The following is a 141,888-nucleotide window of genomic DNA, read 5'->3' as shown; positions in this document are numbered from 1 at the left end:
GCTCCTGGGAAAGTGACCTAACTTGGATTTTTCTGTATAGACATGGAATTGCAAGCCATTCTCATTTGCATGGTGATGGGGAGTTTATTTTTCCCAGAAACTGTGTGTCAAGATCCAGAAAAAGCGTCATTTCTTAATAACTATTAGTCAACTATATCACAAAGAAGAAGAAAGAAAACAATTAAGGAAATTCAATGCCAAAGAAATGAGGGGAAAAACAATCTCCTGAAGGTGGACCCACCCAGTAAACCTTGACAGCATTTCCTCTATCCACCTGCATAAAAGTGACCAGCCCTTTCCCAATGACACAGAGCACCTGGAGCACAGGAGCAGCCGGCTGGCAGGAACACAGTGAGAGGTGAGGCAGGTGTGGGCCCTACTGGGGTTTCATTCCTAGTTGTCATGACTCGCATCCTTCATGTGACAGTGTGACCTGTTGCCACTGTGAGTGGTTAGTGCTGTCCCAGCCACTGGGGCTTTTGTAGAATGGGGAAGGGGTAAATGTTCTGGCACCTTCTTTTTAAGGAGAAGAGATGGGGAAAAGAAGAAGGGAAGGAAGGAAAAGAAAAAAGGAAGGAAAGAAAGAAGGAAGGAAGGGAAAGAAAAAGAAGGAAGGAAAAAAGGAAGAAAGAAAGAGAAAGAAAAAGAAAAAGGCAAAGGAACTAACATTTTTACTCTTGACTTTTCATTCCAGGAACTTGCTGGGCAATGTATATAGCATCTTTTAAAAATCTTTTGCACTGTTAAATATCTTTTTATATGTAAGGTGCTTACTTCTGGATCAGTAGGACCCCATCAGAACCGGGTTCCTGTCTGTCTGGTGCAGAGGGAAGTGCTGGGATCCCAGCTGACAGGCTAAAAGGAAGAGTGTTGTAAGCAGACGCAAGGAGGTGGTGCCTGAACTGGCTGCCAACCTTCAAGCAGGGGCTCTGGCAGGTTAATTCATTTCCCTACGTCTGGGTTCCCTCTGTGGTAAAATAGGGATAGAAACAAGCCCTCATGGGATGGTTGTGAGCATGAAACAAGATTATTATGTAAAATGCTTGGCACAGTGCCCAACACGGCACACATGGTGTGTAGGCTGAATGTTACCTACCGTTATTATTGGAATGGACCAAGATGTCTGGAATCACCTCTTGAGGGGGCAGAGTTTTGGCAAGACTATGGAGACATCATAGACTTCATGGTCTCCATAGACTTCCCTGATCATGGGGTCTATTTCCTCATTTTCCCAGAAAGAGGTGAGAACAGAGAAATCAAGAATGCTTTTTAGCATTCTTCGTGCCCATCGTGAAGCCTCACAATACATCTGCCTGTGCTCTGGGAAGGATGTGAGTTAAGGAGAGGCAGGGACCTGCTCTTCCTTGGATTTTTAGAGAGGGAGCCTGGGAATCCTAGGGGAATATGGGCAGTGGTGGTGAGAGTGGGGACCTGCTTATTTGGGCCTTTTTATATTACAGCCACTATTACCACAGTCAGAGGTGGGATGGGGAACTCTGCAGCTCCACAGATGCTTTCTATGTTCAGGGCCCTCCTCTCCCCTATTGCCACACAGGATAGATATACCAGTCCCAGTATGCACTGCTGGAACTGAGAGTCTCAGTGGAGGACACTGGGTACAGGACTGGTGAGTCACACTCTTGGCCCTAGGAGTTACCTTTAGGACTAAGTTCTATGTGTGAAGATTGTGCTATTTGGGGGGTGGGGGAAGTCATAGAAAGATAATAAACTGTCAATGAATGATGCGTAACACACTTGTCTCCTCGTGCATCACAAGATACACTTCAGAGTAGTTAAAGGAAGAGGCAGAAAGAAAAAGAGGCAAGAAGGGTGAGAGAATGAGAAAAGGCAACAAGTACCCAGGGTCTGACCCTACCTAGGAACTAGCTAGCTGCAAACATGGCCCTCTCTCTCTCTGACTCAGTGGGTGACAGATGGGAAGCCAGCAGCCCTACCCTGTCTCCTCCCTGGCTAAGTAGTCATCAAAAGATGTCTTGTGCCTTCCTTTTCCATCTTCTGCAGAAGGCAAAAATCTGCATAGTAAGCTCCACACAAGTGATTTTAAGTAGATACACACTGGGGTTTTATAACAAAAGGGTATTGCTTACTCCGGGGGCAAGTCTAAAAAGCCAAATGTGCTTTTATGGTTTTTCAGATCTGTTGCCTAATTTTTATGGCATATTACCAACTCCATTTTCCTTGTTCAATTTATTAAAAACAATACTTTTCACCCCTGTTGACAAAATAAGCTATGTTGAATTAGAGTGATAGACATAGAAATGTGCTCTCAGGCACTTGAGAGAGGACCTATTGTGCTTTCCGGTGGGGGCGAGGAGGGAGCATATTCAATTGATCAAGAAAACCAGAGGAGGAGCCCCAGACACTCCTCAAGGCTGAGGTTTGGATATTGCCTGGCCCCCACTGTTTGGTGCCCAGAAAGACTTCATCCATCTGGGTTTCCTCTTTCATTGCTCTTCACTCTAGGCTGGGCAGCTACAGGGCCACCCTTTCTGCAGGACATGAAGGTACAGTGTGTTTCCCTTTGGCTTCTGGGCATGACACTTATCCTGTGCTCAGTGTGCAGTCGTGGTCTCAGGAAATGTCTGATTTCCATGGACATGCGCCATCTAGAAAAGAGTTTCCAGGAGATGAAAAGAGCCTTGGTGAGTATGGATTGGGTGAAGGTGTAGGGAGGGGAGTGTCTCACCTCACATCTTAGCTCCAAAGCAAGCTCCTTCCTGTTTATCTGTGGTGTCTCAGGAGAAAGTGGAGTGCTCATCTCTTCTGTCTGTCCTTCTGCTCCCCTCCACAGCAAAACAAGGACACCTTTCAAAATGTCACCATCCTGTCCACATTGGAGACTCTGCAGAGCACTAAGGTATTGACCGGTCTGTGTCTGTTTTTTGTGCATTTTTATCTTTTTAGTAAAATGGCCCTGGGCTGAGAAGGAAATCCCAACTCAGTGTCCCAGGTTTCTTATTTGTCTGTTAAAGAGTTTGGGCACGTTAGTGTCCCAGGGACCGTGAAACCTCTGGGAGGGATTAAAGAAGTGCTACTTCCTTAGACTGTGACATGCAGGGTGCTCAAAGAGCATGATTTCTGTGGTTTGGGAATAATTTGGAAGGTTCCATGAGGGGAGTCATTGAAAATCTGAGGTGATTATAGATTAGGGGACGACAGGAGGAAAGGACTTGGGGTACATGGGAGAATGATCAGATCAGTGAAGGCAGGAACCACGACCATGTGGAGAGGACAGCAAGGTGGAACAGGTTTTTGATGTGGACATACAGGAAAGTGGAAGGGATAACGTAGACAACTATCCTTAAGTCTTTGGAAGTCAGCTTGAGTCTTGACTTTATAACAGTCGGTAGCGTCACTGAAAGTTTTTTTGAGACAAAAGTTAGACTACAGAATATTCTAGAGATGGTGTGCTCTATCTTGGCAACTTGATGCAGGAAATCTGTGAGATCATTCACTGTTGAGACAGAAAGTACAGAAAAATTTGTCTGTCTTCTTTGACAAGACAGTCAGCTAACCGACTGTTATGCAAGGGGCTCCAAGAGGTGTCTTTAAAGTGAATTCTTTCAGTTCTTGGATCTATTCTAGAAAGATCCAGGCTATTATCATCATCATTATTATTATTTTTTTAAAAACAGGGATTTAAGTGACCAAGGAAGGGTAAGATATATCTGTGGGGAAACAGGGATCTTGGGCAGGAGAATGATGAGTTAGTGGCAGAGCTAGGAATAGACCCCAAGTTTAGGCCTCTGTCTCCAGATTCTTTCTCCTTTCAAGGTTGAGAAATAGCTGAGAGGAATAAGGAAAGATGTCAACAAGGATCTAAATCTGTATCATTATTCCCTCACTTCTTTCCACCTTCCCTCCCTTCCTTCCTCCTTCCTTCCCTTTTTCTTTCCCTTCCTCTCTCCCTCCTTCCCTCCCTTTCTTTTTTCTACTCCTTTTTCTAATTACCACTATCTTTGATAACACACAGGAGCATTTTGCCCCTTTGGTCTGGTTAAGGGCCCAGTGAGAGTGGAGGAAGAGCTTTTCTGTGTCACAGGTTGACTTTGCTGCCATCTAGGAAGCCCAAGAGGCTTGTCCCTTTAATGCTAATGAAGATGAATGCAGCCATCACACTGTGTACCACTCCCTACTCAGACCTACCTGTAAACTGCTGGTAATTCACAGGACAGGCAAATTGCTAGAAAGACACTGTTTAGCCAACCTTTCTGTTCTGTGCCTTGGGGATTTAAGAGTGCTCTTTTAGCGAGACCTGCATTCCACAGTAGCAGCGAGAGGACCTACCCACATGTACTCATTTCCACAGCTGTCAGTCTCCAGTCTTGCAAATCTCAGCCCCATTCAAATGATCCCAGCAGTTTAAAAAGACAGATTGGTGGTATCTATACACAATGGAATTTTATGCAGCCATGAATAAGAACGAAATGTTATCATTCGCTGGTAAATGGATGGAATTGGAGAACATCATTCTGAGTGAGGTTAGCCTGGCTCAAAAGACCAAAAATCGTATGTTCTCCTTCATATGTGGACATTAGAACAAGGGCAAACACAACAAGGGGATTGGACTATGAGCACATGATAAAAGCGAGAGCACACAAGGGAGGGGTGAGGATAGGTAAGACACCTAAAAAACTAGCTAGCATTTGTTGCCCTTAACGCAGAGAAACTAAAGCAGATACCTTAAAGCAACTGAGGCCAATAGGAAAAGGGGAACAGGTACTAGAGAAAGGGTTAGATCAAAAAGAATTAACCTAGAAGGTAACACCCACGCTCAGGAAATCAATGTGAGTCAACTCCCTGTATAGCTATCCTTCTCTCAACCAGCAAAAACCCTTGTTCCTTCCTATTATTGCTTATACTCTCTCTACAACAAAATTAGAAATAAGGGCAAAATAGTTTCTGCTGGGTATTGAGGGGGGGGAGAGGGAGGGGGTGGAGTGGGTGGTAAGGGAGGGGGTGCGGGCAGCGGGGAGAAATGAACCAAGCCTTGTATGCACATATGAATAATAAAAGAAAAATGAAAAAAAATCTATTTAATGAAGGCAAAGATCAATTAATAGTCTTTCATTGAAACTAAACATCAGACAACAGAATGACAATAGAATCCAGTAAAACTGAGCAACTTACAAAGACTTCATGGTGACAGTAAAACAGACTTTGACCAGATGCAAAGCTACTGACAAATAAGAACCAACAGACCAACTGACTATAGAAGACACAATCAGCCAAGGTAGTGCACTGACAGGCCTTTCAAAAGAGAACCTGCAGGAAAGAATAAGGGAGGACCTCTAGAAAAATAGGCAAAGCTTCTCAACTATGTTCACAAAATAAGGCCCTCTATATAACTTCTGGAAAAATAAAACAGGAAGTAAAATATATGTATTTTTGGAAAGTATTACACCAAAAATACTTGAGTTGTCATTTGTTGTATAAACTGGCTTACAGATGCAATGATAAATTTTGTTAAATTTAATTATTGTTATGTCAAAATAAGGGCCAATTAAATCTTTTTCACTACTAACACAAAATTGAAAGGAGTGTGTGTATAAAAAAAAAAAGACAGATTGGAAGATTACCCAGCAGTGTGGTCCAGGGCAGACTGGCCAGGATAAACACGTATCTGTACGATGCCTGGTATGCCTAGCCATGAATGTTGATGGATGGAGACATTGTGGAGCAGCCAGCTTTGGCCTCTGTAATCCAAGGAAATGCTTCTCAAGAAATCTGCTCATTCTATTGTGAAAAAAAAAAAGAAAAGAAAAGAAAAAAAGAAATCTGCTCAGCCATCGGCCCTCTTAAAAAAGGAGATGCCTGATTCCTGGAAGGATTTAAGCAGTACTTAGCATGCTGGGGATACTGTAGGGAGAATTCTAGTTTATGATGGGGTGCTGGGCCCCATCCTTTGTTAATGTACCTCCTGGCCACAAAAAGGAGAGGGCCTGACTCCTATATAGGCTAGCTGTGGAAAGAGTGGATGAATACTCTGTGATCATTATGAATTTTGGAAAGTAACTTTTAGTTCTCTTGCCTCCTGGTCTCTAAGATAGTAAAAGAGGGTCTGGGGGTGGGGTGTCTCTAATTTGTGTCTATAGCCCACAGATGTGTGCTGCATGACTAACAACCTCCTGGCATTCTACGTGGACAGGGTGTTCAAGGATCATCAGGAGTTGGATCCCCAAATTTTGAGAAAAGTCAGCAGCATTGCCAACTCTTTCCTCTACATACAGAAAACTCTGCAGGAATGTGTAAGTCAGTGTATTGGGATACACACGTGCTTCCCATCTGCCCCAGGGAGTGCCTGGGCCCCAGCTGGCCTTCTGATAGGGCTGGTGGAGTCAAAGGAAATTCCCTGCCCTGTTGTCCATGGGAGAAGTACGGAGAACCTCTTCCTGTGGTCACTCCTGTCCCAAGGCTTCCTGCTGGCTGACATCTCATCAGCGGGGTCTTCTCATGGATAATACCCCTGGGGCAACCAACTTATGTCCAAGTATTTCCTGAGTGTTCAGTGGCCTGTGAGAGGAATGCAAGCACTCCAGTCTTAGAAGCCCATTCCTAGTCTTTTTGTTTCTGGCCCTTTGGGGTTTCCATACCTGAAAAACAATGGGTAGTTTCTTGGTGTAGTTTGTTCCTAAGGGTTACCTGTAAATTCACTGTGATTTATTAAAACTAAACATTCAAATCAAAAACAAAACTACCAACAAAAACTTAGACCAGGAGAAACCCCAGATTCCAGCCCCATCCCTGCTGCCGATTTCATGTGTCACTTTGTGGCAAGTGATTTCTTCTCTTTGTGCCTCAGGTTCTAAAATTGTTAGAAGGGGTAATGATCCCTGTTCTGCCTATACTACTACAATAATGGAATCAAATGGATACATTTAACCAGTTACTTAATTAACATGAAATACGTTTGTTGAGTGTCTACCTTTTGGGATGCTGCATAGATATTGTGCTTGCTTTCTTGGGCTGTAAATCCACAAAAAGCCAAGGCCATAGACAAATGCAGGCTGACTCTACAGACAAAAATCTCCCATGACTGCTCCATTTGAGTTTGCTCACCTGTCTTACCTGGGAGTGGGGAGAAGTGCTACTTCTGCAGAGAGGTAGTGTAAGAGAGGGCCAGGTGGTAAGCTGTCTCCTCCTCTGTATTACAGCAGGTGCAGAGTCGGTGTCACTGTAGTCAGGAAGCCACCAATGCAACCAGAATCATCCATGACAACTACAATCAGGTGAGCTCTGGGAAGAGGAAGGGGAAGATGGTAAATGAAATGATCAAACATTGGCTGAACATTGCCAAATGTTCAGCCTCCTCTTCACTCAAAAATCATTCATTCACTTTGAAGGTTTGCCCAAGTCTCCCTCTGCAAATTGTGTGTTGGTCTTACCTCATTGGCTAATTTCCTGGGTCCTCCTTCTCCATCATCCTCTACCATTTTGTTATGCCTTCACTTACCAGGACTAACCTGTTATAACTTGGGGAAAAGCACATACTGGGTAAGATGGGGGTGATACAGAGGGAGCAAAGATTTGCAGTGAATCCTGAACTGTTAGGCACGAACTGTATTTCATGTGTGATGTCCTTGTGATCAGGGTCTGATGAAGACACAGTGCTTCTCACATAGATGTCAGTATAAAAGCAACACTTCTTATGTGTACCACTGCAAGATCTTATCCAAGTTAAGGTTCTGGTTCTGTAGGTCCATGGTGAGATTCTGCATTTGGACCATGCTCCCAAATGATGCTACCACTTTGAAGAGCAAGGAAGTTGGAGTCTATTCAGAACTCTGCTTCTTTGTGGACAGGCTCAATTGGATAATATTGTAGAAAGAGCTAAGAGTCAAGTGGTTCTTACTGTGAACCCAGTATTGTTCCTGGCCACTACACTATGGACACCTCAATCCTTCACGATGCTAAGACTGTTACCTACATTGGATAAATTAGGAAACTGAGACGTAGCAGGTTAAGTTCATTCTGCAGCTCGGTGGTGGAGGTTGGATGTGGTCCCACACTGGCTGGCTCCAACAGAGGTGTCTTGCGATCTAACCACCACTTTTTAGTGTGAAAGGAGGTGGAGTAGTGTTGAGTCACGCTTTAGTTCTGGCTTTTTTACTAAATGGCTGCGTGATGCTGGGGAGAACACTTACCTTTGGGGTGTTGATACTCTACTGTGTGTAATGGGGACATTATGTGTCCCAACCCACTGGAGAACACCAAAGATACAAAGACTTCCTGTGAGAACAGAAGTAGTAGAGAGAGGTGATGCAAAAAGAACATGAAAAAGAAAAGAAAAACTGGCCAGCAAAGGGCCAATCTTTCCTATGAAAAGCAGGGAAAAAAAACAGAGGGAAAGGAATGAAGAATTTTTTATTTTGTTTATAAGGAGCTGACATGATTTAACCACTTGTTTGTAGGAAAAAATTTGCTTGCCTATTTGGAAAATAATTTTGAATGTGTGCTTTGCAAATATATTTGATGAATAAAAAGCAAAGTCGTGGGGACTAGAATATGGAGACCATGATATGCAAACTTCAGCACAGTCTGTAGAGGTAGGGTCTCATTATGATTTTATTGGTTTCAGCTGGAGATCCGTTCTGCTGCCATTAAGTCACTGGGAGAGCTTGACATCTTTTTAGCCTGGATTGACAAGAATCACCAAAAAACTTCCGGTGCTTGATACCAAGAGCCTGTCTAGTTTTCCAGGGATGAACAACCCCTGTGTGACTTCCTGTGACTTTGAGGGGGAGAGAGATGGGACCCCCATATTTATCTAAATGAAGATTTTTTTTCCAGAAATCTTCCTGCTGATTTGGAATTCTCTTCTCTAGGACTGAGGTATCACAGGGAAAAATTTGGGCTTGATTCAATCTCACCAGGCAGCTGAAAGTCCCACTGGCTGGTCTTATGATCCCTCTCGAAAATAGCCAAGATGTCTACTATGATATTTATAATGAAATGTGCCTTTAAGATCCTGGGAGTGATCCTGGAATGACAAAGTCAGCTTTCCACTAATTTATTGTTAAGTCATTTACCCCATGTCTGTGATGTGAGCTTCCTATGGTACATATTGTACTGACATTTATGAATAAAGTCTGTGCTTTACCCATGAGTGGAAATGTCTTCTGATTCAGAGAAGGTCAACTGAGGAATTGTAAACAGAGACTATAAGAATTAAAAGGGGCTGTAAAGAACACAGAAAGGGAAACTGAGAGGTCTGGAGTTGGATAAAAGTTTACCTGGGGCTCAACACTAGTGCAGAAAAGGGTTCCTAATAGCGTTTGGTGACTCCATTTTTCATCACTGTAACAAATATCTGAGGTCAGGTAACTTTATAAAGAAATGAAGTTTATTTAGCTCACAGTTCTGCAGGTTCGAGGGCATGGAGTTGGTCTTGTCTCAACTCTCATGAGGACTGTGTGGTGGATGTCATCATAACGGAGGGAGCCAGTACAGGGGGAAGGCATCACATCTAAGGCAGGAAGAAGCCAGGGAGTGATTTAGGGGTCAGACTTACTCTTAGAACAACCTGCCCTCTTGAGAACTAACTTGGGATCTCATGAAAACTACCTTAATTCATTCTGAGGATGTACCCTCAATGACCCAAGGACCTCCCACTAGGTCCATCTTTCCCAAGTCCCACCACATCTCACATTGCCACATTGGAGACTAAGCCTCCAACATATAATCTCTTGGGAGACAAATCACAGCCCTGGGTCTTTAAATTGCCCATTCAGCAGCCTTTTCTCCATGTAAAGATCAATAAGATAGGACAGAAGGTCTCTGATCACTGATTTCTCCTCCACCTCTCTCCATTGCTGATATCTCTTTCTCTGTCTGTCTTTTCTCTCTGACTGTCTGATTTTCTCTGTATTTGTTTCTCTCTGGTATTTCTTTCTTGCTGTCCCCAACTTAGATATGATTTCTCTGACCCCAGTCCATCTGTGTGCTGAGAGCATGTTTCTGATGAGGGATTGTGGCCATGGTGACAAACCTGAGCAAGTATAGCTCAGAGGCCTAGGGCACCATGGGCAGAGGGTCAGGGCCCAGGCTCCAGTGAAGATAAGCCAACAGGGTGTCAACTCCTAGATGGACACTCCACAGGTAATTCAGAGCACAAACACCTACCTTTCATAACCAGAGTAACATAACAGGTGACACTTTCTGAGCATCTCCACATGCTAGGGGCATAGGTAAGTACTTCCTATCCTGGGTCAATGTCTATACTGTAGCTGGCTAAATGCAACCACCTTTCTTTATTCCTACATGAGAAAGGTTTCACAGCCTTCACTCAGAAGGATCCCTATGCAAGCCTACCCCCCACCCGCATGTCCATCTTTGGCCAAACTTATACTGCTTCCCTGTTTTTCTAGCATCCTATTTTGTTTCTTACCTGTTTCCCACTTGAATGTAAGTTTCATGAGTGTGCAGATTGCTTGGCACTTAGTAGAAAGAAATTTGTCTTTCTTTCTCTCTCTCTCTCTCTTTCTTTCTTTCCTTTCCTTCCTCCCTCTCCCTGTCCCTCCCTCCCTCCCTCCTTCCCACTCTCTCCTTTTCTCTCTTCCTCTCGCTTTCGCTCTTTCTTTCAGAAAGGGTTTCACTATGTAGTTCAGGATGGCCTCAAACTGTCAATCTTTCTGCCTCAGCATCCCAGGTGGTGGGATTATAGGCGTGTAACACCATGCCCAGAGCCAAGCTCACGTTTATTGAATAAAGGATCTGGATGAATTAAAATGATAACCAACATTTATATTGTGCTTTATATACCAGGCAACAGTGTAAGAAATATACATACATATCTAATACGAGACTATAAACATTGTATTTTATTTAATTCTCATAACAATCCTAAAGATACTCTGAGCACGAAATAAACTGAAAAAGCTTACCTCACCAAATGCTAATAGTACAGAAAATTCAACCCTAAGTATGAAACTGGGCAGAAAGTTTAAGCAACTTCTCAACAGCACACAGCACATAAGTAGCAGCACCATCTTTCCAGTCCAGGATCGTGGTTCTAGAATGGACAGTAACGTCAAGGACAATGTTGGAGCACTCATGTGCCAGACACTGAGATAAGAACTTATGTATTCTCGTTCACCCTTCATTATTATCCAAAGAATCACATGAGTGAAGAAGGCTAGAGCTTAACAAGTCCAACAACACACCTACACTCTGCTCATGCATCTCATTATAGAACTAGAATTCAAACTCAGGGCAACCCACTCTGAAGCCTTGGCTGAAGATTGGTCCTCTCAATCTTGATGGTGTGTGGCCTGAGCATCTTGTTCACATGATGGGAGGCTGGGAGAGGAGATTTACTGGCATAGTGAGGTGTACTTGCAAAAAAGAACTGTTGTTATTGTCACTGGTGACAGAAGTCCTAGTTGAAGAGGAGGAGGAGAAGGGGGGAGGAAAAGAGGGAGGAAGAGGAGGGAACACTGAATAAATAAAATGGATGGCCATTTTATTTGAACTCTCCACATCTCTTCCTTGCTTACCTCACTTGTCTACCTGTCTTTTCCTTTCTTTAAGGCTTGAAGAATGTAGGGCCGAAGGTGTGGCTCAAGTGCTAGAGTGCCTGTCTAGCAAGTGCAAGGCCCTGAGTTAAACCACAGAATAGTGAAAACAAAAAAAAAGACTTTCTTTCTTTTTTGATTCACAGTGAGCCTGGCACAGAGCTGTGTTTTTCCCTTTACAGAACCGGTGCTTAAGAAATACTCGCCAGCCAGGCGCCAGTGGCTCATGCCTGTGATCCTAGCTGCTCAGGAGGCAGAGATCAGGAGGATCACAGTTTGAAGCCAGCCCGAGCAAATAATTATTCATGAAACCCTATCTTGAAAAAACCCATCACAAAAACTCATCTCAATCAATGGCTAGGCACCATGGTGCACAACTTGCCATCCCCAGCTATGCGAGGAAGTCAAAATAGGAGGCCTGTGGCCCAGGGATAAAGTGAAACCCCATCTATCTGAAAATAACCCCCACAAAAGGGCTGGGGGTGTGGCTCAAGTGGTAGAATGTCTGCCTAACAAGCGCAAGGCTGAGTTCAACCCCCTGTATCACCAGAGAGAGAGAGAGAGAGAGAGAGAGAGACAAAGATAGAGAGAAATACTAAGGAAACAAGTATACAACTCTCTCTCAAGCCTTCCCCCTATCAGGTCTGATAATTGCTCTGAGAATCTAGGGCTCACCTTTAACTACTTAGTTACAAGGGCAGGGGGCCCACATGTGCCAGGCCCTTGCCAGAAACTTTACACACAGGATCCCATTTGAGCTTCAGAGGAAGCCCAGGAATTTTCAGTTCTTATTCCAGTGTGGTCAGGAAAGGCATCTGAGGTTCAGAGCAGTGGCAGACTTACTCAAAGCCCCATGGCTAAGGGACAGCAGATCCAGAAGAAAAAACCTGGGCCCCCTGTCCAGCTCTGGAGCCCTCCTCCTGCTGCCGGGGAAGTTCACTTTGCTCTGGCCAAGGTTATATAAGGGCCTAGGGTGCTACTCTGAATGCCTATAATGCAGATAGTTAAACCCAGATGCATCAAAAAGGGCCTGAGCTGATGAGCAAAAACGTCTGAAGTTGCACACAAATTTATGCATCAACACTGAGCAAAGGAGACTGGCTTCTGAATGTGTTACACAATGTTCCTGACACAGCTGAGAGTCTGGATTCTCCTGGGGAATGCTCTTCCATCTTCCAGAGCAAATTGCTGCCAGCCAAGATAGCTGCTCAAGACAGCTGCCCTTTACAATTGTAGCTGTCTTGAGCCTAGAAGTTTGCCCAGATGGGATGAGATGGTGTGAAATCTTGGCTTCACCACTTACTGTGGTGACCTTAGGCAATTTACTAAGCCTGAGCCTTATCTGTAGAATGGCAGAAGATATATTCTTTAAAAGTTGCTTGAGCTCTCAGACACTCAGCCCAGTCCCAGACCTCTGCTATGGAACCCCCATCAATGAAGATTTGAGTGCTATAGAAGATGCCTTTCTGTGCAGGTGCAAGGCTGGATCCAGGCACCTGGTCCCCTGGATGGGACATCGTGGGGCTTGGGAGAGGGCTCAAGATCCAGCTTTCAAAACAGACATAAGTGATTCAGCGTGCTCCATCTGTATGCCTCTGGTCACATTCTTGGACACTCTAAGAAGACTTTGTGATTCTGCTTCCCTTATTGGGGAAATGAAGAGAATAGTCGTATCTACTCAGAAAGTGCATCGTTTTATTAAGTACTAGCACACAGGAAGAGCTACAAATAAACAACAAGAATGCCTGGGGTCACATTTTCCTGCTTTTCAATTCTACCCTCAGTGAAGGCTTAACTTCCTGAGAAGCCTTGAAAGAAAGGGCAGAAGGTAGTCTTCTTCCTGCTCCTCCCTCTCCACCTCCGCTCCCATTTGTGTTCCTTGGTATACAAAGTGGCTTTCCAGCTCTTGACAAATCAGAGATATCTCAGCATCCATCTCTTCTTTCCAGAATCAAAACTCCTGAGGGCATGGCTACTTTGTGAATGACTGCTCTCAGGAAACACATGTTCCCCCAAAGGAATTCATGCATGCACCTAGCAGAGGCAACCCCATTTGTGCAGGCAGCACCCTCCTGGAGGAATCCCGGGGCTTTGTCTTTGGGATTTAGGAATGTTTCAGGCATTCTTTTACCTTCTATTTGGAATCTCTACCTCTTTGTTCTGGTTTCTAGCCTATAGCAAGAACTGTTTTTATCTCTGTCTGTACTGCTTGGGTTGGTTTTGAGTCTGCTCCAGGATCTTAATGGTCCTTTATTGCACACCCTGAAGCCTGAAGTTCATTGCTTCTCACTCAACCTGGACTGGACAGCTCTCTGGGGTCAGGTGCTAACCTGGGTCCTGCTCACCAGGGATCCTTGTGGTCCTGAGTTCAGATAATGGGACATTATCTGCTCCAACAAGGCCAGGCACAGAAGCATCTTCCTCCTTGAGCAGGGGTCCTCAGCTTGTTCAGCCCAGCAGCCCTGCAGGTGAGAACAAACTCAAGAAGTGCTGGCTCTTCCTGCTCTTCTCCCCAGTGCCTCCAGATACCCACAGCTGGCCAGAAGAGAAGATGTACTCAGATGGTATGCCTCAGAGGCAGAGTGCAGAGTATCCCTCTGGGAACCCACCAAGAGGTCAGGTGTGACAACAAGGTGGCTAGAAATGGATGTTAGAGGGCTCAGTCTCTCTGCAGGGAATGGGGGAATGGAAAAGGTGGGGGGGTGGATGGGAAAAATGAGATGCTAATCAAAAGGCACAAAGTTTAGTCAGACAGCAGGAGGAGTCTTCAGTGATCTTTTACACTGGTGACTACAATTAATTTTTTGCGGGGGGCAATATTGGAGTTTGAACTCAGGGCTTTGCACGTCCTAGGCATGCACCCTACCTCTTCAGCTACACCTCCAGCCCTTCTTGATCTGGTTATTTTGGAGATAGGCTGTTGGGAGCCATGAGCTGAAATCTGACAAGGTTGTTGTGGCTTCTCAGCATTCCGACAAGGTAGGAATCTGCAGGTGCACCATGTCTCTATCATGGTGGGAAGGAACGCTAAATGGTTTCCCTTGAGTGAAAAGAAGTTTATACCTTAGTCAAGGGAACTGGCAGTAAGAATGCAGGGTGGCCAAAACAGAAAGGTTGTAACTAGGTCAGAGTGTTTTGGTGTTTAAGTCTCTTCCTCTTTTGTATAAAGCGTGCTGAGAAAAATAAAAAATTTGCCAGTTGGTCATCAGCCTTCTGGCCCTCTTGATATGTGTCTTGTCTGTTCATTCCTTTCCTAAGCCCTTTTGGGTCAAAGACTTCTGCAATCCTTGCAAGTGGCACCCAGACAGGGACCCGGACAGAGGCTTAAGATAAGGAAGGCTCTGGTGGTGACTGCGCATATGTTTTAATTTTAGTTTGAGGTTATGGAGCAACATCGAGAAAAATGAGACAACAAGAAAGTAAAGAGTGAGCTCTCTTTACGGAAATTTTGTGTTCAACATTGTGTGGCCATGGATGTAAAGTGTCTAAAAGTCAGCTTGAACATTTTTTGTCTTATGTCCAAGAGTGCACTCAAAATCAATATAATTGTTTTGTGTTTTATTGTGTAAGTTTTGTATATGTCTATGATAAATTAATTTATTAGATACAAAAAATCTAATAGCTATGATAACAGTCTTATTAAAAACTGAGACTGACTCAAAACACTATTCCTAGAATTGACTCTTACTTCAGCTATGAAAATAAAATGGACCATCCAAAATGAGTCCTAAAAAAACAGAATGGGACACTTCTCAATCTACTCCTAAAAGTTTAAAAAAATAACCTATCAATGTACTTGTGGCCACTTAAGTTAAATTTTACATGTTCTTGAGCTCTTGAATCTATGCACACTTAAACTGACATTTATGGCATGCCAAATTTAAAACTTTTAAAAAAATATGCATATATTTAAACATCTTTAAGTAATTTACATTCAATTCCTTTATAATTAGATCTATTAACAAATGGTGTCTTTATAGGTTGCTTATTGTATAAAAACAGTTTAAAATTACCTTTATATTTGGGTCTATATAATAAAAATAAGGCTAATTGGAAAAACAATTTTACTTAAATTTAAGTTTAAAATTCTTATGAAAGTTACAGCTCTTATCTTTTTTGGACCAGTCCTAACCAGAGACTTATTAGATTGGCACTACCCAGAGGTCACCTTTTTCCAGTATGTTGATGGCTTACTTCTATGCAGAGCCACAGAGCCTCTCATCTGCAGGGTGACTGAGTCCCTTTTAAACTTTCTGGCTACAGAGTCTCTAAAAAAAAAGCTCCATTAGGCTTCCTGAAGGTCACCTACCTAGGTGTGGCCTTAAAAGGACAGGCTCATGCCCTGAGTCATGAGATAAGCAAATCCACCCAATCCTCCATTTCCCACTCCCCCATACCATAAAGCACCTTGGAGCTTTCTTGGGAGTTACAGGATTTTGCAGAATCTGGATCCCTAGATATGCAGCTCTTGCCAGACCATTTTTTATGCTCCTGCTAATACTCCTATTTGAGCCTTGTATAATAAATGTTCTCTCTAGATTCATATCTTAACAGGTCCAATGTATCAAACTCCAGTTCTTGGTCAAGAAATACTCACCTCTGCCTACATATGAGCCCTCCATTCCATTCTATCAGGGGGCCCTGGAGGCTATATGGGTCAACCCCTGAGACAAGTACTCCCTCCACTATCCTCCCATTGTCCCATTGTCAGCATGAAGCAGCTAAATGAGTCATTGCCTCTCTCCCCAACAGCAGTTGGGTGCTTGTCTCAGAGGGGGGATTTGTTGGGTCTGATGACCTAAGGCAGATAAATGGGTATCCCATACCCCCTGGAGAGTCATATCATTCCTGCACCCTGAGAGGGAGTTATAAACTGCATTTCTGCATCCTAAAAACATACAGTGTCTGATAGATCTTCCATAGGGCTGATGAGCAAAATACTCTCTAGATTATTTCTCCTCCCCCAATAAAGGTACAAACCACACCAATTCACCCAAGAAAGCCTGAAAATCCATGGCCAATAAAAAACAAAACAAAACAAAACAAAACACCATGTCCACTTAAAATACAAGAAAGGGGTAGATGTAGGGAGCCATGAGCTGCAATCCGACAAGGTCACTGTGGTTTAGCAACATTCTGACAAGGTAGGAATCTGCAGGTGCACCATGTCTCTATCATGGTGGGAAGGAATGTTAAATGGTTTCCCTTGACTGAAAAGAAGTTTATACCTTAGTCAAGGGAACTGGCAGTAAGAACGCAGGGTGGCCAAAACAGAAAGGTTGTAACTAGGTCAGAGTGTTTTTGGTGTTTAAGTCTCTTCCTCTTTTGTATAAAGCTTGCTGAGAAAAATAAAAAATTTGCCAGTTGGTCATCAGCCTTCTGGCTCTCTCGATATGTGTCTTGTCTGTTCATTCCTTCCCTAAGCCCTTTTGGGTCAAGGACCTTTGCAATCCCTGCAATAGGCTCTGGGTTTTTGCCCAGGCTAGCCTAGACTGCAGTCCTATTTTAAGCTTCCTGCTGTTGCTGAGGTGACAGTTATGCTCCACCATACCCAGATAATTTTTGTTGAAATGGGTTTTCATGAAGTTTTTTGCCTGGACTGGTGTGAAACAACTATACTCCCAAGATCTCTGTGAACTTTTTGCCCAGGCTGGCGAGAAACCATGATTCCACTGATCTCAAGCCTTCCAAGTATCTAGGACTACAAGCATGAACCACTTGTGCCTGACTTATACTAGTCTTTTTATTTAGAGCCACACATACCTGCTAAGATAGGTCAAATTTTCAGATAAAGATGTATTTAGAAGAGGCCTTTTAGAGGATACACAATCCTCAATATTCAAATTGACCCAAATCAATATTTGGGTCAGTTGTGACCACTTCCCCTGGTCCCTTCCTCTTCTCAGTAAATGTGTCACCTTTCACCCCATTGCTCAGCTAAAGCCTGAGGACAATCTCAAGAGGCAGTGTGCGTCATGGTTAGATCCAACTTCCAGGCCAGACCAATAGGTTTCTACCTGGACTTCCAGCAAGTCTTGGGCCCCTCCTCATGCCAGGCGTGTGTCAGGAGAGTGAGGCTGGCTATACGCTTGCCTGATAGGGCAGCAAGGGGATAAGGAGAGTGAACAGGGTCCCCAGAACAAAATTTGCAGTGCAGTGAGGGTGGTTTTCCTGAGATTCAGCTGCTGCTCCTCTGTCCTCTGCCATAGCCACTTGGCCTACATACCTGTCAGTTGTACATTCAGAAATTGTCTGACTGGCTGAATGGTTCAAGTGGTAGAGTACCCACTTAGCAAACATGAGGCCCTGAGTTCAAACCCCAGAACTGCCAAAAACAAAAACGAAAAACCACCAAAAAAATAAAGCAATAAAACCCAAAACAACAACAAAAAGAAAGTGTCTTAATATATCTGACTGACTCTTACCTTACCCCACCCCTGGCCAAGAGACCACTATCTCCCACTGGGATTCCTGAGCAGCCTCCCTACTGGTCACCTGTGGATGGTTTTACACAGAGGCCAGGTACTTTTGAGGTCTCCCTAGCTCAGCCACAGGAAACCTGATGGCCTTCCCATGTCATAGGCTGTGTAGGACCTGGTCTCTGTCCCTCAGACCCATCTTTCCCCTCCCCCTCCCTTTCTTTTTTCCTTTCCTTACCTCCCCACCCCTTCCACTGCAGCCACACTGGCTTCCTTTGTGTTCTTCCAACCAGTTGAGATGCTATGTATCTCAGGATCATCCCTTCACCTGGATGTTCTCCCCCTAGAGAAGTGACCTGATAAGTCTCTGAAGTCACATTTCTCTTAGGCTTTTGGACTAACTCCCAGCACTGCCTGATGTTGGTGCTACCTTATGGTCAAATGAAACATGCACGAGGAAGATTAAGATAACAGAATACCTGTGATCATCTTTCAGGAAAATCAATTTATTATATTTGTGAGAAATAGAAATTTATTAGGAACTGTCTCCAGAAATGTGGAAGAAAGTACAGAGAAGATGTGTCCTGGAAAAACAGTCTGTGATGTATCCCCCAGGTGGGGAAGAAGGGGTTTCTTGTCTCCCAGCAGTCTTGGGCATCTTTGCAGCTCACTTTCCCTCTGCAAAGATCTTTGGGAGGCCAGTGCAGTACTGGATGCCCTCTTGTCTGTGGGCCATGCACACCTCCCACTGCACTGGTCAGAGTCCTTTGGGTTGGCTGCCTACTGTTTAAGCCCGCAGCTAACCAAACCCCACACCATAACGTTAGGCTAGGTCTCTGCTTAAAATGCAGGGAGACATGTGGGAAGGACTCCCAGTGACTGAACTATACAAGACACTAGTCTTGATTATGGTTACCCTGCTCTATGATTGGTCTCTGATTTCACCTGTCTAAAACTCTGTTCCCTTTGACCCACGACTTCCCTTCCTTCCCTCTTCCCCTCTAATTTCCCCAGCCTCTGGTAAGCATCATTCTACTGTCTATTTCTGGTTATAACTTTTTTAGATTCCACATAAGTGGGAGTCTTCCTTAGGTGATTCATATGTGAAGTAACATGGTTTAATCACCCCACCACTGCACCCATAAATATATACAATTATGATTTGCTAATTGAAAAGGACATTAATTAAACCATAGATAAAATAAATTGTAGAAGTGCAGCTGAACTGCCCACCTACTAGGTTTTTGGTCTTTTCCTCTTGTCTACTTTCTTCTGCTTATAGCTATTACATTCTTGAATCCTGGGTGTGTCTTTTGGGCCAGCAGGCAGCAACACAGTCTTAGAACAGAGGTAACAATCCTCCTAGTCACCCTCTTCCAGCCCTGGCTCTTGCCAGGGGTGGAGGATGTGGTTACATCATGGTGCTGCCAGTAGGGAGGCAGTTTTCTGCTTTACCTCTTGAGTGACACATCCAGTCCTTTTTGTTCTAGTTATTTTGGAGAGAGGGTCTTTTTGCCAGGGCAACCTGGACTGTTATTCTTCTATTTACACCTCTTGCATGAGCTGAGCTGAGATGACAGGTGTGTGCCCACTATGCCTAGCTTTTTTCTGTTGAGATAGAGTCTCTCAAACTTTTTTTTTTGCTGGACTGGCCTGGAACTGTGATCCTCCTGATCTCAGCCTCCCTCATAGCTGGGATGTCAGGCATGACCCACCACACCCAGACATTGGTTGAGATGGGAATCTTACAAACTTTTTGCCTGTGCTGGCCTGTAGAACATGGACCCCTCTCTCCTACAAGGGGCAAAATTGCTACATGTCACCATGACAAGCAGGTCATTGTCAGCTTTTCTAGGCACCAACTCCCCAATCTCTCCCTGGGAATCAGGTCACAAAGGTCATTTTGTGCTCATGGGAGTATGGTAAACACACCAGGAAACCCCCAGACTTCTCAGGATCTATGGGAATGGTTTTCCATGACTTTAATGGCCACTCACATAAGTGCTGTTGGCCTGAATCCTTAGGCATCCCTAACAGGATTGTCGAGGTTGTCCCCTCGACAACTGGGGAAACAGTTTTGGAGTGCCTCAGTGAAACCCCAGAACTGTGACGCAGACCGCTATCTGGGGCAGAGACCACTCCTCCCAGCTATGTACTCAAAGTCTGGAGGGGTTTTGTGTGGAGTGTAAAAGGTGAACACCCATATCACTGTGCAATTGGTAGAGTGCTGCTCCTGCCTAAAATGTGTCAGCCTTTTAAATACAGAAGAAAGAAAAAGACTTTGTAGGACCTGAGAAGGCAAAACACTTGAAGGGATGCTGGTGGGCCTAGCTGGAGCACAACTAGACACATAATCTAATGCTATTTCCTCAAAGAAGAATTTCATCCCCAGTCCTGGGAGGTACAGGCAACTTTTACAGGGGCGGGAAGAGGAGATTATTGCTTGTGGGAATAGGAAGAGTCCATGTCTTCTGGCTCTGGGCAGCCAGGGAGACAGCTGGGACCTGAACCCAGAAGGAGAAGGGTCTTCCTAGGCACCAGGAGAGTGACACAGCCAGGTGGAGCCTCACCAGTTGATGGTTATACCCTCAGAGGTGTGCTGTGTGGGCTCAGGGCCAAGGAGATAAAAAAGGGAAGGAATCAACTTGCTTAGTCCACCACACAATTGTGGTCATCTGGCTCCTCCGTATTGCCCTGATGTGGTGGTATGATCTGTTCTGCGAATATGAGAGAAACAGGAAGTATAACTTCAATGGGGACCTTATGGAAGTGGGCAGGATGGGTGAGGGATGCTTCTGGGGCAACTCTGAAAAGTATGACTTCAGGTAAGAAACTGTAGCACCCCCAAATAGCATCCTGGCCTGGTCAAGAGGCCCTCTGAGGTTCAGAGACCTTCAGAACTAGGTAGAAAGTTGGATGGAGCCCTGGATCAGTGCTCTGACCACTCTGGTCTTTGACCCGTCTCAGGCACCCTCCCAGCTTGGTTGATGACCTGACCTTTCAGGTCCAGTTTTGGTAGAATTCAGCAATGCATCCTTCTGGACCTGGGCTTTTCTTTGTTGGAAGACTTTATTATTGCTACAATTTCATTACTTGTTGTAGCTCTATTTAGAAGATTCATATTCTCTTGATTCAATTTTGGTAGGTCATATGCATCTATAAATTTATCCTTTTTTCTAGGTTTTATAGTCTATTAGAATATATGTTTTGAAGTATTCGCATTTGTTTAGAAGATCTTTTTCCATCCTTTCAACTTAAGCATGTGTTTGTCTTTGCTAATAAGGTTTGTTTATTGTAGATAACAAATAGATGGGCCTTGTTTTTTAGTCTAGTCCAGCAGTCTGTGTCTTCTGATTAGAGAACTGAGAACATTAACGTTATCGAAACGTATGTAGTAATTCCTGTCAGTTTGTTGTTTCTTCTTACGTTTTTCATTTTTAGTGGGATATATTCATTGTACAGGGAGGATTCATTGTGATAATTTTGAATAGGTTTACTTTATACATTGATTATATTGCCCCCGCTATCTCCCTCCTGCAATCCCTTCCTTGCCCCACTAAAAGCATTTGCAAGAGGTTTCACCATACTATTTTGTACACGTATATGAAGCCCATCAACCATATTCCCTCACCTTCATCTCCTCCATTTACCCTCTCCCCTCCCATTATTTGTATAGTGTTTGATTCTTCCCTATTTCTCATTTGCTTATGTATTTTGATGAGATTTATTTTTTTCCATATTTTCATGACTGCGTTTATCTTTCTCTTCCGTGTGTAGAATTCCTTTAAGTATCTCTGCAGTGCTGGTTTAGTGGTCATAAATTGCTTTAATTTTTGTTTATCATGGAAAGTTTTTTATTTCTTCTTCAATTATGGATGACAGCTTTCCTTAGTAATCTAAATTGGCAGTTATTTTCTTTCAGAGCATGAAATACATGGTTCCATGCCCTCCTTGCTTTTAAGGTTTCTGCTGCAAATCTGCTATTATTCCAATGGGTCTGGCTTTAGAGGTGACTTGGCACTTCGCCTTTGCAGATTTCAATAATCTTTCTTTGTTCTTTATACTTAGTGTTTTGACTATTATATGACATAGAGAAGGCCTATTCTGGGGAATCCTAAAGGTCTCCTGTTGCTGAATGGTCATCTCTTTCTCAAGATTTGCTAAATCAACTGGAGGCTTGACTCAAGTGGTAGAGTAACTACCTGCCTGGTAAGCATGAAGCCCTAAGTTCAAATCTCAGTACCACAAAAAAGGTTCAGAAAGTCTTATACTTTTACTTTTTTGAATATGTTTTCTATGTCTTTATCTTGTACCTCTTCTCCTTCTTCTATAGGTTTGGTCTTTAATGGAATCCCAAAGCTCTCTCATGTTCCATTTGTACTTATGTTTTCTTCTTTATCTTCATCTCTTCCTTTCTTCTTTATCTTCTGAATTTTCTATTATATCTACCTTGTTTTCAAGCCCTGACTTTTAAAATTTATTTATTTATTTTTTATTCATATGTGCATACAATGTTTGGGTCATTTCTCCCCCCTCCCCCCACCACCTCTCTTAGCACCCACCCTGCCCCCTCCTTCTCCCCTCACCCCCTCGATACACGGCAGAAACTATTTTGCCCTTATCTCTAATTTTGTTGAAGAGAGAGTATAAGCAATAATAGGAAGGAACAAGGGTTTTTGCTAGTTGAGATAAGGATAGCTATACAGGGATTTGACTCACATTGATTTCCTGTGCATGTGTGTTACCTTCTAGGTTAATTATTCTTGATCTAACCTTTTCTCTAGTTCCTGGTCCTCTTCTCCTATTGGCCTCAGTTGCTTTTAAGGTATCTGCTTTAGTTTCTCTGAGTTGAGCAAGCCCTGATTTTCTGACTTTCATTTGGTCCAGTCTACTGGAGAGGCTTTCAACTGAATTTTTTTATTTGACTTATAGGGCCTCTCATTTCTAGAATATCAGTTTGATTTTTTCAGGATTTCTATATCTTTATTGGATTCCCCTTTCATGTCTTATATTTTCTTCCTTATTTCATTAGCTATTTATTTGTATCCTCTTTGAGTTTATTTGGCTGTTTATTTGTATCCTCCTTGAGTTCACTTAGCTGTTTATATTCTTTGAATTAATTTAGCTGTTTATTTTATTCTCTTTGATTTCATTGAGATCCTCTTCCATTTCATTGACCATTTTATCATTATTCTTTTGAGTTTAATATTTGAGATTTCATCCACTCTACTATCATTTGGATCCTTTGTTGTGACTGTTGATTTTTGAGGCATCACTTTGACTTATTTTTCATATTTCTTGCCTATATTTGCTCATCTGAAACCAAGTCATTAGTTGGAGATTTTAACAACATGAAATTTTCAGTTCAATTATTCTCTATGTTCTGTGAGGACTGAGTAGTGGTAGGATCGATGTGCTATTTCTCACCACTGACCTGAAGTTTCGTTTCTGGTTTGGGGAGATGCAGAAATGTGGTGCAAGTGTGCAATTCACCTTCTTTGAGGTCCAGAATGCTTCTAGATGAATAAAATAAAAGATATGATTGTAAAGGGAACAAATAATATTAAAATGCAGCTATTAGAATATGGAAATAATAAGTAGGTTATATGTTCATTAATGCATTAACTAACATGATTTAGCTGCATTTCTAAGCAGTGACACTTATGAATAATATTTTGTGATATCTGAAATCACTATAATGGGATACAAAATGTTTGTGATTTCCATACTGCTAATGCTATTGTGGTTGTACTTATTGTCTATTCTCATAATTGAAGAAAATGTTCAATTTTGATTGAAGGTTAGTGAAAAGAACATAATGCATTTTCTTCCTATCTGCATTTTCCCAAGTTAAGAACTCCAGCATTAGATGTTTGGAGGCTCTGTGGAGGGTCCCGAGACCATGTCTTAACTTTACATGTCATTACTTTGTACCTCTTGGTTTGACCAAGCTAAATGTCTGCACATGGGAAATTTTCCATGTTTGTTTGTGAAATTAAAAAGAAAGGAATTGAGCAAATCCCTGTCTCCTAGGTGAGGAGACTGAATTAAAGGCCTTATCTGGATGTTTGCTCCTAACTCCATGTCCAGGGTAGGATCTTCCCAGCATCTCTCGCTCTGCAGGCAGAGGAGCAAGAGTAGTTAGCCAACTCTGGAGACTCAGTGATGTCAGAGGAAGGATGGCTCTATGTAGAAAGAATGGCTGCAGGTAGAGGTGGTTAAACAGAGCATGATAGAAAGATGCAGGAAAGGGAAATGATGTCATTCATGCTGGCAGGGTTGAGGACAGGGAACTGAAAATGCATGCTCCTGGCAGAGTCAGCTGCTCCACTCATCCCCACCTTGCTTGGCTTTTGGGAAGTTAGCAAGGGCTGCAGCAAAATTCCCAGCACTGCAGGTCTGGGAGTGGCAAAGACTTCTACCTTCCTGGCCATACCATGATCTGGGTTTCTTCCTCCAGTGGAAACTGGAGGCCTGTGTGTTTCTCTGCAAAATGATGCAACTTGGCAGGAAGCCCAGATGTTAGCAACTGTGACGTCACAGACATGGAAAACCCTGAGCAGCAAACTCAGGACCTGTTGTGGGAAAAAGGAGTGGCTGGGTTTCCCTCTTGGTGTCTAGAAATTTGTTTCCTGCCCAAAAATGGCTTGTTGAGGAAACTGAGTTTGTTTCATAAGAAGGGTTCTCCTTCTCTTCTCTCCAGTTTATCCTTACAATGACACTGATTAGATGCTGATCCGAGTTTTAAAAACCCATACTCTCAAGGTGACTTGATATGTACATGCAATGCACTTCTAGTTTCTCCACCGTGGTGACAGCCCCATCTGCTCCACTCGAAAGCTAACAATGGAACAAGCCCAAAACTTTATACTTAGTATATAACCTTTACCATGGCTCCCCCCTACTACAAGACCCTCCAATGACTTCCTACTGCCTCCATGGGGAATCAAAGAATTGCAGAATCAAGACGGTCCAGTTGAAAGTGACTTATGAAATAATTTCACTTATTCTCTCAAATTTACAGTTGAGGAAGGGAAGTAAGTTTCCCAAGACCACCCAGTGGAATGAAGGTGATGTCAGAGTTACAACTTAGGGTTCCAATTCATATTCCTTGGCATGAAATCCTTGGTCAATGATGATATGGTCATATTTCCAACTTGATCTCCCACTTTTCTTCTAAGTAAAATCCAGTTCCAGCCAAACAAATCCATTTGCCAGTCCTTAAGAACATAGGTTTTTGTAGCCCCAGCTCACTTCTATCCTGAATGCCCTTTGTCCCACCACACTCCCCTCCCTACCCTTCTCTAGCATCTTTGTTCATTTTAATTTTTCCCATGCTTCAAGGCTGAGCTCAGACTCTCTGTTGTATGATGCCCAACCCAAGTTTCCCCAGCAAGGCCTTTCAGAAGTTAGAGTCTAGAAACCTCACCTGGACATCTCTGTCATCTCCACAGCATTCAGTCCAGTGTTCAGTGTTTAGTAAGTGTTCATTGAAAGAATGCCATTTAAAATCTATTCTATCAGGAGTGATAACAATCACCTTACCTGTTTAAAGGTTTATGTAAACATTCCTCTTGCCAACTCAGTGAGCCGGACAGACAAGATAAGTGTTACCACCATTTTATTGATGAAACATTAAATGCCTGAAAGGCTTAAGGACTAGTTTCGGTCACTCAAGGTCACACACTGAAAATTGGGGTGAAAGTGGGTATTAGAATTGGGTCTTTTAGCTCTGTCCCATGTGATGTTCACTTCTTTGTTCTTTCCATCCAAGACATTTCTTCTTCCAGAATTGTGAGGTAAGAAAAGTTTCCCTCTCCATCTCATTGTTAAAGAAAACTATTTACTATGGAAGAGGTTCATAATGGGTTAAGAGTGTCATGGCATAAAATGAACACATATTGAGTTCAACTTCTGGGTCTGCCTTTTACCACCCAAATGACCTTAAGGCAAGTAACTTAACCTCTTTGAACTATAGTTTGCCATGTATAAAATGGGAAAATCGGACTATATGTACTGAAAGTGATGTACAGCTCTAATGATTCAGGAGGGATAGAATCATTAGATAGAGGCATTCTTGCTATTGGGATAGAATTCCTTAACCCAGACCTTACTGGACAAGATAATGCAGCTTGGAGCTCCTGGTCCCCTCATAAGTTAAGTCATGGAGTTCATACTTTAGGACATATGTAAAGAAGAAACAATTGTGACTAGGTACAGTGTGGCCTGTGCCTGTAATCCAGCTACTTGGGAGGCAGAGATTGAGAGGACTGTAGTTTAAGGCCAGCCCAGGCAAAAAGTTAGTGAGACTTCAGCTCGACCAATAAGCTAAACATGGCGGCATATGCCTGCAATTCAGCTACATAGGAGGCAAAGGTAGGAGGACCTCAGTCCAGGGGGGCCCCAGGCAAAAATGTAAAAGCCTACCTGAAAAATAACAAAAAAGCCTAGGCATGGCTCAAGTGGTAGAGCTCCTGCATAGGAAGTGCAAGGGCCCGAGTCAAACTCTCCATTACTGCCAAGAAATTATAAATCAATATTCATTCAGTGGCCATCAAGGCTGGCAGAAGGGCTCAAGTGGTTGAGCGCCTGCCTAGCAGGTGTGAGACCCTGAGTTCAAATCCCCAGTGCCACCAAACAAACAAACAAAAACCAGTGCTATCACGTTTTAACAGAGTAAGATGAACAAGGAACTCTCAGGGTAGTAGGAGACACAGATATGTAATCAAAAAGTTGTAATTGTCTGTGATAAGTATAAAAAGGCATATCTATAAGGTAAGGTTGAAGGAAGGGTTAATTTTACCTTGGGAAATGGGAGTAAAGGGAGGGGTTAGGATATAGCAGGGAGGTTTTATGGAACAGATTAGTTGAATCATTAGATTTTTCAAGAAAGTATTTTGTGATAATCATTTCACAATGTGTATGTATTTAAAAAATCATGTCATATAGCATAAGAATACATAATTTTAATTTGTCAATTATACTTCATCACAGATGGGGGAAAAAGAAAATAAATGCAAAAAAATGAAAAAAGAATATTTTGATGTAGGAAAATAGGATACTTGATTACTAAAATAAAATTAGGATTGTGCAAGAATAACTGAATTTAATTAAGCATTATAGATAGCTTAAAACAAAGCAATTGTTCTTTTCTTGGTTAATGGAAATGAATGAACAGTATGAGTATAGCTTATCCAAAGCCTAGATTTACTGAAAATCTTGATTTCAAGTATTCTTCTCAGAGCACATTTCCCAATTTTACTTTAATCACACAGATGATCAGGAGAAATTGTTTACCTAGTGCCAGTGATGGAAAAATAGCACGAGCTTAAATCGTTTAAGCAATATTTAAATTAGGTATCCACACATATTTCCCACGCTTATCAAGCATTACAATAACAAGTCATGGTCTTTACTTTCAGGGAACCTCAGGAAAACATTGAAAGATGTTCAAAAGAACATTTGGATCCAAAAGGTAGAAGAGCAAAGAGTCACGGGATGCCAGAACTGAAAAGGAGTTTGTGTGCTGTTTACTCTTTGATTTTCCAGATTCATAAACTGAAATCCAGAGAAAGATGGTACACCCAAGTCATTCCATTAACTGTAGACTCCTTGGACTCAGCTATCGGGCCTCAGAGTTTTAGATATTGAGTAGGAAAAAAGTCAAAAAGGAACATGCTACAGTAGACTCTCGATATCTGAAGGTATATAGTTCCCAGGAGACCACTGTTGAGGAAAAACCATGAATGCTCAAGATGCAGTTTAGTACTCCAAATTTACTCAAATTTCCCTACACTGTAGAGACAGTCGGCACGAGCTTCTATAACTCGGAGGTGACACGACTGTCACAAAAATTACTGTTGTACCCAATTCTGCTCACCCAAAACTAGATCTTACTTCATGTTCTCTATTTCAAGTACTGACGATGCTTCATTCATCTTTCCTATAACACCGCCCAATTTCTGCCAGACATGCCTCCTTTCAACAAATCTAAAATTTTCACTTCATCACCTAAATTAAGCACGTTAACTTTTACCTTGCTTTTGGGGCACCATGTGCTTTGGGGAGGCAGATTTTCACAAAATTTAGGGCAGGGAAATGCTCAGCAGATCACAAAATGTCTTAAACACAACTGACAACACAAGACTGACAGAGATTCTGTGCATCCATTGAGTTTGTAATATGCACATGGGAATTTAAATTTTATGTTTTTGAAATGTGTATTGGTTTTTAAAATTTATCATTATTTTTTGACTGCACTTGGTCAAAATCACTTGTAATAAACCCGTTAATAAAGCAGGCTTATTGTATAGGTTCCACCATCTTTATATTTTTTCTAACACTGTCAGTAATTCATCCCAGGTACTTTGAATTTAACCTTGCTGGAAGTGTGGTCCCATGCGAGGGACCAGCCCCTGTCTGAGAAAATCTTCCAGTATCATTGGGGTAAAGCCCATGATGCAGAGATGCTCTCATCTGCCACACAAAAAGCTGCATTGGAGTTAGAGAACTGAGGGTTGCTGTAGGGCAAGGTAGTGCAGGAATAAAGGATCTGGGTCTCGTCTTTAATGGTGAATAGAAGGAAGACTCCGGGGCACTGGGGTCTCACCATGCTGAAGAGCCACCGTGAGAACACAAAAGCAAAGGAGAAACAGCAGGAACTGTGAGCTCACAATGTCTGGGGTTGGGGAAAAAGTTGTTTAAGGAGAACTGGATTTGGAAGAGCAGGTGAAGGCACCCCCAAGAATTCTCTTCTGGTTCTATAATTCAGATCTTTTTTGTCCTATCATTTTACCCAGTGAGAAGCTGGAACCACAAGGAGATGCATCCTTTACCCACTGCTGCAACCAGTAATCCCCTCAGGCAGTGCTTCTTGGAGGAGGAAGGTGTTGGGGTAATCCTGCGTGCAATTAAGCTACCTTAGGACTTGAGGAAGTGGTATGCCACCAGAGAAATTCCAAGGGAGTTCCAGTCCTCACCTGTGCTATCTCACTTCCTTCATGTGACATATATAAACAACTGCCAGTCTCTCAGCTTGAGAAAGGTTCCCAGGAGACTAGAAGCAGCAGCCCTTTCTGAGCTCAGGTAAGAAACCCTCTCACATGGTTTTGGGGATTGGCTCAGTCCTCCCAATCATTTGCCCAGGTATGTTGAGGGCTGTGTCCAAAAGAAACTTTTCCATGAGGGTGGAATCTCTTAGAGGACAAGGAATTACCATGTTTACCTTTGTACCCCAGTACCTAGCACAACATTCAAGACAGTGGGTACTTAATAATATTCATGGAATTGTTGAATTTATGATAGATTTACTACCCACTAAGTTTAAGGCAACTAAGATCATTCTCTACTTAAAATGAATCAATTGAATTGGACATGGTGATACATGCCTGTAATCTCAGCACTCAGGAGGCTAAAGCAGGAGGATAGCAAGTTCAAGACCAGCCTGAGTTATAGGGCAAGATCTTGCCTCAAAAAAAAGAAGGGAAGGAATGAATCAATCACTTTGTATATACTAGATGTATAAACCATATTTTATGTGAGCTCAAGACAAGTTTTCAGGGATACATTTAATTAGCACCATTTTGGGGCTAAGAAAATGAAACTCAGAGAGGTGAGTTGACTTGTCCAAATTCACATGTAGGGTGGCCAACCCATTCTTGTTTACCTGTTGCTTTTCATTCTTCTATCTTGGGAACCTCCCTCAGTCCTAGGCAAACTGGACCAACTGTCAAAGAGATGGGAACTTGTAGAGTGAGGATTTATTATATAGCTTTCTTGTATCCAAATGCATTGCTCTCTCTGATTCTTTTGAGATTGCTTTATTTATTCCCTTTCTTAAAACTGGCAGTATATTAGGTGGCCATAAATGTAAAAAAGTGTCTAGCAAATTGCCTGGAAAACAGAAAAAATCAGTAGTGGTACAGATTACTAGTGCTGTGTGTGCCAAGCCATGGAGCCAAGATGAAGGGAAAGATGTGTATCCAAATATGCATATATGCATGTAAATATGTATGTGTGTAGTGTACATACAGTGTGTGGGTACGTAGTGAATATATATAAGGTTGTATATATACATACACATGCATATATACAAATACATGTATCCACATATATATTTATGTTTAATGTGATATTTTTCCCAAAATATTAAAAATAGTTGACAAAGTTAAATAGTAGGTTTATTACAACTCCCAACATCATTTTAACTTTAAATATTTCATTTATGCCCCAAATAATATTTATTATAAATTTACTTTACTTGTTTTAAGGGAAGAAAATGATACTGTTTTCATCATATATTTTTGTTTGTTTTTTTGGTAATACTGGGGTTTGAACTCAAGTCTTCACGCTTGGTAGGCAGGCACTCAACCACTTGAGCCACTTTACCAGATTTATCATATAGTTTTGAGAAAAAAAGTTAACTATCAAAATACAGAACATGAAAACATATTAATAATATATATTATATTATTTCTTTTGTCCCAATGGCTCAACAAGGCACTGTCAGATTCTGCAATTATTTAAGATTTTGATATTTCATTCATCATGATCATGGATTTTTATGCATTTTGATATTGCATTAAATACTTTGTATCTTGATGACTAAGTTTTTTTATGTCCCTTTAAATTTTGCACACCACCTCTCCCTAAAGCAGCATCGCTTGTCTTACCCTAACCCCAGCCCCATTTTATTTTAAAACTCAGCAGACACTATAAACTGCCCTCTTACTGAGCAGCCTCACCCCAAAGTGACATGAGTTGCTTTACTGCCTTTCTTTATTTTGGGATCACTCACTTGGCCCCTGGCCTGAGATTCTGGGCCAGGAAGGAGCATGTTCTTGGATCCACCCCAGGAGTGTCTGACTACAGCCCTCCTGCAGAGGGTGCTGTGGAGTGCCAGGCTTCTCAGGAAGAAGTGGAGGTGGATTCCCCTCGCTTGCTCATCAGGTCTTGCCTTTCTCTGGCAGTAGGATTGTTATGAAATCATTGACTTTGTATTTGCCTTTGGGGCTGAAATGAATCCATTATTCTCAAATAACCACTCTCATCTCAGACAAATGCCAAACAGAGTTAGGCTCCCCTGCCCTGCGGGGTGGCCATAAAAAGAACCAGGCAATTTTCTCTGAAGTGTTTTTGGTGGCACAGCCACAGCTTCTGTGAGACTGTTTTACACCAGTTCTCCCTGCGGGCCTAAGGGGACCAGAAGGGTGAGTGGCACTGGGATTCTGGAAGGGAAGGCTGTCTACGTCAATTGCCCCAAACAAGTTTTGACATTTCTCCTGAAATGTCATCCTCTGTCGATTCACTACAAGTGTCTGCTGCTCCAGGCCTTACCTGTTGGGCAATGACGGTGGAGCTGGGACGGGGACAGAATAAAGGAGACAGGAACTGTGGTACCACCCCACATTCAGACCCTGAACAGACAGCCGGAGTCTTCTTTTTGGGGAGCTTTTCTTAGTAAGTGTCTGAATGGGCAACACTTTTTGGAGACAGATAAGGTGGTTCAGTTTCCTCCCAGAGGAATCTGGGGCAGACATTCCCTGGTGGCTGGAGTGGCTTCCTTAAGGATGAGGTGAGGAAATCAGTAAACCATGCTCTTTCCATTTGAAATCTCAGCTAGCGATCTCCAGACTCCAGGCATAAGATGAAAGGCTCTGGTCTTGCCACTGGTCTGCTCTGTGCTGTGCTTTATCTCCTGGGAACTCCGTCAACTGGGCTTAAGACTCTCCATTTGGGAAGCTGTGTGATCACCACCAATCTCCAGGCAATACAAACTGGATTTTCTGAGATTCGGGACAGTGTGGTATGTAAGGGAGGCATCTACACACCTCTCCTGGATGCCTGCCTTTTTCCCTCCTGGCTCTCTCTCTTCCCCCAGACAGCCCTGGCAGTGTACAGGCTGAGAACTCCGTCCCAGGATTATGCATTCCAAGAGCTAGCTGTATCTTATCATTTAAAAACGTTTGGAAGGGGTGAAGTTGTGGCTTAAGAGGTAGAGTGCCTATCTATCAAGCAAAGGTCCTGAGATCAAACTCCAGTGTTACCAAAAAAAATTTTTTTTATGGAAAGGAATTTCTCCCACTGGGCCCTAACAGGAGTTGCTCATCTGTCCTTTCTTGCCTTTCCTTCTGTCTAGCAAGCTGAAGATGAAAACATTGACATCAGAATCTTAAAGAGAACTAAGTCTTTGCAAGACACAAAGGTATATGCCCCGTCCAGGTGGGCTGGGGAGCATCTCCACCACTCTGTTTTTGTCTTTGTCCTCCCACCAACATGCTTGTCTTCCTTGCAGCCATCTGAGCGTTGCTGTCTCCTCCGCCATTTACTCAGACTCTATCTGGACAGGGTATTCAAGAACTACCAGACCCCTGACCCTCACACCCTCCGGAAGATCAGCAGTCTTGCCAATGCCTTTCTTACCATCAAGAAGGACCTCCGGCTCTGTGTGAGTGGGGGATCTTGGGTAACAGGACCCATCTTAGCACATAACTTCAATGATTTAGCAACCATGCTCTCTGTCTTATCCCTGCTTAGTAGATGGAGAAACTGAGTCCAAAAGTTCTCATAATCTGCGTTGAACCTTGTATCTACTTAAAAAACAGTTTCATTGACTTTTGAGTCTATGCTTTGTGAAAAATACTTTACAAAGTTTAAAGAAATATAAAGTGCTAGCTACTTGATAATTATTGATAATTAATGATAATTATTTGTTATTCATGAAATTAAACTTTTTCTGTAGATGAGTTATTCTACAGCCTGCTAGTGCATCCTGTTTTCAGGCAGCTAATCAGTAGGCTATTAGACTTGGTCACAGAACACTGTTTGAGTAAGACCTAAGAATCAAATCCTTTCTTTCCATGAAGACTCAGCTGGGCTCTGGGATGGAGCTCTTAGGCAAGAGCATTCTCTGCTGATGGGACACAGGCACTGTGGACTCCCTCAGACCTGCATCTTTCTAAAAGGAAGCAGTAAGCTCCACATTTGAGGCTGAAGAACTGGCTTCCTGTTCCAGCTGATTAGTTTAATAATCCCTAGTGATGAGGTCTGAAAGGACTTTTCTACAGAAATGAGGATTTACAAGATTGTGGAGGAAACAGACACAGTGCTGCTTATGTCAATGGCAAGGGCAGAAAATAAGAATTTGTAATAAAATCTATCATCTTTTGTGTCCTCTTCAGCATGCCCACATGACATGCCATTGTGGGGAGGAAGCGACGGAGAAATACAGCCAGATTCTGAGTCACTTTGAAGAGGTATATGTCATTTGGAATTGGTTGGGATGGGTGTGTTTTTTAGAACTGAGATTACAGATGGGTGGGAGGGGTATTCAGGCTGGTGGAAGTCCTGTAGCCCTCAGGCTAACAGCTCTCAGCTGTCACATGGACCATCCCTTTCTTTAGCCTAGGGGCATCTGCCCGGGCTCTAGAAGAGTTCTTTCTCTGCATAATGGTCTGGGGATGGAAAGGGAATGGCTATAACTCCAAGTCACTCCAGAGACATCTGTATCTTCCAGCTACACAATGAAACACAACAGTTTTCCAGCATTCACACATTTACACATACCTTCAAAAACACTCACTCACAATATCACACACACCCATGCTGTGCTGTTTCTCACCTCAGCATTTCTGCTTATCTGCCAGGAAGTCCTGGGTGCACTCCTCATTGACTTAACTCCTCCTCCTCTGAAACTTAGCCTAGGCATCACTTCCAGGAAGGTGCTGGCTGCTTCTCCTAGAGCTAGGTACCACCTGCATCCTGTGGGGACTCTATCATTTATTCACCATGCTGCATTTCAGTTGCTGCTCCTCCCTGTCTCCCTCTTTTGATAAACATGGTACTATTCATGGATAAACATGGTACTATTTACCTCTGAATCCATAGCCACCAGCCCAATGCTTGGCATGACCAGTGTTTATTCAATTTAAGTATGCCCAGTAGGCAACCTGTACACATACACACCACTAGCCTAATTACTTGTATCTTTGTGAGCCAATAGGCTTTGGTTGTAATGCCAATGATGTTATCCCTTGAGCCTCAGTTTCCCTAGGTAAGACCAGGGTGCCATGACTTCCTTTCCTCATGTGAGATCTTGACATTTTATCACTTCTTTCAAGCTATTCATCTTGAAAAGAATGCTTACAATCTCCAACAGAGCTACCAATAGGAGAGAGCAATCCTTAGAGCAAATGTCTTTAAGTCACTAACCTCAGGCATGTACACCTCTTTCAGCTTGAGCCTTGGGCAGCAGTAGTGAAGGCTTTGGGGGAACTAGATATTCTTCTTCGATGGATGGAAGAAACAGGAGGACAATGATGACACTGCTGAGAATATTCGTGGCCAAGGGTCCTTAATGCCATGGAGACATGATCCCAAAACTACCATCTCTTTGCCATATAATTTAGTGCTGGTCACAGTGTATGCTATTTATTTATTATTTCCTTAATGTGTTTGTCTTTGTGTGTTCCTAATCTGAATTTAGCCCATAATTTTATAAGATTTTTATAATAGCTTCTCTATTGTTTTATTTAATCATTAATATATTTATTTATTTTTTGCTATTGAGCTTCTATTTATTTTTTTGAGACTTAAAAAATTACAGATTATATTTATAACCTGACTAGAGTAGGTGATGTATTTTTATACAATAAACAAATCCTCTGAATTCTAGAAGAGTGGCTAGAGGGTTTAGTTGTTATTTTTTTAAATTAAACTACGGACATATTTTATGCTGCCAGTACTCTATATTATAAATTGAACTAATGGCTATTTACTGGAAGAAGTTGTCCCAAGGTGAAATTACAGACCTGTGGTACAACTACCCAATCATGTATCTTCCAGCTATGGAATCCTGCCTGTTCAATATGTATTTCTACAAATAAAGTTTTCTTTGCATAATATCTGCTTTGAGTTTGAAAATGCTTCCAGACAGAAACAATTTGGAGGGTGGGCTTGAATCTTAGTTTGCGCAGGTCCTCGTGCTCTTCGGGAAGGAAGTCACACTTGAGAAGCTGGGTCTTCTTTCTCCTGTGAATATCTTCCCATCTCTCTTTCCCCCATCCAAGTACTAACCAGACCAGGCCCTGCTTTAGCTCCCAAGATCAGATGAGATCAGGTGTGTTCAGGGTGCTATGGTTGTAGACCCAGCTCTCCTTAATTCACTCACATCTCTGATTCTAAAACTGTCTTCCAATAAGGGACAGCGAGTGAGTGAGGGGTGTCTACCATTCCTGTTCTTGGCTCATTGACTTGGAGCACTGTCCTCTCTGTGCCTGGTTTTCTTTCTCACCTCTACTTCACACACTCTTGCATCAAGGGTCATGATTAGACACCTCATGGGCATGAGGCTCTGGATAAGTGTTTAAAACACAGCGGTGCAGAGTGTAGTTCCAGAACCTTCCCAGGGAGGGATGTGAGCCCTCTTTTTAGGTCCTTTCATTTTGGATTCTGGTCAGCCCTAGGTTATTGCTGGATCAAATCTTTGTCTTTGTGTCCAGCTGTTCAGTTAAAATATTCTTTCCAGGACCTCTTCAGATTGAGATTCCCTGGACTCCTAGAAGGGAGTTCTGACCCAACCTGGATCCCTCCTTCTTTCCCACCTCACTCTGAATGTCCAATCCTGGACCTTTATTTTCCCAACCTCTGATGAGGATGGCTCCCAGACTCTACAGCCAGCTCTTCTTTGTTGCCTATAATTTCTGTTCCTTCTCCTGTGCCTGAATCCTGATAGTCTTTTAATAACTTCATTATTTTCCCCCTCAGTATACATATAATAACTACTCAATAAAGAAAATTTGGAAAATACAGAGTAATATAAAGAGGAAAATTGAAAGCACTTATCATCCCACTACCCATAGTAATCACCTTTATCTTTTTAGATATTTTGTTGGGTTCAAATCATGACTCAGTTTTCATTATCTCTCCAGGACCCATTTATCTTTTCAAAGACATTTGTCTCATCACTGCTTGACTTATCTGGTGCTAATGGGAAATTCAACAATGGAGACTTCGAACGAGATTGGGGGTTAAGGGCAATTTCATGAATGTGGGGCTGAAGAGGGACAGACTCTAAGGAATGCTTAGGATAGCACCTTCTAATAACAATACAGCAGTCTCACCTGGTCCTCATTTTCACCTAATGCAAACTAATGCCATTGCAATTAACTGTGGTCCGCCACTGTCTGAAAACATTAAATGGAAAATTCCAGGAATAAACAATTTGTAAGTTTTAAATAACTTTCATTACAGTACATTGCAGTACAGTACATTACAGTACAGTACTGTCTTTTCCTCCCCCCAAAAAATAAAGTTATTTTATTTTGTTATCAGTTATTGTTGCTAATCTCTTACTGTGCCTAATTTATACATTAAACTTTATCACAGGTATAGATGTAGAGGGAAAAATAGTACAGTTGGTCCTCTGTGTCTGAGGGTTCTGTGTCTACGGATGCTATCAACTGTGGATCAAGAATATTTGAAAAAAAACTGTGTCTATACTGAACATGTACAGACTGTTATCTTGTCTTTATTCCTTAAATAATACAGCATCACAACTGTTTATACAGCATTTACATCAAATGAGGTATTATAGATAAAATAAATATTATAGATAATAGAGATGATTGAAAGTATACTGGAGGGTGTGTTTAGGTTATGTTCAAGTACTGCACTGTGTTATACAAGAGATTTACTCATTCATGGATTTTGACATCCTTGGGAGGGAAGAGGTCTTGCATAGCAAGGGATGACTATATACAGGGTTTCAAACTCCCAGGTTTCAGTTACCTACTGGGGAGCTTGGGATATATCCCTTAAGGATAATGGGGAATACTGTAAATTCATGATTGCTGTCATTATTAAGTAACACTCTGTTCCAGGCACTGTCATGGGAACTTCACATATATTCTGGTATTTAATTAAAACAGTAGGTGTATTATCACCTGTGATAATGTACCCAGAGAGGGTAAGTAATTTTTGCAAGATTTTGCAGCTAATATAGAACAGAACTTAGACCCAAGTGCAGGCAGCCTGAGTCCACAGACCTACATACATTCCAACCCTACTGTCTTTTTCCCCCAAATAGTGCTATCTTGAGGTCAGAAGCACAGTAGAAATAAATGAGCTCCATCTTCCTAGAGACATGAGTGAAAATCATGACCTTTGCTATTTTGGACGAACAACATAACCATCCTCAATATCTTTACTTAAAAAGTGAGGACTATTTTGCCCACCACACGGGACAATGTGAGGACTAAATGGACTTGTAACAGCTAACTTGAAGAGGGACTTAATATATGGCAGGCACAGCTCCACATATGTTGCAAGTTTCTACTTATTTTATTTGCACAAGAGCACAATGAGATAGTGGTTACTATTCCCTCTTCACAGATGAGGAAACGCAAGACCTGAGAGGTAAGGAGTCTTTTTCAAGTTCACACACTACCTATGGTAGAGGTCAAATATGCCACAGGTAGACAGGTAGAAAACCAAACTTTTGCCACCTTACATTGCAGGATGGATGCAACACCCCGGACACAGAAAGTACTCGACCAATAGTGGCTCTGGCCATGTCAGGGGAAAGTGTTGAGACTCCCTGCCAAGTTGGGGAACTAACCATTAATCTCCTGGTATGATTTGTCTGTATGACGATTGTGTTGATTGTGGTTTCCCATGAATCTAAACCATGTCTTTTCAAAAAGCAGGATGTAAGTTCCTTGGGAGATGACAAGATAAATATGCTTGACCTCAGACTGACTTATCAGTTCTGATTATAATGAGCTATAGATCTTGGATAAGCCACTCGCCCTTTCTGCCTCAGTTTCTGCTGAGAGATTGAACAGACAATGGCCAGACCATAGGTAAAAACAACTCTGACCCACAATCTATTGCAACCAGTCCAGGAAGCCAGCCCAATACCTGCAATATCCAACCTGGCAAGCCAGCCTGGTGCCATCTTTAATTAAGACTTGTAAGAAGTTAGACAACTCTCTCCATTAGTGAGCCCAGGAAGCAATAGCCCTTGTTGCAGTTGGCCCAAAATAGCCAGGACTTGATTAATAACTTCATTTCCCTAATTTTTGTTCCTGCTTCCAACTTAGGACCAACCAGAGAAAACCAAATATCTAGTTAGCCTAAGTATAACTTCCCCAGGCCAGGACTCTCCAATCGGAGAACACCTAAAGTCTTCCATTCCTATACTCCCCTGCCTGCCTTGAGTCTCTGGTGATGGCGGGCAACTGTTCATTACACAGAGCAAGCTCTGAAAACGTAGCCTTTGCCTGTTTCCCTGGAATTGGTCTTTGTTTATTTCCACACTGTATTTGTAAAATGGGGGGTGGGAGCGGGGAATAGAAGCTGGCTTTTCTAGAAGCTGGGTGTTTCTAGACTCTGGATTCTACAGTGTCTCAGGGCCCAAAGTAGTCTACACAGTTCCTGTATGGCCACCTTTAAGTTCAGCGTTTCAGGTGAATCCATCTGAGTAGGCAGACTATCTGGTGCCCCAGGCTGTGGATGCCAGGGAGGCAGGTTCCTTCTCAGAAGGGCCACACAAACATAGGAATAAGATCCAGGTGCCACTGATTCAGAGTAATAGAAAAAGTCCACTCTGTCTCTGTTTTCCTCCATGATTTGGGGCTACCCAAATTAGCTATTTTCAAGGATTCAGGTTTTTTCCGAAGTTCACTAGTTTTTCTGCCTGTCCCTCTCCATATGGATTGAGAACAAGTGGACCATTCCTGGTTGAACTCTGAAGTTCCTAGAGGACTGGCCTGTTTTTATTTATTTATTTTTGTAGTACTGAAGTTTGAACTCAGGGGCCTTGAACTTGCTAGGCAGGTGCTCTATTACTTGAAATTCTTTTTTTTTTTTTTTTGCTTTTTTTTTCCAGATGTTTTTGTCTAGGGCTAGACTTAGACCACTATCCTCCTACCTACATCTTCTGCGTAAGTGGAATTACAGGTGTGAGCCACCGCACCATTATTTTTTCAGCTTTTTAATCTGCCCCACCCCATTCCATCCCAGAACAGTTTGACACTATATTACCAATAAGGACTGAATTCAGAAGCAAGAGAATAGAAAGTGCTTGGAAAGAAAATTTAAAACAGCAACAACAAAAACCCCAAATTAAATTGCTTTTTACTTTAGCTAATTTTTTTTTATGAGTTAATGGCTTTTGTCCTTTGCTAGAAAACAGATAACTTCTCCTGCTCTGTAGTCTGGGCCTTGCTCACAGGAGGCAGTGTAATAAATGACAAAAGAATGACTGAATACAGCCACTCCCCTGTTTTGAGTGGAAGGCTGGGGAGAGAAAAGGTGACACTCACCCCAACTGTCGTGAGCACAATGAGTCAATTGTGTAACTGGAAGAAGGTAGAATTCAGAGGCCTGCAGACCCTGGATTACAAGAGTGATAACGCCTTTCAGAGTGTGTTCTCAGTCTTACTAAATATTACAAGTGGAAGAGAACATACCAATCAGAGAGAACCGCAGATCATTTTAGATGGCAATTGGGGTTCAGAGAATGACTTGTCAAACGTTGCACACTGAACCATGCAGAGTTGGCACTAAGCTCAGGTTCCTATACTCTGGGGCCACCTAGAAGTACAGTTCAATTCTCTTCAAGAAGAAGTAAAAGTCATCTAGATTAGAACAAATGACTGTCTTTATTTGTAGATGACATGCTTGTTTAGGATAAAATATCCAATGGAATCTACAAAAAAGAATAAGCATTTGTACCTTGCATTTGAAGAAGGTGGGAAAGCCAGGAAAGCCATTTGGAATTGAGTTTACCCATTTGCACCATGTCATGTCTAACAGAGCTGTACCCATCAGTAAAGACAGAATGCTGCCAGTACAGTGGCTTTGCACCCATTTGCAATGTTCTTCTGGATTTCTGACACTCTCTGAGAGATTAGAAACAATGACTGTCTTTATTTGTAGATAACATGCTTGTTTAGGTTGAAATATCCAATGAAATCTACAGAAAGCTACTAGAATTAATGAGAAAGGTTTTTGAGATTGCAGACTATGGGCTCATCATACAAAATGATTTGCCTTTCCATATACCAGCAGCACACTAATGGAATGTGACATTTAAAAAAAATCACTAATTATAAGAACACTAAAAAAAACTGAAACACTTGGGGAGAAATTAGGGACAAAAGGTTTAAAAGATTTTTATAATGAAAGTTGTAAACCATTATTGCAAGAAATTAAAGATGATCCAACTAATGGGGAGATATGCCATATTCAGCAGTCAAAAGACTCAATATTATTAGGATGTCAATTCTCTGCAGATTAATCTATAAATTCAATGCAATCACAATAAAAATTACAGAAGCCTGTTTTAGGTAGAAATTGATAAAAATAATGTAAAAATTCATATGAAAATAAAACAGAACTAAAATTGCTACAAAACCCTTGAAAAAGAACAGAACCAGAGGACTAATATCCTCTGATTTCAAGTTTACATAGACCCACAGTAATTAAGAAAGCATGATATTGATGTAAGGCAGGCAAATAGATGAGTGGAGCAGAAAAGAAAGTCCAGAAAAGGCCCATATGGATGTGGGTAATTAATTTTCAACAAAAAGTTCAAAGGCAATTCAATACATGCAGAGAAGTAGCAGTCTCTTCAAGAAATGGTGCTAAAATAATAATTGTGTGCCCATACAGAAAAAATGAACTTGGATTTATGTCTCACTCCACAATTAAAATTTAATTTTAAATGAGCTATAGGTCTAAATGTACCACCTGAAACTTCTCAAAGAAAACTGAGAGCTTTGAAAACTTTTGACTGTGGGTTAGTCAAAGATTTTTAAAATATGACACCAAAAACACAATCTATAAAAGAGCAGATTAATAAAGGACTGGGGATGTAGCTCAGTGGTAGAGTGCTTGCCTGGGATGCTCAAGGTCCTAGGGTCCATCCCCAGGGTCACACACAAAAAAACCAACCACTCCCCCAAACAAACAACAAATTGATAACTTGGACTTTGTCAAAGTTAAAAACATTTGCTCTTTAAAAGACACCTAAAAAAATGAAAAGACAATGCATAGTTTGGGAAAAAATATTTGTAAGCCCTCTATAAGGTAGAGGACTTACATCCCCCAAATATATGATATTCAAAACTCAATAATAACAATGCAATAAAAACAATGCAACAAAAATGGGCAAAAGATTTGAACAGAGACCAAAGAATACAAATATATGCTAAAAAGTACATGAAAAGATGCTTGCCACCATATTTTATTATGTAAAACCACATCGAGGGACCACATTACTCTTATTAGAATGCCTACAATTAAAAAGGCTGTCCATACCAAGTGTTGAGCAGGATGCTGAGGACCTTAAACTGTCTTGTACTGCTGTTGGGAATTAAAATGGCATAACACCTTTGGAAAATAATTTGGTGATTTCTTAAAAATTGAACAAATATCTGCCATGTGACCCAATCATTTCACTCATAGGTATTTATCCAAGAGAAAAGAAAGCATATGTTCATACAAAGACTTGTACACAAATGTTTCGATCAGCTTCATGTTTAATGAAGCCATTTGAAATAATCTAAATGTCATTCAACAAATAAATGGATGAACAAACTATGGTCGATATGTTCATTATTTTCATAGTGGTGAAGGCTTTATAGGGATATATCTATGTCAGAACTTATCCAATTATATACTTTAAATACATGCAGTTTATTGCATGCCAGTTAGAGCTCATAAAGCTGTTAACAATTATTCAAGGCACTAATCTGTTTGAAGATTTTAGAGAGGTAACAAGACAGGCATAACTCCAGGAGCAGGATTTGGAAGATGGAAACCCAGACAAGAAACCTCAGCACTGGAGGCTGCTTTTGTCTTTGGGGTGTAATTTAAATTCACAAAAATTGATATAAGATTGGAAGACCAAGAAGCTATGTAGCACTTCTTACAAATCTATTGTATTGAGACAACAAATACAAATGCTCAGAGCCTGCCGAAGAAGGGCTCTACCAACCTCTTGGCCAAGCTTCAGGATGGGGTCCCAAAGAACTACGCCTTGGGAGTAATAAACCATAGGTAGGCTAACTGGGAAGAATGCCATCTTTGTGCAGTCTCAATCTAGGATTGGATAAGGTGATATGAGATCACCAATCACCTAGCCTCCTTCCAGAAGCAAATAAAAATTGGCTTTAGAAGATGATTATATTATAAGTGTAATATTATCTTTGTAAGTTTTTTAAAAAACAAAGTCTGGATACCAAATAGAAATAACCAGCATATGGGGAGAAAAAACAATGTGAAACGAGTTAATGAAATAATATATACAAAAGATATACAAGGATTGCAGAGAATAGAGTTATCAAACATAGACTTTAGAGTGACTATGATAAATGTGTATAAGGAAAGAAAAGATTATTTCAGCATAGAACTGGAAACTGCAAAGAACAGCATACTTGAAATTCTAGAACTGAAAAGATGGTTAAAAAATTTAGAATTTTAGCCTGGCACTGGTGGGGCATGCCTGTAATTTTATCTACTTAGAAGGTTGAGATCAGGAAGAATGAGGCTTAAGATCAGCCCAGGCAAATAGTTCACAAGACCCCATTCCCAAAATAACCTGCACAAAGCCCTGAGTTCAAATCCCAGTACCACAAAACCAAAACCAGAACAAAACAAAAAAGACGACATAGTTAAAGGACTTATGCTTTAAAACAATAAAAAAATAACTAGAGCAAAACTGGACGAGAGGTATGCCTCAAGTGGTAGAGCACCTACTTTGCAAGTGTGAAGTCCTGAGTTCAAACACTAATCTCAACAACAACAACAAAAAAATTAGAATTTAATGGATGAAATTTAACAGAAGATTGAGCTTAAAGAAAAAATTAGTAGATTAGAATATAGGGCATAGAAAATTTTCAGAAAAATAGAGAAGTAAAGGAACACATAATATAGACAATTACATAAAAAGTGTAGAGAACACTAAGAAGTTGAATATACACGTAATGGAGGTCCCCGAAGGAGTGTCAAGAGAAGCGTGGGGCAGAAGCAATACTACTAGAGCTAATGACCGGGAATTTTAAAATGGTGGCAAAAGGCACACAACTACAGATTGAAGAAATTTCACAAACGGAAGCAATCTAAATACAGTATGTGTTAGTTTTCTGTTTCGGTGACAAAATACCTTAAAAAAAACCATAAAGACATAAAGGGGAGAGGGACCAGATGTATCCTTCAAAGGCACACTCCCAGTGACCTTCCTCCTCCAGCTAGGCCCCACCTCCTAGTTTTCATTACCCCCAATATCACCATAATATTACAAATCCATCAATGGACTCATCCATTGATGAAGTCAGAGCCCTCATCATCCAATCACCTCTCAGTAATCAAATCCAAAGTTAGGCCCCAAGCCTTCAACACATGAGTCTTTTGGGAACACTTCATTTATGAACCCTAACCCAATAGTCTGCCCTTATCCATGAGGGCTGTGTTCCAACACTCCCAGTGGATGTCTGAAGCCACAGGTAGTACTGCACTATATATATATACATAGTTTCTCTATAAATACACACTGATGATAAAGTTTAATTCATAAATCAGTCACAGTAAGAGGTCAATAACAATAATAAATAATAAAAGAGAATAATTATAAAATATAATGCAGTAAATATTATTTAAAAAATGATCATTTGTTGGGCTGGAGTGTGGGTCAAGTGGTAGAGTCTTTACCTAGCAAGCATGAGGCCCTGAATTCAATCTCCAGTATTGCAAAAAAAAAAAAAAAAAAAAGAACTGTTTATTTCTGGAATTTTCCATTTAATATTTAGATTGTGGTGAACCTTCAGAAAGTGAAGTGGTGGATATGGGGGACTACTGTATAAAGAAAATTAAACCTAGGCACATCTTAGAAAAATTGCTAAAAACTAAAGACAAAAATATAGTCTTTGAGAAACAAAGAAAAAGCACTTCCAAATGGCTATAAGATTGACAGCTGTTTTCTTAATAGAAACAGTGAAAACCATAAATGATACACCTGAGTTAGCAGAAAAAACCAACAAAAGAGTACAACAAAATAGTACAACCTAGAGTTCTATAGTCAGAGAGAATATTCTTCATAAGTGGCAGTGAATACAACCTACTTTCTATCAAACTGAATTTTTGGCATAAACTGACAAATGGATCTGCATTAGTCCGTGTTCTCCAGGGAAACAGAATCACCTGGATGTATGGCTTATGAATTATTGGCTCTACGAAGTCCCTGTGGGAGACAAGGTGGTGACCTAGGAGAGCCAATGGTAGAGTTCCAGTCAAAGTATGAGGGCGTAAGAACCGGGAGAGAGAACTTTGCAAGTTCTAGTCTAAGATCAAGCCTGAAGGCAGGAGTAAACTCTTGTCCCAGCTTGAAGCGAGAGTGAATTCTCCTTGCCCAGCTTTTTGATTTTATTCAGGTCTTCTGTTGGATGAGGCCCGTCTACCCTGGGGAAGGAAACCTGCCTTACTCAGTCTACCAATTAAATGTTAAGCTCATCAGAAACATCCTCCCAGACACACCCAGAATAGTTTTTAACCAAATTTCTGTAACCCTCTGGCCAAGTCAAATTGACTCATAGGATTAACCATCACAGGATCTTAAATTCAAATGGAAATTCAAAGGACTGGAATACGAACTAATGGTTTCTAGGAACTAAGTGGAGAGAGGAATGGGGAATGACAGCTAATGGTAAACTGTATACTTTGAAACAGTGAGTTTAATGTTATGTAAATTACATCTTGATAAATCTATCATTAAAAAATGAAGAAGAAGGTATGGTGACACATACCTGTAATCCCAGCACTTGGGAGGCAGAGGCAGGAGAATCATAAGTTTGAGGCCAACCTGGGCTACATAGTGAGACTCCGTCTCAAAAAAAAAAAAAAAAAAAAGCTGGACTGAAAGCATTTTCAGATCATTAAACATTAGGGGAATGTGTTTTGGGCAAATTGTTAAACCTCTGTATGCCTCAGTTTCCTCATCTACAAAATGGAGATAATAAAAGTACATGCCTCATTAAAAACCATTGGGGGAAAGCAGAAATAGTCATTTAAAAGCATAACGATTTTAGAACAAAATGATCTGCTTTATTAGGAGGTGACTCAATTTACACCTGCTGTCATTATTATTGCTAGTCAAAGAAGCGTGCTCAATGAATTCTGGTCCTTATGTTTTCATGTCATATTCTTATATGACTTGTTTTGGGGCCGAACTATTGTTACTTTAAGGCAACTTTGCAGACTGATAAAAACTGAAATTAACCACTGTAGATTTTATTGTTCCTATCTGTAGTGTGCTATTGTGAACAAGTGTTCGTTATCAAGTAGTTGTCCTTTTCAAATCATATAGATAACGGGCAAAAAAGAGACATTGTTTGTAGCCACCCGATGGCTCTGATTCAAGATCATTTTGTTACTGAAACTCATAGTATGGTAATATATCGAATAGCATTAGCAATATTTTAATAGTAGCTATCCCTGACTCGTGCTTACTAAGGTGTCAGACTCTCTTGTATGCACTTTGTGTGTGTTTCCTCATTTAATCCCCACAAGGTAGATAGTGTTGTTACTCACTTTATAGATGAGGAAACTGAAGCACTGAGGTATGAAGTGAGTGTGACTTACCCACAGTCACACAGCTAGTAAGCGGCAGAGCCCGGAATCCAGACACAGAGTGTGATTCTATGGACTGTGTGTCTTCCAGCACGCTGTACCACCTCCCATAAAACAGGACTTGCAGTCAGAGACTTGGGATAAATTCCAGGTAGCTCTTTTTTCTAGCTGTATGAGTTTAGGCAAGTCACTAAACTGTTTTGGCTGTCTAATCAAAAAACCAGAGATAATGGTATCTGCTCTCTCTATCACACAGGGTTTTGTGAATAGCAAATTGTGCTTTGTAAAGCATTACACAACTGGCTGACTTATTAGACTAGGACTGAGACTCCTCCTCACCCTAACACACACACACACACACACACACACACACACACACACACACACACACACAGAGCAACCCAGACAGCAGAGATGGACAATTCATCCCTGCCTTCACTGAGTTGCAATGGAGCTGAAGAACTTGAACTCTGTTCACTCCTAGGACTCAGACATTCACAGACTTTACTGAAAGACAGGAGCATAGAGAAGCCATATTGCAAGGGGGTTAATGGCCACCCTACTCCTGAAAGATATTGACCTTGAGAAAGAAAGGAGTTTGGCTTGGTAGACAGAGGATTCAATGTCACCAATATTGATGAGTGCCAGTCCCATGCTACCAGAAACTCCCCCAAGCCACCGCTCTGAGTGCATATGGACATCCTGAGGCCAAGCAGGTGTCAGAGTGTAAAAGGAGAAAGTGGCCACATTGAACTCTGTAACATTCTGGACCCAAACACCCTATAAGGAATGAAGGTGACCTTGTGACATTTTTTTAGCAGAAGAAATTTGGCACCTAGAAGTCAAGTGGAACCCATTCTCCCCGTCACTGGAGCATCGGTTGGAGCTTGCCATAGCTGGCCTGGCTTGCCCTGGTGGCACAGACAGGATAATAATAGACTTATGGGAACCACCCTTTGGAAATTCTCAAATGGGCTGGGACAAGAGGCTCTGCATGAGCCTGCAAGGTTCACAGGAACAGATGAGACCACAGAACTTGGAACTTTCTCATTTCTAATGTCTAATCAAAGCTACAGAAACAAGGACGCTCAAGTTATGCTATTCTAAATCAATAGTGTCATTGTGGGAAACAGAATTCACTCAACCAGGATTAAGCAACTAAATCCACCATCTGTCCTAGGAAAAAGGATGCTGACTCTTCAAGGAGGGAACTCTTATACAGAGGAAAACACTCTCTCTTCATTGCATGAGTGGTGGCGTTTTCCAGGAGCATATTTTTGGATGGTGAAGGCAGAGTCTGCATAGAAAAAGCCTCACCCATGGTTGCTGGAAGTGGCTTTTGCTCTTCATCATTCCTTTGACTTTGGATGACTCCCTGGATCTGATCACGTAGCTTTGGGCAAAGGGTGGAGCTAAGGAAAAAATGTTGACTTAAGAACCCCAGACATTCTGCATCTCAAGCATCATGTGAAGCCTTTCAGAGACACAATCTCTAGGTTCTCTTATTTGGGGCGAGCACAGACCTGCCAAGCCTTAGCTTACCTTTCTTTACTTGTTTTAAAATCCATGTAGTGTGTGTGTGTGTGTGTGTGTGTGTGTGTGTGTGTGGAGGGGCGGTTTGCATTAAACTTTGTTGGCATATTAAACTTCTTCAAGTTGAAGATTCCCTCTGTCACTCTGGTCAAGAGCAAAAGCTCTCTTCTGCAGGTCAGCTTTCAGTCTTCCTCCACATCATCAATTCTCGAGCTGGTTTCCCCATTGTGTGACCCCTGTGTGGTCACACATAGCACTATGCTATGACTTGACCTCATCATGCTGAATGCATGGTGAAAGATGCATTCCATCAAAGATGGAATTAAGAATGTCTGTGATTTTGTCTTAGGTTAGGCTAATTATGCTGCAGTAGCCAGTAACTCCTTAATCTCTCTTAGTGGCTTCTTACAACAAAAGGTGTCTCACTTATTTTATACGTCCAATCGATGTTAGCATTGGGCCTTACTGTGGACACAAAGGGCCCAGGTTGAAGGAAGTGCTACTCTCCTTTAATGCCACCAACTCAAGGTGAGCAGGGGCTGTGGCTGAGAAGCTTGGGTTGCTGTGCCCTGGCTCTTACATGCTTTCACCTGTAATTGCCGGTTTCTAACACGTATATTTCAACTTCAGTGAACAGTGAAGTACAATTTTCCTGTGTTCCAAGAAGAGGAAAAATATAAATGTGAGGGAGCAGCTATGATGTCTATCACAACTTCAAATGGAGATGAAACCTAGAATACATTCTTTTAAATTTATGCATTTATTAATTTTTTAATTTGACACAGGGTCTTGCTGTGTAGCCCAGGCTGACCTGGAACTTGCCTCAGCTTCCTGAGTGCTGGATTTATAGGTTCATACCATCTTGCCTCACTTAAAATTCTCTATTCATGTGATGAAGTTAACCCAACAAAATGCAGATTTGAAATGATTCTGAGCACTTCACATCCAGTATGGTATTCACTGTTTGTTGACTTATTCAACAAGCTACTCTATTGTGCTGTGTAAGAAAGAGAAGCATGGAAGATCTGTCCCTTTCCAAGATCTATCTGAGTCCAGGAGACAGAGAGAAAGAGAGAGAGAGAGAGAGAGAGAGAGAGATCAGGGGTGACAGAAATTCCTTTCAGTTTTAGGGATGGCTTCAAGGAAGTGACCTGGAACAGATAAAATCTTTATGCAAATCTCAATCTCTCTGAAATGGTAGGTGTTGGTGGAATTCTTTTATGCAAATAATATAAAATGTTTAAATATGGGCATAGAAGTCTACCAACCTGTAATCTTATTCTTTTGAAATATACATCCTTAAGGTGTGTGTGTTCATATGCATACATACATATTCATATATAACACAAACTGCTTTTACAGCATATTTTCACATCAAGGTAATAGAGGAGTTAGTGTTTGGCAGGTTGTAAGCTTGCTATGGATCCAATTGAACACTCATTGGAGCTGAGCTGCTCAGTTTGGCTGGCAGCATGTTGTGCCAGGTTGTGGGAGGAGAGAGAGTTGAGAAGGTGAACAAACCAAGTCTCAGGGAATGTGCAGTGCCAGGTCAGGAAATTTCAAGAATTTTCAAAGGGCAATTAAATAATGATTTGTTTAAATTCAACATAACTTTTTAAAGAAGCCCTTTACTGTTGGTGGAAATGTAAATTAGTGCATTCACTATGGAAATCAATATGGAAGTCCCTCAAAAAACTAAAGATGGAGCTACCATTGTGATCCAGCTATACCCCTCCTGGGTATATACTGGAAGGAATCAAAGTTAGCACACCCATGCATATTACAGCACTATTCACAATAGCTAAATTATGGAATCAGTTTAGGTGTCCACCAACAGATGAATGGGAAAAGAAAATGTGGTGTACATGCACAATGAAGAACAAAATCATGTTATTTGCAGGAAAATGGGTGGAACTGGAGATCATTGTGTTAAGTGAAATAAACCAGACTTATAAAGACAAATATCTTTACTTGTCTTTATTCCACGCATGCTCTCTCTCATATGTGGAATCTAGGGGAGAAAAGACATGAAAGTAGAAGAGGGACTATTAGGAAAAAGGAATGGAATCGAGAGGGAGTGAGAGGGAATAAGAGAGGCACGTTATCAAAGTGCAGTATAAGCATGTATGAAGATATCACACAGAAGCCCATTATTTTACACAATTAATATATGCTAATAAAATCCTTAATTAAAAATAACTTTTTAAAAAAGCCTTGGGCATTGCATAAAACTTGGAAAATATGGATAGGCTACAGCAATTGAAAATACCCATTACATTACCATTCAAAGATAATACTGTTAACATTTTGGTATTTATGTCTCTAGATCATTTTCATCCTATGTGTTCACTTAATTTTTAACAAATATGGGATGATACTGCATATGCCATCTGTAACCTGATTTTCTTAAACCTGAAATGTTATAAGAGGCTTTTTATTGAGAATGTAAATATAAACTATTTTTCGTGGTGGGAAGGCATTCTATTACATAAAATTCCATATGTAGAAATATCCAGTTGAGGATCACACAGAAGTAAAAAAGCAACTTAATTATTCTCTTCCTTGAAAGTATTCCATTCACCTGGCTTGAAATTAAGAACTGATTCGTAAACAACCATATTTAATGAATACTTGGTAGGTAGAAGTCTCTGTGCTGGGTGCTAAGTGGGAGGCTTATAATAATGGAAAAGGGGACAGACACTGAGTAGGAGGGGAAATTTCTTATCAAGGTGACTTGGGGGCTGAGGAATAATACGATCAGAGTTATGCATTCAGAGAACTCTCCTAAATGTGGGTGAAGGACTTGAAAGGGGTGTGAGCCTGGAGGAGAGTCTCTAAGATAGATGAGGTAGGCTCCTTTTCCCATATGGACAGAATGAGCAGGTGGCACAGATAGTGACTGGGACTTGTTTAAGGTGGCAGACTGGCAACACTGGAGATAAGGTTGGGGTGTTCTCATTCACAGACCCAGGACTCTCTCCTATGTGGGCCCAATCACAGATTATGTTTCCATGGGGTTCTACGACCAGATGTGTGGTCATGGTGTCATTTCCTGGCATTTTGCTCTTGTACTGGGGACACATGCAAGACTGGTGGGGGTGTTTAGTAATTGTCATGGGATACAGACCACATCTCACAACCTATGGCCATCGCCTGAGCAAAGGGGAGGAATGGTTGGTAAAGATTTCTTAACAAATAGCATGGGATGGTATTTGACCCATACATAGCTATTTTTGGGAACTGGTCTAATTGTGTAGTAGCATTTATACTACTCCACTCACACTAATACTTACAGCCACACAATCTATGGGTTTTTTTTCCCCCGCACACCAATTCTCAATTCTCAGCAAACATTGACTGGTTGTCCTACAATCCAGTTCCACTCTGATTGGAATTAGTCCCACAAGACTGCCCTATTTCAGACACCAATTGCAAATCCAGGTTATCACTGTGCTGCTGACTGAACACCTAAAAATCAGAGATTCCCACCATGGTTCATTCACATGCTGGAATGGCTCAGAGAACTCATGAAAACAATTTGCTTTAGGTACAAATTTATTGCAAAAAGATACAACTCAGTAACAGCCAGATGGAAGAGATGCACAGGGCAAGGCATATGGGAAGGGGTATGGAGCCTCCATCTCCTCTTCAATCACACCACTCTCCAGCCCCCTGATGTGTTCATCACTGGGGAAGCTCGCTGAACCCTACCCTTCAGGGTTTTCACCGAAGCTTCCTTATTACATCAGTATGATTGATTGAACCATTGGTCCTAGGTGAGCAACTCAACCTTAGAGCCTTTCTTTCCTCCATGGAGGTGTGTGTGTGGGGTGTGCTGAACTTTCCAACCCTCTAATCACATGGTTGTTTCCCCTGGCAAGTAGCTCCTATCCCAAGGCTATCCAGGAGCCCCTAGCCATCAATCATCTCATTAGCATAAAAAGATACATATCACTGCAGAGGTTCCCAGGGTTTCAGGAGCTGCGTGCCAGGGAAGGGAGGAGGCGAGGTCACGCCAGTCATAAATGTCACTCATCCAGCAATGCTGACTCAGTTCCTGCCATGTGCACGGTTCTGAGGGGAATTCTGAGATGGATAAAACCCAGGGGATGGGCTCTTTGGATTCATAGCATGGTGAAGGGTGCCATTGGTGCTGCCAAGAAAGGAGCAGCAACAGTCCATAGGAGCACAGAACGGGGAAGCAGTGGCGCCTGGGAATCGAAAAACCTCTGTGGATGTGGATGTGGATATGAAGTGGATGTGGATAGGAGGAATAGAGGGTGCTATGTAGGGACATTGGCTTGGATGAATACTTGAGAAGAAGGTGTATCTCATTCCCACTGGAGCTTTTCCCTCTCTCTCCCCCTCCCTTTCTTCCTTCCTTCTTCTTCTTCTTTTTTTTGAATTATCCTTCAGAAAAAGCAATCATGGAGATGACCTTGTACCAGAGGACACCTGTTAAAAGTGTACAATTCAGTGGTTTTTAAACATATTCAGAGTTGTGCATTCCTCACCATACTCTAATTTAAGACTATTTTCATTACTCCCCAAGGAAGCATTGTACTTCTTAGCCATTCATTGCTCCTTACTGTTCCCCACCCCGTGCCCCAAATCCCCAATCCCAGGCAATCACTAATCTATTTTCTGTCCCTATAGAATTGCCTTTTCTGAGCTCTTTACAAAACTGTTATCATAGTAATTGATTTTTAGGAGAGCCTGTTCTGACACTCAGGAGGTACTTAGGAAATATTCATTCAATGAACAGCAATGAATGGGAAGACTGAGAAACAGCACTGAAGTGTGGTGCAGGGGAAAGAATACTGAATGATCCAGGTATGGTGGTGCATCTTTGTAACCCCAGAGATCTGGAGGAGACTGAGGCAAGAGAACTGGGAGTTTGAGGTCAGTCTGGGCTACATAGTGAGTTTCAAGGCCACCCTGGGCTTAGCAACACCCTGTATCAAAAGAAAAAAATAAAATAATTACTCCCCCCCAAAAAAATATAGGGATAGAAACCAGAAGACTTACACTCTAATCCTCGATCTGTCATTTAATTCTATGGCCCCAGGAAAATCATGCCTTTCTGATTCTCAGCAGAGAGTCTCTGCAGAAGAAGGGTGGTAATATTTGTCTGTCCTTCATGTCTCAAAAAGTTATGGTGAGAGTGTCAAGTGAAAAAACTCACTTGGAAATCTTTTGAAGGTCTAAGCATGCTGTATGGATGTATAATGATTTATATTTGTGTTTACCCTTGCCCCTTGAAATGTCTGCCAAAACAAATCATTTCTTACATCAATGATGCAGGGGAGGGAGGAGAAGGGGTTAGAGGGTAGGGAGAGCAATGACCCAAACAGTGTATGAATAAACTAATACAAAAAAAATGAAGCAGGGGATTGTAGAATGTCAGGTGACAGGCTAAGGGGGCCAACCTGTAGACATCCCTGCTCTTGGAATGACCATAGCTAAGACAGGGAAAAAAGGGCTAACACAATGCCAAGGTATTGGACTGGATGTGTGGCTCAAGTGATAGAGCACCTGCTTTGCAAGAATGAAGCCCTGAGTTCAAATCCCAGTCCCACACAAAAAAGGATATTGTTAAAATTCCAAGGTATCTCACATCTATTACCACATGACTTCCCAGCCAAGTGGGGAGATAAAAATCTATTTTAGAGCAAAGATAAAACTCAGTTCACTGTAAGAAAAATGATGATGTAACTTTCAGCTATATTTTGGCTTTCAGGAAATTCTAATCAATCTGCTGATTACTTTTCTCCTGCGGCACATTTCCATCAACCAAAAAGGGATGACTTAGGTTTAAAGGGAGCTCTTTATTGCCTCACCCAGAAGGGGAGCAGGGACTCTATTCCATGGTGGTTCAGTTCCTTCCTCTGTCTCTAGGTTTAGAGAAATTTGGGGCTTATATGGAGTACAAGTAGATTCATTTTCTAGATGTAAAATTCAGGTCTGCAGGACTAAGGTAGCATAGAATTACTGTGTGGGTTTTGGAGCCACGGGTCAGTAAAAGAATTTTCCAAGATGAGTAAGGAGAAGTACGAGGATTATTAATACAAAGAACAGCAAAAGCAGAAAGGTGGACAGACTCAAGAAGGAGTGTTGTGCTGGGGGGTCCCAAGATCTTAAGCTTTTATTGGGATCTATAGAGATGGGGTGGTCAGTCCTAAAAAACTGGATTATGTGTCATTAACTCTCAGAGATTGAATCATCACCTCCTTCTGTGAATCAGGTTGTGGGGGTGGCCTTGCCGGTCAGACTGGGGTTGTTACTGTGTGTCCAGAAGCTGTGAGTTCCCAAGACCCTGCTGTATGTCACAAACTATTTTGTTAATGTCAGCAGTCTAGATTCCTTATCAACATCCAAACCATGGTTCTCAGTCATCAGGTTTCCTAACTCTCTGCCTAGCATTTACATCAATTTCCAGAATAAAAGCTCTAAATCTAATGAGTACTTTGGATAAAACAAGTCCTGCATGTGAAGGTTTATTCTCAGATGAACTTTTCTTTCATCAATATTTTTGTAAAGGAAACTCCCCAAGTTCCATCCTTTCATGGGGGTTAGAAGAGCCTCAGGTCTTAGTCTGGTCCAGGATGGAGCCAATGAACCAGGCCTTACCCATGTGAATCATATATTCCCTACAGATGACTTTGGGAACTGCCTCCCCTCCAGTATGAGTTACCTTCTCATTTTTCTGTTTCTCATCCAGCTCTGTCCACTACTTCCCTGTAGTCCAGGGATTCTTAACCTCAGCACTGTTGACATCCTGGGTCACATAAGTCTTCATGGGGAGGGGCTGGCCTGTAGGATATCTATCAGCATCCCTGGCCCATTCCACTACATGTCAGTAGGGCCACCCAGTATGACAACTAAAAATGTGTACAGACATTGTAGACTGGGGGCAAGATCACTGAGAATCCCTACTCTTGTCTTCTCCCTTTGCTCGGGGCTCCCATGCACTAAGCATTCACCCTGTGGAGGGCACTAGGTGAAGCCCTTCACGTGCTTTATGTAGTTGCTTCTCAAAATGTAACACACATGGCAATCACCTTGGGAGTTTCTTAAAATGCAGTTTATGAATCAGTAGGCTTGGGAAGGGCTTGGAATTCTATATTTCTAAGAATAGGCATTGCTGCTGTAGTTCATGGACCATACTTGGAGAGAAAGGCTGTATGTCACTGTATCCCCATGGCCCTGTGAAGACTCTGTTTTACAGATGAGGAAGTGAAGGCTGAGGGATGCTTCTAAGATGCTCACTCATGCTGGGAACCCAAGTCTGCTGTCCTCAGAGCCTGTGCTCATAGCCAGTAGTATCAGTGGATGTTGGGCCAAGGTCCCTGTGTTCTCTCCTTGTCTTCCCTTCTCAGGTAATGGTGCTATGACAGGCTCCTCTAAGGGCAAGGCCTGGGTCCCCATTGGCCTAGACTGTCTGTGTTATATTATCTCTTCCTTAGACAGAACTAGGTGGTATTTTACATCCTTCCCAAGTGAATTGATTACCTTTTGCCTCTGTTCCAGCCTGCCCCTGTACCAGCTCATCTTCCTTGCCCTCCTCACCTGCCAGTAGCAGATAGGATTGCAGCTGCCCTGAGGCTCCCTTTCTCTCAGCTTCCTGCCCTAACTGTCTAAATCCTTCCTGCCTTCCTCTGTCTGTTGTCTCACACTTTTCCTGGTCTTCTGCTGTCTCATCTTTGCCTCTTGGCATTTTCTTCCATAGTAGGAAGGAATTTTTAGGAATGTCTTAGATCTTGAAAGGAAAAGAAGCATATGATGGGACCTCTGCCCCTAGAAACAGGTAACAAACTGGTGACAGTATTAGTACTGCAGGCTGGTGCCTGGGGACTGTGTAGAGTGTTTTGTTTGCTTAAGAAAACAGAAAACAGTATGTGCCATGCTCTCTGTGCTAGTGCCAGGGAGCATGGGCAGACTCTGCAAAGGGCCTATGCCCAGTGTATCCTGTCCTTTCTTTTCTACTGAACTGTCACAAAACATTGTCCTTTTAAAAATAATTTTCCCCCAGTCATTAAAAAAACATGTAAAACCTTTTCTTAGACCACAGGGCTGAGCTATTTGTATCTTAGCAGTAGAAGGCTGGGTTTGGTCTATGGCCTGGAGATTGCCAACCCCTTGTTCAGAGTCCAGCATTTCTCAAATTGTGCTCCTCAGGGGTGTGTCAAATAGTCAGAGGAAAAGTTGAGTTAAAAAGTTCATCAAACCCCCCACTCCACTGGCCTTCTCAAAGTCTTTACTAATCTAGGGAGTGTGATTTGTTCCCAGGAGGGGCTAGCACATGCTAGGCTTCTCTAATTGACCTAGAGTGTTCTTGTTTCCTGTGTGTCATGCAAGCCAAGCTTTCTCAAGCTGAGGTTCCATGGAATGCCCTTTGGGAAACACTGCTCCAATCTGTGCCCTCATTGGACACTTGGTGAACCTGAAGCCTGAATGCCTCGCTAGCTGGATATATGGTCAGGTCTCTTGACTACACTGGCAATCCCAACATGCCACACTGCTTGTGTCCCCTGAGTGATCCCAGGCAGGGCAACACAGGCCCTGGCTAGCCTGCCAGGGCATCAGGGACCCCAGTGTTTCCGGCCTGTCATTGCACATGCCTCCTTATTCTTCCTGGTTATTAGAACCTAAAGAGAAATATATTTTGGTTGAGTAATTATAAACTGAGGGACCAAGGGCAGCTGCAGGCCAGGAAAGACTTCTAAAATTCCTGGCCCCGATGGATTAAAGGAGAGGTAATTATGGCTATCCTTAGCCTCTGGGCTACTGTCCCTTCACAAATAGGGCATAATTATTGAATTATTTTGACAATAAGGTATACTCTGCACAGTACTAGTGTGTTTATGTGTGTACAGAATTTACAAAGCACCTGTGTCACTTTTGCCTTTGCTCCTCTAGTGGAATAGGACAGATTTTTTTTCTTTAATTTTATAGATGTAGAAACTGCAGCCCAGAGAAGCTAGGAGACTTGCCCTTGATGGCCTCACCTGACCTCAGGGGCTGCTTTCTGCATTGCTCCATTGTCTTAGAGAGAAGGGTGACTAGGCAGTGAAGTAATTCTCTAGGGAAGCATGACCAATTTCCCTTTCTCCACCTCCCTCTTCTTCCTCTGCCCCTCCTCCAGCCCCCTTATATACAAAATCTCCACAAAGTCTTGCTTACCTGTGCACCTTGACTTTGGAAATAACTTCCACAGCTGAGGCAGGAGATTACCCACAGGTAATCTCTATCAGTGAATGGTGAGAGAACCTGCGCAACCTTCTGCTACTATAAAGAAAAACAGCCGCCTCCAAACAGTCAGCTGTCCAGCACCCCTCACAGGACCCAAGGTGAGGCTGGGGAATGCCTGCACACCCCTGGAAGCATTAGACTACTGCCTTGTTTGGAAACAGGGGGGTTGAGGGTGGATGGCAGAAGTCAATTTTTTTTGAGTTGTTTATGTAAGGATGAGAATGACTGGATGAGGATCTGCTTTCTTCAAGTCAACCCCAAGAAGAATTTAGGTTGCATGGGAGGAAGGCCAGGAGGATTATGAGATTCTGAGATGAATTTTCAAAGGAGGCTCCAAAGCTTGTAGAATTTGAAAGAACAGAGTGGAACGACTTTGAAAAAGATGCTGACACACAGGCCTATCCCAGGTGCTGGCATTCATTCCAAAGAGGACTTCTCTGGTCTTTCTGCCCAATCTCTTCAGGTGTGATGACATTGCCTGGAATAGGAAAGGCTCTTGAATGTTTGTGGAAGGAAAAAGGGAGGGAGGGAAGAAGGAGGAAGGGAGGAAAGAAGGAAGAAAAGCAGAGAGCAAGGGAGGCACTGGAAAGAAATTCTCTGCATGCAGTCACTATAAATAGGTAATAGTTCTTCGTTCCTCTGCTCAGAGTCCTTCACAGTCACCCATTCCCAACTGGAGCTTTAAATGGAAGTTTTGAAGGTGATTCATCTAGAGCTCTGCTTCTTCCCTCTGGTGAAGTTACTCGAAGAGTCAATTCTTAGAGTTAAGAGTGAATCGGGCAGCTGAGGTGGCAGTTAGTGTGTGATCCAGACCTGCCTTCTGCTCCCCTCCCTGTGGCTTTGGGTTAACTCCTCAGCTCCCTTACAATGAGGAATCAGGGCCAGCCACTTCCTCAAAGAAGAAATAGTCCTGCCCAAGTGTGTCTGATGACTCAGGGCCAGTCCCAGGCAAGCAATTATCTAGGTAAACTCTGTTCTCCCAAGTTTGGCTCACAAGACATGTTCCTGGGCACATTAGAATCTTCCATTTCTTCCCTCTTTGTGGTCAGATTCTGACTAGAAGACTAGGGGGAACTGTAATGGGGAAAGAAGGAGGTGCAGGTGTGTGGAGGTGGATGGGCATGATGGAGAGAAAGGAAGAATATCAGGTATGAGACTGAGGGCAGAAAGACCCCATACCACCCTAGTGATCCCCAGCAACACCAAGGTTTGCAATTTCTGTTATTATAACAGAATAATTGACACTGGGTAATTTGTAAGAAAAAGAGGTATATTTGGCTCCAGTTCTGAAGGTTGGCAAGTTCAAGGTCAGGTGGCCACATCCATTGGTGGGGATGGTCCTTGCTGGTATGGACTCTGCATAGTCCCAAGGTAGTGCAGGACATCACATGACAACAGGGCACATACAAGGCAGAGCTAAACTGACTTTTGTAACAGACCCACTCTCAAAATAATCTATTAAACCTTTAACCCATCAATCCATGCATAAATGAACCCTTTTGTGAGGTCAGAGCCCTCATGATCTAATCACTCCTTAAAGGTCCCACTTTTAATATGTCACAATGGGGATTAAGTTTCAATGTAAGTTTTGGTGGCAACATTCAAACCATAGCATTACCCTTGTCTCAGGGTTCCCATCTGTGTGCTTCTAGGCAGACTCCAGAAGCATTGCTCTGGACACAGTGCTCCTTGTCAGAAGCCTGCCTGAGGGAAAGGCCTTTCTTTCTTCAGCAGATTTTCCACCCCTTCCTTTGCTGCAGATGGGCTCTGGACTGCAGACGGCTGCCCTTCCTTTCCTAAGTCTGATCCTGCTTGTCTGGAGCCAGGTGCCAGGGCTCCAGGGCCACGAATTCCGATTTGGGTCCTGCCGAGTAGAGGGGGTAGTTCTCCCTGAACTATGGGAGGCCTTCCAGGCCATGAAGCACACTGTGGTGAGTGGGGAGTTACTCTGCACTCTGCTTTGGGGGTCACCTGGTGGGGGCTCCATGATTAGGGAACCCTTCACAGCTTGCTAATCAGCTTCCTATATAAGAACTCTGTGAAGTCAGGAGGCATCTCCAGCCCCATGTCACTCATGAGGAAACTGAGGCTTAGGAAGATGTGGTCAGCATCCAGGAAAATGAGAAGAGCCCAAGGGAAATAGAGAAGACAGCTTGATTCCCCCAGCATCACCCTGGATGGCTCATGATAAGTGTCAGGGTAGCAGAGGGAGCTCCAATGGTGAAGCAACACTCAAGTGCAGTCCATCCTCCTCCTCCTATGGTTCTTGAACTAAATAAGCTTATTTCCTCATGTCTCTAATAACCAAAAGTCCTATGTCAACATGAAGTCTGTGTTCAGGCTCTTGGAACCCTTGGGATTCCATTTGCTCCTGGGGAGTGAGGGGGCAAACTTAATTTTTTTTAATAGAGGGGACCTGTCCTCCCTCCCCAGGATCCACCTCAGTATGGCCCCTCTTGGATCCTCCTTTGGTCCCTCTGGCTAAATCTAACCACAGACTGGTTAGATTTAGGGGTCGGAGGAAGCTGCACATTTGCAGTGTTGGCTGCCATGTGGACCCCTAACTTGGAGACATCTTTTCTTTTTGTTCCTAAAGCAAGCTCAGGATAACGTCACAAGTGTCCGGCTGCTGAAGCAGGAGGTTCTGCAGAACGTCTCGGTAATCAGATGGTGGGAAGGAGGGTGCTTCCTTCAGTGGAGCTGATGACCTTTTGCCTGGGGCTGCCCCTATACAGGACAGGGGCAAAGGTGGTCTGTGTCTGGAGCTACCAGTTTGCACAAATATACTGAGGACTGACCCCTGAGAGGGACTGAGTCTCAGGAGTCAAGAAGGCTAGGGTGCAATTGCTGTGTTCAAGGATGTTACATTTCTCCTTTCTTCTCTTCCCAGTCATTTTCCTGCCAAGTGTTAACCACAAAGTCCAAATCAAGAACTTTCTAGGGCCCATCATGTTAGAGAGACTGTGTGGCATAGAAGAAAGGGAACATTGGTTAGATGGGAAGCTCTAAGGGCCAGGGTGGGCAGAGGTCTGGGCTCCGCAGTGACCTAGCTCTTCCCCAGGACACTGAGAGCTGTTACCTTATCCATGCCCTGCTGAAATTCTACTTGAACACTGTTTTCAAAAACTACCACAAGAAAATTGTGGAATTCAAGATCCTGAAGTCATTCTCTACTCTGGCCAACAACTTTTTGGCTATCATGTCAAAACTACAACCCAGTGTGAGTAGAACAGAGCTGGGACCAGGAGCTTGGGAAACTGCATGCTTGAGAATATCCCCTCCTCTTAGCTGGTGGTCCTGGCTTCTAGTCCACAACAAGGAGTGGGGGGTGTTACAGAAAAAGAGTTCATGTTCAGATCTGGGTCTAGATCTGGTGATATTTTGCAAGATGCCCAACCTCTCTGGGTTTCAGTTTTGTCATCTGTAAAAAGAGGGTGACACGCCTACCTGGAGGGACTGCTGTGAGAATGAAAGGAGGCAACCCTTGCTATGTGGTTGTAGTCTGGCATTGACTTCTTTGAGATGTTGGACTCAACTTTGTCCTCTCAGGCATTGAGAGCCCCCTGGCCCCCCCAAAATGGGAAGAAGCTCCTACCTAACTCTTGGCACCTTTTTTTTCTGTTATCCAGCAGGAAAATGAGACATTTTCCATCAGTGAGAGTGCACACAGACGGTTTCTGCTGTTCCGGGGAGCATTCAAACAGGTCAGACCAGGAGCTGGGTGCTTGTCCCTTCAATAGAAGCAGACTAGCTCAAACTGTCACAAGAGGGCGCCTCAGAGGCCTAATGCAGAATTTAATGTAGGTGACTCCAACAGGAGTCTGACCCCCGAACCCAACTGATTTACAAGAGCATAGGTATATTTGCATCAATTAGCATACACTTTGCATAAGCATCACAAATGAAGTTTTCAACTACTTTTGGAGATTTTCCTTGTGAGAGTTTTCTGTATACTTGAGCTAGGCAGTTGAAATCAGAAGTGAGAGAAGGGAGACACCCCATGCCCACCTCACCACATCTGACTATGTTCCATAATGTCCAAGTGGTTTCATTTGTGAATGAAAATTAGGGGAAATTATCTCCTCTTAAATTAAGACACCAAAGAAAATCCAAATTTTATCCCCAGCACTTCCCCATGCCTCAAATAAAAAGCCTTATATGATTTTGATCACGTTTTAGAGGAACAGATACATCAGCCTATAAATAAATGGTGAAGAGCAAAACCCTATGATGGATTTGGGCCTGTTTCCTCATTAGCACATGAACTCAGGTGGGGGCCACGAGTACCCCCAGCTGCCTTCCATGGTTCTTGTTAGGGGCATCATATGCCTTTCCCTGACTCTTACCCATTGCTACTCAGTGGCTTCTTTGTCCTCACTCCCGAAGCCAACACACATAGAGGGCAGAAAGGCTATGGGCCACTCCATAGGGGATCCTGCCCATGATTTGGGGTCAGGCCTGTTTCAAGCATGGCAGGTCAGACAGAAAACTACTCTCATAGCTAACACAGCTAACCTTCAACTCTCTCTATTCCCTATAGTTGGACATAGAAGCAGCACTGACCAAAGCATTTGGGGAAGTGGACATTCTCCTGACCTGGATGGAGAAATTCTACCAACTCTGAATGCCTAGTCCAGGGTACCCTCCTCGCTCATTCCCTGTGTCATTTCAAACCATTGTCCCTTCCCGTGCTGTTCTCTGGGTACTTCACACCCCTGGCCATGGACTCATTAGTGGCCCAGGCTTATCTTTACAGACTTCACTGTGCAGCAGCCTGAACAACAGTCATGGAAGGCGCCTTTGGATGCTGTGAATAACTCATGAAGCGGATTCCTGTATTTATTACAATTCTATTTAATACGTTCAGTTTTTCAACTGAACTTATATTTATTTGTGAGACTGTACATTCTTGAAGGCAGCAGAGTGTAGTGCCCGTGCTTTCTTGTTTTGTTTTGTTTTTGTAACCTCCCATGGTCCCTGCAACAGTGTGGAACAGTGGATGGGTGCTCAGTAAATATTTAATAAAGTGGTTTTTTGTCTACCTTTGGGTGAATTTTTTTTATGGAGGTACTGGTGTTTGAGCTCAGGGTCTTATGCTTGCTAGGCAGGCACTCTTACTGATTGAGCCACTCGCCAGCACTTTGCCTGCTGTTGAATTGTTGAAGAACAATGGTGGATGCTGGGATACGAAATTGAGGTTTGCATGGAAATCTCACGCAAGGGCAAAGCATTGGGGTGGGACAAGGGACATCAGTTTGGAAAGCAAATGATAAAAGATAACAGGTCGATTAAAGTGCCAACACAAAGCATTCTCACTAACATTTCATTTCTTGCCTGCACTCTGACCCCATTCCTACCCCTTCTCCTTGGGTGCCCTACTTTCCTTATCCTAGTCATTCTTCCTCTATCTGCTATTTGAAAGGGCATTACTCTCAAGCTGACACTCGTGATGGTGACAGTGTACCTGTGATGACATTCCTGTCACAGTGTACCTGTGATGTCAATCTGTGATGACATTCCTTCCTAATAAAAGGCAATTCAATTCAGGCTTGGCAGCCTTTCCTTTCTATTTCTAGACAAAAGTAGAGGAAAGTGGACTGTGTATCTGAAAAGGCCTTCATCCTAATGGCAAGAATAGGCACTCTCTAGTCTCAAGCGCTGGCTGACTTTTAGTTGACATCAATCCAAAGATAATGTCCAACTATGACATTGCTCCAAAACCTCAGAGAAGGAGTACATGTAGAAGGCAGGATGGCTCTTCTTCCATGACAGAAATGCTATTGGAAAGCCTAGAGGAACCCCACACTGCTTTCCTTCCATACCTTGCTATGTATTGTCTGGAATTGGCAAAGAGATGAGATGCATTTCTAAAATCGGAGAGTTGTAATGGTTTGGAATGGCTAAAACAGAACAAAGTTAACACATATGCAAATATCTGTGCTAGGATATGGGAGAAGGATAAGGAGATAAAGACTATTTCTAAAAGAGGGAGATGCTGGGTCAGAATACTTGTCTGTAGCACATGAGGGAGACATAAAGAGGATTTATGCATATAGATAGATAGATAGATATGTACATATATATCATTAACAAGCTGGATTCTGAAATTTTAGAAGACATCATTGCATAAAAATAAATCATCCTTACCACAGGGCTCAAGATAAGTAGAGCTCACTGGCAAGCTCCACCTTTTGGATCAGGGCAAAGACATTCCCAGGGGTATTTTCAAATCCCTTCCTAGCTCCTGGGGCCAAGGGATAACCTCATGATGCAGCCCAAAGGCCTTCTGTTTGTTTGAGACCAAAGCTTCTGAAGTGGCAGCCATTCCTACGCTCCAGCCTGACACCAGGCACACTAGAGCCAGGACAGCAACCACCCAGTGACCAAAGACACTGATGAAACACCCTGCAAATTCCACAGCCTGTTCAATGGCACAGAAAGGAAGTCAGTGGCACCCAGACAAGTGATCTGCATGTCTGGAGCCACAAGATAAGCTGGAGGGAGAGTCAGGGCACAGAGAGACAGCTAAGAGTTGACTTGGGGATGGGAAGTGATGAAGGCTCACTTCCCCTGGAGGTGATATTAGAAATCAGCAGATAGATAAGACTCATTGACACCAAGGTCTGGGCCCCCGGGGACAGCTGGGAAGGTGAGTCAGGCTGGGAATATTGATGTAATCATTTGAATCAGTGTCCTCCATCTTGGCAGCAGGCTGGTGGCACAAGGTCACATATTCACAGCTAGTCTTCAAATATTGGTCATGGAACCAGGGGGATTCAGATATCTGTGGACAACCAAAGAAGCATCACTGGATGAGGGTAGGTGACTTTAGAACCTCTCCAGGTGGGTTTTCACAGCAGGAAATGGGGGGCATGACATGGTTGCTAAATTCTAGAAGGCAAAGATGCAGAAGTGACTGAGCATCATTGAGGGGGCCAGCCCTGGGGATTTTCAGGGTGGTGTCTCTCCCCAGATAAGTAGAAAACACTTAGCTCTAATGTGGGCAGGAAATGCCTAAAGTGGAGCTCAGACTGGGATCATGTGTCTAAGCATGGTCTGAAGGAGACTCAGCTTCAGAGGAGCATAGCCTCAGGATAAGATGATGTGACTTGTAGAATAAATATGCAACTTCTTAAGGAATTATTCAGAGGTGGGTGAGTCACCTTGGACCTTGGTAAGGGTTTGGAGAGGCTGTGACACGGCATGACGTACATTCCACAAAGAGGCTGGGCAGTGAAGGGGAGGATTTTAGACCACAAGGCCACTGTGACTTCTCTTTCCTAGACAGAAACTTCAGGATCATCCACCTTCAGAATGGCTAGTTCTCAGAGGACAGGGCTGTGCCAAGGATGCCAACAGGGCACAATTACTGTAATATCCACCTAAGAATGCCACAGTGGGACCATGATCACTTATTTAAATGGAAGTTATAAGAACTAGAAATCCAGTACCCTGGACACAGTAGACCTCAGTAAGAACTCAGTGAAGGGAACTTTTACATCATGTACTTTATGAATGGGGGAAGCAGCAGCAGCTTGCTTCAAAAATATACCTACTACTGCCTGTCAGAGTTCATCAGCTGAGATTAATTTATTTGTTTTAAAAAAATGAAAACATTCCCTGTGAAGGCTACAATAACCAACTGTAAGTATGTGTTCCTTGTAAATTTGTTCTGTTAAGCTTTTTGGCCCTGATGGAGAGAATACGGGTCTCAAGTAGGAAGACAGGACAAATTTTGAGCAAGGCACTGTACCGGAGAGGGTTTGTGTGGTGGCCAGTCAGCTTCAGAGGAAAAGCCTGGTTGGGCAGAGGAGACTGGCACTGCTGGGCTGTTCTCCAGCAGGGGTGGGGAATAGCAAGCTCAAGAGGTTGGAGGTGATTGTGGCAGAGTTGGGTATGCTCTTCCCTAAGACAGGTGGCTGCATGGCAATGTTAGAGCCAGTGGAATGCAAGTGGAAGTGATGTGTGGAACTTCAAGGTCGTGGTCTTAAAGAGGTAGCTTTCTCTTTCTTCTTTCCTGTGAACTTGGTGGTGATGGATGAATATTGACCATGGACCTGGCAAAACTCCAGGGGATGGTGCAGTAAAAGGTCCCCGGATGATCTCCTGACCTTGGCCACCTTTTTCCGTCTCTCTGCCTCTGAGCCTTCACTTGGGAGGAAAATTGATTGACCTGCATTTCCTGAGCCCTATGTTTTGCAATCTATTGCATGAGCTCAATCTACACTCTAATTAAAATGCATATTTCCAGAGAGATATCATTATATCCATATTTATTTTAGCTCTGTTCACAATAGCTAAGCTGTGTATTCAGTCGAGGTGCTCAACAAATGATGAATGGCCAAAGAAAATGTGGCACATATATACACAACATGGAATATTACTCAGCCAGAAAGAAAAAAATGAAATTCTGTCATTTGCAGAAAATGGATGGAACTGGAGATCATCAAGATGAGTGAGATGAGCAAGCTAAATATCACTCATTTGTGGAACTTAGACCTAAAGTGTTAGTGATGGTGATGGACATGAATGTGAAAGGAGGTGGAGTGGGGGGAAATCAACGATGGGGGGAAAGGAAAGGATATCGAAGGGTGAAGAGGACTGACGTCTGCTGCATAAATTTATATACGAAGACACCATAATGAACTCCGCCAAACACTGTTTGAGAGGGGGAGTAGAAAGGGGGGTGGGATATAATGGATGGGGTGAACTTGTTCAAAGTACACTGTATACTTGTATGGAATTATCACAACAAATCCCCTAATGTATGCTAATTCAAAAACATAACAAAACCATTTTAAAAACACTTATTTATCTCCCTTAGGTTTTTTTTTTCCTTCTTCTTCTGGGTGCCGAAACCGGTGATTTAGTCACTGTGAATACTTTAGAGAATTTTTTTTTCTTAATTCGGGAAAACAAAAAGGAATGGAGAGTTTAAAGGCATTTTACTGGAAGGAAAATTGAGTTGCCTACGTCCATTCCTAGGTTTAGTTCCTGTCCCTCGCAGCTTCCATGCGCAGTCACGCTAAAGGTCAAGCCTACCTGTCCCGTCCTTCCTCTTCTCTTGAGAAGGTTTACTACAAAGTTCTTCTTCACATTAAGGGGGAAGTGACCGGGTAGCTTCCACCCCCTTTGAACCTCTCAGAAATCCCTTCACCACCTATCATTCTTTACCAAGGTACAGGCATCCAGCACCTATGTATTCCTTGCGAAGGGCCTGGCTAAAGCCAGGTGGCTAAGGCTACCACGATTTCTGGGGCAGTCAGAATCTGACACCATCAAAGGAGGGAAAGATACAATGCCCGCCCCAATTGCGACGGGAGAGCAAAGCTGGCGACCTGCAGCCCGGCCGCAGCTCAGGGAACTGCGCTCGGCTGCCAATCAGGGGAGGGGGCGGAGCTTACCTGCTGCGGGGCGGGGCGCGCCGCTGCTGGGGGATCCGGAAGAGGAGCCGCCCTCTGCCCTAAAGAGGAGCAAAAGGCGGAGATGAAGGCTCAAGCCCCGCCCCCAGCCCAGGGAAGGAGGAGCGCGCGGGGAGCCCTCCGGCAGCCGCCCACGTGGGCTCACCCGTGGGGTCCGGCATCCGAGCGCGCCGGGGACAGGCGCTGTAGACATTGCTCTGGGAGCGCGGCCGGTGCGACGCGCGGGGTCGCTGTGATTGGGGCTGGTGGGAGGCCTCCAGGTTACTCATCCTCACCGCCAGTCGGCGGACCCGCCTGGAGCTGGCTTCTCGGCAGTCACCGGGAAAGCGAGAAGAAAATGGCATCAGCGCTGTGACCACCATCCCCACCCTCCCTGAAGCTTGGTGATGGCTGACGTGTAGGTGCTCAAAGGATGCAGATCATAGAAGGCCCAGCCTTACTCTCCACTGAAGATCGAAGGGCCCGGCGCTCTCCTGCACATCCCCCTTTCCAGGCCATGGACCACCCCCACCACCACACCACCATAGTTTCCCACGCCGCTCATTGAAATCTCCCTAGATTTCCCCTAGAAGTCCAAGCCCTGGCTGTATGCTCTGGGTTCTTTGGCATCTCAGTTCTCCTACCCAAGCCTCAGCCCGCAGCCCTGAGCGCAGCTGCTCACCTTTCCTCCTTTGAATGGCTCTTTTTGCCACCAGCCCCAGAAGGGCCAACAGAAAAAGGCCCAGTGTGGTCGGTATCAAGATATGAAATCCTTGGTCTGGCCTCTCTGACTGTGAGCCATGGTTGAATGCTCTGGGTAGGGAGGGAAAGGAAGAGAAAGGAGGAAGATGTTAGCAAGGGCTAAAGGTTTTAGGTGGCCAACTTGTTTGGAGATGACTTACAGACTTGTCCCTTTGTTAACAAAATTCTTTCCACCCCCCCCCAAAGGTACTTGTCTATGGAGTCAGGAGACTAGGGTTCAAATTCAGGTTCTGCCTTCAACTGGCTGCATGATCTTAAGCAACTCTGCTAATTTCTGTGAGCCTTATTTCCCCATAAATGGGTATAATAAATCCTGTTTCATTAACTGTTATGATGGTGAAACAAAATAGTGGACATCAAGAATTTAATGCCTCTGGCCTTTTGCAGGGTTCAGTAAATGCCAGTCCCCCTTCCAACATTCTGTACTGTGATTTATTCACACGATCGTTGCAAAGATTAAATGAGTTACTTTCTTACAATTGTGGAAAAGAAGACTTTTCTCAGAGTGCTTCTTCTGTGTAGAAGGTCTCCCTCCCTACGTATTGAAATCTTACCGTCCTAAAAGGGATTGTGTGTAAGATCCTTTTTCTTCCCCAATTGTGGTAAGCCAGATTCAATTTTTTTCATGCCTATTCAAAATCGGACTTCTATCAGGAAGACATGGATATTACATGCTTCCATTTATAAAGTCATGTTAGGAACATAGCACAGTGCCAGGCATACAGTTGACACTAAGAAAAGGTTGATTACTCTAGCTTGCTTTCTTCTCCACTGGTGTGTTGGTGTGACTTATCCAAATAAGAACCAGGAGTCCTGGTTCCATTTGAAACCATTTCACTCTCATGGCCTTACATTCCCCATTCATCAAATCCAAATGATGTTGGAGGTCCCTTTCCTCACTAACACCTTTGTGTTTGCTTAGGCAAAAATAATTCCAATTATTACAGATTTTCTTTGGCATCTGCTATAATACTGCTACCTAGCAGTTCACTGCAGTCCAACCTTTAGGTCTGTGTTATTCAATAGCAATATATGTCACACGTGTAATTTTAACTTACCTGGTAGCCACATTATTTTTAAAACAGGAGAAAGACTTAAGTAATTTTAACACTCAGTAGTCTCGTAATCAATTTTAACTTTATTCTCACTTAGTTCTTCCCCACCAAAACAGATTTGAATGAATCTGAGTGAAGAAGTCTCACCTGTTTCTACAAGATCAATTAACAAGGATATTCTTGTTAACGGGACTAATGAGTTAATGTGATATAATCATAGGTAGTAGATTTCACAGTGGCCTTCTGGAGACAAAACCAAGAAGGTTCTCTAACAGTGGACATTGCAGGATGGTTTCAGGGGCTCTCTTACCCCTTGCCTACTTTGTTGGGTTCTAGCCCAGGGAGTGGTAGAGCTCTTACCTCTCTCTGTGCAGCCTGGTTTGGTGGTTGTAGCTGGCTCCCTGGGGCCTGAGCATCCCTTCCTGTGCTGAGGTCTTTGAGGCCGTGGTGGATGGCAGAAGGGTTGGGGGCTTGACAGCTGCTACCGAAGATGCTGTGGAAACTTGAGGATGATGGGTTACTGGAGTGGTGGGGGCGGAATGGTGAACCGTAAGACCCTCAATCTTTTGAGTTGGCGTAGTAACTGCAGGAGATGGCAGGAAAAAGTGACCTTCCCTATATACTGTCTTTAGGCGCCAGTGGGATTGGATTACCACGTCTTTCCTCAAGAAACCCTTCCCTTTTACCCAGACTGCCTTTGTTCTTGCAGTCTTCATAGCCTGAAATGCCTTCACAGCACACCATTTGTTTCAAAAACCATTTCCTCCAGGAAGCCTCCCTTGGCTTCCCAGGGAGAAGAGCTTGCCTTTCTCTGAGCAGTGGAGAAAACCCCGTTTGTAGTTCTGTTCTCACTCTGCCTTGTGCTATGTTTGTGTGCTTATCCATTCGCCCATCCTGCTCAGTCACAACCATGGCTCTATTACCTGTCTAGTTATACAATTCCTCTCAGCACCCACCAAGGTCCCCTGGTGTAATAATGTTCAATTAATGTATCTACCTCATAGAGTAAATATGAAGATATTACGGAAATATTGTATGTCAAAATGCACTTAGAATTGGAAAATGATACTGAAATATAAGGTTATTGTTTGTATGATAATCATTTATCATACGAATAATTGCATGATAAAGTTGTCAAAAATCACTAACTGTAGGTAGAGGACAGCCCTGTGTACAGCAGGAAGCATGATGACCTCCAGCTAGGAAATGTCTGCCCAGTCTTGGTTTCAGCAGTCATTCATAAAAAGACTTAGATTTTGTGAATGGAAAACAGACTTCATTACTTGTGGTGCCACCTGGTGGCGATGTGTAAGTTCTGCAATTGGGATGGAGTTTCCTGGCTTGAAGGATGTGGAAGGTGGATCCCAGGGAGGTAACACTCTCGTAAGACAGGAAAAACTGAGATTCAGCTCCGCTCTGTAGCCACTCTGAGCAGTACACAAAGCCCTTCCCCATTTTCACAGTACCACAGCATCTCCCCTTTCTCTTCCTCTCTTGCTTTGGTGGACTGACCTTTGGATATGATTTCAGAATTGGTTTGTGCAACCGTCTGGAACCAGGTGGGCACCTGCAGGTGCAGAAATTTGTGAAACAATTTTGGAGGCTCAGGTATCGGCTCCTCTTCCCAGAATGGCTCATATTCTATTGGAGGCAAGAGAAATATGATAGTGGTCCCTAGTGGCGGGTAAATCGAGGCCTGGGGAAGGGATTGTGGGTCTAAGTAGAAGCTGACTCAGCCAAGGTAGAAGACAGTAAGGGCACCTACCATTGTGTACATTCAGGGTGACTTTCTGGGTCTTGCCCCGGTCTGTGAATTTGCCCAACCCACAGGCATAGACTCCACTATCACTTTCAGTCAGCTCTGTTATCTCTACTAGGAACAGATTCTTGTCTGAGCATGGCTTCAGAGAGACACGATTCCTGTATTCGTCCTTGACAAAGCTGTTGGACACCACAGTAGCACATATTCCAGATGTAGCCATCTCCCGGCACAGATACATCCTCATGTGCACATCAGAAAGCGGACACTCGATGATAACGGATCCACCCAGCTCTCCATCCAGCTGTACTTCTGGGAGGATCCTCAGAGCCCCAGATACTGCAGGGAGAGGGAGTTAATACAGAGGAAGCCCCATCCCTAGCTATATCCCAATCTTGCCACATCCCTATCTGGAGCCATCTCTCTAACCCTAGTCCAGCCTCACACTCACCCCCAGATCCAGCCCCATCCTCATCATCTTCCCAGTGTCAACCATCCCTTAGCCCCAGCCCTATGGTGATTTCTGCCTTGGACTCATCCTTGGCTTCTTCCCATGCCCAACCCTACTCATAGTCTCAGGCCAGCTCTATGCCCATCTCCAACCCTATGCCCCAGCCCCAGCCTCACAACTAAACACAAACCCATCAGAACCCAGATGCCACACCCCTGAGAATATAGTCAAAACTACAACACCCCATCACAGGAGAAATATGTCTCTGAACAATTTGTACCTTCCAAGTGGCTTCAGGGTGGGGTTGGGAGGCATGACACAGTTACACTACAGCAAATTTTCCTTTCCAATTTTGTTTTCTCAGACCCATCCAGCCAATCATTCCTTCCAACAGTTCTCTGTGATCAATCATTCAACAAGTACATATTGAATGCTTTTCATGTGCACCCCTCCATCACCGGATGAGCCATTTAGTGAGTGACACCAATAGACAGCCACACAGCACAGTGTGGTAAATCCCATGTCAGAGATCACACAGGGTTCCTTGGAAAGAGCAAGCAGGGAAACCTGATCCAGGCTGCTGAGGGGGACAGGGAAGAGGGAGGAAGGCTGTTTTGAAGAGGTGGTGGCTAAGCTGTGATCTGAAGGACATGAAGGGGAGCTGAGAAGGGCCATGCTCATCACTGAGGCAGGGAACTCATAGGAGGGGAAGCAGGGGTGTGCATGAGTGTGAGTATGAACGTAGTATGTGTGTGTTGAGGAAATGAAAGATGTGATTGCAAGTCCCAGGCATCAAAGAACATATGTTTGGGTGAGAGAAGGCAGGTCTACACAGTTCAGTCAGCTACAGGACAGGATAATGTTGTAGAGGACTAATTGTCAGCTAAATGGATCGCAATAACTATCTTCATATTTCTAGGGAAAGGGTCATAGGGTAAAACGTTTGTGTTGGGGTGAGTCTCGAGGGCTGGGACAGAGGAGAAGAGAGCTTTTCAGATGATAAAAAACAGTCCCTGTGAAGGTGGGCATGTGAGAGAGAACAGAGCATGTCCGTGAGCAGAGAGAAGTCCACAAACGTGTGCTGTACACGTAGCACAACTCCAAGTTTAGTTAAAATAAAAATCAAGAAAAGTATTGGAAGAGTGGCAGGGCTCAAGGCTTCTGGATCAGGACATTCCAGGTACAGGGACTTATGTGGACAGGATAAAGTGGAGTGAGCAATCATGGGGGAGAGGTGGAGCCTAGGGGAGGGCAGAGAGAGGCTGGAAAGCAGGTGTTCACAGGAACATGCTGTGAACATGTGCAACTAAATGTGTAACTGATGCTAACATGGAGGGAGATGCAGAGGGCCCAGCAGAGACTCAGCTCTGAAGAGGACACCCTCACATGCAAAGCCCAACACACCGGAGACTGAGTCATAAAACTCCCTCATACCTGGAACATAGCAACTGAAGGCTGACCTGTTCACAAAGTCCCAGTCAAAGGCAGATCCAATCAAGGGGGTGGGGGAACCACCCTGTACACCCAGACAGTCCCCACCTGTGTGGAAAGCTGACCACGAGGGTGGAAACACATGAATGTTTTTAAAGAGTCTAATCCAGACAAAAGAGGGGCATGAATGCTGCTTTCTCAAAAGCAAGAGGTTACAAAATGAAGCAGGGTCAAGACAGAGGAGACATGGGGTCATTGCCTTTGTGGTTTCTTCTAGTGGCCTTTCTTTGCTTGAGAATTTGCTAAATCCCTGGTTTGCTCACCTGGACCCTTGTTACACACACACACACACACACACACACACACACTCACACAACAGATAAAGCCCAAGGAAAACTGGGTATCTTGAGCTCTGGTTGACCAGAATACATTCATTGGTGATGTAAAAATGACCAGCATCCTGGAAAAAGTAACCAACTTTCTTTGGAGTTCATAGTAAGCTTTTAACCTATACTTAAGGCTTAGAAAAGCAGATTTCCAAAACAGAGAAAAGGATTCTAAAATGGCATAGCAGACGTAGGTCACCTAGAAGAACTCCCGGAGATGTGGATGACCTTGTCAAACCCCAAGGCATGGCATCTGTCTAGGTAGGGGCTAGGAATTAGCATTTTAAAGTAGCATCCCAGGTTCCCTCTCCCACTTCTGCCATCTGGACTATACAACTGCATTTAAAAGTAGAGAATGAAATTTTATGAACTCATAAAACAGAAGACCTGTTTGACATGTGCTGGTTTCAGCAAGGCCTCAGTTTCCTTCCTTTGCCCTTATAATTTGAACATCTGATGTTTTTATTTTTCACATATTACTGCAATTACCCTCCACCATCTTGGCCCTCATACAGTAGCTCCAAAAAAAAAAAATGCTCACTTGGGGTAATGCTAAATATTGCCACAGTTTTATGCATTGCTTTTATATTCATTATAAGCAAGACCATACCCTGAATTCTGATGAAAATCTTATCATCAAATTAAACAAGGTTGGATTTGTACTTGGAACACAGTTGCTTAGGACTTTCTCTTGTGGCACATTTCCAGAAAACAACCCTTTCTGTAGCTCTTGAAGTGGGGCTGTCCTCACCTGTGGCATAGGGTCAGAGTACTGTTGGTTATCCAGTGGGTAGTGAGAGCTTTCATCATTCTGACTTGTTTATCAATCTTTGATTTAGAACAGGAACTGTACCTGAACCCTTAGGACAAGGGTATGTACGTCACATAGTCACTACTCCAGCAGAATGGCCTATGTCATTTTTTCCCTTCTTTTTTTTTTTTCCTGACACTTAAATTCAAGATTTCCAGAAAAGCTTTGGGGCTGGAGGCATAGCTCAAGAGGTCGAGTGCCTGCCTAGCAAGTGTGAGGCCCTGAGTTCAAACCCCAGTATTACCAGAAAAATTTTTATTGGTAGAAGCCAGTATACACGGATTAACCCTGGATTAACCCTCTTTACCACTATTTCTTGCCTGGTCACCAATGAACAAACACAGTTACTTTTGCAGAGATTTTGAATAGAGGGATAAAACAGTCTTGTGATGATTATGATTCTTGGGAATTGGGACAAAGTTCACAAAAGTTCAACCAGTTACTCAAGGTTGATAATGAAATGGATGAGTATTGATAATTAGGAGACATGAAACAAGCCGTTGGTGAATTATTTTAAAGGATATCATCAAGAGGACTGTTTAACAGTAGTTGTGGGAGACTTTAACACTCCATTATCATCAATAGATAGGTCATCCAAACAAAAACTCAATAAAGAAATCCAAGATCTAAAATATGCAATAGATCAAGTGGACCTAGTAGATGTCTACAGAACATTTCATCCAACCTCTACACAATATACATTCTTCTCAGCAGCCCATGGAACCTTCTCCAAAATAGATCATATCCTAGGGCACAAAGCAAGCCTCAGCAAATATAAGAAAATAGAAATAATACCATGCATACTATCTGACCACAATGCAGTAAAAGTAGAACTCAACAACAAAAGTAAAGACAAAAAACATGCAAACAGCTGGAAACTAAATAACTCATTACTTAATGAAGAATGGATCATCGATGAAATAAAAGAGGAAATTAAAAAGTTACTGGAAGTCAATGAAAATGAAAACACAACCTACCGGAACCTATGGGACACAGCTAAGGCAGTCTTGAGAGGAAAGTTTATAGCCATGAGTGCATATATTAAAAAGATTGAAAGATCCCAAATCAATGACCTAATGATACATCTCAAACTCCTAGAAAAACAAGAACAAGCAAATCCCAAAACAAATAGAAAGAGAGAAATAACAAAAATAAGAGCTGAAATCAATGAAATAGAAAGCAAGAAAACCATACAAAGAATTAATGAAACAAAAAGTTGGTTCTTTGAAAAAATAAACAAGATCGATAGACCCCTGGCAAACCTGACTAAAATGAGGAGAGAAAAAACCCAAATTAGTAGAATCAGGAATGCAAAAGGGGAGATAACAACAAACACCATGGAAGTCCAGGAAATCATCAGAGACTACTTTGAGAACCTATATTCAAATAAATTTGAAAATCTAAAAGAAATGGACAGATTTCTAGATACATATGATCATCCAAAACTGAACCAAGAGGAAATTAATCACCTGAATAGATGTATAACACAAAATGAAATTGAAGCAGCAATCAAGAGTCCCCCCAAAAAGAAAAGTCCAGGACCTGATGGATTCTCTGCTGAATTCTATCAGACCTTTAAAGAAGAACTGATACCAACCCTCCTTAAACTGTTCCACGAAATAGAAGGGAAAGAAAACTGCCAAACACATTTTATGAAGCCAGTATTACACTTATCCCAAAACCAGGCAAAGACACCTCCAAAAAGGAGAACTATAGCCCAATCTCCTTAATGAACATTGATGCAAAAATCCTCAACAAAATAATGGCAAACCGAATTCAGCAACACATCAAAAAGATTATTCACCACGACCAAGTAGGCTTCATCCCAGGGATGCAGGGGTGGTTCAACATACGAAAATCAATAAACGTAATAAACCACATTAACAGAAGCAAAGACAAAAACCACTTGATCATCTCAATAGATGCAGAAAAAGCCTTTGATAAGATCCAACATCATTTCATGATAAAAGCTCTAAGAAAACTAGGAATAGAAGGAAAGTTCCTCAACATTATAAAAGCTATATATGACAAACCTACAGCCAACATTATACTTAACGGAGAAAAACTAAAACCATTCCCTCTAAAATCAGGAACCAGACAAGGATGCCCACCATCTCCACACCTATTCAACATAGTACTGGAATTCCTAGCCAGAGCAATTAGGCAAGAAGAAGGAATAAAAGGAATACAAATAGGTAAAGAAACTGTCAAAATATCCCTATTTGCAGACGACATGATCCTATACCTTAAAGACCCAAAAAACTCTACTCAGAAGCTTCTAGACACCATCAATAGCTACAGCAAGGTAGCAGGATATAAAATCAACATAGAAAAATCATTAGCATTTCTATACACTAACAATGAGCAAACTGAAAAAGAATGTATGAAAACAATTCCATTTACAATAGCCTCAAAAAAAATCAAATACCTAGGTGTAAACCTAACAAAAGATGTGAAAGACCTCTACAAGGAAAACTATACACTTCTGAAGAAAGAGATTGAGGAAGACTATAGAAAGTGGAGAGATCTCCCATGCTCATGGATTGGTAGAATCAACATAGTAAAAATGTCGATACTCCCCAAAGTAATCTACATGTTTAATGCAATTCCCATCAAAATTCCAATGACATTCATTAAAGAGATTGAAAAATCTACTGTTAAATTTATATGGAAACACAAGAGGCCACGAATAGCCAAGGCAATACTCAGTCAAAAGAACAATGCAGGAGGTATCACAATACCTGACTTCAAACTATATTACAAAGCAATAACAATAAAAACAGCATGGTACTGGCACAAAAACAGACACAAAGACCAGTGGAACAGAATAGAGGACCCAGATATGAAGCCACACAACTATAACCAACTTATCTTTGACAAAGGAGCTAAAAATATACGATGGAGAAATAGCAGCCTCTTCAACAAAAAACTGCTGGGAAAACTGGTTAGCAGTCTGCAAAAAACTGAAACTAGATCCATGTATATCACCCTATACCAAGATTAACTCAAAATGGATCAAGGATCTTAATATCAGACTCCAAACTCTAAAGTTGATACAGGAAAGAGTAGGAAATACTCTGGAGTTAGTAGGTATAGGTAAGAACTTTCTCAATGAAACCCCAGCAGCATAGCAACTAAGAGATAGCATAGATAAATGGGACCTCATAAAACTAAAAAGCTTCTGTTCATCAAAAGAAATGGTCTCTAAACTGAAGAGAACACCCACAGAGTGGGAGAAAATATTTGCCAGCTACACATCAGACAAAGGACTGATAACCAGAATATACAGGGAACTTAAAAGACTAAATTCTCCTAAAACTAATGAACCAATAAAGAAATGGGCACATGAACTAAACAGAACTTTCTCAAAAGAAGAAATTCAAATGGCCAGAAAACACATGAAAAAATGCTCACCATCTCTAGCAATAAAGGAAATGCAAATTAAAACCACACTAAGATTCCACCTCACCCCTGTTAGAATAGCCATCATCAGCAACACCACCACCAACAGGTGTTGGTGAGGATGTGGGGGGAAAAAGGAACCCTCTTACACTGTTGGTGGGAATGTAGACTAGTACAACCACTCTGGAAAAAAATTTGGAGGCTACTTAAAAAGCTGGACATCGATCTACCATTTGATCCAGCAATACCACTCTTGGGGATATACCCAAAAGACTGTTACTCCAGAGGCACCTGCACAGCCATGTTTATTGCGGCACTATTCACAATAGCCAAGTTATGGAAACAGCCAAGATGCCCCACCACTGACGAATGGATTAAAAAAATGTGGTATCTATACACAATGGAATTTTATGCAGCCATGAAGAAGAACGAAATGTTATCATTCGCTGGTAAATGGATGGAATTGGAGAACATCATTCTGAGTGAGGTTAGCCTGGCCCAAAAGACCAAAAATCGTATGTTCTCCCTCATATGTGGACATTAGAACAAGGGCAAACACAACAAGGGGATTGGACTATGATCACATGATAAAAGCGAGAGCACACAAGGGAGGGGTGAGGATAGGTAAGACACCTAAAAAACTAGCTAGCATTTGTTGCCCTTAATGCAGAGAAACTAAAGCAGATACCTTAAAGCAACTGAGGCCAATAGGAAAAGGGGACCAGGAACTAGAGAAAAGGTTAGATTAAAAAGAATTAACCTAGAAGGTAACACCCACGCACAGGAAATCAATGTGAGTCAATGCCCTGTATAGCTATCCTTATCTCAACCAGCAAAACCCCTTGTTCCTTCCTATTATTGCTTATACTCTCTCTACAACAAAATTAGAAATAAGGGCAAAATAGTTTCTGCTGGGTATTGGGGGGGGGAAGAGGGAGGGGGCGGAGTGGGTGGTAAGGGAGGGGGTGGGGGCAGGGGGGAGAAATGAACCAAGCCTTGTATGCACATATGAATAATAAAAGAAAAATGAAAAAAAAAAAAAGAGGACTGTTTAAGTTGGCGGAGTGGCTCAAGTGGTAAAGCACATTCTTAGTAAACATAAGGCCCTGAGTTCAAACCCCAGCACTGCCAAAAATTTAAAAAAGAGGACTATTTAAAAACATTTATACCAGGGCTGGGAGTGGTGGTTCACACCTGTGATCCCAGCTACTCAGGAGGTGGGGATCTCGAGGATCACAGTCCTTGCTGGGAATGTGGCTCAAGTGGTAGAGCACCTGGTGAGGATCACAGTCCAAAGCCAACTCACGGTAAAAAAGCATGAGATCCTACCTGAAAAAAACAAAACTAAACTAAAAACAAAAAGGTCTGGGGGCATGGCTCAAGCCATAGAGCACCAGATTAGCAAACATGAGGCCTGGAGTTCAAATCCCAGTACTGCAAAAAAAAAAAAAAAAAAGTGCTTATACATTTTTATCTCAGGAGAAAAATAAATAACTACAAAAATTATTTTGGAAAATAAAGGAGGGATGGGGTATCTAAAGGAATCAACCTGTTTAATATTAGCATTTTAGAGAGGCTACTGAATAAATGATATCAATCTCTAAATTGGTGATATGATTTTTAGGGGTAATTGTAGAAGAGAGGGAGATACATTGTTTAAAAAGTTACTCTCAATATATAATTGGATATAAACATGTGTTTGGAATACCCCAAAGTATCCCCAGAGCAAAATACAGTAAAATTTCATAGGGCCTTGGTGGCTTGGGACATTTTGGACTGTGGCTTCCGTGTAGTGGTAAATTTCTAGGTGAGAGTGAGGATGATGTGACCACCTCAAGGAGAGCAGAGTGCCAGGAAGGGGAGAGCTGGCCTGAGATTTTTATGTTTATCAGAAGAGGCATGGAGGTCTGGAGGCATGACTCAAGTGGTAGAGAGCCTGCCTAGCAAGTATGAAGCCTCGAGTTCAAACCCCAGTAATGCAAAAAAAAAAAAAAATGGTGGAGGACCATGGAAAATTTAAAGTCCTTAACAAAGGACAAGAAACGTCCACTCAGATTCCCACTTCCATCTATAGCAACCTAGTTGTCCTGGTGCAGACAATGTAGTGTCCTACCTACTTTCACAGCTCAGTCCCTCCCTGCGTACCAGGTGTGCCCTTCTCACCAGCATTAGAAGTCTGCCTATAAAGATCCCTCTTCTCTGCCTGTCTTGTTGGTTTCTCCTCTTTTATCCCTGTCATAGCTTACACAGGCCCTGACATTGCCACCTTTAAAAACCCCTTGTTTACCTTTGCCTCCCCGCCACTGGCGTCTCCTCTTCTCTGTTCTCTTTCTCAAACGAGTCATCAAATTCAGTAAATCGAATTCACTTCCACACCTCTAATTTCTCTTTAATCTACTCCCATCAGGATTTTGCCTCTAACTTTCTGTGGAAGCTGCTCTTATCCAAGTCACCAAAGCTAACTTGTTGCTGCATTGTAGTTGTTGTTTGTTTGACTTCATCTCACTTTTCCCTCAGCTGCATTTGAAGGACCTGAGCCCTCCTCCTGAAACCCTCTCCTCTTGGCTGCCATGACACCTCATTCTTATGGCTGCTCCTCCCCAGTCCCCTCTCACCTCTCCCCTTCCACCCTTACTCCCCTTGTTCTCATCCTCCTCCTCCTCTTCCTTTCCTCCTCCTCCTCTTACTCCTCCTCCTCCTTATTCTTTCTCTCCTTCCTCTTCTTTTTTAGCTTTTTTTCCCCTTCCCCCTTTTTATTAGGATATATTTGTTGTACAGGGGATTTATTGTGACAATTCCAAGTAGACTTACACTGTACCTTGGTTAGATAGCCCCCATCATCTATCCCAGCCCCACTGCAACCCTCTCCTTGCCCCACGTAAAGCAATTGCAAGAGGTTTCATCATTCTATTTCATGTATATGAAGCCCATCAACCATCTTTTTGGGCAGGATACAAAGGTACCTTTTAGGCCATTAGATCTTCCACTCCCCACCCCTCTTCTTTCTCAGGGCTATGTTTAGCTGGCCATATGCTGTGTGCACATGTTCCAGTACTTCTCAGAGTGTACTGCATTGCATTAAAACTTCATTCTGTTGGCCTTTTAAAGCTTCTTCAGTGCAACACATATTTGAGTTTCTTCTATATTCAAGATATCATAAAGAAAGCAAATATGAATAAGAAGCCATTTTGATTCTCAAGGGGCATATCATTTAACAAACCAAATGAAATAAACACACAAGATGAATGTAGTCACAGGATGAACTTGATCAGTATTTGGATCTAGCTCCGAACAGGGGGTTCAGGAATATCTATCAGAAGAAAGTGAAGTTCGAGATGGACTTTGAAGAATCCATAACGGTGAAGGGGAGAAGGATGTTCCTGGCAGCAGAATAGCCAGAGCAAGTGCACGACAGTGGGAACGTGCAGCATTTGTTCAGGAAGAGGTCCTGTTCGACTGGAAGAAGGTGCAAGGGTAAGGTAAGCTCAGTGTGCAAGGGAGCAGAGTGCATTTAATTCAGTAGACAGTGAGAGCCACTGATGTTTCTGTGGAGGGCAATCCTATGGTTAAAGTCGGGCTGTAGAGAGATTAATTTGGAGCTGCATTCAGACTGAGTTGGAGAAAGTGGGAAAGACAGATGGCAGAGAATTAGGCTTTCCTTTCCATTTCCTGTTACCTCCCTAGAAGAAACTGCCATTACTTCTCATCTCAGTAAATGTGGATGTAGAAACTACATGAATTGGCCATTGATTGGACTAAAGTCCGGGTGGCAGAACGTGCTTCTGGCCTTTTGTGGCTGATGTTAGAGATACCTATGATTGAATGGTGACCAACGAGTACTTTGAGGCAAGGTGTTAGGCATGTTATATTTCATATCTTGGTGGGATATTGAAGTTGGGTTGCCCAGAAGGCAGTTATAAATTGAAATACAGAATTCAAGAAATAATTAGGGTTGTTGGATGGATTGGGGAGTATTCATTTAGAGTTGAAAGTTGGAAACTCAAGAATGAAAAAGATTTGGGCTAGTGCAGTGGCTCAAGTGGTAGAGGACCTGTCTAGCAAGCATGAGGCCTTGAGTTCAAACCCCAGTACTACACAAAAAAATGAAAAAGATCTATAGGAGGAGAACACAGAGGTTAGAAGAAAGAACTTTGGAGGTGCTAGCTTTGGGATCCCCATATTAGTAGATGAATATGTCTAGGAGAGGTAACACCTCAGCCCATAAGAAATAACACCTGACCTGAGCAAAAGTGTCTGAATGAGCCAGGTGCTGGTGGCTCATGCCTATAATCCCAGCTACTCAGGATGCAGAGATCAGGAGGATTGAGGTTCAAAGCCAGCCCCGTGCAATTAATTCCCTAGACCTTATCTCGAAAATACCTAACACAAAAAAGGGCTGGTGGAGTGGCTCAAGGTGTAGGCCCTAAGTTCAAACCCCAGTACTGCAAAAAAAAAAAAAAAAAAAAAAAAAAAAGTGTCTGAATGGGGAGAGGGAGAACTAGGAGGGACTGGAGAGTGTGTCCAATGCTGCATGGGACCTCCATCCTTCTCCTGAAACTGAATCTGTCCAGAAACATCAGAGATAAAGGTGCCTTCCAAAGGATTACCTGTGGCTAACTCAAACCTCATAAAAAGCCTGAAGTGTTTCCCCATAGTACTTACGTGGCAGGAAGTAAAGTGACCAAAGCCAGAGGTTCATGATTCCTTCTAGAGCAAGATCTCATCCAAGGTCCACTGGAGTGGGGGCAGAGACTTCCTTCACAATCTTCACAATCAGGAGATCGCAAAAGATTGTGGTCCCCTTGAAAGACAAAGGCTTAAAAATGAGGAAATGATAACCTATCTTGTTTGCTAACTAGTCCTAGGCTAAAAAAGAAAATGCTAACAAACCCCAGGGGAAGCTGAGTTAAGAAAACATGTTATGTAAGAACGGGTCACCCAGGTTCAAAGGGCTAGAAACCTCCAAAGACTGTTAGCAACCACCGGGCCTGATATTTCTTTGCCTTAGCAAAAGAAATTTGCCTAGAAATTTTTCTAGGAGGAGCCACCTGAGCCTTATGTATTCTAATTGACTCCTGACCTGGAGTTATTTACTTTAGCCAACCTGAGGAAGACTGGGAGGCTTGAATCTGAAGTCAGAAGATGATGGCTACGGCCCTTTATCAGTCACCAGTTCACTCACTTGTCAAACACTTGAGCATCTGCTGTGTGGGGAGACTGTGGACATTGAGCAATTCACTAGTTTTCTCTAGCAAATTTCTCAATTTCTTTAACTAGACAATAAATGAATGTGGGACCAAGGGACCCTTGGCATTCCCTCATACAGAGCATCATTCCTGGTCTTACCCACAGCTTGCCCAGAACCTCAGCACTCCCTCAGTCATCACTGCCCCCAGCTGTTTCCCTAAGGTACTTCCCTCTGTCCAGGAGTAGGTATGACAAGTCACATTCAGTAACTCTGCCTGAAGTCACAGCTGCCTGGCAGAGCCACCCATTAGGACTGCAAGTGCAAAGGCTGAAGTTCACTGATGGGGGGAGAAGTGAGAGGTGCTGAGACCACAACATATAATGAAGGAACTTTGGACTCAGGTCAGAAGATGTGAGTCCTTGTCCTGGCTGGCTTAATTGCCACCTTCTGTTTGGGGCAAGCTTCCCTCAGTTTTGGGTTTCTCACTGATGAAATGGAGACAGTCTCTGTCCTGCCTACTTCACACATCTTTTATGACACCCAGCAGAAGTCGCAGCTGTGGAAGTGCTTTGAAAGCCCTTTAAAGTGGAGGATCTTCAGGACTTCCATCTTGGTTGTTTCATTCATGGAATCAGTTCCCCAGATTCCACCACCAGGCAATGAAGCCCCTTGTGCCCACAGAGGAGTCAGGCTGCTCTCATACTTTATTAGAGAGGAGCAGTTCACAGAGCCTCCAGGTTCCCCAGTGGTTGTGTGCACACCACTCCCCAACTCGCCCACACACACACCAGATTTGTCACATGTTCTCCAAAACCCAAAACAACAACTTCCGCAGTGGAGGTCAAGTGTGAGGCTCAGAGCAGGTGCAGAGGAAGTGCATGTGGGGGTGGGCGGCCCACCCTGCCCCACCCTGCCCTGCCCTGCCCTGCCCTGCCCACTGCTATCTGGGATTCTGTGGCTCAGAACTGTCCTGGTGGTGCTCTCCAGCCTGCAAATGGGCCAAGTTGTCTCTGAGCGGCCTCAGGCTCTGGTTAGAGTGGCTGACTGCCAGAGGTTTCAGCTGGGATAGCGCCCACACTTCCCAGTCAGAGGGTTCTTCCCTGTGCTCTGCAGCTGTCGTATAACTGGCCTTGTCATTTGTTGGGATAGAGGGCTGGGGTCGCCTGAGACACCCAGGGAGGGAGAGAGAATGAATATAATTGAGTGAATATGAAGGGTGTGACCATGAGTGCGAGAGTGTGGGGGTGTGTGTATGAATGTGAGAATCAGATGAGAGGTGTGAATGTTCAGTGTGTGATATGTGAGTGTGTGCTATATGGTGGTGTGAGTGTGTAGTACGTATTGTGTGTAGTGTATGGTATGTGATGTGTGATGAGTGTGAGTGTGCAATATGTGTTGTGTGAATGTATGATTCATGGCATGTGATGTGTAAATGTGTAGTATGTGTTATGTGCATTGTGTGTGAAGACCAAGATGATCGGCATGGCGGCTGGGATTGGATAGGCAGTGCTGGAGCTATCCAGATGAGAGTGGACCAGGCAGTTTTTTGCATGTGTGGCCTCAAGAAGACACTTAAAACCATCACATGGGGTTAAGAGCAGGAACTATAGATCTAAGCAGTGCCAGATAGGAGACTGGAGGATTAGAACTCCCAGACCTGGGTCTGTCCAGTCTCCATTCTCTTCTTTTTCCTGTGTGAAGTTTTTGCCATATTTTATTTATTTATTTATTCAAAGCACTGGATTTTGAACTCAGGGTTTTGCCAGTCAGGCGCTCTACCATTTGAACCATATCCCTAGAGCCTCTTGTGTGAACTTGACTGATTCACAGGCTGCTGTCTTCCCCTGGTGCTCCTACTCCCTGGGACCTGGTGGGCTGAAACCCAAAGTCCAGGGGACTCTGTGGTCTAACATGCTCTGAAGTTCAGAAAGCTGAACCTGATGAAAACATTCAGAACTGAGTGACAGGCGGGCAGAGGGGATAAATAACACCAGCTACAGTGGGAGGTGAATTCATTCACTCTCCATAGTGGCCTCTTCACTTAGGTTTGTGACCCTTGCCATGTCACAGCATGGCTGTGAGAATGGCACGAGGCAAGTCTTCTAAGGGCTTAGCACCCAGCCTGGAGTATAGTAAGAGTGAGTAGAGGAGATTTGTCATTGTCACAGGGTGGAGGTGGCAGCTCTGAGTTCTGCTTGGTTACTGCATTACTATACCTTGACCTCCCCCATGGCCAGGCTCTGAAGGACCATCCTCTGGTCCTATCCAAATGAAGGGCCTTCATGATCAGGTGTTCCTCCCCATGACTCAGTGCTCCCCTCTGAACTGTGAGAATCCCACTGTCTGGTGGACTCAGCTGCCTCTTCCCCATTTGATAGAGACTCCTGTGTCAGGCACTCTGCAGGTCCCTTGTTCCAGCACGTTGGGCCACAGGCTTGCCCGCTCCAGAGCGAGCAACTCCATAGAAACCAGGTTTTGGGAGCACTGGCCTTCACAGTAAGCATCCTTATGACTTTCTTCTACAATAAGTGCGGAATTTTGGTGACTAAGATTTCTGGGTATGTTCATATTCCCATTGTTTTAAGGTTAAAAATTCAAATATATGAGAAAACCCTGGAGTTTAAAATGTTCATATCCCCATACCTAGGGAAAAGATTATTGGCTCTAGCAAGAGTGGATTGATGGTCATTCTTTTTCCTTCCTTCCTCCCTCCTTTCCTCCCTCCCTTCCTTCCTTCCTTCTCCTTCACTCCCCTTCCTTTCCTCCTCCCTTTTGGGTGTTTTTTGGAGTGCTGGGAATTGAATCCAGGGCCTATGCAAGTGCTCTATCACTGAGCCACAACTCCAGCCCATGCTGCCTTTTTCTTTTTTCCTTTTTAATTTTTTTTTTGTTTTGTTTTCTGAGACAGGGTCTCACTGTGTAGCCCAGACAATCCTCCTGCCTCAGCCTCCAGAGTACTGGGATTACAGACATGCCCCACCACATCAGGCTGCCCTTTTCTTTATCAGTGTTGGCAGAGATGCTCTAGATCTCCTTGGTGCACATGACTGGACAATCTTCTCTCTGTTCCTGCTTTAGCTTCGTGGTGGTCTGGGGGCCATTGCTCTTAGTCTTAGATCTCTCTCATGTGCCCTTTGCCCACTTAGACATGTATTCTTTCTGAGATAATCCCTCATTATTTTTATGGCACAGACTCCATAGCAGAGCTAATTATTTTAGGGAAACTTGAGTAGGTGCATGTGTGTGTGGGGGACTTCCGATTTCTTTGTCTTGTGGACTACCATCACAGACCACAGCAAGGTGGTTCCTCTTGCTGCCGTCTACTGTTTTTAGGACAGTTGTTCACTCTTGAGTCTTGGGAAAGACTTGGACAAGGTAGAAATATATTTTTTAGTTTTACAAAACAAAATCAAAGACTAAAACAAATTTCTAACACTGGTGGCACTTAGTAACACAGAGTCATATCATTATATAATAGATTTTCAAAAGGAATAATTCAAGAAGTTGAGAAAGATTTCCTTGTCATCAAACATTTAAGAAGTTCCAGAATAGTTGGTAGTCATTGCTAACTTTTTTATCATCATCAGTCCCACAGCCCATTGTTACTCCTTTTTGTACTGGGCTGAATAGAGTCCTCCCAGAATTCATGTCCACTTGTGAGCAGGCTTCCTTTGGAAGAGGGCTTCTGTGTGCTGCATGAGGAGCAGATGGACTTTGGGCAGTGTATTGTTACACTTGCTATTGTCACCCAAGAAAAGAAAGGAATAAGAAGGATTCCCCAATAAAGGGGGAGGGGAATATATATTTCAACTCAGCTTTCCAATTTTGACTTAAATTGCAAGAACTTGAAACCTATGGAAGAAAGCATTTCAAGAGGTTTCACAAAAAAGAATCTCATGATGTGGAAGTTTAACAAGGATTTATTTAGCAAAGCAGGGAGAAATAGAAAGGAGAAAGGAGTACTCTCTGATACATAGGAGGTGGCAGCAAGAGGCTTGAAATGGCAATCCTTGCCCCAGGTATATTTATATTTTCTAAGCTGGGAGATTCCAGCTTGAACCCATAGCTAAATAAATATGTGGTCATGTCACTTAGCAAACCCTAACCATCTTGCTAGGGTTTAGGGTGAGTGTGTTGTTATTCAGAAACATGGATGGGTCTTGTTATTATCCAAAACATGGAGATAATGGGCGAAACATTTAGGGCATTCCTTTCTGGTCAAGAAATCATCTTGTATACTCAGACTAAATTACTCATCTGGGAAGAATGCAACTCAGTATCTAAAAGAAGAGAGAGTAATGGGAGGAATGCTTGTGCTCTTGGTGATTTTCAGTTTTACTTCCTGGTTCCGTTTTAGTTCCTGAGCCTGGCTTAATGTGTGACGTAGTCATAAAAATTTTAATTTTCCAATCACCTTGTCCTCTGTCTATTCTTCCTCACTATTACTTATTGAGAGTATCAGTTAGGAGTAACATATGATTGCCTGTGGCTTTAGTGACACGTCTTAACTTTTGATTCCAGAGACTGGGATAAACTACATGGGAAGCTATATTTTCATCCTCTGTCACAGACACGGCTCTTTGGTGGGTCAGGGAGCAGCTTCCTGGGGGTAAAACAGTGATGGGTTCTGACATGCTTTAATTTTAGTTCTCCTGGAATTTAGTTTCATTCCAGGAGAAGCTAGATCTGCATTTCCATCACAGAGAAGACAGAGATGGATATTCCTGATGGCTGCATCTCCTGCCTGGGGAGGAGCCCATGACTCTGATCTAGGGTGGCACCAGGAAACTGAGAGTGGGCTCTTTGTCAGTGGGCCAGAGGGGAGACCAAGACTAAAGTCCAAGTCCCAGTGGGTTGGAAAGTGTCTTGCATTTGAGGCATTATATCAAGGCCTGGGTATAAGGCCAGGGTCACATCAAGAAAGACAGAAGACTAGGGAAAACTCTCTTCCAGAGAGATTTCCATACACACAGGTCCTGAGGAAGAGTCTAGGGATAGGAGAGGGGAGTAAGCTGCCTGTGGATGACAGTTTGGGCATTCCTTATAGGATTCAACATGGTTTAGTGCTAGAACCAAGGATGATCTTAATAGACAATGGGATCCTTTATGTTATCACTGCCCACCCCCCCGCCCCAACTGGTTTCTAGTTGACAATCTCATAGGGAGAGTTAACTCATGTGGTTATCTTGGTTTTGATTAGCCACCTCTTGATTTGGAGGGTATCACAGGAACATATAAGGTTCAAGTTTAAGTATTCCATAGATGTTTACCAAGATTTTAAAAAAAGTGTCTATGAAAGCACTGATCATACTGCTTCAGTTTATTCTATCGATAGTCTTAATTAAGTTTTGCAACATCAGACTTCAGAGTCTTGACCACTGGAATAGATACAAACTAATTCTTTTATTGAAGACAATCTTGGTCCCACTTTCAGGCCCACCTTCAGCCCCACCTCAAAGGTGGAGCAGGGGGAGGGGAGAAAACCTGTTGGTTGGATACACCAAGTGGGACCAAAGCAAAAAGCTCTGGGAAACCACAGGTATGAGGACAAATGCACTCTGAGCCTTCTTGGTGGAAATCACAGTTTTTAATTATTAATTAAATCACATTTCTGATTTGTTAGCAAATGCCAGCATGTAGATACTGGTGGAGGCACAGAGCCAAGAGGGAAAAAGACTTTCAACTTTAGCTCTTGGGAGTTCAGACCTTTCAGAGAAACTTCAAATGGTCTCTCTTCTTCCCTTCCACTTGGAACTCTTCAAATATGAGGGGTTGAAAAATGTTTGTTTTCTTGTCTTAGATTCATGTGGGTGACAGGAAGGGAAAAGGGTTGTATTCCCTGTGGTGGGGCCGGGGAGAGATCAACCTCCATACACAGTTTTCTCTTCTTCTTCCTCCTCCTCATTCTAAAACTCTGTTTTCAACAGAAGGGCAGGGATCTTGTAGTGGAAACCCTGGTCAAGAGGACAGGAGCTGCCAAATCTGGTTTGGTATTAGTTCATGTCACTGGGTGCCCTTGAGAGGAACTCTTCTCCTATAAAGACTTTAGTGTTCTTACCCATGAAATGGGAAGAATGTGAATTTTTAATGACATGTGTGTATGGCTTGGGACTCCAGGCATTTAATGGTGTTACGCAGTAAGGGCAGAAGTGAGTATACCTGGTGAGGATGTCAGGTCTTAGACACTGAGAAGAGCTGGTGCCTCTTTCAGTGATGTTTATAGAGAGACTTCAGGTGGGCGTACAGCATATCTGTCCCAGCATCTAGTGGGACACCTGGATTCTAGAAAGTATTCAAATGTGTCCTTTGAATGAGAGAAGGAGGAAGAGAAGAAGGAAGAAATAGACTGGAGTGAGGGGAAAAACCCATTGGGATCTATCATGAAGGTTTAGAGAGCCTCCAAATGGCTCTCCTTCCTGAAATGAGCCCCCCTGCCCTGATCCCTTTTCTTTTAGAGAGCACTATAGATCTGAATCCTCCACACCTTTCAGCAAAAATAAGCTTCAGATAGGAACTCCCCACACACTCTCCACCCCCAACAGGAACAATTAGGCTAGGCCTTGATACCACTGAGGATAGGACCAGCGCAGGTGGGAAGAGCCTGGGTGAGGGGTGAATGCAGGCTGTGAGTGGATCAACATGATTCTGAAGGTGATTGTCATGGGCTGGAGCAGGTAGCTGGCACTGCCTAGGCTTCCTGGGGACCGTCCTGGACCTGAGCAGCGATGTTGTTGGACTGGAGCAGGAAAGCTGAGTAGGCCATGTCAGCTTCCTCCTTGGATGACTAGGGGGAAACAAGACAGGCATCAGTGCACAGAGTTTGGGAAGGACAGAATGCCATCAATGTCCTGAATTCTCCATCTTAGCCTGAACAATACAAGCCTGTGTGACCCCTGTTCTCAGTCCAGCCCCTGCCTGTGCTCACCAGGAGGGACTAATTTTGAGAAATGGAAAGTTGCAGGCTCTAAAAATATCTCCTTCTGTCTCACAACCTCCTTCCACCACGTGGGGTGGAACCACCTCTGTTGATGGGGCCTGTCCCCAGAAGCTGTGCCCACGCAGCCCATGGACAAGGTGGTCTAAGCTGGCATTAGCCTAAGAGGTCTTTGTTTTTCTTTCTCTACCAGCCCATATGTGTAGGTTTTTAGCACCACCAGGCTAGCAGGGAAGGCTGCCTCTAGCACTGACTCTATCTCCTAATTGTGAGAAAAGCGGTAGTCTCTGCTGGTCCATGGGACAGCAGATTTGATAAAAAGTGGCAACATCTCAGGATTAGAGGCAAGGTGTTATCCTAGGGAGCCTTAGGGAGGCACGAGAGGAGGGTAATCGATTAACCCAAAGCAGGTGTTGCCTCTGCTGAGAGTTCAGCTAATGTGGCACTTGACTGAGGTGGACAGGGGCTTCTAGTGATTATCAAGTTGCCCCCCACCAGGAAATGTCTTTCAGGCACAGGCAAAAGGCTGGTCCTGAGCAAACCCTCCAGGGAGGCTGGGTGACCCATGGCAAGTCCCCAGGTTCCATAGTCCAGAAAGAACATCCACATGTGATTTCCCCACCTGTGACCACATCTTTCATGCATTTGCCTTCCTGACCTCCTGCAGGCACACAGCCTAGAAAAGCAGCACCCCTCCTTCCTCAGCCTTTTCCACACCAATACCCCACAATCAGGAAGATATGTCGCCCCCTCAGAAAGTCCTCCTGAACACTGCCCCATCTTCCTTGTTCTAGGGTCACCACCCATGTGGAGATGACTTTGTCCTGAGGTCTAACTGCAGTCCACATGCTGCAACTCCTTTGTCACACAAGTAGAGCCTCCTTCTCCTTCCTCAACCTTACCCTTTTTGCCTTCTTGGGTTCCTTGGGGTCTGTGATGCTTTCAGTGGTGGTCTCCAGCTCTGTATATAGAGAGAGTGTGGTTAGCCCTCGCTAGCTCTATTCCCACCCCAAAGTGACAGGTTCCGTTCTGCTCTTCTAGAGGTTGGACATGCTTTTGAGACATACCACATTTTCCTTCAAGAACTGTCTCTAGAGCTACTGGAGAGGCCCCCAAGTTGTCATTGCCACCAAACTCCCCAGAGTTGTTGAAGTCCGACATGCTGATGTCTGTCCTGTAGCTTCTAATTGAAATGCGGTCTGTCAGGAAGAAAGAAGAATTAGTACATGGACAAGGCAGGGGCAGAAGGGACCAGGGTGAGGGGGCTCCTCTTTGGGAGGAACAACCGAGGCCTATGGGGTGCTGAATGGGTGGTGGCCTCTGGCTGCTCACCTCTGATCCAATAGAATAGACATGATCTGAGTCTTTTTAAGGATAATCAAGACTCAGTGATCCCTGACCTTTGTCACTCTTTGCCTCTCAATGCAAAACACCCCTTTCTGTCCTTTACATCCAGCCCTGTGAAGTGATTATTATCACCCTGTCTTGATCCATGAGGACATCAAGGCATCTTCTTCTGAGTAGCCCTGCCTCTGAACTTAGACTCTGGAGATAGCCTTCAGAGATAGCATCTCTGAAGTTAAGTTTTGGAGGTATGGGAGTTTACCTTTCTCTACCTGCTTTCTTAGAATCCTTGTGTGAGCCTATGGAAAGAAGGAGACCCTGGTGGCCTCCTCTTCGGGCAGCTGAGCCAAGGCTGAGGGCTCAGGACTAGAGATGGAGGTAAGAAGCATCCTGGGGACTCACCCACATTCTTCCGGTGCCGGACTCTGGCCACCCACACAGACACAGCGCCCACTGTCAGCACCAGGCCCAGGGGCACCAGGGTGGAGACCAGCACATGGGAGCTCCCGCTTTGTCCCTCAGAGCTGGAAGAAGGATTAAGTCAGTTCATCACTGGAAGAGAGATTTGAGGGCCCAGGATGTGCCTCAGCTAGCATTCCTCCCAGTTTATGCATTTAGCCCTCTAGATGTGGCTCCCTATTCCTGTCTAAGAAGCTTTCCAGACCTGGCAAGGTAAGGACCAGGCTTTCTCTGACTCCCAGGCCTGGGAGATTGAACCAAAGTTTAAACACCACCCCTGCCATGGGAGAAGAGCTGAGGGGACCTCTCAAGCACAGAGGCAGTGGGAAGCTGCCCACACTATTCAAGAGACAGTAGGCTATGCTGGAGAGCCCCAAAACTTTCCTCACCTGCCAGCACCTACGGATGCTCTGCCCTCCTGGGCTTGGTCTCCTGCCTGGGATTGGCCTCCTGCCTCCTTCACCACTGTTTCTTCCGCAAAAAGCCTGGGATTCAGAATGGCTTTGTTCTCAAGTTCCCTGACACGGGACTCTTCCACTTCCTCCCCAGGAGCAGCATTTGCATTCTCTGGAGCAACATCCCGGGACCCTGGAGCAGAGCAGAACAAGGACTGAGTTATGGGCCAGTGGTGGTGGTGGTGTTTTTGTTAGGTTAGGGAGTCTGAGGAGGGAGACTTCAGGAATCACAGGGTCAGGGTTGCAACTCAAGGATGTTGGGGTGGGATCTAGGATGGCTATAGCCTTCTCATCAGAGAATGATCTCTGCCCCATTGCTACCAAATTCATTTCCATCTTCAAGGCTCCATGTCATAAATCCATCTGAGACTAAGGGCTGACCTATTACTTAGGGCCAAAGTGATTTTTCACAGGCCTCCCAACTGTGGGGCTGGGTGCAACAGTGTTAGTAGCCTGGTAATGATTCCTTAATGGGCCAGACGAGTTGGACTCAGACTCACTGAGATTTTCTAGAGGGCTAAAAATATCCTCATATGGGTAAAATATCATGCAACATTTAAAAGAGTCAGGAAATGCAAACCTACTAAATGGACTTGTCTTAATCTTTTGTTTTGATGCTGGGGATGGAACCCAGGGCCTTGCGCATGTTAAATATGTGTTCTGCTACTTTGCTACACCTCCACCAAGCCCCGTGCCTTAATTTTCTCTGTGAAGCATTGTAAATGAAAGTATCCTCACCTTTTTTGAGGCTTGGGAAGAGAGACAAAGGACAAATATATTACATATGATAGTGACTCTGAAATTTCTCTCTATAAAAAATTTCTAGGTATAGATGGGACTTCAATCTGGTTTGAAGGGGACCTATGGGATATGTCTTAATGCTAAAGTTAAATAGGAAACCCACAATTTTTACTTGGTTTATGTGTTTATGAGGGATGCCCTTTGTGGAGGACTCCCAGCTACCTTGCTCCCCAGTGCCTCAGCCTCTTATAGTTAAACCTAGGGGCCAACCCTGGTTGAGAGTCCATTAGACAAGGGCCATGGGGTGCTGTGGGATTTAGACCCTGCCCTCGAACACGCACCTGCTGACGTCTCAACTGCCACATAGACAGCTGCAGTGTCTCCATAGTTATGGCCCTGTTTCACCCCACACCAGTACCAGCCCTCATCCTCCTTGTCAACTGAGTTCAAGGTCATGGAGACAATCCGGCTGTTCTGGTCACAGTTCACAAAGTCCTGGCTGGCACCTTCATCTTGGCTGGGTAGAGCCTGGCAGCCCTTGTTGCTCCACTTGCACCAGTATTTCTCAAAGGAGTAGAATTTGCATGGGAAGTGGCAAGAGAGCTTGAGAGTCTCTCCTGGTGCAACAGTCACACTCTTTGGTACCTTGAGGCTTGGTTTTCCTGGAGAAGGAAAAGAGGAAGAAATAGGCACAGAAGTTGGCACTTGGAGATGCTGCTGTGAAGTAAGAGTGATAGCAATTTTTGTCCACATTTCAGGTTTGGACAACATGGTAAATAAACACATTATGCTGAATACAAAGAAATGAAACCATGTGCTAATGTCATAATGGTTATCAATGCCTACAATAATCAGTCCAGAGTCTGCTATAGAATGTAGAACCTTGCTTATTGCTTTCACCTGCTTCCCTTACTCTTCTTCTAGACTCAAGACAAAGACCTCTTTAATACTCTACTTCAGGTGACATCTACCTATTGCAAAAGAAGCCAATGCTCCTGATATTAGGAGGGGCTACAAGTGGGAATTGGAAGATCTTGGGTTGCTTGTCACAGGTACCTACCTCCTGACAGGTAGGCTTTCTTCTGCGGATTGTCCATACATCAGCATGGATATAGGTAAGAGAGGAGGAAGGGTGGCTGGGGATGGTGGGTGTGAAACTGTTGCTGCTGAGAGCCATCTTGGGCCTTTCTCCCCTCCCCCTTCCCAGTTTTGTTCTTACCTTCAACAACCTTGAGCTCTGTTGTGGTCCTCCAGCGAGTATCACCATTAGTGAGACACCAGTAGAAGCCGGCATCCTGGGTGGTGAGCCGGTTGAGGATGACTGTGTAGGTACCATTGCCTGGCTCTTCAAACAGCGCAAGCCTGCCCTCATACTGTTCCTGAACCAGACCCTGGCTCTCCACCAGCAGTGGGCACTGGCCATTTGAAGACTTTTCCCAGCGACACCAGTACTTGACGCTATTGCTGTCCTTATTATTGTAGGGGCAGAGTATGGTCACCGAGCCTCCTACCACACCCTTCACCACAGAGGGAGTTTGGGGCATTGTGGTCTCTGGAAGCACAGACAGAGATAACATGAAAAGACAGTGACACAAAAATACCCTGTGAGGCTTGAGCAGCTATCTCTCCAGGGTTTCGGCCAGAGTGGAGAGGGAAGTTCAGACAAATCATCTCTCTCTCCTCAGGAAATGGAAAAGACTTTCCTCTTGTCACAAAGTCTATAGTTGGAGCCCTAGAACCAGACTCCAGTGACTTCACCACCAGTCTGGGTATTTTATTCCTTTCCCCCACCTTGTACTGAGCAGAAAGTGTGTGTGGGGGGGATTTAAGAGAACATCAGCTCTTCTCTTATGGTTTCTTACTAAATTCCCTTCTTGGTAAGTTTTTATCTATTTCTCAGCTCATCCTAAAAAATGGCCCAATGGGCTCTATCTAAATTAAGACACTATTTAGAATGTGTATGATTGAAAATATAAACTGTGTAGCCCAGATAATTTTAATAGTCAAGGATGCTGAGGGGCTTCCCAAAGAGGACAGCCATTCTCTAGACTGCTAACAATGAGGTCCAGAGAGAACTGGGGCAAATGAAGAGGGGGAGGATGTGATGAAGACCCAGAGCTGAAAATACGAAGGATGCCCAATGAATATAGGCCCTTCAAGGAAAGGTCACAAGGAAAGATACCTGGGACAAAAAGTACTGGTTTGCTGCTTCTCACGAGGGCAACTCTACGCAACATGTTCCATGTTGATGGCTCTCCAAAGTATAGCTGGTGGGTCAGATTGTGCTGAATAACAAATAACCCCAAAAGACATGGGAGTGGAGCTGGAGCATTGCCTTTCTTGGAAACTTTGAGACCAAGACAGGCCAATTCTTCTCCCATCTGAGCATGAGGAATAGGGAGTCAGGGAAAGGGACGGGTCAGGGTAGGGGACAGAGCCCACCATGGCACTGAAACTCAGATAATCTACAAGTCTTCCTCCATTAGGAGTTTTGCTCTCCTTATTTCTAGTAACTAGGGTTAGCCATAAAAATGCTTTGATCACAGAGAAGAATAAGTGCAGCTAGCACAAGGCAGACAGAGGCTGCATATTTTAGCTCTCCTGTACTGCTGCCCACAGTACATTTAGATCAGGGTTCTCCAGTGAGTGGATAGTGTTGACTGATGCAAAACATTGATGAATAGACTCAGGAAGCCAAAGTAGCCTCTCAACTGCCAGACCATCCCACCCCTTCGCTCTCCCCGCTCTGGAGTCTCACCCTCATTGACGAAGAGTTGCCAAGCCTGGACAGGCCATTCTTCCTGCGGCAGAACAGAAGAGTTGACTTTGCACAGGTAGCGTCCTTCATCCTCTTTCCTCAGTCCAGTGATCAGCACGCTGAAGCGGTCATTGTCTTTCTTGGGGATGAGCAAGATCCTACCCTCAAAGGCCGGATCCCACTCTCCCAGGGTATTGATGATCACATCACAGGTTTCCTGCTTGTTCACCCGGCACAGAAATTTGTCTTTATTGGCCAAATCAAGGCCCAGGGAACAGTCGAAGGTCACAGAGCTCTTCAGGTCTCCATAAACCAGCTCTGGCTCAGGCTCTAGCACCTGGAGGTCAACATTTTTCTGATCAGCAGTAGATCCTTCCCCAGCCTGGCAGACATACAGCCCAGCATCACTGAGCTTCAGGTGACTGATGATAACGCTGAACTTATCTTGACTGGTACCTTGAATAATGAGGTCTGTTCTGCTCTGATAGCTGGGGTTTACAGTCCCAGTGGAGTCAATGACAAGCTTGCAATCCTTGTCTGTCTTCTTGCACAAGGATTTCTTATTTTGAGCATTGCTAGGATTGAAAGGGCACTCAATGGTCACTGTTCTGCCCAGGTCCTCAGTGTAGACATGTATGTCATTTAGGAGCCCAGGGCCTGCAGGATGGAGGCAGAGGTAAGTTGTAATTTCACCGTTTGGTAATATGGGACCATTTGCTATTCCCAGTGAGGGTCAGGGTAGGCCTATGTCCTGGAATGTCCTACTCCCCAGAGGAATACTGTCAGAATATGTCTGTTGGGGCTTAGGAAATTATACCCCAAAGTAAAGGCATCAAAAGCAAAGTTTCTCTCTGACCATCTTATGTCCTTCTGTCTCTCACCCCATTCTCCCCAAAGATAAGCAATAGAAACTAGAATTCCTCTTCCCCAAGGTGGGCCATAGAAACCAGGATTCCTTTACCCCAAAGCCATCCATAAAACAAAAATAATACTCTTTCTCCCCAGATTTCTTTATAATAGCTGGCCGTAAAGAAAGTCTTGATCTACCTTTGTATGTGTTAAGACTCTCATTGCTGAGGGATCCTGCCTCATACCTAGGAGGAAGAAATGCTATGATTGGGAGAGAGGGGAAAGAAGAATCTGAACAGATGGCACTTGCTGGGTTTCCCACTCAGTCTGCCCCCATTAACCTAATTTTTTTGTTCTGTCTTATCTCTATATGGCCATTCTTGCTTTATGGAACTTAAGCATAAAATCAGATGTTTGGATCTTTGTTCTGAAGTTTTATGCATATAAAATTTTGATTAAATGTATTTGTCTTGTGAATTTGTCTTTCACTATAGAGGTGTCAGCCATGACTGTTATGATGAGTGAGGTCAGCGATCACCCTCGTCTTCTCCATTATATTCAGAACCTTACTTGACTGTTGTCTTCTCCAGGAGGCCTTCCCCAGTCTGGCTCTAGTCTCTCCTTCCTCTGTGCCCACCTGAGACATCTGGATCACTTATTTCATCCTATCTAGGCTAGAGTTAACCATGTTCTTCACAGATCGGAGGGCACAGACATTTTCCCTTTCACATTTGGTTCCTTTGCTGTTGTCTGTACAATACCCCAATTAACATGTGTGGGAATGAGCAGAATGACTGTAAATATGGGATTTTAGTGTACAGCAATGAAAGTTTTTAAAAATTCCAACAGTCCAACCATGTAATGGGCTGTTGTCTTATGAAGGAGTGAGTTTCTGCTATTGAAAGTGTTTAGTCAGAGCCAACATCTGCAGTGTTCTTCTAGGTGTCCAAATAGGTGAACTCTGAGTACACTTCAGCTCTTAAGAGTCCATGGTGTTATAAATTTCATTCACCACTGAAATGACTTCTTTGTTTAGTATACAGATTCATATTCTAAAGGAGGAAGACATATATTTGAGAGTCCCTTCGAATTTCTCCCTTGGGATTCTTTCTCTTCTAAGTTGCATTTGACTATCCAGTTTCCTCATTGTTGAACTCTTGTCAAAAAGAGCCTTTCTTTTTCTCTCTTTCTTCAATTAGAACAGGCTATTTCAGTGGCCTGTCTTTTCAGAATCCAAGACTTTGGTCAAGAACTGAGAATCTAATTTATGCTGATAGTTCGGATGGACTAACGAATCCCATTAAAAAGCATTCATTTTAAAAGCAACTTCCTGGTGGCCCAAGGCCTTCATCTAAAGGGTGCATTAATGGTCAGAATTTAAATTTCTCAGCACCTTATCTATCTTTTTAAGCTTATAGATGTCTTGTCCCTTCTCCAACAAATTCACCAAGAGAAGTTGTTCTCCTGATCCCAGTCTAAGCTAGGGCCTCAGTAAAGCCTAAGACCAGGTAGACTTAGAAAGGTTCACCCACTGCCCCCAGACAGGCCTCATCTGTCTCAGTGCTGTGTCCTGTTGGAAAAAGTCTTTGCCTCAGGAGGGAGGCGTCTTTGGACCCCATGCCAGGACACACTTCCTGTAAGGAATTCTTTCTCAAGCCTTCCCATTACAGCTGAGATGATTTTCTCTGATTTCCCCCAGAAGCCCAAGGAGCGTGGACCCTTACCCTGGCTGACCTCCAGGCTCACATCAAAGGACAGGCCTCGGCTATTTATGCCGAGGCCACACTTGTAGTTTCCAGAGTCATCCTGAGTGAGCTTGGCAATGTTCACCACAAATTGGCCGTTCTCGGGGAAGTTGGTGAGGTTGGCTCTGCCCGCATACTCCGTGGAGATGTAGCCCTCCGAGGAGATGAGAGTTGTGCAGCGGCCATTGGCTCCCACTCGGCACCAGTACTTTCGGGTGTGCCGGTTGACAGAAGTGGATGGGTAGTAGCACTTGATGGACACTGAGTTACCTTCCACACTACTCACCTCCTCAGGCCCAAATATGGGACTTTTTGTGGAGATTCCTGTGGGAACAGAAGACAGTGGCTTTCTGAGACCCTGGGGAGAGGAAACCAGCTGAAGGGATCCAGAAACCCACCCAGAGGAGAGGCCATTTTCAACCGAATACGTGTGCCCTCTGCGGACTATTTCAATATATTACCGCTAACAATTTCTGCATTGGGTAAATGATTGCTTAGTCATTATTGAGTTCTAATTCACTAGTAATTATCTTTTCAAGAGCAATGGATGATGAACTTCTGGTGTCTTTTTTTTTTTTTTTAAAGAAAATCACCACTTTTCTAGGGTTGTTATACTTTTACATTTTCTATCTCTACCTCCTTATATTTCCAAGAACACTTTGTAGATGATTTTTTTTCCTAGATAAAAATATTAAGACTCACCCAGCGCTGGTGGCTCACACCTGTAATCCTAGCTGTTCAGGAGGCAGAGATCAGGAGGATCTCTGTTCAAAGCCAGCCTGGGCAAATAGTTTGCAAGACCTCATCTTGAAAAAACCCATCACAAAAAAAAAGGACTGGTGGAGTGGCTCAAGGTGTAGGCCCTGAGTTCAAGCACCAATACAGAAAAAAAAAAGACTCTGGAAAGATAATTAATTTCGTACAAATCCTACAAGTCATAAAGATGCTTGGTTTGAGGTCAAATTCTTTTTTTTTCATTTTTGTGGGACAGGGATTTGAACTCAAGGCTGCACACTTGCAAAGCAGGAACTCTACCACTTGAACCACACCTCCAGTCCATTTTGATCTGGTTATTTTAGAGATGAGGTCTTGTAAGATATTTGCCTGGGCTGGCCTCGAAATGCGATCCTCCCAATCTCATCCTCCCAAGTAGCTACGATTATGGGCATGAGCCACCAGTGCCCGGAGAGGTCAAGTCCTTTTTAAGATCTCCAATGAAGACCCTTCCCCAGACCCCTGGCCTTGAAATTAAGAATTTCCATCTCTGTCCCTGATTTCTAACGTTCACCAATCCATTTTCAGTCTCAACCTTTTTGCTTTGCCTCTGTGAAACTCCTTCTTACAGAAGTACACATTAAAAATTTTTGTGAGGCAGAACTTGGGTTTGAATTCAGGACTTCACACTTGCTAAGAAGGCACTCTACCACTTGAGCTATGCCTCCAGCCATTTTTCCTTTGGTTATTTTTGAGATAGTGTCTCAATTTACACCAGGGACCTAGACTCAGTCCTCTGAATCTCTGCCTTCTGAGTAGCTAGGATTACAGGTTGAACCAGGATACACATTTTGAGAGGGACATCCTTTGGGTTGAGTCTGATTTCAGTGTCCCCAGGAAACTAGATCCTGGAATTGGGGGAGAGGGAGGAGTAGAGCCCTGAGGAGTTGGCAGACATACCTGGGAGGAAAGCTAGCAGGAAGGTGAGCAGGAAAATCTTCATCATTGGTGGCTCCCAAGAGGGGCTGTGCCACTTACACCAAATTCTTCTTTGTGACATGCTGTAAGATAGTAACCACAAGGATCAAAATTTCTCTGAATTCTGAGTCCAGCTGACCTTGGAGTTTCTATAATGCCTATTGGACTTTCTGTCTCTGTCAACTGTCATAAATCTTGTTGAGCATATGAGTGAATGGCTTTTTCTTTCCCATAAAAGCTCATTCATTCCACAGTGCGATTATTCCTCAATAGCTATAAGTGGCTTTTGCCTTCCCACCTAAGCTGCACATTCCTTTGGGAAAGGGTTATTGGTGACAATTCTTTTGTATCTCTTCAGGTGATACAGTATTGAACACACTGTAAGTCTTTAGGAAGGGCTCTCTGGAAGATTGGTTACTACCAATATGTGGCTCCATCTTTCTGTTTCAGCTGCCCTCCTACATCCCTAGAGGTGCATAGTTTCTGTGTATTAGATCAGCAAACTGATTTACGAGGACATCTAATAATTTCTAAGGTGTAAGTGTAATAAGGGTCATCACCATCCCCAATTGTTCTCTTACCATGTTCCAGGCAGGGTGCACATAACTTAACATGTGCTATCTCATGGGACTGGGGGAAGATATGAACCCAACTTTGTCTGGCTCCACAGACCAGGATCTGTATGTATGTATGCTCTTAACCTTGTCCAAATAATGATAGCGTGTTTATATCTGCTGCTATTCCTGTGGGTTGTAGAGCCCCTGCTACTTATCAAAGCACTGTCTTTAATGTTACTCATTTGATCTTTATTACTTCCCTTGAAATAAGTCAGACAGATATAATCACAACCATTTTATGGATAAGAAAATTGAGATCTTGAGATGCTCAGTGACACCCAAGATTTCCCAGTGACTTGGTTATGGAGTCACGGTTAAAAATGTAGATATTATAGTCTTTTCTGCCTGATGGGGTTTGGCAGACAAAGATGGAGACTCCAAAGTAGTCCATGTGGACTTTGTCATCACCATGAACATAACTCAAGGCTGGGGAGGGTGGAGGCCCAAGCCCTTGCCTTGCTGCAGCTGTCTGGTGGTTCCAAACTATGGCCTGGAGAAGAGAGGAGAGGGGAATCCCCAGTTCCCAACAGAATTCTTAGGACTTTGACAGACTTAAACTTTGGAATGAATTTAACAAAGAGTGGTAAAGGAGAAAACAGTGATAATAAGCCCTGGGCGGTAATGACACCCATAAAGATAAATGAACTAAGCAGGAGGGAACCCAGGGGCATTATCTCCTCTCACTGCTTTGCCCCATGACTCCTGTTCCCAGCTGACTCCTGTTCTCAGCAACTTCCTTCACTAACTTGAGCCAAAGGCAATAGAGTTGTTTATCTTGGTTATTTCTTTTCCGTAAGGGAATTTCCCAGCAAGGAACCCTTTTATTTCCTTGTGGAGATAAAGGTATTTGTTTCTCTAGTTCTTTGGAAGAGTAAAGGGAAGGGGTGGGGATAGATATGAGTGTCAGGTAGCAACTTGAGGCTTTCTTCAACTGGGTTAATTGCCCCAGCACTTTCTCACCAGGCCAATAACACACTCCTAGAGTGGGGTCTTAGCCAAAATGTAGTCAGTTCAATTTGGATGTACTCAGGGGCTGCTGGCTGGTCTGTCCTGGGGTAGATGGAGAGTCACCTAAGTGTTGGGAAGCTCCCAAGTGGCAGCAGCTGTGAAGTCTGTCTTTTTTCTACAACAGTTGGGATAGACGGGCTGCAAAGTCTTGACTTAACCACTCACTGTTTGTGCTGGTGCTGGATGCAATCACAGGAAGAAAGACCAAATGCCACCAGCTTTTAAGAGTCCAAATCAGTAATGTTTTTCATGGGTCCTCATTCCTGTACTTGTCTCTAGATAAACAAGCTTCCTAGTATTTTTTTGTGAGACAGAAGGCGGGGGGCTTTCCAAGGACTGATCTGGGAGATGCTGCCTTCCTCTGGATTGGTAAATTGACTTGCCTGTGTTACAGAGAGTCAGGTAGCAAGTTCTCCAAGGCGGGGCGGTGGGGGAGCACTGTCTCCCAGCCCAGGATTCTTTTCATTTTGTGACACGTTTGAGTAAATGGCTACGGCCACGTGGAAGAGCACCCTCAGTCTCAAGTCAGGGGTAAGAACATCAGCATACACAATGGGGAGGGAAATCCTGACAGAGAATGACCTTGGCAAGGAAGCAGAGTCCAATCCCAGAGAAAGGATGAGTAAGAGGAATTCTAAAAGAACAGGAACTCTTCTTTACCCAGAGCTAAAATCTGGAGCACAGTTTCTCTGGTAGCAGCTGAAAGGACCCTGTGCTTTGAGAATCAAGAGAAACTCTTCATCTCAGCCAGACTTCTTTTCTCAAACCCAGGCGATTTAGGTCTTGGAGAAGCCCCATTTATAGGGTGACTAAGGTTGTATTTAAAGTATTTGTTTGAGGATGGAAAGAGCAAAACACTTACTGAGCATCTGTAATGCGTCAGATGCTTTGCTAGGGTCTTGGATGACTTCATCCATTGGCATACCAACACAAGAGGTAGATGTTATTATCTTTGTATTATAGATGAGAAATCTAGCAGCTAGAGGGATTCTTGACCTCAAGATTTATGGCAGAATTGAAACTTGGATCACTATCCTATTATCACTCTTTGAAAGAGTAGAGAGGTCTGTTCTCTTGGGTTGTATGTATGCTAGTTTATCATGCTTCAGGTACCTTTTTGCATCCTTCAGCTAGGAGTTAGTTGCTTATTCACTGATGAGGCTGAGAAGTTCCAGATCATTCTCAGTTTACTAAGTTAGTGCTCTGATACACTCAGTTTACATTCCTGTGAGTGTGGATTGGGACAGGTGCAGGCTGTGCTGGAGAAAAGAGCTCATTGCCTCCTTCTGTAACCAAGTCAGCTACCTCCCTTTCAGCTCCTGTGACTGCTCTTCAGTTCTTGTGGCATGAAGCCCCAACCTCTGTCCATCTAAGCTCAGGTGCCCTTCCTTTTCATGAAGGATTGCCCGGGCCTGTGTTGTGGCTTGGCTTCTGGTGAGCCATGTGTTCTTGTCTTCCTGTAGCAATATGAGCTTGTCATCTGTTCAGTACCTGTTGGGGTCCTCACAGCCTCTGCGGCTCGGTTAAAAAGCCTAGGTGGCAGTTTCTGACAACCTGGGAGTGTAAACTTGGAGGAGCAGGAAGCTTTGGAGTTCAGAAGAGTAGAGAGAGGCTGATCTGGCTGGGAAGGGTTGTTTTCTTGGTTTGGACTAAACAGTCTTTCCTCTACTTTCAGGTGAGGCAGTGCCTGAGTCCATTTGTGACTGTCACTCTCATCTCCCATGGGTAGAGGAGTTGAGCACAGACTAGAGTGAGCTGGGAAATAGTTCCATGAAGAGGAGCTTTGAGGATGGAAGAGAACCCTGGGTCCAGCATCCTGCTTTACCACAGGCTATAAGCATAGCTCTACCAGTTTATCAAAATATGCTGGCTCATCTCCCTCATCGGCAAAATGGGTATAATAATCCCTGACTCATCTACCTTAAAGGGCTAGTGGGATGGGAGAATATGAGGGAGGATAATGGGATAATGTATATGGAAGCACTTTAAATAGTATCTAGTGCTCTTCAACTCTAAGAGGCAAAATTCCTCTTAAGCATAGGACAGTGTTGGGGAGGGGTGCACCTGACTTTTATGGTTGACTGAGTGGCATACACCACTGAGTCCTCACCTTGGCTTTCCGCCCTCTTACCTGGGGGCTGTGTAATTTGGGGAAGGCTATTTAAATGTTTGAGCCTTAAGTTCCTCATCCGTAAACTAAAGATCATCGTACTTCACATAAAGAGAGGCTAAACTGGGCGCTGGTGATTCACACCTGTAATCTAGCTACTTGGGAGACAGAGATCAAGAGGATTGAGGTTCAAAGCCAGCATGAGCAAATAGTTCTCAAGACCCTATCTTGAAAATGCCCAACACAAAACAGGGCTGGTGGAGTGGCTCAAGTGGTAGAGCAGGTGTGAGGCCCTGAGTTCAAATCCCATTACCACCACCACCAAAAAACAAAGTTGCTCTAAAGATAATGTGAAATGACATATGTATAGCAAGGTCATGGGATTAAAAATATAAGTTTTCCTCCCTCTCCTTTCTCCTGTTACTGTGGGAGTAAATGAGAAGACTGTTAGCTGGGCATCTTTCAAGCCTGGGAGTGAGTCATCATGTTCAGAAACACTGTGGACTAGGTTAGAAGAACATGTGCTGAGTTCTTTCCAAGTGCTTCACATACATGTTAACTACTTTAATCTTCACAACCACCCTAGGAGTTAGGATAAAATGAGCAACCCCATTTCATAGGCACAGAGAGGTAAGAAATATGCCCAAAGTTGTATAGCCCTAAGTGACTAAGTTGGGATTCCAGATCAAGAGTGGCTGTTAATCATTGTGCTGTATCTCAGAGGGTCTTGCTTTGAGAGGAAGCAGTGGGCAGAGGAAGGATCAGGGAGTCCAGTCTTAAGAGAAGAGTGTTGCTTTGTTCTCTCCTTTCCACCTTTCACAGGAAAGGCAGTTCCTGTGACCAAAAGGAAGTGCCAAGAGAGAAAGTTCTTCCTGTATATATTAGTTTCTTCCAGAAAATGTGAGTGCCATTTATTTAGCATCTTCCCTGTGTAAGGCATGCTGCCTTTGTTTCCTGTAAATGGGTGCATCAGTGTCAAAGTTTCTTTCTACTTCATCGCACTGTGTCAATGCTGGTGACTCTGGACCCCAACCTCAGCTCATTTAGGGATGGGGAAAGGAAGCATAGATGAGGGCCTCTGCTGAATGAGTATTCCTTATCCAAAAATGCTTGGAATCAGAAGTGTGTCGGGTATTTTTAATTTGAAATATTTGCATATGTAAAATGAGATCTCTAGATCTCTTGGTGATGAGACCCAAGTCTAAACTTGGAATTAATTTATGTTTTTTATATAGCTTATACACAAAGCCTCAAGTTAATTTTATACCACATTTTTAGTGTGCCTATATTTTGACAGAGACCTGTTACATGAGGTCAGGTATGGGATACAGCACTTGCATCATGTTGGCTCTCAAAATGTTTCAGGGTTTGAAACATTTCAGGTCTGAAATTTTGAGTCAGGGATGTTTAACCTGCTTTTTTTTTTTTTTTTTTGGCATAGTCTTGCTAAGTAGTCCAGGCTGGCCTGGAACTTGTGATCCTTCTGCCTAAGCCTCCCAAGTGCTGAGATTATGGGTATGCCACATCCAGCTATAACATGTTTGTTAAAAAATTAGGTAGTGTACTCTTTTAGGGGATATCAAAATGTCCTCACAACCATATCAGAATGACTATACCAAAATGTTGTCATTCACATAAACTTATGGGTCTTAGTTCTCTGAACTATAAAATGAACCAAGATACCTACCTTGCCTGTCTCTGTTTTTGGGGGGGATGAAGTAGGAATGGGATGAAACTGTGAAAGCCCAGGGTAAGTGGACTTACTTAATGGAAGCTGACGTAGTTACACTTTTTATAAACTAAAACCACGGAGACCTAGAGGTGCTAAGAGATAGCCTATGCTCTCAAAGCAAGTTGCTCTCCTGACTCCTGGTTCAGCTCCTTCTTCTACATCACCAGTTCAGGGCGGGGAGAAGCATAGATGGAGAGTTCCAGATTTGGCTCTGGCCTGACCCAATTCTTTCAGCTACCAGATAGCTGCCTTCTACCAAGGTCCCTGAAATTCTACCAAGATCCCCTCTCTAGTTGTTAAGGATGCTGTAATTCCCCTAGTGAAGGGAAAAGGTGATGACAAAAACTATCATACAAAACATGAGCACCCTGTGATTCCAGGCACTGTGGTAGCTGTGTGAATGCAGCTGAGGGCAGGAGATAAGGTTTGATTGCTGCTACCCTTGTGTGCCCTCAGGCCCCCGAGCTGGTACAGGGATACTCTCAGGGTGGGCAAGGGGAGGGGAGGCCATATCTGAGGCTTCCTGGCTGCTAAGTTAGGATGTGCTTAGAGATGCTGCCTGTGCCTGGAAGGTGACTCTGCCCCACTGTAGGCTATTACTGTGTGGGGACCTTATTTTTTCCATTTGGAGTAAGGATAGGCTGACATCATTACGCGTACTTGTGTTTCAAGTGGTGGGAATCTGCTGAGGCCAGTCTGGATTGAAATGAGAAAGAATTTCAGAGACTAAGAAGCCCAGAAAAAGAGAGAGGGAAAACTTCAGAGACTAGAAGAAGCCTCACTATATTTCAGCACTTTATGTACATTTTCTGAATCTGGTCTGTCTAGTGCTCAATAAATCCTTGAGTAATTGAACAAAATTGAAAAATACCATATAATTGCCATTTTGCCCTAAGGCTCACAAAGCTATTTTATCCATATTTTCTCTTTTGAACCCACATCGACCCAGAGTGATAGGTACTATTTATACCTCTATTTGCAAATTGAGTAACTGGGGCTCCGAGGGATCAGGGGACTTGCCTAAGGTCACACAGCTAAATTGTAAAGGAGTACGGGAATTTGGGGACCAAGCTTAAAGGGAAGAACTGCGTATTGTGACCACAGGTGTCCTTTCTCATCCACAGTTATTTTGCAGACAAGATTGGGGCATACCTGCACCAATGGCCATCCTTCCCTGTCCCCTGGGAAAAGCACTTCTGCTCCCCCACTAAATAAACCACATAGACTGCCCCCAAGTCCTCCTCACCCTTCTCTATGAGACTGGGAGTTGAAAGTGTAGGGAATTGCCTGGCTACATCCTAGAGAGCATCCTGTCCAGGAATCCCAGAGCAACCACACTTACTTTTAGTTACTTCTTTCTCTCCCGTTGATCCAGCTTGAGGGGCACAGCCTGCCGGCCAGTCTGTAACCCCTGCCTTCCTAGAAGCTGCCAGCAGGTACTGCTACCAAAACTGAAACTGTGCTCAGTGCCTGACTCGTACCTGGACTCTTAAAGGGCCATTCTCTCATAGGCACGGCGGTCAGCCAGGGCACGTGACTCACAGATCCCTAGCTTTCCTTTCTTTTCAGCTTTCCTGGCTGGCCTCATTTGCTTTATCTTGACCTTGGGGAGACTCTGTTGCTTGGGACTCTTCCATTTTTGCAGCTACAGGACATGGGGCAGAGTGTCAAACAGGAAGATCTTGCTCTGTGACTTTCTAGCTGTGAGACCTTAGGCAAGTCACTTTCATATTTCTTTTCATCTGGAAAATGGGGATAGTAATGCAGAATCCACAGGTAGAGGACATAGACAGATACTAATGATATAAAATGCCTGGTCCAATGCATGGAGTGGAGATGACAATCTTTTGGGCACGGGTGGCAGAAATGGCTCTTAGTCCTTGGTCTCATATCTCCCAACACCTAGCATATGTAGTCTGGACTGTCACCCATTACCCACTTTCTGCAAAGCCTCTTTTATCAACTCCAGAGCTTCTAGAACTTGGGAGACCATGTTCTCCCCTTTTCACTTGCTGGCTGCATCTGGGCTCTCCCGAAGCTGGACTGACCTTGGAGTCTTGTTAGGCCCAGGCTCAGCTCCAGATGGAGGAAGTACTGACCTGCTGAATTGAGGCAGCAACCTCCTTCCCTGCCGCAGTTAGGGCATGGTGGTTTCCCAGGGTATGGTATATTTAGGTTTCCAAGTGTTCCCAAAACAATTGTGGCTGTCCTATGTAACACAAGTGAAGGCCACTTCCCAACACACACACACATACACCCCCATCCCTGGTCAGACTCCCCCCGGAGCCCCCACAGAAATCCTGCCTGTCCTACCTGTGCAGGGCTGACCTGGCTGTCCTGCTGAGCCCTACAGGCCAAACCTCAGAAGGGGAAGGAGAAAAAGAGAAACCGAGCCTGAGAAACACAGGGAAGTCAGAGGCCTAAGTCTTATTTTAGCTAACCACTCACTCACTTGGGTGTATTAACCCATAATCACAGATTTGAATGACGACAAAAGAAGTAATTTTTATTATGGAGCTGAATTTCAGACCCTAAACCCAAAATGTGACTGATGTAAGAAAAAAATAATTTTTAAATTTTTATTAAGTAATAATAATTTGTCACTTCCAGACAAACCTAACTCAATGGTATCTCTGTCCCTTCATTCCAGATTTGAATTTCCATCCCATTCTGGATTTTCTTTCCTTTTGCCTTCTTTCTGTCCTCTGGGGTGGCCAGTGTTACTGTTGGGGCAGTGAGAGGAAGTGGTCATCAGTGTGGTGTTGCTTTGTTGTGCTGGCCTTGTGCTCCTAGAAGAAATGGTCTGTTCACTGAGATGTAACTGGTCCTCCTGGTCAGTGGGCCTTTAGTCCTGCTCATCCAGATAGCACAATTGTCCACTCAGTGTCCTCCTGTCCCTACTGCTCAGCATCTTTGGTAAGCCTTCCAGGCCCCTCAGCGCTCTTTAGCCGTTCTTGTGGCTGAGCCCCACCTTTCTGAGGGCTTTTGGAGATCCTGAGCAGCAGAGCTGTATCCCCCCAATACCCTTGTAGCCTTCTGTGTTCCCAGGTTCCCATGTGATTGGGGGTGCAATGGTTATAGGAAGACTGTGGGCCTCTGAAGCTCTACGCAGGACAAGTAAGGTGCAGACTGCCTGGGCTCTGGGACTTCCAAACTGGTCTGGGTACGGATCTTTGTGAATCCTCTCTTTCACTGCAGTTTGAGCTCAGTCCCATGGTGGCTGGCAAGAAGACGCAAAGACACATCAATAAGTTCTTTTCTTTCCTCCTTTGCAATTTCCCTCCTTCCCCATTCCAGGGTGGGTTCTGAGAGGGGGGATGTGAGGAGCCTGCTTCTGCCAACTGATAGCATCTTTCAAAAGTTTTCTGTTTTACACCTCTCTCCATTTGAACTCAATAGTTAAAGTATTTTCATGGTATGTTTTCTTATTTCTCAGTAATCTGCTTTCCCCAAAAGCAGGGAGTAACTTATGTTTTGGCTGGAATAGGGATTAAGGGAAGCCAACTGCATACAGATACTTGAGGAGCCAAGACTTGTGGGGAGGGAGAGAAGCACATCCACTAAATCATTGCTTCTCATGCTGCCTGGACAGATCTTCTCTACGCCGTAATCCCAGCATGGGAAGCAGCTCACTAGATCACATACTGGTATGTACTTCCAGTGGACTCCAAAACTATTTTAGCAGACGACATCAGATTCACATGCATGCACACAGGTACAAACAGGCACACACATACCCCACATACCCAAAGCTCACCTGTCTCATGAATCTAGCTTAGGGAAAGGGGAAAAGAGAAGTAGAACCCAGGAAAGAGTCAGGAAGTAAAAGTCCTGTGGCCAACTTTGGGTTCAGTCACATGCTGATAGTGTGAGTAGAGTCACCAGCTTCCCCCTCATGTTGTGGTTTCCTGGTGTGGAACTCAATGGCCCTAAAATAGCCCTTGTATCCAGCCCTAGAGGGACAAGGGACTAGCCAAGAGAGTCCAACTGCTCAACTCAACAGTGATGGCAGCAGTAGTAAATGTGTGTTACAAAACATATCACTTTGCCTGCTCAAACCTCTCTCTCCTTTAAAAAAAAAGAGAACCATGAAATAAGAACCTACAAAATAAGAAGCACAATTTCCCATTTGCCTTTCATGACTCTGAGACTCAGTATGTATGCGTTGGTGTGAGGTGAGAAACTGGTCTGGGGTCAGTATGCCTCTGTTCCGGTTCTGGTTCTGCCTCTAACTGCTGTCCAACCTTTGCCAAATCACTTCCTCCTTTAGGTCTGCAGACTTTTCATCTGTTGAATGAGATGGCAGGGCCAAATGATTTCTAAAGCCCTTCCAATTTTAGGATTCTGCATGTCAGTTGAGCATTATATTTGTTTTTTTGTGGCAACTGAAATAAATGACCACAACCTTCCTGGCTTAAAACAATAGAAATGTATTCTCGTTCAGTTCTATGGGGCAGAAATCCAAATTGAGGTGTTAGCAGGGCTATCTTCCCCATGAAGGCTCTACAGGAGAATTCATTCCTGGTCTCTTCCAGTTTCTGGCTGCTGATGGCATTTCTTTTTTTTTTTAATGGTGGTGGTACTGGAGTTTGAATTAGGGTTTCAGGCTTGCTAGGCAGGAACTCTACTGCTTGAGCCATGGCTCTAGTCCTTTTTGCTCTGGTTATTTTGGAAATGGGAATCTCACTTTTTGTTCACACTTTCCTGGACTGCAATCCTCCTGTTTATGCTTTCTGTTGCAGGTAGGCTGACAGACGCACACCATCATGCTCCAATTTTTTTTCCATTGAGATGGGATCTCATGAACTTTTTGTTTGTCTGGGCTGGTCTTGATGCATGATCCTCGCAATTTTAGCCCCCAAAGTAGCTAGGGTTACAGGCATGGGCCACTGGCTCCTTGGCATTCTTTGATGTATAGCTGCATCTCTGCAAACTCTGTCTCCATGGTCATATTGTCTTCTTTGTTTGTCTCCAATATCTGTCTCTCTCTTATGAGGATACCTGTGATGACATTTAGGGACCCCTCAGATAATCCAGTATGATATTCTTATCTCAAGATCCTGAACTCAATCACATCTACAAAGACTCTTTTCCCAAATAAGATCACCTTTATAGGTTCTTAGGGTTAGGATATAGACATAGCCTGGAAAACAGGGTATTTTCAGCCTCTCACAAGCATCCACAGTCATGACCAGTTAAAGATCCAGGGAGTTTAGAGACATACAGGAGTGTGCATCCTTGTCCCCGGAGAGCACATCATCTAACTGAGGAGCCGTCACCCACATATACAACACTGTCAAGGAACCACACATGCCAAGAGATAGCAAACATGGACAGCCAGCACAGCCCTGTGAGAAATGCATAGCTCTGCACCTGGACTGCCTTGGGTTCACAACCAAGCCTTGCCATCTGCTAGGCAGGGACCTTGGACAAGTTATTTAATGTGTTTTGGGGCTAATTATCCTAACCCATAAGGATGTTATAAAGATTAAATATAATAGGCACAGTGGTTGGCATCTAACAGTTGCTTATAATTCAGTATCAAGTGAATGGGAAAGGCCAGCTTCTCAGAACTAAGTGATTACCCACTGAAAGATGAAGATCTGAGGGTAGAAAAGGCCAATGACTTGCCCAAGTGTGCATGGTGAGGCAATGGTGCAGATGGACCTACAACCAATACCTTCCAGCACTGGGCATTTTCCTCCCTTTCTCAAAGCCTTCACACTCAGGATGAATCTTTGAAATATGTTTCCATAGACACCAAGGAGCTTCTATTTACATCCTTGATTGATCCAGAGAGGATTGGAGAGGACCAAGCTCATGGGTCCACACAGATCCAATCCTCAGACTGTCTTTATTATCTTGATGCTCCAAGACAATGGATGGACCTAATCACCAATAGAAAAGGGGAGCCCAAGTCAAACTGCCCTCCCCCCACCCCCACTGCCCATCTGGCCTGCCTCGGTATAGGTGATTCTTGTGAGTGTTGCTTTTGTCAGATGAGTGAGATAAGAGTGAACAGACGAAATGCTGTTTGCTGCCAGCTCTCTGCTCCCATCTGCAGGCCTTTAGCTGAGTCAATGTTTAACCCTTGTCGGGAGTCAATGTTTAATCCTAGGCCAGCCAACCCTGTAATCTAGCATCCCTTGTGAAGTTTAGAATATAGAGTGGATTTAGCATTAATCACTGAAAAACAGCATTGCCATGCACTGATGAAAGCCAACCATTTATTCTTCCTGGTCTAGTTTTCCCTTGAACTGGGGGAGAAGAGCATGGGATAGGACTATTGTCCCAGTTGCCCAGCTGGTAGCTGAGCACTGCTGGCTAGCAACAATTTAAGTGTGCTCAGTGCTTGGAACCCCACTAAGAGAGATGGTACTGGAATAGTCCAGTTGGTTGGGTGTGGGCAAGTTTTTTCAGAATTTCTGAGCCCAGACTTATGTTTGGAGGCCCAAGTTTTTTTTTTTTTTAGGGGACAGGTGCAGGAAAGAGAGTTGATTATAACAACTTCCTATTTGCCTGACTCTTAGGTGATTGTATAAGGACTCCACTAGGTCCTTCCTAAGGATTTCAGGACAGCATCTATCATCTGACAGCATTGTGTCAATGAGGCAAAAATCAGAAGATGGCAAGTTTGGGTGGTGGGGTATGGGGATGAGAAGAAAGGAAAGAATGCTATTGAGAGATTGGTGGATCCAGTCTTTGGATGGCATTGGAGGGGTGACTTGGTGGCCAAATATGCATGTGAGCCTCCAGACTTTTCTTCTGCCTGAATCAACACCCTGAGTCACCTCTTTCTCTCTGACTACCTGCTCTCTGTGTTGCTGATCTGATGTCCAGTCCCTCACTGTTTGCCTAGCTCAGTTGACCTCCAATCAGAGTGACAACAACATCTTCTGGATCCTCTGGGTCAGAAGGGTTATGGGACCATTTATCATTTTGGCTGAGGAAAGGGTGAAGGCAGAGACCATGTCAGGGTCCCAGACAGGCTGAGTTTTACCCTGGCAGAGGTTGGGAGTGGGGTGTTATTCAGGGCACAGGGAGCTGTAAAGCTGAAGGCGAGTTGGCCATGGCACAAAGGCTCTCTCAAGTCCCCCTTGGGGACATCTTCAGGCTCTAAAGAGCTTTTATTCCCTGTTTCTGAGAGACAGGGAGGAAAGAAAAAACTTTTGCTGAGGTTACCAAACTACTTTCCTGCTATTCTCATCTCCACACCCTGGCCAGGGAGGAGCGGAAGGAGGAAGAAATTTTGGAGTAGACATCCAAAGTCAATAGGTGAGTGTCAGGTGACAGGACCCAGCCTCTCTCATAAGCCATGGAGGTCCCCCTAAATACTTATCGTTTCCTTGTTCCTTGTCTGAACCTGGCCTTTAGCCCAAGGTGTGCCTGGTAGGCAGCCACTGGAAAAGAGTCCCTGTGATCCCCTGTAGCCCTATGTGCCCACCTGAGCCTGAGTGGTCCCATCTATAGAAGACGAGTCTTTCTTTCTGGTGATGTATACTGTGCCCAAATTTTAGTTGTCTGTACAACATTGGTGGAAGTGGAGAGCTGGCAAAATTAAAAATTCAGGGTAACGCATTTGCTAACCGGGCTGTCTTTCCCAGGCCAAACTCCTAAGGAAGCAAACACTCTGATCCCCTTCACCTAAACTTTTGTCTGAAGTGGACTGCAACATCTTCAGACAAATTGCCACGTAACGTGGAAAATGCCTTTAGACATGGTAGCCCTGGATTTCTGCCCCCTCTCTAAAATACTCAGAGTTGGGGAGGCAGGAATTTGCCACTCAGGGAAAGAAGTGGCCTCTGTTTGACCCTCCAGGCTCAGAGCAGAACTGGTAGTTCTGAACAGAAGAGCCAGATAGGCAAAGAGTGGGAGCAGAGTTCAAAAAGGCACAACATGAAAGAATCTAGATCCTAATCAGTGAACGCGTGTCTTTAAGGAACAGGAGGCAAACGCTGCTGTGCTGGCCCAGTGCCTCTGCACTGTGAGTTCCACATGCCTCCAGGGGCATGAGTCGAGTCCTCTCCTGTGGCTGGCACCTTTCTGCTGCCTACATGGGTTTCAGCAGAGCCCCCCCTAGAGAGTATGCAGTGGGGTGACATCTTATCCTCCTACTGACAGTAAAGGGAGAAAGTTGGCCTAGGAAGACCAGAGCCTGAAGTCATGTCTTCCTGGGCCCTGCATGCAGGGTTACCAACGGAGTCCATTTCCCTCTGTGTACAATCTCCATTCTCTACTCCACATTTGCCAAGCTCTGAGTCTGACAACAGTGGAGGATGATCAAATGCTTCTTGGCTACCTGGATGAAGTACATTTCCATGGAGGTACCTTCCTCTTTGTGTCTGACTAAGGCTGTGATTTAATGGATTCTGTATTTCTCAGATCATATCGAGAAGTGTTACTAGAGCACAGTGAGAAGTTGGCTTAGGACTGAACATTTGTTCTGAATAACCTGAGATACATAGACACCCTTACGGATCATTAAGATTTGAGCTCTATTTGTACAAAGGCCAACAAAGACCTCAGGGCGGTGCATGAGTTACTAGATTTCAGTTCCTGCTCCCTGAACGTTTTTTTTTTTTTTTTTTTTCCTCTTTTACACTTCACTAGGTGAGGATAGAAGTAAGCTAGTTAGTGACTAGAGAGAACAAATTACTGGAAATGATTATGTGAACTTTCACACATGAGCCTACAAGAGAGAAATAAGCAGACCTGTGGAACTCTACACAGGAAAGGACCTAACCAGATGCCCCAGCTGTAAGTCCAAACAAGGAAGGAAGCATAATAATCAAGGATCAGCTAAACCAGCTTGTAAGCCCATTTTGTGTTTGCCTTTTCCCTTGTCATGGATCTACTTAATTTCTCTGAACCTCAATTTTCTCATCTATAAAATGGGAGTGGTCATATCTACATACAGAATGTACTGTGTAGAGACGTGAACAACAGAAGGTGCTTAGTAACAGAAAGGAAGGAGAATTAGGGCGGCTCACTCTGACCTGGGAAGCCACCCAATGCTATGAAATCAGCGATTTCCCTGCATCTGGATTAGAAATCCCCATGGAGTTTTCCCTGGTTCTAGTCTAGGGAAGAATGTTTCCTTGACCCTCATTTTAGGGGGGAGGCATTGTGTCAATGACAGATCCATGATGAAACTTTTTTTTAAAAATGATACCAAGTTGTGGAGTTGGCCTGCTCCACCTGTTTTGCTTCTGGTCCTTTAAGCAGAGCTCCTGCCTCAGCCATGCGTCGTTTGGCTTGGCCTGTAAGGAAAGCTGTAAGCACTAGGGGCAGCCCCACTTCCTGCAGCTCTACTCAGGTCTTACCGCTGCCTCCCTCTAAAGACCTGGCCCTGAACTGAACTTGGCTCTACACTGGCCCTTTCTTTGAACTTGTGCTCTCAGTCCTCCCACTGATGGATCTCAGCTTTCTCTAAAACAAGCTTACTTCTGGACACTTTCCTGGCTCCAGCCACTTGGCCAGGTCCCTTGTCAGGCGAGTCTCTCTACTCTTCTGCCCAAGACTGGACAGCCAGGCAGGACCTTCTAGCAGCTTAGTTTGGGACAGGAAGTAACAGAGCAATTCAGAGGGAAGAACAGTCCCAGAGATGGGTGGCCAGGAAGCTCTTGAAACAAGGGTCTGCTCCTTCACATCAGAGAGATGGCAGGAGAGTCTTTTGTGGTCTTATGGCTTTCTGCAGGGATTGCTAATTCTGGTCAAAGGCCAAATGCAGCCTCTTCCTGTTTCTAAAAGTTTTGTTGGAATGCAGCTCAGCCATTGGTTTGTCAGTCCCATACTAGCTGCTTCTGTGCTACAGGGATAGTCCCGTGAGTGGCGTCACAGGGACTTCATGACCCACAAACTCTAAAATATTTGCTGTTTGGCCCTTAACAGAAGGACCAGGAGCCAAACCAGTGACTCCTGGTTTAGTGCATGAGGTTTCCCTAATGGGCAGTCTGAGGAACTCCAATTCAGTGAGATTGAGTGAGATTGCTTCACCAAACATAATAGTCCAACACTCATAATGGCTCCCTCCTCAAAGGTATTCACAATGTTCCTTTGCATATTAAAGACTCAGCAGTCCTGCATAGAAGAATCTGTTTGTTGTTTAGTCTAGCATTTACCAAGCTTCTTCAATCTACTAAGCCTTTTTTTTTTCCTCCTAACACCTGTTAACATCTTGAGAAGCTGGCACTTTGGACACTCTTTGGCAAGCACCAGTTAGGTGGAAGGAACAGCCTTAGTTTTTGGTCTGTCCCTACTACTGAGCCAAGTGGACTTCAATGAATTATGTATGTGTCAGGGCCTGCTTCCTCACTGGGAATAGGATAATGGCATCTGTCCTGTATCTCACTAATGTTTTTCAGGCAGGCTCTTGAGATAGTGGTCATGAAGACATTTGGGAGGAGTGACTAGTATTGTGGAATTTTGACATTTATATTACTTAGCAAAGGCGAAGTAGAACATACAGTAGATTAAAGTCATGAGTTATTTAGTTGTGGCTCCATTTTTTCTATCTGGGTTAACTTAGTGACTTTAAAAAGGGACTTCCCCCACTGGGCCTCAGTTTCTTCACTTCTACACTGAAGATTTTAGGCTAAATCTCTAAGGATCTATTAGCTCTGAAATTCTGTGATTCTACTTGGTTAGACACATGCAACATCCCTACTCCTACACAGTATCCCATTGGCTTTCTTGGTATAGCATCTGGGTCAGGACACCTCCAGATATAAGGAGGTGTTACTGAGGATTCTGGTGTTGTTGACAGCTTAGAAGGTGGGGCTGAGCTTTCTGGAAATGTCCATATTGTGATTCCCAATTCCATATCGGAGTCTTTCTTTCCCTTGTGCTTCTATCACTCAAAGGCTGTTCTGTCCCAATATGGTGTCCAGACATCTTGCCAACATCCAGTAGAGGAAAAGATAGTGAGGTCAAAGGTGTAGCAAAAGTTCCCCAATAGACATGAGGTAAAGTGGTTATAAAGCAGAATCCACATAAAATTTCTCTTCTGTTCCCAACCCCACATCCCAAAACCATTTTTCAGCTTCATTAACCATCTTTGATATTAAGGATTTATAAACAGTTGAACAAGAAGAGCTTTACAAAGAAAGTAAAAATCTACTGACACTCTCTTCCTCCACGAATTTAGGAAAATCCCAGGAAATCTTGACTGGGTCAAAAGGTCTACAGCTTAATGAGGATGGGGACAAATGGAGAGTGGTGATTTGAGCAATGAGTATTCTTCCATTTGGTCTTAGTATAGAAACCACCTGCTGATAAGGCCATTTAGGGGACTCCCAAATGAAGGGGCAGAGGCCCAGGGGGATTCAGAGCTCTTGCCTGGGCAGATCCCCCATGTCCTTCCAGCCAACCACTCAGTCATGGATATGTACTTGGGTCCCACTGAATTGGGAACATAGTCCCACTGGGGACATAGTGACATGTATGAAGCATAATTACTATTCTAAAGGAACCAAGACTCTGACTGAGCAGGCAAGGCTGGTACAGGTGAATATTTTTACATGTGAGCAGCAGACTGAGTAAGAGCAGACACCAGAGTCGGGGACAGCTGGAGAGGGCTGGCAGTGATGGCAGAGAGGCTGTCACTTTCCACACTGATTGAAACCTCTTCTTTCCAGAAATGGAAATTCCATACTTTTCCTAGGTGACTTTCCAGTCTTTCTTGAAGCCATCTTTGAGTGGTACTGTCACCTTGACTGTGGAGAAAGTTTAATCTTCTGGGGCCCAAGATGGCAGCTTCTGCTTCCCTAGAGAGGAGCTTGAGCTCCACCAGCTTGGTTTCATGTGGGTGGAAGAAGGAAGATGAGACGGGCTGGAGTCATGGAGGTGTTTGGTTCTGGTTCTTCTGTGGTGACTGAGCTGTTTATATTTCCATTCCTGAGTTCTTCTCTCGGATAGTCAGGGTGTCAGGGTGGCTTGGGTAGGAGGAGAGTCACCCTGCAGAATTTTCTTGTCCACATGGGATAGCTGGTCTGGTTGGGGGTCCAACTCCAGGAAATGTGTCATCTGAATCAGAGTGACTCTTGATGTCCTTTCAACTTCTTGTGCTGTAGAGACACAGGGAAGGCTATCAGGAGACTGAAGTAGACAATGCTGACTTTGATTCCTCTGAGAACTACCCTCATCCACCTACTGCAAGTTTCTGAGAGCTTCCTGAAACTGAAGACTAGCAATTGAACCCTTAGAACAACAATGATGAGCCAGGCCTTCGGGGTCCTGGCTCTGAGAACCACTTGCTCCGGGTAAATCTTGCCTTTTCTTCACCAAGTGTGCACTCCCTCTGGGAGACTTTAAACCTGCCTGCCACAATTCTGTGAGAGAATACAGCAGGGTGGTGCAGAGGGGCACATTCTGTGGCCCCAGTGCTGGTCCCTACACTTCTGTGCTCTCTGGCTGGCGTTGCCCTATATACATCTACACCTATGGCTAATGGAGCTACTGCTATTGTCCAAAGAGCTTCTCCTTGAGCTCTGGAGCACCATTTTTCCAACCCAAGAAACCAAGGCTAAGGGTTGTTAATGGCTCAGACTAGAATTTAGCTCTTCTATATACCATAGTCCCAGCACATCAGGGAGAATGAGCCTCCCTCTCCCTGGCCTTGGGCTACTTAAACTCAACTCACAGGTTCTTTTCCTCTGGAACTTCCTTTGCAACAGAACCAGAGCCACAAGCAGCACCAAGGCCAGCGCGGTGGAGACTGGAGTGAGGATCTGAGAGCTGCTTTCCTCTTCTGGAAAGGCACTGGGGTGGAAGGAGTCACAGAGGGACAAGACGAGCACAGGAGAGGGGAGGTTTGTACTGGATAGAAAATTAGAGACCTTTTGGCCCACCCCCCTCATTTCACAGGAGGGCAAGGTGAGGACCAAGGGTTGGCTGCCCTTGGTCCCATGCTGGTTAGCGGCACTGCTGTCTTCAGGTTCTCAAGCCCCAACGTTTGCTCTCTACTCCACTGTCCTGTGCATGGGCCACCATATGTGCCATAATGACAAAGAGGGCAAGTGAGAGTCAGAGACTCTTGCCTTGACATTAGCTTGGCCACAACCTTTCCTTGTGGCTTCAGTAAGCCCCCTCCCCTCTCTGGAGCTTTCATTCCTCATCTTAAAAAAATAAAAGTTCCAACCTAAAAATTCTGTGATTCTATCATTTACATTTTGCTTGTAAGCCACATAAAAGTACTCTAGTAGCATTCCCACAGTAAGGACCCTCAGTGGGGGAAAGTAGCTGATGTGTAAGTCCCCTGTCCTTTGTATCATATTGCAGGTACAAAGGCAAAGAAGTGAGCTGAAGGAAAGGCGAATGCAGGGGGACAGATGTACGGTCCCAACTCAGAGAAGGGGACTGGACATACCTCTTCATGGAAGACCCCTTGCCAAGGGGCCTTGGAGGACCTGCTGCCAGGTCCTGGCCTGGAGTTGCTTGGGGATCATTGTCTCCTTGTTGACCACTGTCTCCAACAGTGCTTTCTAGGTCCCTGTCAGTGCTTCCTTCCAGAGATGCCACCTCTATGTCAAGGGTTTTAAAGGTCCACATGCCTGGAGCTAGGATTGATCCCTCCGTGGAGCCCGAGACTCGTTGCTGAGAAACCACTGTGGCTTCCCAGGCTGCTTGTTCTGAGACCCCAACTGAAGGCTTAATTGTTCTTATTGTCTTTCTGGCTGCATCCAGAGCTATCCTGACCCTCTCTGTTTCCTCCCCTGGCCAATTGCCCTGGGTGGTTGTCATCTTCCTCTTATCCTCGCTAACCCTGGCTCTATGAGTTACTGACCTCCGGGTGCCCCACACCCAGGCATCCTCTGTTGTACTAGACACACTTCTGAGTTTTGAGGCTGGACTCTCTGCTCTGGTGACTGTTGTAGTGATGGAACCCTCCACCCTGCTGCCCATCTCTGGAACTATTTCTCTGGATGGTAGTGGAGTTTGTCTTCCTTTAGCTGAAGCTGTGATTTTGCTGGTTCCAGAAGTTGGAGCAGCTCTGTCCCATTCTGACCCCTGTCCTAGAATCTGGGTGGCTCCTGAAGTCCATTTATTGGCAGCTGGAGATACTGTCTCAAAGGATGTGGTGACAAGTTCACCAGGAGCTGGAAGGGCTGTGGGGACCACGTCAGAAGGACCTGTGTGAATGGCAAAGGGAGACCATATGGAAAGGCTATCCAGGCCGCCTACTGGATTTTGTAAAGGACACTGGGATTAAAATGTTGACTAAATAAGATGCAGCCTCACTAAGAGATACAAAATTTGGTCACTATGTTGGATAAAAAGGTGGAAATCCCAGACATATTCTCTAGACTCTTGCAAATGTTGACATTCTATATTCCTATCTCCTTCACCCAGGTCCACATAGTCTCTCTCCAGATGCCCATGCCGCCCTTTCCCCCCAGAGGTCCAAAGCCCAGTAGGTACTACTCTTCAAAAGAGAGTGTGGTACACACACGGGAGGCTGAGGCAGGAGGATCGCCAGGTTTAAGGCAAGCCTGGGCTACATAGTGAGACCCTGTCTCAAAAAAAGCCAACAAGCAGCCACTTCCTAACATGCCATCTCCTCTGAATAGTGGCTTTTGCAGCCTGAGGCCCCTCCTCCTACTCTGGGTAACTGACTTTGGATCAATTCTCTGGAACTTTCTACATAGGGGGTGGGCTTAGGGGCTGTCATCCATCTGCTGAGGAGCTCAGCAGAGGTCTGTCGTGAAAGCCCAGTCCTAGTTCTTCCGTCACACTGTCATGCTGCTCTCCATGTTTAAGCACAGAACTTTTTTGGAACCTATATTATTGAATTCACTACTTTCTTGGAATGTATCTCAAATACAGATTCTACAACATTCTGGGGCCAGAAGGACTGGGTGGAAGAGCTTATGTACATTTGATTGGAAATTTTTCCCAATCTACCTTCGTCCTAAAGGTAGCATTCATCTAGGTAAAAAGCCCACCTTGTCTAGTTTTTGTTCTGCCTCCAGTTTCTTCCTGCCTAAGGTTTAAAGATTTTTGGGCTTCTGAGCTTTCCCTGCACCTTTTAGCTTTGGCTTTCCCAGGATTGACTCATTAGCCATCAGCTCATACCTGCAGAGATGGTCAGATTCATGCTGAAGAACAGCATGTCATTTCTGACTCCAATGCCACAACGATAGAGTCCCACGTCATCCAGGGACAGTTGGGACAACCTCACTTCGAACCTGCCACTGTGTGGGAAGTCTGCTAGTGCCACACGGCCACGATAGGCACGGTGAATGTAATGGTTGGTGGACACAATGGTGTAGCAGGTCTGCGTTGGAGGCCCCAGGCGGCACCAGTACTTCCTCTGGTGCCTGTTGACTGACAAGGGGGCATAGTGGCACTGGATGGTGACAGCTCTTCCAGGCGTTCCAGACACCAGTCTTGGGCCCTTCAATGCATTTGTGGCTGCAGGCAGAGAAAAATGTCAAATGAGAAGGAATGGTAGATACAGGAATCACTGTTTGGGGAGTTACCAGGTCCACACTGCTAGAATGAGAAGTCTGGTCAGAAAACGCCTCCAGGAAAGTGGATCAGAATCAGTGTAGAAATGGCAGATCTTAGCCATTTAAAGAAGCAAGAGTCACCCCAAGATATGGAAGGGAGCAAGCTGTATGCAAGGCCCCATCTGAAAGATGCAGTAAGAATCTTACTCACCGTTTAGCCAACACTTATCACGTGTGAAGTGTTCTCATGAAAGTCCATCCAGAGCTCAGATTCATCCCACCGTGCTCTGTGCAAATGTCTGTAAAGGTGCCACCAAAGCACATGTGGGAGGAAGGAGGCGACAGACATCTGACAGAAAGCTTCAGTTTGCATGGAATGTAAGAGAAAGATGCTAAACAGTGCAAACATCTCTGTGTGCTTTCCTCTGAGAAAGAGAGAGCACCCGAAACACAAGAATCTTACTCTGCTTGTGTGTGGGGGTACATCCCCAGACTAGTAGATGCAAACTTTTTCACAATGGCCATTTGTTTGTGCAAATCGACAACCAAGCATAGATGAATAGAGATCTGTGCAAAGGCACGGATGAGCAGGACTGTGACTATGTCAGCTTCAACAGTAAGTATAAAAGTAAGTCATAGTTGAATTAGAGTATATAGTCAGCATGTAGAATGACTTTAATCTGATAGGATGTGCATAGTAACAATGTTTATTTTTTCTCTCTCTGCCTCTTTTTACTACCTCTGTGGACTTCTCTGCTCCTCCATTAAATCTCAGGCAAAATCATCAGCTCTCTTAGAAAACAGAGCCCCTACCCCCACCCCCATAGGGAGGTGAATGGCTGGGCTGTGTTTGAAAGCTCTGAAAACTACCCCTGAGGACTTCCTTTCCCACATCCTGAATCGTCTTCTTTATTTCATTCAGCTCTTGGTGTTTTCTTAGGATTTATTCATGTTCTCTTTAATTTCATTCATTATTCTTATAATCATTTTTAATACTTTGAAGTTTCATCCACTTCGCTATTTGCTACAAAAATCAGTAACTTTTTTATATATGTATAACAAACAGGCTGAGAAAGACATCAGGAAAACAATTTCATTCACAATAGCCTAAACAAATTAAATACTTAGCAATAAAACTAAGAAATTAATAAAAAGACCTCTATAATGAAAACAACAAAACATTGAAGAAAGGAATTGAAGCCATCTGGGTGCTGGTGGCTCACACCTGTAATCCTAGCTCCTTGGGAGGCTGAGTTTGGTAGGATTGCAGTTCGAGGCCATTGGGCAAACAGTTCATGATACCCCATTTCCAAAATAACCAGAGCAAAATGGACTAGAGGTATGACTTGAGTGGTAGAGTGCCTGTTTTGTGAGTATGAAGCCTTGAGTTCAAACTCCAGTCCCACAAAAAAAAAAAAAAAGAAGAAATTGAAGAGGACACCAGAAGAATGTTCATGAATTAGCAGAATTAGTATTGTGAAAATGGCTATACTGCCGAAAGCAATCTACAGATTCACTACAATCCCCATAAAAATTCCAATGTAGTTTTTCACACGAACAGAAAAATCAATCCTGAAATTCGTATGGAAGCACAAAAGACCCCAAATAGCCAAAGCAATCCTGAGTAAAAAGAGCAATGCTGCAGGTATCACAGTACCTGACTTCAAACTATCTTACAGAACCACAGCAACAAAACAGCCTGGTACTGTCACAAAAGCAGATAAGCAGACCGGTGAAACAGAACGGAAGACCCAGGAAAACCCACACAACTGTAGCTATCCATTTTTTGACAAAGGTGCCAAGAAAACTGAAAACTGAAGATAAGCCCCATTCTCTCTCTCTGTACAAAACTCAATTCAAAATGGACCAAAGATGTTCATGTGAGATCTGAAACTTGGAAACTACTAAAAGAAGATGCTGAAGACATTGAAGATACAGGCAATACCTTTCTGAATAGCACTCTAATTGCTCAGCAATGAAGAACAAGACTTGACAAATGGGTCTGTAAGAAGCTTCTGCACAACAAAGCAAACAATTACCAGAATAAAGAGACAAGCCACAGATTGGGAGAAATGAAAAGAGCAAATTAAACACATAAGAACAACCAGCCCAATTAATAAAAAGGCAAATAAATTGAACAGTTCTCAAAAGAAGAAGTCCAAATGGCCAACAAATACATGAAGCAATGTTCAACCTCCTTAACCATAAAGGAAACGCAAATCAGAATGACAGAGATTCCATCCCACCCTAATCATCAAGAAGACAGCCATAAATACTGTCAAGGATGCAGTGTAGGGGTAGGGAAGGGTCCCTTATATATTGTTGGTGAGAATGTTAACTAGTGCACCAGTATGGAAATCAGTATGGGAGTTCCTCACAAAACTAAAGCTAGAAGTACCATTGATCCAGTGATACCACTTCTGGGCATATGTAGGAAGGAATGAAAGTCAGTGTACAATGGAGATATTGGCACACCTGTGTTTACAGCAGCACTATTCACAATGGCCAAGCTGTGGATCAGTCCATGTGCCCATCAACCAAGGAATGGATAAATAAAATGTGGTACATACACACAGTGGAGTATTATTCAGCCATAAATCAGAATGAAATTATGTCATGTGTAGGAAAATGGATGGAACTGCATATCATCATGTTAAACAAAATAGGCCAGACTGAGAAAGAACGAAATCACATGTTCTCTCTCATATGTGGAATCTAGAGCTAAAAATAAAAATGACGTAAGTGTAAAATGGGGGTACTGTCTGGGGGTGTGAAGCAGAGGGAGGGGGGGAGGTGGAAGGAGGGGGAAGTGTGAGATGTATATAATTGAAGTACTTCATATGCTTGTATGGAAATAGAAAAATGAAACCCATTAAAGTTGTTTAAAAGTGGGGGAGGGAGGCTAAGAAACAGAAATAGAGGAGTGAATTTGATCAAAGTACATTACATGTATGGGAAATATCACAATGAAAACCCTTTGTACACTTAATATATGCTAAGAAAGAATAATCAGCTCTTAAAATGTACATTTAAAAAATTAATACTAAAATGAAGAACCAAAACTCTAAGAACTCATGTGGATGTTTACTAATCAATAGCTCTTAATTTTATATGACTATATTATATATAATTACATATAATTAAATTGTTTGAGAATTTTATATTAGTCACCTGTGAGAATTAAATCGTGGCTAGTATTTTAGGATCAATGTGGTACCACCTGGGGCCCTGATGCCAATTCCCTGCCCCTTGATGGAGGTGGGTGCTCCTGGATCTCATATTCATCGTTACTTAGCAGTTGCTATGGCTTCTGTTAGGGTGGGGTGGGGGGTGATGCCTGTATTTGAAGGCAGGCTATGGATGGGAGCCGTACTCAGTTTGAGAAATGAGGTCTGTGGCAGGATAAAGGGAGAGGAGGGGTTGTACCTGAGAAGGAATGTGCCTCTCGCCAGCAAAGGGGTGAGGAAGATGTGAGTGTTTTCATGGCACAGAGGTGGATCCTGGAGGTGAAAGAGGCAGCCTGTGGCCATCTGAGATGGGGTCCTCTGTGTGGAGGGGCTGAGGATGAACCTGGGCAGAGGGAGGAGCTGAGCTATCAGGGGGCTGCCAAGCATCAACAAAAGGCAACTGCAAGAGGAAGAGGCAAGGAGCCAGCCCTGACCTTCTGCCCCAAATCCCAACAGGTAAGAGCAACTGCTTACCTCCTCCTGCTTTCTCTATTATTCTGACCACACTGGGTCCCAAGTGCAAGGCAGAGAGGCCAGAGAGGAAAGGAGAAGACGGCACAACACCCCTTTCTGGTCTTGGAGCCCTAACTGGGCTCTTGAAATGAGCAAATTTGGGACACTGGAGACTTAAAGCAACTAGTTTAGGACTATTGGGTGTACGTTAGCAGAAAATCATAGGTCTGCCTGTTTGGGCACAGGGGAAGCCTACTTTTAATGACAAATTTTAAAGGGGCACTGGGAAATTGAAACAGAGGTGGTGTGATTATATCACATAGACAGTGCTTACTCAAATATTAGCTATCCTTGATTCATTAAAACTCAACTGATAAGTCAGACAAGGTTAATTCCTTTTTGGTATTACTATAACATTTTCATTCATTCACTCATTCATTCACTAATTCATTCACTAATTCTAGGTAACAGACACTCCTGGCACACACTATTTTCCTCAATGGCTCCCGATTACCATTAGAGTAAAATCCAGATGCTATCACATAGAGACAGGGTCACTTGTCCTCTGAGCCTGTTCTGTACTTGGCCAGCCTCACCCCACCAGCCTGCAAGCATCTTTAGGGCAGGGGTCTTGTTTTTCATTTATCGGTCCCTAGTGCCTGACACATAGAAACTCTTCTCAAATGTGTGTTTAACAAACAAATGTGTGTTAAAGAAGTGAGCAAATGAAATGAGATGATTTTGAACTCTTAGTAGGGCAAGGTCCTCATCTTTATTGTCCCTAGTGCTGGGCCTGGCAGAATGAGTGGAAAGGAAGCACTGCTACTTCTGTGTTTTGTATACCCTGGAGCTGTTCTCTTGAAAATGCAGCTGGCTTTCAGTCATCCACTTAAATGGAAGAGGCACAGACATGGGGAATGTCAAAACACTGGCTCTTCTAAGATGTCATCAAGCAGGCTCTGTCATATGAGCTCTCCCCTCCCACATTCACCCTGAGCCCATCTGGCCACTCCCTGGATCCACTGCCTGGCCTTGGACACCAGCAGAGACAGTGTGGATGTGCCTGATTGGGCTGAATTTCCGTGTGGTGCCCTGTAGGAGCCTGCAGCCTACAAGATCCTGGTATGCTTTTGCTCTGGACTGTGTTTGGGACTCACCTTGCAGCAGATATAGTACGAGGAGGAGAGGCATGGTCCATCTTGCCCTCTGGTTGGCAACCTATAATAAACAAACAAACAAACAAATAAATAAATAAATAAATAATAAATACAGAGGTGTAAGAGGAGGCAAGTGAAAAACTTGTAATGAGCCCAGTACGGGCACCTTGTAACTCTGGGATCTCAGTTTGCCCTGGACAGAGGCTGGGTTGTACGCATCTGAGAGCAAGACAGAACTGCCTCCCTGGGAAGCAGGACCCTGTCCTCACAACTCTTAAGCAGGCACATTTGGTCTGGGTCACTGCCACCAAAGTTAAATTTCCCTTACTCATAAGATTTCTGTGTTTGGAAGAGCTAAAATACGCTCTGTGGCCCTCCAGCCCCAGAACCCGCTTGCTAGCGTGGAGCCCCGATAGAGAGTGGAAGAAGGCATGCTTGAAGTTCAAGCTTCGTTGGAGTTGAGGGGCTTGGGAAAGGCAGTCTTGGGCATGCGTCCCTCTCCAGGGGAAGGAGAGGATCTGCATGGCTGTTTCCTTATGGTGTGAGAGCGTGGTCACAACAGAGGCGGGCAATGTGTCTGGGGTGCAGGGTGCCACCTCCCCTTCTCTCCTCACCCCTTCCTCCTTGCACAGGGGAATCGGCTCCTCCAAGGCAAGCGTTCTGTTTCACTATTAGTATGTTTCTGTCAGTAAGATGGAGTTAAAATTAAACCTTGGGTCAAGTAGCTGGGGGATTTCCTTCTGTTTCTTCTCCACAGCTTCTAGAAAGCCCTCAGTCCCCCCGCCCACTCCAGCCCATGCTGCTCTTCCCTACTCTGCTCTCCCCCGCTGGCCGGCAGAGCTCACTCCTTTACCTTTAGGCTCTGAAGCAGGATCCAGCACATAGTAGGTGCATACTGAGTGGCTGCTGTGATCAGGAACCCTCTGCTCCTTTAATGAATATGATAAAGACCGCTACTCAATGGTGTTTTTTTGCTGCTGATTAAAAAGGTAGAGATTGTACACTATACCCCTTTTGCATTCCACATAGGGTATTCATGGCTGAGTTTTAAATGATCAAAAATCTGTTTTTGCTGGGCGTGGCGGTACACACCTGTAATCTCACCACTCTGGAGGCAGAGACAGGAGGGTCAAGGGTTTGAGGCCAGCCTGAACTACATAGCGAGACCTTGTCTCAAAAACAAACAAACAAACAAACAAAACAAGAAAAACAAAGCAAAGTAAATTTGCTTTTTGAGTCTATCTACTGCTTGCAGTTCTTGGGGCCTAAAGTTAGCCATTGCTTTTTCCTTCGTACTTGGATACATACTTCAGTAGTGTTAAGAACAATCAGTGCCCTGACCACTCACGGGCAGGAACCCCACTGTCCCAGCTATGTTGGACAAAGCCAATGTGGAACACAGCTGTGCAGAAGGAAATTGAAGGAGGAGAAAAGGGAATGGGGAAGGAAAGCAGATACAGGAAGCAGGGAAAGGGGAATAGGCAAGAAAAGGTAGGAAATCAAAGAAGGAAAAGGGAAAGAAAAGAGGGAAGGAGGTACAGTAAAGAGTCTGGGGCGGGAGCATGGCTTAAGTGTCAGAGTACTTGCCTAGTAAATTCAATCCCAGTGTCATGAGAGAGGAGGAAGGGGGAGAGAGACAGACAGACAGACAGACAGAAAGAGAAAGACACAGAGAGAGACAGACATACAGAAAGAGAGAGAGAGAATAAAAACCGGTGCCTTTTATGTCTTATTGTGAACAAAGCAATTCCCCTTTCAAAACAAAACCAAATTTTCTTGCTAGGTGTGGTGTTATATGCCTATAATCCCAGCACTCAGGAGCCTAAGGCAGGAAGCTCAAGAGTTCAAGGCCAGCCTGGGCTACATCATGAGACCCTGTCTCAAAAAACCCACACACATAGAAAAAGAGTCAAATCTGTGCTGGCCCTGTAGTGACAACTTGTCACCTGACATGGCTCTGTTCGGCCATCTCCACAAGGCCTCTGGCTGCCCTACTGGCTGGGCCCCAAAGTGGTCAGATTTTTAATCATTCCAAGCTCCTCATACTTCATAGCCATCCTTTTAGGATGGCCCTTCCCTTGGGCACTGTCATGGCAGTTTCAGACTTTTGCTGCCTTACAGGGCATCAGGCTGTGGTCCTCCCCAAGCTGTCCCATTGTGTGACTGCACCCAGGCCCCAGTTTGACTAATATTTACCAAGTCCAGCTACCTCTGAAGCTGGCACCCACACTACCCCTGGACTAATCTTTCTTAAGTGCTAAGTCCTAACATGGGACATGTTGGGCCAAAGTCTCTTTTGCCCTTTTCCTCCAACACCCAAGGGTTCAGTAGTCTCTTGGCTTAAGAAGCCAAAGCTGTCTCCACGGGGCAATGAGGAAGCACAGAGTGAGATAAAATATCTCCAGGGAGTTATCAGCCTTGATTGGGGGCTGGAAAGATATTATTCAACAGAATGTCTCCAAGTACCCTCCCTGCCAATGACCTTTGGGAATCCTTTCTCCAGGAGACAAGGAGGCCCAATTCAGTAAGGACCACAGGCCTCTATTATGGCACTTTGCATTTAGGGGATAAGGCTCTAGGGGGACTGTCTTACCCTGCTGGATCCTGCTGGAAAGCACAGGCTGGTGTGTGACTTGTGGGTTCCCTGCTACCCCACTTCTTCCAATCCCCTCTTCCTCGGCCCCTAGACAGCTGCCAAGAAAGGAAGGGGCCAGCGTGGTGCAAGGGAGCAGCATGGAACCAGTACTCAGGAGGGTCTTCTCTGCCTGAGTCCGACATCTTGACCTTGACCAAGGCTCCTTCCTGTCCTCTAGGAAAGAGCTTTGCGCATGTGATCTCCATGTCTGTTCTTCCTAATGTGTGTGGGCCCTGTCTTACCAGGGTATTTAGGAACCACGCACTCTGGGAATCGGAGGGAGAGGCTGCAGGCTTTTAGGAAGATGCTCTGGGAAGGAAACTGGGGACTGGTGTGATGGCTGCTGCTATAACTTACCACCTACATTCAAAGCCAGAGCCCACCCTGCAGGAGAAAGTCTCAGGTCACCTTTTGTTCACTGCACTTGGCTGGGGCTTCTCTATCCATCTCAGGCCAGAGGAAGATGCACTTGGACTTCTCCTTTTATCCTTTGAGAATGCTGTCATGGGGGGTCTTCTAGTTGTTTTCCCTAAACCTGGAGATGGAGTAGACAGCATGGTGTGTGGACAGCAGCAAGAGCTGGTGCTGGAAAGGTTTGGGTACAAGAGGCAGCTCTGTCACTTACCTCTGTGCCACTTGCATCAAGCCCCTTCTCTCTGGATCTTAAAAGCCAGTCGTCCCTTCTTTTCCTTACTGCCACTTATTTCTGCAGAGTCTTTCCAGGGGTGGTGGTAGTAGCTTCAGAGAAAACACACTAATGAATACTTTCTCTTCTCTTGTGTCTCTTCCAGCACAGATCCCAGATTTTTTAGGATCATGGCACAGCTGACTCACTCAGGCATTCCTCGAACCAATGATGTGACAATCTGAGCAGAAGACAAGGGAATTTCAGGATTTGGGAGAGGAATTCCCCTGCTATCTGGTTGCCAGATGGTGCCCTCCTGCTGACCTGGCCCCTCTGGCTCCCAAGGAGAAGTTCTTTGGAACATTTGGGTCACTGGCTCAGTTTGTCTGCTTGCCTGGTACTTTCTAACTCATGTCTTGAACAAAGAACAATGCAGCAATTGAGATGATCTTCGTGGAAAGAGCACAGATAAGTGTGGCTTATCCAAGTGGATGACACACTTAAAAAACACTTCAGTATTCCCCTTGGGAAAGTCATTTACTGAGGGAGTTCTTTTCCTTGTAAAGATGTGATCTGTTTGTTTTGAACTGACACAGCCCATGCACTCAACAACTAAGAGCCTCAAGGGAATGGGACTGCAGGCCGTAGTTAAAGACCTTTGTCAGGATGCATAATAGACAATATGACACCCTTGGGCCAACTCAAAGTGCACCTCTTCCTTAAGGGTGTATTCAGTTGGTGCCTTGTGAGGCACTCCTCTTTCCAGATGTGATGACAAGTATCCCTGGAGGTGGTAGTGGGGTTGAAGAAAGATAACTCCATGGGGTGCTTGGGGTATGGCTGGGACAAGGCAGTTGTGTGTGTGTGTGTGTGCACGTGCCTGTGTGATGATGACTGTGTGCACAGCTATGTGTACTACTATCCTAGGACTTGGGCAATAGCTCCAGTCCTGGAGCTCCAGATCTTCATTCCCACAAATAGCCTCACATAGAAGTTAGAACACATCTAAAGGCGTCCTCTTAGGATGCGGGGAAAAAGGAACCCTCTTACACTGTTGGTGGGAATGTAAACTAGCACAGCCACTCTGGAAAAAAATTTGGAGGCTACTTAAAAAGCTACACATTGATCTACCATTTGGGTATATCTTGGGGATATACCCGAAAGAATGTGACACAGTTTACTCCAGAGGCACCTGCACACCCATGTTTATTGTGGCACTATTCACAATAGCTAAGTTATGGAAACAGCCAAGATGCCCCACTACTGACGAATGGATTAAGAAAATGTGGTATCTATACACAATGGAATTTTATGCAGCCATGAAGAAGAACGAAATGTTATCGTTCGCTGGTAAATGGGTGGAATTGGAGAACATCATTCTGAGTGTGGTTAGCCTGGCCCAAAAGACCAAAAATTGTATGTTCTCCCTTATATGTGGACATTAGATCAAGGGCAAACACAACAATGGGATTGGACTTTGAGCACATGATAAAAGCAAGAGCACACAAGGGAGGGGTGAGGATAGGTAAGACACCTAAAAAACTAGATAGCATTTGTTGCCCTTAATCAGAGAAACTAAAGCAGATACCTTAAAAGCAACTGAGGCCAATAGGAAAAGGGGAGCAGGAACTAGAGAAAAGGGTAGATCAAAAAGAATTAACCTAGAAGTTAACACACACGCACAGGAAATTAATGTGAGTCAACTCCCTGTATAGTTATCCTTATCTCAACCAGCAAAAACCCTTGTTCCTTCCTATTATTGCTTATACTCTCTCTTCAACAAAATTAGAGATAAGGGCAAAATAGTTTCTGCTGGATATTGAGGGGGTGGGGGAGAGAGGGAGAAGGCGGAGTGGGTGGTAAGGGAGGGGGTGGGAGCAGGGGGGAGAAATGACCCAAGCATTGTATGCACATATGAATAATAAAACAATTTAAAAAAAAGAACTGAAAATAAATAAATAAATAAATAAATAACATTTAAAAAATAAATAAATAAAATAAAGGCGTCCTCTTAGAAGTGGTATTCTTGAGCAGTGTGCAACCCGAAGAACTGTACACAGTGGCCATGCCCTCAGAGGCTCATTCCCAGAACTGAATGATCCTCATATCCATGGTGGAGAGGTGGCTAGTACTCTGGCTAGATTCTCCTCTCCCTCCTCAGGGAGAGTATTGTATAAATTGGATGACATAAACTCTGCAGTCAGAATCCTTTCTCCTCCCAAGTTTATACAGAATGGTAGTATGGGTCAGGTTAGCTATTCTCTTGAAACACCTTGCTGTCCTAATCTGTTCAACAGGAAATAATAGCACTGACCTCAAAAACTATTATGAGGAATAAGAGCAAAAACTATGTACTCAAAGCACCCATCATGCAGTAAATGTTCAGAAAGCAGCTGATTGCATCACTAGCAAGAGGAGGCAGGGGTCTTACAATGATAAAACCCTCAAAAAAATCTTTGAGGTTTTCATCTCTTCAGGAGTGTTTCATTCTTTTCTTTTCTCTTCTCTTTGTTTTCCTCCCCCCTTCATCATTTTAGCATCTGAAAGATTAAAAATAAATTGTCTAAGGACATTTCTGCATTAAATTTATATTTTTAAGTAAATGTCAAATTTTCATTTTATCAACCTAAAGGGTATTTAAAATTTTTTATCTAGCTTCCAACACTTTGAAGACCTTTCAGCTGCTAATGACAAATTATGGTAAAGTACAGTTAGTTGTAACACACTGGGCCACTTTTCAGAGCACTGACCCAGAGTCATAATGTCCCATCTCTCAAACTTTATGGGGGAGAAAACGTTGCACTGACTAATACTTTGGGGGTTGTAACTGAATTGGTTTGTATATTGCAAAGCCACAGGTGACTGTTTTACTTTGGTTTATGACATTGTGACCTTCTGAATACAGGACCCAGCCTCTAGAGTTCAGCTTAATATTATTTTGACCAAACAGCAAATCTAGGAAGAGATTTATCCACTCCCTGCCCACTCCTTCAACCTCCAATCCCCCTCAATCCTAGTTTTGGCAAAGGACTCTATTTGCTAAACACACTTGCAGGAGTAAAAATCAGCAAACAGAAACCTAATCCAAGCAAAGAAAGTGACACGTACTATAAAACAATCCCTAACAATCTTCCCCCTCTGAAGCATGGTTTTGAATGCAAGAGCAAGGTACCCCCCATGACTGGTTCAATTCTTCCCCCTCCCTTGGCAGTGAAAGCTTATACTCTTCTTACATTATTGCAAAGTTTTCTGCTTCCCATCCCCACTTTGCAAGCTTTTTCCTTGTTATCTGCTGGAAACACACCCTTTTCCTTCTTGCTCCTGTAAGAATACTGAGTATTAAAGAAAACACCCACTTTATAAGTCCTTGATTACTTAGAAATGAACAAAGGAACTTGAACTATGAGACTTGTCACTGCTCCAAATGCCGACAGGAAAAAAAACCTGTTTGGATACTACACGTAATCACTTTATAATGGCATTCACCAGATTTTTACAGCCTCAACCATCATTTAGCTGATAGCGAAGCTTGTGATCCTGCAACGTTCAACCCCCAAACACAGAGGGCTTCCAAAGGCAGTTAAGAGAGTTGCTGAGACAGTTCAAGTTCATGTGCAGAGTGCTGTGCAAGCACAGAGTAAGAATCCCAGGAGTTCATTTGATGGATGGGAGCACAGTTGCCTAAAACCTTAGCTGTAGGTCTCACCAGGGTGCGAGATGTAGGAGAACATGGTCAACAACTCTTAACATAACCTTTCTGGAGTGACTTGAGTCTGGGGCTTGAAATGAATTTGTTCTTACTGGTTGGGATTATTTGGTTAAGATCCTATTTGGAACAGAAGTGATTCAAATAGTTAACTTCCCACTGACAAGGCCATTGAGACTTTTCAAGGCGTGGAACTCTACCAGGGACTTAGTTTTCTGCTCTGTTGTCAGCAGACAGTTAATAACAGCAGTAGCTAATGCAGGGCTGGGGGTTTAGCTCAGAGGAAGAGCACTTGCTTAGTGTGCATGCAGCCCTGGGTTGGATACTCAGCACAATAAACAAACAAACAGTAGCTAATTCAGCCTTAGTTAACCAGATGTATGCTGTGTGGGAACCCCTGCACAGCCCCCATTTCTCTGGCAGTGGCCCCTTCTCTCCATGTCCCTTGTGCCAGTACAAGGTTCATCAGTGACTGAAGTTGGCTGATGTCAGGTGCCCAAGCCATTCTGTCCACTTGGTAGTTAAGTGGTTCTTCCATGGCAGACTTTTGCAGTGGGCATTGGCAAATGGTAGAAAGATCTTCACACGTGCTGTCCATTCCCTTGTCCGTTCATGTGCCAGTATCCCAATCTTGCAATCTTTCTCCATCTAGGCCTCTGTATATATTCTAACATCAGGTCATTTTTCCTTTCACATAAAATACACAACTTGGCATGCTGTCCAAAGCTCTGCCCATTGGAAGGACTTTCTCTTGCTACTGTTTTTCAAGGCCACTCCTTGTAGTACACTTAATGTTTCACTTCAACTTGAACCTCTATATCAAATCAACTTGTCTATGGACCCAGCTTGGGTTTCTTCCTCCTTCACCATCTCATCTGTTAAAAAAGTGTGCTCCTATGTGGCCCTTTATGAATAGGGGAGGGACATTCGTGCCCATGTGGTAGTTGTTATAGGATATGGACTACCTGCATGTTAGCTTGCTTGTGCTCTCAGGTCCTAATGATCAGTCCCAGATATACCTCTTGTAACTTAGGATGCTCAGCTTGCGTGACCTTCCATCTCAGCAGATGTGATAGTGCTCAGTTCATAATGGGCAGGTTGAATACACATTCACTTGTGCGTCCCCTTTTCCTTTGTGCACAGTTACCCAAATGAATGTGGGGCCCTTTGGGAAGGACTTAAGAAATCGTTACTGTAACAATTTACTGTGAGGTTGTGGGGTTCTTTCTCCTGGGGACTGACTGAGTTTGAGTCTGAAAACTGGCCCAGGTCCAGGAAATGGCCAAAGGATCATGACACTTGACTGGGGCTACTGCCCTCAAACTCCTTGTCATCCTTCCTTGACATCTTCTAATGGTGCAAACTAAGGAACAGCCTTATTGATTATGTATTTTGTTTCTAGCGGCACTGTGTTATTTCACTCATTTCGTAACTCTGTGGAGCAGGCCCCTTTGGCAGCCACTCAACGCTATTGCTCATGATAGTAATTTCATCCACTGGGCTTCTTTGGTTCTAGGCCTAGCATTACCCTGGCATCACTAATCAGGTTCCCTACCTGCCTCTCCTACCATCAGCCCTGGCTTGCAGAGGACAGCCCTCGATGATCTTTTCAGTGATAGACATGTGCTTCTCACTAGCTCATTTCTTTTGGCTTTTGTGGGTGGTATGTTCTCTGGGCCTTCTCATGGAAAGCAATCATCCGGCAGGTCTTCTAGCTTCTGCAGCATGCTCACTTCCTGAACTTGTTCATTCCTTCCTTCAGGGCTTGGTGGGTAGCACTGGCATTTCAATTTCATCTAGCTTAGGTCATCACTTTTTCCATGCTATCAGGAGCCATTTTAACAAGAAGGTCATATCAACTCTTGGGATCCTTGCTAGGTATCAAATCCTGTCTTTCTGAAGAGTGAGCCCAAATTAATAAACTTTCCCTTGTCCTGCTTTATGTTCCGGCCCCCTTGATCCAGCCCCTTCAGGATCCAGTTCCCCATAATGTCTCTGACTCTATTGGTATATGTTGGCTGGGACTTGCCACTAATTTGAGGTCAATAGTACTTTTCTTCCATTATCAAACACAGCACATACCTTGTTGGGTTATACAATGACTTAATTCTAGTTATAAGTTAGCTACAAGGAGTATAGGTGGTGGGGGAGGCCCTGGTACATCTTCAAGTAATGTGGAAGTGGGAGGGTTGGGGAAGGAGAAAGTAGTTAGCTCTTTAGAGGGAAGGTGGGCAAATTCGGCAGGCTCAGAAGATTTGGAGGACTCCGGGAGTTCAAAATTTAAGACAGCTTGCTTTGCAAGCATGAGGTCCTGAGTTCAAACCCCAGTCCCATTTAGCTAGATGTCCACTAAGTTCCAAAGTTCCATTACTCCCCCAATGTCTCCGTTCTCTTGAACTTCAGCCTTTTTGTTTATGAACTAGACAGGGCAGAGCCAACTTTCTTTTCTAGAGAGGTTATTATCACATGACTTACCCAATTTGCCTGAAGTCCCACAGGAGCAATGAACTAGGAGGCTCTCAAAGACCATTTCTCTACCAAATTTTGAAACAAGCACATGTATTCAATCTCCTGTTTTGCTATCATGGGACAGGCTCCATAATGAGGAGAAATTTTATCCTGATTTAAGTTCTAAATAAATGTTCTTTGGTCCCACTATCACCTTCAAGCTCCACCTTGGCAAAATTACTTAATTTAAGAGACAAATTATCTTCAAAGATCATTATTCTTAATTTTTTATTCACCCAGGTTTTCTTTTTACCACCTAACAGTAGAATGAATACAAAAACTCAAATAGCAACTCAGTACTTACATTTCTTAACCATAGGACCTCTGAAGAATGAGAGAATTTAATGGGGCAGAGAAGTTAGAAGTCAGGAAAGAATTCTCTTAGAATCATCAATTCTTGTAGGGGAACTTGTTACCAGAAAGCTGATCCCTTGGCCTCAATGCCAATTCACAAATGACAACTGCAAGTTTTTTGAGGGAAGGAAAATTGGGTTTATTATTCATCAGATGAAGAGGAGGACAGGGAGAGTGAACCTCTCAAAGCTCTGTCATGTCACTTCTGAGAGAAATCGAAACTCAGTTTGAGTATGTGACAAAATGTATATCCCAGAGTAGGTGCTGGCCTTGGTTCTCAAGGTATCTGGGTGCCATGTCTTTGAAGCTGCATGTCTTGATTGACAGGTTCACTTCTCTGGTGGTCAGAGACAGATAAGAGGTAGAAGACTGCCTGGTTTAATTGAAGAGTAAAGAGAGTTAATCTTGGGTTTTCCCGCACGTAGGCAAAGAGGGAAAAAATGTCAATTTGATTAGCAAGCAGAGTAAAGTGGCCAGTATGAAACTGACTACACCAAAAGTTTTTCCCTTCTGTAGTCCCCATTACAACTTTAGAAGGCATAATGTCTACAAAGACTTCTTTAAAAAGAGGGCATTCTATTAGAAACAGCTGTACAGATTCCACCGTTTTTGCTGTGCACACATGAAGAATAATGTGAAAGGGTTGGCAAAACATAAGGTGGAAAAGATCATCTAAAATTTGGGGTTTCGGTTAGAAATGTTTGTCAGACAACAAGGTGGACTTTTACTGTAAAGATGTTACTAAGAACTGACTTGGCTACCTGATCAGTGTCTCCACACAACCCTACATACGTAGTGACCAGGCAACAAGACATCCCAAACGGGAAACCCTCCTGCACCCTCGGCGCTCCTCCGGCATGAAGCTAACTCGGCATGAATGAGCGTGCTTGCCCATGGTAGCAAAGGTCAGGAGAAGGAAGAGGGTCCTTCTTGGCATGGGAAATAATAGTGGCTGTGGAGGCGGCTTGGCGACTTGGGAATCACTGTTTATTTCATGCCCTGGTCAGACTAGCAACTAAATAAGTGAAAGTTTTTCTAACATGCCTTAAAAATATAATGGTTTGACAGCATAACCCCTTGTTCCTTCCTATTATTGCTTATACTCTCTCTACAACAAAATTAGAGATAAGGGCAAAATAGTTTCTGCTGGGTATTGAGGGGGGGGAGCGGGAGGGGGTGGAGTGGGTGGTAAGGGAGGGGGTGGGGGCAGGGGGGAGAAATGAACCAAGCCTTGTATGCACATATGAATAATAAAAGAAAAATGAAAAAAAAATATTATGGTTTGATCCAAAGACCCACTTTTTCTTTAGCTTTTGGGTTCTGGTTTTGTTTTGTTTTTTATTTTTATACACAGGCAGCATTTTTTTCTTAATTTTTTTTTTGATATTGCAACTTTTGGTTCTTCTAAGCTGTGATCGTGATGGTAACTGATGCCTTTCATTTTGTTCATCTTACACAAGACAAGCCAGCATGTGATCAGAAGTATTACTTAAAATCTTTCCTTAAACTACTGAAAGGTGCTTCGATGATTTTCCTCCTTTGGTTTGTAGAATTAGGACTGAACTTTTGACTCCATTGCTCCGGTTGCCATCACTCTTTGTGTTGAAACTACTGATTTGCTTTTCTTTTGTGTTTGGCATTTGATTTCCAGTGTGAATGTTGTCATTGTCTGTGTGGATTCGAAAGTGCTGTACCTAGCTTGTGGCTCCTGGCTGTCTGTCCTTCAGTTTTCGCTCTTATCAGTAGTTCTCTGTTAGCACTGGGTAACCTTCATTGTCTCCTTAGCTTATCAAATGTTAAAGACTATGGGGTCTTTCTTTTCTTTTCTTTTTCAACTTGTTATGTGCATCTGTTCAATCTTGATCAGGGTTTCAAGAATGACTGCAGTAGGTTTCGAAAACAATTCATCATTATCGATTTGGGGTTTCCCAGACATACAGTTCACAGTTAATTACTGAGCTCTAATACAACTTACCATTTAAAATTGAACAATAGTTTATTGTTTTGTAACAATGTCAGTTGTTAAATCTTGACATTTCAATTAAAACATGAATTATAGATATAACTCAATGCAAATTCAACAGTTGTATTTGGAGTTAAATTTTAACAAATAAATTTATTTAATGAAAAAAAATAATAAAAAGAGGGCATTCAGCTTCTCTTTGGTCATCTCCAGTAACAGGGAACTCATTAAAGTCAATTTCATTTTCAAACATTCCTAAGTTTTAGGAGCTTCTAATTGAAAGGAAGGAGCCCATTTATTAACTCAAGACAGGGCTCAAAATAAAGCACCAAACTAATGAAAGGATGGAACCTTAGAATGCAAGCCTCATAATGGCGCCATCTTGTGGTCAATAGTTTTTTGAGCAGAGTAGTGGCAGTGGACACAACGTATTGAAGGACAGCATTTGGAAAAGTGAAAATCGGTCAGGAAATTGTGACAATAATCAAGGGTGACAATGTGGGGGCAGTTTAGACAGGCAGTTCAGTCAGGATGGTAGGGAGAGAGGGTGGCAGGGAATGAGAAGAGATGGGGAATAAGTTAATGATTTCTCAAGTATTTATCAAGAAGCTGCACATACCTAATTTCATCTTCCATGACCCTATTTCCAAATAAGGTCATTCTGAGGTTTAGGACTTCAACTGTCTTTTTGGCATATTTCAACCCATAATGGGGAGAAAAACAGAGAAGAACCGACCACTAAAATATCATCTGGAAAGCGAACACCTCCTCCGTGGGCCAGTTGAGCACAGGCAAGCAATCTGCACATTCAGCACGATGACTAGTGTCTTTAGAGTGAAGCTCTCAGAAACTGTTGATGGAGACAGCACCCCTCCTTTCCAGGAGCTACTTAAACAAAAGCCTAGCTTCACAAGAAAAGGGAGCCCCACCCTGGGGACAGCATCTCCCACAGCTGCCAGGAAGGGCTGTGCAGCCTGCATAATGGCAGAGGGCAGACAAGATGGTGCTGGTATAAGCCTTGCATACTAAGGTACTGGTACTATATGTTGAGTCCTGTCCTGGGTGAATGAATGGGCTACTTTCTCTGCCTTAGAATCCACAAGGGCCACAAGATGCTAAGGTCTTCACCTGCGGGCAGCTGCTGCCACCTTGTGCCAGAAAAATTCCATGGCTAGAGAGACCGTGAAGTCACAATCTAGAGTCTGGGGGGAGGAGCACTTCTAATCATTGTGTCTAGACAGCAGGTGTAAATGATGACCATTCCAGGCACTGGATAGGCATCGCTAGGGTGTGCAAGGGAAGAAAGCATGCATGAGGGTTTTCCTGGGGAAAATGTGGTGGAGTTTCTGAATTTTCCTACTCTCCTACATTTACTCCATTTAGTTCCACGGAGCTTCCTGTGAACCTACGCTGGCCATCAGGTATCTCATACAAGGTCAGCAAGACATGGAAGAATTCTGAGTTCTTCTGACACAACAATAAAGGAATCCTAGCTTCACCTAATAAAGAAAAAAAATGACTTTCTTTGCTGCCTATGGACCTAACAGGCTACCAAAACACCTAAAGATGCATTTGAAATCAATGAAGGATCAAAAAGCCCAGGAAGGACCTATGTGTGTGTGTGTGTGTGGTGTTGTGGTGTCAAAATTAACACATTACTCAGATGTATCTGCTTGGCCATGGAGGCACATTTGTCCCATGTCCCCCACACCCTTGTCCTTGTCCTTGTCCTTGCCATTGCGTCTGTTGACATGGACTCTGCACTCTGAGCTTCCTTCTTAGGAACTCAGATCTTTTCTAGTCTCTCAGCTATTGAACATCTCCATGGAATGTGCTGTGCTTGTCCCCCAAGGGTTCATGTATTGGGGACTGGTCCCCAGTGAGGTGGTATCAAGAGGTGATTGAAACTTTCAGAGGTGGGGCTTAGTGAAAGGTGATTGGGACATTGGGAGAACTTCCATTGGAAAGGGTTGAGAATTTCTTGTGTGGTCCCAGCTAGTTCCCATGAGAGTGTGCTATTATAAAAGAACAAGATTGGCCTTCCTCTGTCTCGCTGTAATCTCTCTTCCTATGTGCTTCTGCCATGATTCCATCTATAGTGATGTGATGTAGCCAGCAGCCCTTGCCAGAGCAGGTTCTGTGCTGTTTAGACTTTCATTATCCAAAACTGTGAGATAAATAAACCTGTTTTCCTTATAAAGCACTCAGCCTCAGGTAATTTGTTAAACAATGGGAAACTGACTAATATAGGGTTCCAGAAAACTCTAGATTGCTTTCCAACATGCTGTGGTGTGTGGCCCCTAGGGGGCCTCCAGCACGTGATTGATTCACTTCTACTTTCCTTTTCTTGAATTCTTTCTTTCTTTTTTTTTTTTTTCATTTTTCTTTTATTATTCATATGTGCATACAAGGCTTGGTTCATTTCTCCCCCCTGCCCCCACCCCCTCCCTTACCACCCACTCCTCCCCCTCCCCCTCCCCCCCAATACCCAGCAGAAACTATTTTGCCCTTATTTCTAATTTTGTTGTAGAGAGAGTATAAGCAATAATAGGAAGGAACAAGGGTTTTTGCTGGTTGAGATAAGGATAGCTTTACAGGGAGTTGACTCACATTGATTTCCTGTGCGTGGGTGTTACCTTCAAAGGGTTTCTCTGAGAGTTCTGCAGTTTCCCTGAGATCTGCTCACGTTGTGAAGGATATCAGCCCTGAAATTCTTCAAAATCTATCTAGTTGGTTGTTTTATTTGTGATGTCCTGAGACACCTATCTCCATCCTGGGGAGAGAAAAGGAGCCAGGACATTTCAGGTACCCTTCTCCTTTCTAAATACTCAGCTCTTACTCCAAGCACTAGCGGAACTTCCCTCCCTTGTGGTGAGAATGTCACTGGAAATCCTAGCTCATGCTCCGGTCTGGTGGGTGACCAGTGGGCTATCAGTACGTCTCCAAGTTCTGGATATCTGAAACTCCTGTTGTCTTCGTTTTTAAAATAACTTTTCTCAACATAACTTAGAAAATGAGACAGTAGTTTCCTTTTCTTGATGAGTCTTCCTTCCCTAGGAAGTCAGTCATGGGAACCACAGGCCAATCAGAATCTGGGAGTTACCACGTTAGTATCTCAAAAAATATCATCCTTTTACAGAGAACATGTGTTTGATACATGTCACCACATGCTAATTAAAAGAAGAATAGTCCTAGCTAGCAGTTTAGAAGATAAATTGCTCCAATTAACTGCTAAAAATAAATTCTAGATGGGTTGATTAAACCATTGAAGAAAAACAAAAACATTTTTAAACAGGCAGACAATAGAAATAAAAACATATCCTATCTCTAAAGAAGTAATTTTCTAAGACTCAAAATCATTGAAGAAAGAAAACAGGAAAAGAGAAGTTCAAATACTTTTTAAAAATCTGACCCCCCAACAATAGAAATAAAAATGAAAAAAAAACACTTGAAAAATATTTCCAGCACTGTAAGAGTCAAGGGATATTACACATGTCTCAGAAAAAAAACCTATACTCATTGCAGATTAAATTGATACCTTAGGAAAGTAATTTGTCAGTGGAACAAATTACTTCCTGGGAAGTAATTTAAAAGACATCACAAGTTATAAACGCTTCCTCTTATCATGTTTATAGTGCATTGTGACCACCAGTTTACACCTCTGGCTCCCCCATCAGATGATGGGACACTGGGTTTTTTCACCTCTGAATTCCTGATGCTTGGTCCAGAATCTGGCATGAGTGTAGGTGATAAATAAATTTTGCAGGAAAACTATTTTGTTGAAGTATTTTATATATTAAAATCGATTGGAACAATTTTAATTATCAATAACAAGAGAGTGATGAAAATACAGTATAGTCAATCGATGGGGATAAACCAATTAAAATCATAATCAATAAGTGTTATAAGACATGAAAAACCTTCTTCTTCTTCTTCTTTTTTTTTTTTGTTTTGGTGGTATTGGAGTTTGAACTTAGGCTTTGCACTTGCTAAGCAAGTAGTCTACTACTTGAGTCACACCTCCAGCCCCAAATTTTTGTATGATTGTAACAAGTATAAATCTCGGTTGTGGATTCATTTTCTGTAATAAGACTTCCTTTTCAAGATCTTTGTGCCCAGTGTAAGACCCATTGTGCTGATTCTGGGTAAAATCAGGCAATTCTATGTCCTCCCCAATTGCTTGTTTACCTATGGGACTGTGTGCTCTTGCTGGAATCTACCAGGATGTCCACCGATTTCTACCTTCTTTAGCATTGATCCAGGAAGGCCCTGGGTTGTCTTCTGTTCCCTAATACAAACATGTTTCAGGGCCACCTCTGTTTTTGCTACATTCGGCCTGTAGCATGAAGCCATCCTGGGGCTGCAGGGAGTTCTGAGAGGTTGTTTTGGGTCTGCTCATACTGGCTGGGTCCTTCCTATAAACCTTGCTGCTCCCATGAGGCACTCCACAGACCTCTGTGACACTTGCCTGATCCTCAGGCTCCTTTCAGGAAGGCGGTCCAGATCTCACTCACAAGGTCCTGGAGATGCAGAACACACATCCCCCTCCCTGTAATCCTGCCCTGGTCTGCTGTACTTCATCAAGTCCTTAAGACGAGAAAAACTGGCTCTTCTTACTGTTCATTCACCTCCTGCAAGTACTTTGGTCTCCAGCTTGGACTTCAACTTTTGAAATTCATAGTTCAACATTTGATCATTTTATTATTTGGTTCAACCCTCCAGAGACAGTCTGGGGAGGGCTAGGATGTAAAGGACCATTGCACAAACCAAAATTAAAAATTTCAACTTGCTGATTAATCTATCAAAATGTTAGTTTACCACAAAATGCTAAAATAAGCAAAGAAACAAAACTGTAAAAGTTCATCATAACTGTGAGCATTCACTATGCAATGACAAATGAGGAACGAGGAGAATATTCAGCTGATTGAAGTGGGACTGAGGAGGCAGTGACTTTTCTCCTTAGTGTGTTTCCTCATATTAGTTATATGTAAATTCTGGCTATGTTGTTCATGAAGAAAACTTTATCTCCAATAATATACAGCCTTCCTGGCTGCTGATTTCTCACCGGTCTCCCATCAATCCCTGAAACTGTTACTGAGTCTTGAGAGATGAGGCAGTGGTAGAGAATGAAGCTTATTACAGAAACCTGGCTGATTGGAAGGTGGGAGGGATGTCAATCTTGCCAGGAGGCTGATGCAGGGTCTGTTTATGTAGGAGCTGGGTGATGGCAGACTAGTGGGTGTCTAATCACTTAATCACAAGATGCTTTTCAGTTCTGCACATCTCAAGGACAAAGGTCATTAGTTCCTCAGGCCATTGTTGTCACTAGTTGGTTGGCTCCATTTGCAGTTCTGAACATATGACACAATGGACAGGCCAGAGAGAGCAATTGCCCCAAAGTCCTCTTGCAGTAACGAAAGAAAACATACTTCACCTGACTGAGACACACAGGGTCCAGGTGAGGTTAAACTGGGAGTTGAGCATGAGATCTGGTCTCAGTGCTTGGCTTCAGTATGGCTTCTTCGAGTAAAGCCAGGTTTTTTTTTGGCAGCACTGGGGCTTGAACCCACGTCCTACATCTTGAGTCACTCCACCAGCCCTTTTTGTGTTAGGTATCTTTGAGATAGGGTCTCATGAACTACTTGCCCAGGTTGTCTTTGGAACCATGATCCTCCTGATCTTTGCCTCCCGATTCGCTCGGATTACAGGCGTGAGCCACTGGCACCCGGCTAAAGCCAGTTTCTTTACCCACAGCCTGCTCATGCCAGCTGCTATGACTGGCTTAGCTCGGTGGGTCTCAATCTTTAGCTTCATCAGCATCTCCTGGAGAGCTCCGTCAAGTACAGACTGCTGGCTCCACCCGCTGCATTTCTGGTTCAGTGTGTCTGCTGTGGAGGTAGAGAATGGACATCTGTAACAACATTCCTGCGTCACCAAGTGTGGTCCTGGACTGCATTCAAAAAACCCACTGCTTAGCCATGCTTCCTTCTTTCTTCCCTCCCCTCCTTTCTCGAACACATAATGAAAACCTTGAAAAGGTTTTCAGCTTGAATTAATCTGTTCATTCAGGTAACTCACCCCACCTAGTTCTCCAAAAACTCTCACCACTGTGATTAGTTGCTCTGTGCCACCCCTGTCACATGTATGATCCAACCAGAACTATATTATCTGAATTTACTAGTACATATGTTAGTAATTATTTCATTCTTTTTTTCCTCCCTAACCAGCCCTTTGAGGCTCAAAGAGAATATCCTCTTCTTCTTCTTAAGTGGGCACAGACCTAATTTGTTGCTTAGAGTTCCTGAAGGGCAGGTGTACCATCCTTCAATAGAATATGGGCTACAGGACCCGTCCGA

General features: G+C 43.7%; 6 protein-coding genes, 2 long non-coding RNA genes and 1 pseudogene across 12 annotated transcripts; 6 read left to right on the top strand and 3 right to left on the bottom strand.

The window, feature by feature from the left end:
* The first annotated feature begins 2,494 nt into the window (after positions 1–2,494).
* On the top strand, positions 2,495–9,063 carry Il19 (interleukin 19). The gene is made up of 5 exons (XM_020166694.2): positions 2,495–2,663; positions 2,813–2,878; positions 6,117–6,269; positions 7,176–7,250; positions 8,600–9,063. Exons 1-5 carry the CDS (start codon positions 2,520–2,522, stop codon positions 8,693–8,695), a joined length of 534 nt encoding a protein of 177 aa, XP_020022283.1. The 5' UTR covers positions 2,495–2,519; the 3' UTR covers positions 8,696–9,063.
* Positions 9,064–31,598: 22,535 nt separating this feature from the next.
* Il20 (interleukin 20) lies at positions 31,599–34,270 on the top strand. Its single transcript, XM_020166691.2, has 5 exons — positions 31,599–31,757; positions 32,091–32,156; positions 32,247–32,399; positions 33,133–33,207; positions 34,187–34,270. The coding sequence occupies exons 1-5, from the start codon at positions 31,599–31,601 to the stop codon at positions 34,268–34,270; spliced, it is 537 nt and encodes a 178-aa protein (XP_020022280.1).
* Positions 34,271–56,275: 22,005 nt separating this feature from the next.
* Il24 (interleukin 24) lies at positions 56,276–61,179 on the top strand. Its single transcript, XM_074048466.1, has 6 exons — positions 56,276–56,463; positions 58,126–58,296; positions 58,962–59,024; positions 59,427–59,585; positions 59,995–60,069; positions 60,906–61,179. The coding sequence occupies exons 1-6, from the start codon at positions 56,371–56,373 to the stop codon at positions 60,987–60,989; spliced, it is 645 nt and encodes a 214-aa protein (XP_073904567.1). The 5' UTR covers positions 56,276–56,370; the 3' UTR covers positions 60,990–61,179.
* An 11-nt stretch (positions 61,180–61,190) lies between these two features.
* On the bottom strand, positions 61,191–81,317 carry Fcmr (Fc mu receptor). 4 transcript variants are annotated; one of them, XM_074048463.1, is made up of 9 exons: positions 81,170–81,317; positions 80,486–80,624; positions 69,349–69,681; positions 69,096–69,224; positions 67,944–68,166; positions 66,449–66,579; positions 65,933–66,091; positions 65,770–65,828; positions 61,191–63,149 (listed from the first exon to the last, which is right to left on the bottom strand). In XM_074048463.1, exons 2-9 carry the CDS (start codon positions 80,520–80,522, stop codon positions 62,973–62,975), a joined length of 1,248 nt encoding a protein of 415 aa, XP_073904564.1. In that variant the 5' UTR covers positions 80,523–80,624; positions 81,170–81,317; the 3' UTR covers positions 61,191–62,972. The 4 variants fall into 4 exon arrangements, with proteins under 4 accessions (XP_073904564.1, XP_073904566.1, XP_073904565.1 ...); XM_074048465.1 differs by lacking the exon at positions 81,170–81,317 and having other exon boundaries at positions 67,944–68,085; positions 80,486–80,740; XM_074048464.1 differs by lacking the exon at positions 81,170–81,317 and having other exon boundaries at positions 67,944–68,103; positions 80,486–80,739.
* Positions 72,007–78,845, top strand: LOC109688363 (DNA damage-regulated autophagy modulator protein 2 pseudogene; annotated as a pseudogene).
* LOC141413962 (uncharacterized) lies at positions 78,912–128,811 on the top strand. Its single transcript, XR_012439021.1, has 3 exons — positions 78,912–79,302; positions 91,869–92,059; positions 127,168–128,811. It is a non-coding gene; the product is annotated as an uncharacterized lncRNA (long non-coding RNA).
* On the bottom strand, positions 86,577–104,956 carry Pigr (polymeric immunoglobulin receptor). Its single transcript, XM_074048460.1, has 11 exons — positions 104,798–104,956; positions 97,971–98,071; positions 96,276–96,620; positions 93,703–94,359; positions 92,164–92,496; positions 91,286–91,606; positions 90,138–90,336; positions 89,692–89,813; positions 89,013–89,144; positions 88,848–88,906; positions 86,577–87,795 (listed from the first exon to the last, which is right to left on the bottom strand). The coding sequence occupies exons 2-11, from the start codon at positions 98,068–98,070 to the stop codon at positions 87,700–87,702; spliced, it is 2,364 nt and encodes a 787-aa protein (XP_073904561.1). The 5' UTR covers position 98,071; positions 104,798–104,956; the 3' UTR covers positions 86,577–87,699.
* LOC141413961 (uncharacterized) lies at positions 112,123–116,965 on the top strand. The gene is made up of 4 exons (XR_012439020.1): positions 112,123–112,266; positions 115,527–115,715; positions 116,130–116,264; positions 116,734–116,965. It is a non-coding gene; the product is annotated as an uncharacterized lncRNA (long non-coding RNA).
* On the bottom strand, positions 113,879–127,218 carry Fcamr (Fc alpha and mu receptor). Of its 2 annotated transcripts, XM_074048462.1 has the most exons (8): positions 127,002–127,218; positions 126,785–126,911; positions 123,742–123,802; positions 122,331–122,474; positions 118,528–118,866; positions 116,822–117,584; positions 116,096–116,214; positions 113,879–115,520 (listed from the first exon to the last, which is right to left on the bottom strand). In XM_074048462.1, exons 2-8 carry the CDS (start codon positions 126,821–126,823, stop codon positions 115,372–115,374), a joined length of 1,614 nt encoding a protein of 537 aa, XP_073904563.1. In that variant the 5' UTR covers positions 126,824–126,911; positions 127,002–127,218; the 3' UTR covers positions 113,879–115,371. The 2 variants fall into 2 exon arrangements, with proteins under 2 accessions (XP_073904563.1, XP_073904562.1); XM_074048461.1 differs by lacking the exon at positions 122,331–122,474.
* Positions 128,812–141,888: the final 13,077 nt, after the last annotated feature.

The sequence above is a fragment of the Castor canadensis genome, chromosome 11, assembly GCF_047511655.1.
Source record: "Castor canadensis chromosome 11, mCasCan1.hap1v2, whole genome shotgun sequence".
Taxonomy (NCBI): domain Eukaryota; kingdom Metazoa; phylum Chordata; class Mammalia; order Rodentia; family Castoridae; genus Castor; species Castor canadensis.
The sequence above is the reverse complement of the archived record's forward strand: the minus strand, read 5'-3'. Positions and strand labels throughout refer to the sequence as shown.

Coding starts and splice junctions, on each gene's coding strand:
- Il20 (XM_020166691.2), top strand. CDS start 31,599: ATGAAAGGCTCTGGTCTTGCCACTGGTCTGCTCTGTGCTGTGCTTTAT. Junction 32,157..32,246: donor AGTCTTTGCAAGACACAAAG/GTATATGCCCCG, acceptor TCTTCCTTGCAG/CCATCTGAGCGTTGCTGTCT. Junction 32,400..33,132: donor AGAAGGACCTCCGGCTCTGT/GTGAGTGGGGGA, acceptor TGTCCTCTTCAG/CATGCCCACATGACATGCCA.
- Pigr (XM_074048460.1), bottom strand. CDS start 98,070: ATGTCACAAAGAAGAATTTGGTGTAAGTGGCACAGCCCCTCTTGGGAG. Junction 92,497..93,702: donor GCAACTCTTCGTCAATGAGG/GTGAGACTCCAG, acceptor CTGTGCTTCCAG/AGACCACAATGCCCCAAACT. Junction 87,796..88,847: donor AACCCAAGAAGGCAAAAAGG/GTAAGGTTGAGG, acceptor GTTTCCCCCTAG/TCATCCAAGGAGGAAGCTGA.
- Il19 (XM_020166694.2), top strand. CDS start 2,520: ATGAAGGTACAGTGTGTTTCCCTTTGGCTTCTGGGCATGACACTTATC. Junction 2,664..2,812: donor AGGAGATGAAAAGAGCCTTG/GTGAGTATGGAT, acceptor TCCCCTCCACAG/CAAAACAAGGACACCTTTCA. Junction 2,879..6,116: donor AGACTCTGCAGAGCACTAAG/GTATTGACCGGT, acceptor TTGTGTCTATAG/CCCACAGATGTGTGCTGCAT.
- Fcmr (XM_074048463.1), bottom strand. CDS start 80,522: ATGAACCTCTGGCTTTGGTCACTTTACTTCCTGCCAC. Junction 66,092..66,448: donor AGCCATTCAAAGGAGGAAAG/GTGAGCAGCTGC, acceptor ACTGCCGAGAAG/CCAGCTCCAGGCGGGTCCGC. Junction 63,150..65,769: donor CGCGCCCCGCCCCGCAGCAG/GTAAGCTCCGCC, acceptor GGTTGTCCACAG/ATATCTGAATCCCCCTGGTT.
- Il24 (XM_074048466.1), top strand. CDS start 56,371: ATGGTGAGAGAACCTGCGCAACCTTCTGCTACTATAAAGAAAAACAGC. Junction 58,297..58,961: donor AGGCCATGAAGCACACTGTG/GTGAGTGGGGAG, acceptor TTGTTCCTAAAG/CAAGCTCAGGATAACGTCAC. Junction 59,025..59,426: donor AGGTTCTGCAGAACGTCTCG/GTAATCAGATGG, acceptor GCTCTTCCCCAG/GACACTGAGAGCTGTTACCT.
- Fcamr (XM_074048462.1), bottom strand. CDS start 126,823: ATGGATAGAGAAGCCCCAGCCAAGTGCAGTGAACAAAAG. Junction 118,867..122,330: donor AGAGGCACATTCCTTCTCAG/GTACAACCCCTC, acceptor CTCTGCCTGCAG/CCACAAATGCATTGAAGGGC. Junction 116,215..116,821: donor AAGGGGTCTTCCATGAAGAG/GTATGTCCAGTC, acceptor CTTCCACCCCAG/TGCCTTTCCAGAAGAGGAAA.